Here is a 118,245-nt window from a genome sequence, read left to right as displayed (position 1 = left end):
CATTGATTTGAAGATCAGAAATATTTTAAAAAATATATTAATTCATAAGGGCAGAATCGTACCATGAATCAAGAACACAACAATTCGGGTGTATTCCCTCTATTTCTTTGAAAGAATGTTAACCAAGTGATTTAATTTCTGTGATAGTTGGGTGAAATTATGTGGGGTGGGGAATCTCCCAAAACATTTAATTTTGTGAATTCAGTGACAAGACACCCAAAATGTGGAGGAGGGTTATATGGTGTTTAGGTGCAGGCTTTACCAGGCCCGGCCCTGGGCTATGCTCCATTCCCATCATTTAAGTTTGTAGGCCCGAAAGCACAGACTGGACTCGTATAGGACCGGGCCTGGGCTTACATTTCTGGGCTTGGCTATGCCCGAGTTCGGGTTTTGCCTCTTACATAGGTGTTATGCCCGGTTTATTATTATCATCTCTCTTATTATAAGCACTCGTCCTTGTTATGAAAGTCCTAATGATGCTCTTTTTACGGTAAAGATAAGAAGAGCTACATAAGACGGGGGTAAATGGAATCTGATGAGAGTAATTTGGCCCGACCTGTTAGTATGTGAACACGTAGAAGCGATATGCTGGTTGGATGACAATTCAATGTTCCTTGCCACCTCAGTAGGACAGGTTAGTTCGGGTACTTTGGACATTTTGGCCAAGAACAAGGTCCGAGCAGCTTGTGATGGCTTGACTGGCTACGTAGCCAACTTTTAGAAGCTACCTAGCTGTCTCCGACTTTTTCGGGATCACGCCGCACGTCTGCCAGGGTGAGATCCAAGGTACATGTAGGGTTGGTTTTCTTAAAACCCTGAATCGGACCAGAATTTCAGTATTGCCCTGGACCTTGGTGATTAGTGGGCAAAACTGGAATGTTACACCTGACCCCTAGACTCGATTATGAAACTGCATTGAAGGGATGAGAGATCAATCCCATGGACACCCAAAGCTTGCGGAATAAGGGGCGGATTTCAAAAATTTTTCTCTCCCTTCAATTGAGAATCACATTCTCTATTTAGAAAATCATATTTTCAATGATCATTCTTGAACCTTAAACTGAATCAGATTTGAACCAAAAGGAGTAGGAGAGAATTATACCTGATACGGAGAAGTAGTATCTCCCAATGGAGATCTTCACGCCCAAGGAAGGATCCAAAAACTGTTCCCACTAAAGATGGCGCAGTGCAAGATGGAGCAGAATCAACAGTGTTCTTCTCCAAAACTCTGTCCTTCGCAAAAATCAGCAGAGTGGTACGTGAGCACAACTTCCTTTCAATCCTTTCTCAAATAACTGATGTCAAGATCCAACCTTGACTACTCCCACAACTGGAGATCGAACTGGCAAACAGGGCGGCAAGAGCAGGGAGGCGGCAAGAGAGTATTCGCAGGGTGCAGAATTTTCTCTTCTTGATTTCAGCACTTAAGAAAATCTGATGTGGTGTGTGTCTCCTTTAAAGGCTGTCGTCCCCTCCTTCTCTTGTTAACCTAAAAGATCAGCTCCTAATCCAATTAGGAGCAGCTTATCCAAATCATATTTGGATAAGACTTCTCTTTAGATGATAGGGATAAACCCTTATCTTATCTGTAGATTAGATTACCTTTCTCCTAATCTCATTAGGAGGTTTCTAGATCTGAATCACATTTAGATCTGTACTCTCTGAGTGGATAGGGTCAAGACCCTATCCTATCTGCTAATCCATCTCAGAATTCACCCCTTTAATTAACTAAATGAATAGCCCAGTTCGAAATGGGCTTTAGGCCCATTAAGCTTATGTGCTCACTTATCCTTCCTAACTGCTGCCCAGTTGGGCTTCCTTGTATGGCGTGGGACCCAAGCATTGATCTACACATCAGCCACATGGGTTCGGCCCAACCTTTGTTACAAAGCCTGACTGAATACACTGTTAAAGACAGTGCACCCCCTGAAACCCATCGAATGGGCTCTATGGGCCAAACACTTACCCTAAATGGCCCCTGGGCCAAGCCACCTTGTAACGCCCATCAGACATTATCATCAATGGTCTTACACTTAACCTCTCAGCCCATAATGATCATACATTACCCGACAAGAGAGGACCGCTCCCTCGGCTGCAAAGAATAGTGTTGCACTCTCTGCTTATATGGATCCCGGGAATTAAAACCTTATTGCAAACATTTTAGAAACCATAATATATATACTTTTATATCTCATATAAAATATACTTTGCAAAATAAATCTCAACGGTTGAAATCGGCTGTCGACAGTCTTGGTTTCCATCAGTGAGAGTGCATCCCCAATCATTACCTTTGTCCGACAAAGGGGCTGATCCTATCACTATGATCACCCACTCAGATGAATTCTCGGACTGTCCCAACATACCCAAGTTCTGACCCCCGCTAAGGATCTCATTGATTGGTATATCAAAGACAGCCCAATCCGACACCTAGTGCAGTATCATAATCGAGTCTAGGGGTCGGGTGTAACTTTCCAGTTTTTCCCATCAATCTCCAAGGTCTAGAGCAATACTGGAAATCTGGTCCAGTTCATAGATTCAATTAATCCTACACTGTATGTGCCTAGGGTCTCACCCTGGCAGCTGAGACAGGCCACCCCAACCGACTTGGTGGCACCACAGTGTCAGCCTTGTCAGGATAGGTCTCCCCAGACCGACCCACTAGCTGTGAACATTCTAAACTAACACAAGTCTCATTAAGTGTCCAGTTTAAGGGTATTACACAGAAACATACCAAGGGAACATGAATCAAATATGCACTTTTATTCATTTACAATAAACCCATAAAGTACATCATTCTGATTGAAGCTAAGGGCATACAAAACTGTCTAACAGCTCCCACTTGCACTTAGGTTCAATCAGGTACTAGCCGGAGTCCCATGCTTTCCACGTGTTTCTCAAACATTTTCTGTGATAGTGGCTTTGTCAATGGGTCTGCTACATTTTCCGCTGACACTACCTTCTGAATCAGGATGTCCCCTCTACCAACAATCTCCCGCAGTACGTGGTACTTCCTCTCGATGTGCTTCGACTTCGAGTGGGCTCACAGCTCCTTAGCTTGAGCAATGGCTCCATTGTTGTCACACAACAATGGGATGGGTGATGTGCTGGACGGAACTACTCCCAACTCGTGAATGAACTTCTTCATCCACACGGCTTCTTTGGCAGCCTCACTTGTGGCAATGTACTCGGCCTCGGTCGTGGAGTCTGCAGTGGACCCCTGTTTGCTGCTTTTCCAGCAAACAGCACACGATCCTGTCATGAAAACATATCCAGATGTAGACTTTCTATCATTTGGGTCTGACTGGAAACCGACATCTGTATACCCTTGGATCTGTAGTGAGCTACCGTCGAATACTAGACAAAACTCTTTTGTCCTTCGAAGGTACTTAAGTATGTTGTTCACAGCAGTCCAATGCTCCTGCCCTGGGTTGGCCTGAAATCTGCTTACTACACTCACTACCTGAGCTATGTCAGGACGAGTGCACAGCATGGCATACATGATGCTCCCTACGGCTGAGGCATAAGGAACATCTTTTATGCCATCAATCTCCTCAGAAGTCTTGGGAGACATCTTCTTGGAGAGAGTGACTCCGTGCCTGAAAGGAACATTTCCTTTCTTGGAGTTTTTCATACTGTATCTCTTGACTATTTTGTCAATGTAAACAGATTGGGATAATCATATTATCCGCTTTGATCTATCTCTATAGAGTCGAAGACCCAGTATATAGGAGGCTTCTCCAAGATCTTTCATGGAGAATTGCTGTGATAGTCATACTTTCACTGTAGTTAACATTCCTACATCATTCCCAATGAGTAGAATGTCATCTACATAGAAAACCAAGAAGGTAACCTTATCTCTACTGTACTTCCTGTAGACACAGGGTTCACTCGGATTCTGCTCGAAGTTAAACGATTTGATAGTAGAATTAAAACGGATGTTCCAACTTCTAGAAGCTTGCTTAAGTCCATAAATGGATCTGTTAAGTTTACATACCATGTTTTCCTATCCTGCAACAATGAAGCATTGTGACTGCTGCATATAGATATCTTCAGTAAGATCTCCATTCAGGATTGCAGTTTTGACATCCATCTCCCAAATCTCATAATCATGGTATGCTGCTACAGCTAATAGGGTCCTAATGGATTTAAGAATGGCCATAGGTGAAAAGGTTTCCTCATAATCGATGCCCTCTTTCTGAGTGTACCCTTTCGCCACTAGGCGAGCTTTGAAGGTCTCAACCTTACCATCGGGGCCCTTCTTCCTCTTGTAAATCCATTTGCAACCGATTGCTTTCACCCCGGAGGGCGGATCTACTAGAGTCCAGACTCCATTGGTCTCCGTTGAGTCCATCTCTGCTTTCATGGCCTCCACCCACTTCTAGGAATCTATGTCCAACATAGCTTCCGCGTAAGTCACGGGATTATCTAACCTGCCAAAGATCTTCCCACTTGTGAGCCTTGCCTACAAGGCAAGATGACGAAATGGCCATTTAACGGAAAGCCTGAAAGATGTACAGGCACACTTGACCTAAGACATACTGATGTATGTGGTCCCCTGAGTGTTAGGACGCGAAATCAACACGTGTATTTCATCACCTTCATAGATGTTTTTTCACGATATGGTTACGTGTACCTAATGAGACACAAGTCTGAATCCTTTGAAAAGTTTAAAGAGTTTAGACAAGAGGTCGAGAAACAGTTAGGGAGAGAAATTAAAGCCCCCCGATCAGATCGAGGTGGCGAGTATCTCTCTGACGAATTCATGGACTACTTAAAGGACAATGGGATAGTATCACAATTAGCTCCTCCTGCTACACCACAACTTAACGGTGTTTCAGATAGGAGGAATAGGACCTTATTGGATATGGTCTGGTCACTTCTCATACACTCAGTTACCCACATCCTTTGGGGTTACGCATTAGAGACTGCGATTTATGTGCTGAATCGGGTTCCAACCAAATCGGAACACCGTTACCAACCTTGTGATTCGGTCAACACCGATGTGTCCAAGTCAGTAATGCCACAGACACGTGGGATTAACTGTATCACGAGCTCTCTTCTTGGGGATTTCAGCCGACGTAGTTTCGGTTATGTTAGTTTCTAGAGAAGGATGTAGAACATAGAGACCATTCTCCAGTTCCCCGTATGCGATGAATCTGTTGTTTCTTTTAATAGTAATCGTATTACTAAAGAAAACAGAATAACCATCTGCACAAAATTTTGAGACAGAAATCAAAACTCTCCTTAAATTTTGTACATAAAGACAATCTTTCAGTACAATTATTCATTCTCTAAAAAATAACTCCACGGTTCCTATGGCCGCGGCTGCAACAGTTGCAGTAGTCCCCAAATAGAGTGTGACTTTTCCTTCACTCAGCCTTCTATTTACCTTGAACCCCTGCAGTGAGTTACACACATGAGTTGAAACCCCAGAGTCAATACACCAGGACCTAGAAGCTACCAACAAATTGGTTTCTATAACACAAGTTTTGAAGTTACCTTTCTTGGATTCCAGGTAGGCTGGACAATTCCTTTTCCAGTGGCCGGTCTTCTTGCAGAAGTGACAGGCATCCGATACTTTGTCTTTCTTCTGCTTCTTGCTCTTAGTGGCTTTCTTCTGAGGCTTCTTTGCCTTCCTCTTTCTCTTGCCTGTCTTGCTAGCTTCAACAAGCATGGCTATAGGCTCATCCTTTCTAATCAGTTCTTCAGCTCTTTGCAACATATTGTTGAGCTCTTGCAAACTGACATTCAGCTTGTTCATGTTGTAGTTCATGATGAACGGATTAAAGGAAGGAGGCAAAGATTTAAGGATAGCATCTATCTGGGTTGCAAGGTCCAACTCGGATCCAAATTCTTTGGCAAGTTTGATCTGATCGAATTGCCTCTGTATCGGGTTGTCCAATGAGGCAATGATGTAACACCGGGCAAGGGAGTTTTTCTCCTCCCATTCTTGATAGTCTCTCATTCGGGCCTCAGAAGCCCTATCACCCGGACGCTCCAGGGCAAGATTCTTTGCCACTTTGTCCAGTTTTTCAGAAGCTAGGACCAACATAAGGTTCTTGTACCAGTCAGCCACATGGGTTCGGCCCAACCTTTGTTACAAGGCCTGGCCGAATACTCTGTTAAAGACAGTGCACCCCCTGAAACCCATCGAATGGACTCTATGGGCCAAACACTTACCCTAAGTGGTCCCTGGGCCAAGCCACCTTGTAACACCCAGGGACTGTGGGCAGATGCAAGATTAGCCCATCAGGTATTATCCTCAATGGTCTTACACTTAACCTCTCAGCCCATAATGATCATACACTACCCGACAAGAGAGGACCTCTCCCTCGGCTGCAAGGAACAGTGTTGCACTCTCTGCTTATATGGATCCCGGGAATTAAAACCTTCTTGTAAACATTTTAGAAACCATAATATATATACATTTATATCTCATATAAAATATACTTTGCAAAACAAATTTCAACGGTTGAAATCGGCTACCGGCAGTCTTGGTTTCCATCTGTGAGAGTGCATCCCCGATCATTACCTTTGTCCGACAAAGGGGCTGATCCTCTCACTATGATCACCCACTTAGATGAATTCTCAGACTGTCCCAACATACCCAGGTTTTGACCCCTGCTAAGGATCTCACTGATTGGTATATCAAAGATAGCCCAATCCGACACCTAGTGCAGTATCATAATCGAGTCTAGGGGTCGGGTGTAACTTTCCAGTTTTGCCCTTCAATCTCCAAGGTCTAGGGCAATACTGGAAATCTAGTCCAGTTCATAGATTCAATTAATCCTACACTGTATGTGCCTAGGGTCTCACCCTGGCAGCTGAGACATGCCACCCCAACTGACTTGGTGGCACCACAGTGTCAGCCTTGTCAGGATAGGTCTCCCCAGACCGACCCACTGGTTGTGAACATTTTAAACTAACATGAGTCTCATTAAGTGTCCAGTTTAAGGGTATTACACAGAAACATACCAAGGGAACATGAATCAAATATGCACTTTTATTCATTTACAATAAACTCATAAAGTACATCATTCTGATTGAAGCTAAGGGCATACAAAACTGTCTAACATGCATTAGGTGTCGGATTGGGCTGTATTTGATATGCCAATCAGTGAGATCCTTAGTGGGGGTCAAAACCTGGGTATGTTGCGACAGTCCGAGAATTTATCTGAGTGGGTGATCATAGTGACAGGATCATCCCCTTTGTCGAACAAAGGTAATGATCGGGGATGCACTCTCTCTGATGAAAATCAAAACTATATATATTATGGTTTCAAAATTGTTTGCAAAAGGTTTTAGTTCCCGGGATCCATGTGAGTAGAGAGTGCAACAATGTTCCTTGCAGCTGAGGGAGAGGTCCTCTCTTGTTGGGCAGTGTTTGAACATTATGGGCTGAGAGGTTAAGTGTAAGACCATTGAGGGTAATACCTGATGGGCTAATCTTGCATCTGCCCACAGTCCCTGGGTTCTTATAAGGTAGTTTGTCTTAGGGACCACTTAGTGTAAGTGTTGGGCCCATTAGGAGTTCATGTGATGGGCTTCAGGGGTTCACTGTCCATAATAGTGAATTCGGCCAGGCCTTGTAACAGAGGTGATAGCTATGATTATATAGCTCTAACAAGTGCACTAGTTATCAAGTAGTATAAAGTTATCGTTCCCACAAGGATTTAACAAAACAAGTATTAGAACTATAGCCTTCCTTAATTATTTGGACAATCGAATTTCAAATCTAAGAACTACTGAAAATTAAGAATAGAAGAATAAAAATAAAAATAAGGGAAATAATGACAAAACTTGTAATGATCTAATTGGAAGTGCTAGGACTGTTGGTCCACCTAACCATTCCAATGGATGTCAATTTATTACGTTAACCAAGATTATTTATTATTTTCATAAGCTGAAGTTTTTCCAAATTTAATTAATATTCCCTCTCAGGATATATCAAATCTACCTCTATCAAGTAACCCTTCAATCTCTCGACTAGAGTTCTCGTGATAGAAATGCATTAAGTTCTATGAAAAACTTATATCATCAGATGAATCATGTATATATATCTCTATATACCATTCAATTCACAGTATGAATTATTCAGTCGATTATGTGAATTCTTCTCTCGATTCATTCACATAAACCAAATCAATTAAGAGGTGGCCAAGCTCTTAATCGCATTATGCATAATTACTCATAGACAATATGAAAATGCCATGTTAAATTTTTGGCTCTAACAAACTTTAAACTTTGTGAAAAATCCATTTTTGACCCTAAATATTCAAAAAATGTCACTTTTGTCCTTAAACTATAGTGAAAATGCCATGTTAAATTTAAAACCCAAAGCAACAATGTTAGAGATGACGTTAATGGTTCCATTTCATAAAGAATAAAATAATATGGTATGCTGACATGGCATAGTTCAAGTCAAAAAATCTATGAAATCACAAGTAGGTCTCATGATCAACTAGCTATGATTGTAATGAAATAAAGGGCCACTTTCACCAAAAAAAAAAAAAAAACCTTAGCACTATCAATTAGAAAAGGGTAAATTGCTATTTGGTAATTGTAATCACCTCCCCTAAACTTTATAACAAAAGTGCATGCAAACCCCCTCTATTAGGATCCTCCAACAAGAGGAATGGAAATGTCCAAAATACCCATATAGTTACTTTTGATCAAAATGTCTATTATTCAAAATTTCTCTTCATATCAATTGCTATCCCAAATCCTTCCGGTCTCTTTCCAAAAATTGATTTATTTTCTAAGTTTTCCCTTCATATCAATCACTCAAATTAAAGCTACAACTCTTTTTTTTTTTTTGTTCATAAAGTTTGTATTGTTTTTATGTAGAAACCATCCTCAATAGTAACTACATGGGTATTTTGAACATTTTTGTGTTTGTGGGGTCTACTTACAACTGTCATTGAAAGTTTAGGGGAAGTGATTATAATTACCAAATTTCAGGGGAGGTTTTAGCAATTTACCTTAAATAAAAAAACTCATTAATTATTCATTCAACGTGGCAACCAATTGAGAACACTTGGGTTTCAATGACAATTTAGGATCCTACATGAAATAGGAAGACATGTAAAACATCATTTACTAAAAATAATGAGGATGAAATATTAAATATATTTTGGTCTTTGGGCACTTTCAACTATCATTCATGTTGAGAAATTATAATCATTAGTTTTAGTCTTTAAATAGATTTTATCAAGCACATTATAAAATACTTGTTTTCTCCTTCTTTTTATTTCAAATAATGTTAAATATAAAAGTGTACAAGAAATTTAGTTACCAACTTAATATTGAATACACATTAAGCAATTACATTTTTTTTTATTTTAGTCTTTAAATATGTTTTATTAAACACATGAACAACAATTAAATCCTTTAATTTCAGTCTTTAAATATATTTTATTAAACACATGAAATAGTTGTTTTGCCCTTATTTATACTTTAGAAAATATTAAATAAAAGGGTAATTTTTTTCCAACCAAAATTCTAGAAATATTATGACAACGTTCGTGCATTTTATAGTGGTATAGATTTTGGGATTTATTTTAAGGCAAGTTCGACTGCAAGGTTAGTTCCACCAAGCCAACCAAGGTCAATGCTTTGAGTTGGTTCAAGGTTAAACCTTAAACCTTGGAATTGGCCTAGGTGGGGGTTAGTTCCAAGAATTTGGTAGGGTTGGTTCAAGGCTAAACCCTACCCCCTATTATAGATCTGGTAGGGTTAATTCATGGCCGATTCAAGGTTAGTTCCATTCAGTTTCGAGTAGAACCTACCCATTTGCTCACCCCTTGGGTTTCCAACCATAAATTTTCCACATTTAAGTCCATAAATGAGTTTGGGAACACCTAAGAACTAAACCTAATTTTAGCCATTGGATCCTAAGGTTAGTTCATATTTAAGCCCATAAAGTGCATCCAATACAAATTATTATCAAGTCCTAAGAGAAGACACATAATTCAAACTACTAGAACTTGATTCTTTTTTCCTTTGAACTCTTGGTAGAAATTATCTTCTTTAAAGAGACACTTAATTGGAACAACTACACACTTAACAATTAACACCTTAGATGTTACTTGGAACAACTACACACTTAACACCTTTCATTAGTGTTCTCAATGAGTTTCTTATTATTAAAATAATTAAGGTTGACAATATGTCACGAGGCTAATCAGCGAGGCCCCGTGCGGCACTCGAATGGGGCGAGTAAGCTTAAGCAACAAAGAAAACACACACAAAAGGCAACATAATATTACACGAATTAGCAAAAGGCTACTTGTATTGCATTAATAGGCGGCAAGCACAAGCACGCAGTTCAGTGTCAAGGGGATCTCATGCTCAACCTTTACACGCTTATGAACTCACTCCACTACCTACCTCCCCTCAAAGAGTATGTTAAGCTTTTGGGGGAGTGACATAAAGATTCATAAAAAATATGAAAAGTCATACTATGATAATTACAAAAATGCCATTGGCAATCCCCCCATACAAGAGTACATGCATAGCCCACCCATGACACACACTTGGACACTGGAGTGGCGGCTTGTGGGCATGGTGATGGCACTTGAAGGCGTGTCAAAATTGTCCCTTGTGACATTCTCCCCCACTCAACTCCGTCTTCGACCTCGAAGACCAGCTTTTGCTTGTGGCTTGAACTTCTTGTTGGTGGGAAGGTTCTTTAATTGCTCCACGGATAGGGTTTCTTCCAAGGCCTAGATAGGAGGCTGGGTCGATGGCTTGTGGATGTTTTTTTTATGGTGGGAAAAACCTATGGCTAGTCCCTAAGTTAAGTCCCTGCCTGGCTGCTTCATGGTAGGATTTTGGGTGTTCCCTGATGGTGGTAGGAAAATTGGTGGTCAGGGCTAGGTCAAAATGATATTTTAGATTGTTAAGGTATTGGTTCCCATGCATTTTTCACCAAGGGTGACTCATAGGGTTACTACGGTTTTTAGCCTGAGGGATGATGTGAATGTGGTCCCTAAATGGCTTTGGTGGCACTCGCTCTCCCTGGTGGTTGTGGTAGTAGATGTGGACAAAGTTTGACACGACCTTGGGTCTTCTATTGGCCCCTTCAGTTGTGGGCATGTGCGACTTCTGCTGCAAAGGTGGCTTCCGCTGCTATTGCTGGTGCTGTGGTGGCATTGGCACTGAAGCTGCCGCTGACTTCTTCTTGGGGTTGCTGCGATCACTTCTGGTTGCAATGGTGGTGGTTGTAGATCTCTTTGCCATCATAAGTCGAGGTTGGTGTTGGAGTTGCAAGGCTGAGACTTGCTTCTTCTTGGTGCTGTCTGTGGTGATCATGTTGACCATGCAAGGTGACTGCTCGTCCAAGATCATCAGGGTGTCAAGGTGAGGTGTCGATGCCGCTTTCGCCTATATCATGAAGTCCATTCCAAGGACAACATCAAAATCATCTATATGGACGATGGAGAAGTCAATCTCTCCATCCCAGGTACCGAGTTGTAGTCTTACTCAACGAGCCATGCCTTCAATAGGTTTGACCCCTGTATTAATTGCTTTGAGTCAACCGGGCTCTTTGGAGACAGTCAAATTAAGTTTCTTGGCCTCTACAATGGATATGAAGTTGTGAGTGGCCCCCGTGTTAACTAGGGCCCTGGTTGGCCTCCCGCCAATGGTTACATCAACATACCTCAGTCCTCTCTTAACTGAGGCGGGCTGTTTGGAGGTAGCCCCTTTCTTCATCATGGCATTGAAAAGTTGGAGGGCACCCACTCTTGGTGCATGGGTACTCTGTTCCCCTTCACTCTGCTCATCATCACTTAGCTTGGCAATGAGGGCATTCAACTTCGCTCACTTTGGGCAATTCCTGGTCAAGTGCTCCTCCCCACAAATGTAGCAAGTAGGAGGATGGTTGGGTCTTCCTTGATATCTGTTGTTATAGTAGCTTTGACTTCCTTGTGGCTGCTTCCCTTTGTGGTGCTCGACTGGGTTGTGGTTGAAGTGCTACTTCTCCTTTGGGGGACTCGGTTGTCTATCTCCCCCACTCGAATGTGTGGTACACGGGCTGGCTGGTCTGCTTTCTTCATCATCCGACAGTCTCCGTTCACTAAGTTGTTCGGTCATAGCCATGGCGAAGGCAAGATCCTGAACATTGCGTCATTGGAGCTCAAGCTCAGCCCAAGGCTTTAGGCCATCCATGAAATTGAACAATAAGTCATTGTCTGACATATCAGTGACTTCTAATGTGAGGGCTGAAAACTCTTTGACATACTCATTGAGGGAGTTGCCGTGCTTGAGAGTCTAGCGAGGTACTCCACGTTCTCTGGGTAGAACAGTCTCTTCAACTCTCGTTTAAATTCAGCCCAGGTACGGATAACACAAGTACCACGTTTTATGTTGACACACCTTTTGCACCACCACAACATAGCGACATTAGTCAAATACATAGTAGTAGTACGCACCTTAGTCATTTCATCAGTCACATTGGCGGCGGCAAGGTACTGCTCCATTTTCCACACGAAGTTGTCAAGCTCTTGTGCATTGCGGGTGCCCGAATAGAGAGTTGGCTCCCTAATCTTGATGTGGGAGGGAGTATGTGCAAATGAAGTGCTGGCTGGATTGGTGATAACCCTCTTCAGGATTGCACATTCGGCTCTGAGTTCCTCTAGTTGAGCTTGGGTGTCAGAGGAGGCACATGCGGCTGCCTTCATTGAGGCCCACTTCGTTCTCATTTCATCTAGTTGGGCCTGAACGACCATTGATGTGGAGATGGTTCTTCTCCACGTTGCCCACTCTTTCTTCATCTCATCGAGCTGGGCTTGAAAACTATCGAGCCTGTCTTGGACCTACGAGTTGGAGGAGCTTGGTTCTTGTTGGCGCACAGTGCTAAAAATTTCCTTGAGCGTGCCATTGATTATGTCATGAACCTCGTCCACGACTCCACTCAGGCGACCTTCCATCTCGACCAGGGTACTGTCCATGGCTTCCGTGTTTTGATGCAGCTCGTCTATCGAGTCTCGCATCTCACCTACGGTGGCTTCGCAGCGCAACATGCGCAAGTCAATGGCTGCATGCTTGTTGGAAAATTTCTCACATTTGTTGAGCTTCGGTGCCTTGTCCTTGCCGATGTTGTCGGCAGGCGCATCATCAGCCTCATGGACTATGGAGAGTCCATGCTCGATCTCCTCCATGATGTCCCTATTGTGCTTCATGCTGTCACTCGCGTCATGGGTTGAATGGCTTATAAGGAGCTCCTACTTTGATACCAACTGTCACGGGGCTAAGCAGCGAGGCCCTGTGCGGCACTCGAATGGGGTGAGTAAGCCTAAGCAACAAAAGGCAACATAATATTACACGAATTAGCAAAAGGCTACTTGTATTGCATTAATAGGCGGCAAGCACAAGCACACAGTTCAGTGTCGAGGGGATCTCGTGCTTAACCTTTACACGCTTATGAACTCACTCGACTACCTACCTCCCCTCAAAGTGTACGTTAAGCTTTTGGGGGAATGACATAAAGATATATAAAAAATATGAAAAGTCATACTAAGATAATTACAGAAATGCCATTGGAAATCCTTCCATACAAGAGTACATGCACAACCCACCCATGACACACACTTGGACATTGGAGTGGCGGCTTGTGGGCGTGGTGATGACACTTGAAGGCGCGACAAAATTGTCCCTTGTGACAAATAGGCATTATCTTAACATTTGAGTAATTAAAACAAAAATTGAGAATAGATAAAGAAAATAAAACATTGTTCCCAACACAAAAACGGTTAGGATGTTTTTGTATAAAAAACTAGGGGTTGTAATTTATAAAACATCATGAGAGATCTACTCAAGTGTGTTTCGTTTGTAAAAAATGTTAGAATAAACATAGAATGGAAGGATTTTATTTGGTTTTTCCCCTTCATATCCCCTTCCATGGTCCGACAACCTGCTCCTAGGCTCCAACCCTAACTTGAAAATAAAATAGATGGTTAGAATTAACCCTTTAGTTTTGATGGCAATGCTTGTTAGTTATCATATTGGAAAAAATATGATGGTATAAGAGTCACTTCACCTCTCCTTGTTTTAGTTTTAGATTTTAAATAGGTCTTGGGACATGAGTGTCATTATTGAACCTTATTCTCATTAAAATAAATAAGTTGAACCCAACAATTTTATTTGAGTGGGGATAAATAGTGAAAAATTAAAAAATCTCAAAGGTGACAATTGTCCACAATCACATATATAGATCTGCTAAGTTTTATGACATATTATTATTGTTATTATTATTATTATTATTATTATTATTATTATTATTATTATTATTATTATTAATTTAAGTTTCATTTACAATAGTAAAATTAAAAACAATATACAAAAATAAATTTAACTAAATTCAAAGTCCATATAAATTTTATTTTAAAAGCATTAATAAAATTTAGGTAAAAATACTAAAAACCAATGAAATTTAATAAAAAATTGATACAAATTTATACACAAAAACAATGTTTGGGTGAAGGGAAAATCTAAGATATGAAAAAGATATGGTATGAATTTTGATAAATAACACCTGATTCACTACCAAGTCTATGATTCTAGTTGCAGATGTTTTTTAGATATCATATTTTTTTCATATCATAGTTGAATCCGAATTCACATCTGCGCCCCATAGAATACGCCCAAAAATGTCCCATAATACATGCGATATTGAGAATATTTTTCTATCATAAGTATGAAGATGTTCCGAATGCACGCTGAGATGTAGATGTTGGCGTTTTTACCTTTGCGCTCCGTGGGGCGTAGATGTGAAGTCTGGTTGGGTTGGCCTAAATCCATCTCATCCCAATTCGAAATGACATTAGTCTCCTGCGACTAGTTTCATGCTATTTCCGCGCGTTAACCCGTGAAGGCTCCTTGATCCCCCTAAACAAATATCCCACTAACCTCGATATGCAATTTTCTCTCTCCCCCGGCCTCGACCGTCGCAATAACCTCTGCCTTCGACACTCTCCCTTCTCTTATTTTTGCAGAAAATTTGCAAGCACGTTTACGACTGAGATAAGCAAGAAAGGTAGCGGAAGGGCATCATTATTGCTCATTGAAATCTGATATATAAGCTCGTTTTTCTCATTCAATGGGGAGAATTCCCAAGAGGGCGAACAACGTTTACAATGGTGCTATGCTGCTTGCCTATTCAGAATTCCTAAATCGAGCCTAATCCACTGGTGGATTCTTGTATCTTCTGAGAAATTACAACAAATCTAAGACGCCCAAATGACGAGCAAGGTTGCTATTATATAGGCATTCAGAAAAAAAAAAAAGGTTACTATGATATACTTTTCTCTTCCCACAGTTTCTGTATTTTTTAATCTGTGATATTCTATTGATGTGTGTTCTGATATTGTTTATAGTGTATGTGTTTAAATTCGAAGTTGGAATTCTAATTAAATTCTTAGAAATCGGTTTTGAACTAAAAAAAGTGGCGTGTCTCTGTAGTTAAATTCTTAGAATTCCAATTAAATTCTGTGACATACTTTTCCCTTTCCCTTTTTCACGGTGCGCGCTGCCGCCCACCCTTTTTCGTTATCAATGGTTGGTGTTTCTGGCCACTGTCTTAGTCGTCGATTCAGGCAGTACTCTCTCTCTCTCTCTCTCTCTCTCTCTCTCTCTCTCTCCCTCTCTCTCTGGTTCAATGTTTCTGCTAACTATTTATTTCCCCAAAACCCACTTGTGCAATCTTGATGTGAACAGATATCTTCTGACCATGAAATCTGGACTTGCTATGAATGGAATTTGATCAAATCTGACTCTCCTTGAATCGTCTTACCTGCCCACTCTAAGCTGTTGAAGTTTTTATTGTCTAGCATGGAGCGCACCTTGTAAACAAAGGTCTCTATACCCTCTACCTCTTTTCCAAGGATATGGACTTCTTCCACTTCAAGTTTCTTATTCTTTTCACCTTGACAGTAAGTTGCTTTCAAATTTATATATAATCCAAAAATTTGAAGGTCCCAACTTGGTAAGGTGTTTGGCTGGTTGCGGCAAAGGCTTATGTAGCCAAGCTGAAAAGAAAAAGTAAAAATTAAAAGATGCAACTAATGAATTACCAAAGGGGCTTCGAGGGAGACATATTAGTAATGTTGAATGGCACAATTGACCAGCCAGGTCTTAGAAGCATTTTGCCAGCATTGGTTCTTGGAGCTGGAGTTAGTTTAGACATGGAAGAGAGAAGCAGCTTGACACCGACACAGTAGATCAATTTGACAATATTGTTATGAATTCATGATTTCAGGAATTAGAATGATAAGGTGAAATCAAGGTCTTTTTCAACTTTCTTGCCATTCATTATCTAGACTATATTTTGCCATTCTAGGAATTTGATTTTTTTTCCATTTTCCTTCTAAAAAATTGATCCATGTATTCATAGTTTTCAAAGCACCAAGGTGAGGCTAGTCTTTTGTCATCCTAATTTTGTTTTTTTTTTTTGTTTTTTATGGTGCTAATTTGCTAGATTTTTGTTGATGAGAATGCTATTATGTTCTTTGTTCTTCCAGAAGAATTTGTTATTATCAGAAACTGAACAACTGGCCTAATTGCTTCTCATTCTGATGATATGGTCTACCTTAGGCTTTGTGTGGCCAAGTGAACCTGTATAAAAAAAAGAACTGAACCAAGTCAAGGGGCTAGGGGCATTCACAAGAATCAGTAACATCATTGAAAAAAATAATTCCATGCCAACATTTTTAAAACCAATCGTGAGTTAAATGAAGCAATGCGACACATCTGACTCAACAATATACTTATTTTTCTATTTATTTCTTAAGAATCCAAATATTTGTTTAGGAGGGATGACTGGTATAGTTTTTATTAATAATATCCAATAGGACATTAAGAATTAGTAAGTTCTAAAATATGTAACGTATGGTGCACCATTTATGATGGTTATTCCCTGCAACCTGAAACAAAGAAGCTGGCTCAACAATTTCAGGCATGTTAGTTACATGACATTACTTGCAGTTTGCTGACGACGTAATTCTTTTCTGTGATGATGTCAGCCCTTTTTCCTTAGGGTACCTCAAAGAGCTTCTTAGTTCTTTTGAAAAGGTATCAAACTTGAAGGTTAGCCTAAGAAAAAACTGTGTTGTGGGCTTAAACCTATAAGAGTAGGAAATCTGTAGAATTGCAGGTCTCTTAGTTCTTTTGAACCCCCAGCCCAGCCATTAGACTCAAAAAAAAAGCAAAAAGCGCAAAATTTTAAAAAGGCGCAGGCTTGGGTTGAGGCGCAAGGCGCATCAGGTGCACACCTAGGTGCACCAGGTGCATGCCTTTTGAAAGAGGTGCGCCTAGGACCTGGGCGAGGCACATACCCCAAAATGTGTCTCGCCTATGCACCTAGGTGTGCCTTTTAAATCACTGCACACACTAAAGCCTGAGTGTGGGTATGGAACCCCACACTCGTGGCTAACCAACTATTTCTTGAAGGGTGAAGAGGGAATTGGAGCTCGGCAATCAACTGCTCCTCGAAGATGGTAATTTTGTCATCATCGTGTTCCTAGGGAAACCCTTCCAAGGGTAGGTTATAACCATAGTGGTCGAGGAACTTATATAGGACAGCCAATGCACTAATCTTCTCGGGCATCAGGATAGAAGGACTGAAGCAATCTGGCCCCCGAGAAGGACGAGTGCGACAAGAAGATGACACCTTTTTATCTAAAGCCTTCCGCTCCTGAACCGAGGTGTCCACCTCGGCTGGATTGGACTCTAAGCTATGGGCCGATGTGACCTTGTCGGTTGGGATAGATTCTAACTCTTGGGCCGAGGTGCCCTCCTCGGATCGATTGGACTCACCACTCATGTCAAAAAGGCTACCTGTACTACTAGACATGCCGAAGTGAAAGGCTGAAATAGACAAAGGCAAGAAAAGAAGACTTACTTAAGGGAGTGGACGATCTCGGAGACGATAAAAACCACCGACCTGGAAGCTAGTGCGCGACCTCCCGAATGCGAAAATTCAGAATATGACAAGGTGAATGGGACCTCAAGGCCCCTATTTATAGCCACATTAGTCGATCTTGGATGGCTCAGATTAGTTTGATCCGACTTGTGAAAACCGATCGCACGACTTTCAAGGTTGAAACCGGTTGAGCACGCGTTTTGACGTCCACAGAGTTTTTAACCTGAGTGACGTCTGCGCATCCCCGATATGTGACCTGGCTTTACGATTGAGTCGGTTGGGTCATCACGATCTGACCTCTGGACCGGACCTTGACCAGGACGAAGACTGGGCCAAATCCACCTAAGCTCGTCATGAACTCCCCACACCGGGTCAGGACCCCTGGCACGGTGAGTGGGGGGCAATTAATGAGGGGTGATTTGGCTTGACCTATTCATACACGGACACGTGAAGGCGACCTGCTGATTGGACGATGACTCGACACTTTCGGTCACCTCAGTAGGCCAAGTCACCTCGAGTACCTCGGGCGCCTCAGCCAGGACCATGGTCCGTGCAGCTCATGACGGCCTGACCTGCCGAAGTGGCATGTAGCCAACTTCTAGAAGCAAGCCAGCTGTCTCCGACCTCTACGGGATCACGTCGCACAGCACATATGTAGGCCTTATCCTCATCCCGCCTGGATCGTACGGACTTGATAAGCCTTATTGGCTAGCATGAAGTCCGCCTCCAGGTGCGAAACGGACTCCTAGCAGAACGGGCCGAAGATCTCAGAACTGTTTTGTGAGACCCACGGCAATTCACCTATATAAAGGCACCAACCCCAACAATACAAGGTATGCGCAATTTACTGGTTACTAGCATCCTAGCATTCAAGCATTCAGCTCACTCAAACAAGAGTACTAACTTAAGCATCGGAGTGCCCACACCGGGTAAGCCACTCCAGATTCTCTGAGTCTTTCTCTCCTTGTAGTTCAACCGACCAGCTAAGCAACCGACATCCTAGCTGCCCTCCAGCTAGGAGCAACCAGATCGCGCACAATCTATGAGTATGAAAAGTTTCTTCAGGCTTCCTCTCAACAGAACACTTCCCTTTCAAACTAGGGCACACTATAACTCCCCAATTCCACTAAGTATAAGAAATCCAAAGTTACTAAAAATAGTAATTCATCTTTTACTAGAAATGGTAATGACGAAAATTACTATAAATACTGGTCAACTTGTTGACTAAGACTCTGACGATGGCTTGTAGAACACAAAATCCAACCAACTTAAATTCTCTAGAAGGGACACTTTCACATGCTTGATTGAGCTGAAATTCTACAATATTGGAGTGCCGTAAGTGTACTTTAATGCCACCAAATTTCATAAAATCAAACAGCATTTGACTGGTCAAACAGTCACTTCTTTTCCGGTTGATGATGCACTTTGCAAGGCAACTATTTGACCTCATCTTCCATTTCTTCCTTTGATTCCATATTTGTATCATTTACTCCTCCACACAGTTGGCTGATCTAGGACTGCATGGATCAATTCCAAGAATCTCTAAAGAATGCTCTAATACCAAGTAGAAAAGAACAGAAATAAAAAAAAGATTTAAGAATTAAGAGAAAAGAGGTAGAAGAAGGATTCCTGAGAGAAGAAGGAGAAGATGAGAGAATGGGAAGAGAAGTTTATACTTAAGAATAAAAAGAGATGCAATGTCTAATATACCCTTAATAGGATGACTACTGCTAACACATCAATAAAGAAATTAAAAACAACACTGAACTAATGGGCCTTGGGTCCAATAACAGCAACTAATAACAAATAAATAAATAAATAATAGTAACTACTAAGAGCAAATCCTCAACAATAGCTACCAGTCACACGTCTTTCCATCATAGGAGGTATTGGGTTTCCACAAATTCCTTTTAATTCAGTTCTATCCACCTGGTTACGCATTAGAATTTGACTTCACTGTCAATTGACCATTATTACATTCCTTCCGCCATGTAGCATCTATTTTTCTTGGAGAAATTATTTGTTTTTCAAGCTTTTCAAGCAGAAACAAACATTCATCCACGTCTTTCTCCTGCAATGGTTTTCTTAATTTATTTTTGAGAATAGGCAAAGTATAATTGCACTATTGAGGACAATGGGAGAATCTCCTATTCCACAGTATTCAAAAGAAAAAAAGTGTGCCAGTTGCAAAATAGTGAATCTGTAGAAAGATTTGAAGCTTCTGCCCAGGAAAAGATCTTTGTAGCCATATTTCGGATTATTTCATTAGTCTGAGATGATTTATTTTCAAATATTCTTCTGTTTCTTTCCATTCATATGGTCCAAATGACAGCAGCAGGCAACATGAACCAAATGGTCACCCAGCTACGATCAGGTCCTCACCATGAATCAATTGGTGTTCTGAATTTTGGACTTCAAATAACTTTTAACATTTCTGATTTCAAGGCATTTACTTGTCTTCTTCTAACTTACCTGTAAAGCCTAGGCAACCGATCACGAAGTCTGTCAATTTGCTCCAATCATCTTCCCAAAAATATATCCTGGATTCTCCAACTTCTAATCTAGTCAAGTTTAGGAATGCTTACTGAAAGCATTATAATGCCCTTCAACACTGGAACAACATACATGAAACTGCTGTTTCTATTTTTTTTTTTAATTTTATCTTTTTTGTACTTTCTGTTCAAATCTCTATAATTATATCTGGTTTTTATGTCCTAGGATGAGACCTTTTCCTCAGTAAACCTTTTGTACTTAATGCTCAATTTTTTGTTTTAAGCATGTTGTTTTATTAGTTCTTTTGTATTTAGAGGGGGAGAGGGAGGTTATGATTAACAATATCATCATCCTTGTCCCAACTATATGGGGTTGGCTATATGAATCCTGTTTTGCTGTTCTGTTCTGTTTAATGGCATATCCTTTGTTAAATTATGAGTGCTTAAATCATTTTTTACCACTTCAACCCATGCCCTTTTTGGTCTACCCTTTGCCCCTCTATCCCCTTCTACTTGCAACAGATTACTTACAGGTGTTGTCAATGGTCTTGTATGCATGTGACCAAACCATCTTTGTCACCTATTGGAGATACTTCTAATTTCCTTCAAACGACTTCATTTATGATCTTTTTGACCCTATCCTTTCTTGTTTTTCCACCCATCCATCTCGGTATACACATTTCTGCCACATAAAATTTTTGGACATACTGTCTCTTGATTGCTCAACATTCTGATCCATTCTGCATATGCACATAGATGTTCCTGTGTTGTTATAAAATATGCTCAACCAAACTTTCAGGAATTGTTGGACCATTTTTTTTCTTTTGCCATGTGGTCTCAGTCTTTTGGGAAGTCTTATGCTCCTCTATAGACTGCTTTGAAAAGAGATGAACCAAAAAGGTCTGCAAAAAGTTTTTGATGCATTTGTGCACCTCTGGAAGACTTAAATGAGTTTACCAGAGGAATTCTGTTTTTTAATTGGTTTTCTGTTTCAGGAGCTGAACTGTAGATATTGTATAACAAAAGCTTTAAAGCCGTTTTTCACATTTTCATAGTTCATATTTTTTTATTACTTAACCAAAAGCAAGCGGGCAAAGCAAGCAAGCAAGAAAGAATGAATGAAAAAGAGTGGTTTTGAATGATTTCATGATTTTTTTTATCTTTTCTCTCACTTTCTTCTACTCAAAGTCAAAATGAATTAACCGGGAGTTAGCCAATATTATTTGTAATTCTACCCTAGTGCTAATTTTATAATTCCATTAGCATCTTCACTCTAATGATAGTTATATCTAGCAATTGTGAAAAATCTTTATTTTTTCTATTCTGTTGTTTCCCCTGAGTGATTAGCTATCTTTTCTTTGACTTTTACACCTGTTGTTTCAAGGATTCATGCTAAAGATGCTTATTGTTGAACCATGAAGGCATGGCAAGAAGTAGAGACAGAACTGAGGATTTTAAGGACACTGTTCGCTCTATTGCTCTTTCTCTAGGATATAATGAGGTTTGTTACTACTGTGAAAACCATATTTTTTTGGGTGTGTTTCTGTGGTTGGAATGACTTGCAACTTTAAGAGATGCAAATTTGTCAGTTATACTGGAATGAAAGTAAATTTTAATGGAAATCTTGAACAACAGTATTAAAATTTACACTTGGTTATTCTGAATTTATTTATTTTAGATCTATGTACATGGCATTTTCTTTTTTTGTTTTTTTTCAATATTATGCAGATGATACATATTTAGAGAGATGCTTTCTCTTGTTTTGTAGAAAAAAGAGAGTGTTAGAATAGATACAAGGAAATTAGATGACCTGAAGGCTGTCACTCATCACATAAGCTGAGCCACAAAAAAGAGGAAAGAGCTACCTTAATCTAGTAGGGAAGGGACCTGGTGAGAACTGCTCACCACAGGGGCTTCTTCGAGGGAGCCATGTCCTCCTGAATAAACAGAGAGAGAAAAGAGATAAGTTTGAGGGAAACCGACCTACAAGGGGGTGAGTGTTCCCATGTAGCTTCCTCCCATGGCAAGTGGGTCCATTCTACTAGTACCTCCTGGACTAATGTGTTTCCTGCACATACCCCGTGCTGGTCAAGGAGTGCCTGGGCTGGCCTTCTTCAGTAAATTGATGCTGGGTCTGACTGACAGTAGCTATGGGTGGGAGGGCCTTCTTCAGAAGTGAAATGTGAAAGACAGGGTGCAGGAAGTGTCTGGTAGCTTTAGTTGATTGGCCACTGCCCCTATACACTCAGTGATGCAAAATGGGCCAAAATACTTCAGGGAAAACATCTGCCACATTCTTTTGGCTATGGATAATTGGGGATAGGACTGGAGTTTCGGGTAAACCCAGTCGCCAACCTGGAACTCCAAGTGTCAGTGATGCTTGTCATAATGGGCCTTCATCAGTTGTTGATCAGCTGTTCATTCACTTTAGCCACCACCGTGGATCCCTTCTCATAGGGTAGGATGGATGGAGGGTTCCACCCATATAAAGCCTGAAATGGAGTCATCCTTGTGGAAACATGATAGGTAGAGTAGTACCATAGATTGGCCCAAGGTAGTGAACATGCCCACTGCCTCAGTTTCTCTCTTGCAAAACATCTTGATATCTCTCCAAGCAACGGTTAATAACCTACGTCTGACCATCAGTTTGTGGGTGATAGGCTGGTGGAATGTAAGAGCTTACTGCCTTGGGCCTTGAAGCATCCAGTCCAAAAGCCACTCATGAAGGTGGGGTCCTGGTTTGAGAGGATGGACTGGGGAGTGCCATGCAACCGTGTCACCTTCTGTATAAAGTGTCTTGCCACCAGGGCTGTAATAAATGGATGGGATAAAGCCACAAAGTAGCTATATTTGGTAAGTTGGTCTACGACGACCATGATGACAGATTCCCTCGTAGAGATTGGCAGTCCAGTGATGAATTCCAAACTCTCCTCATTCCAAACCTTGTCTAGTATAGGTAAAGGTTGCAATAATCTGGCAGGTTTTTGAGAGTCGTTTGTATTTCTGGCAAATTGTACATTGAGCAACCCAATCCTGGAACATCTTTCTCATACCCAGCCAATAGAAATGGGAAGATAGCCATTTGTAGGTTCTGAGGATACCAGAATGTCCTCCGGTTGCTAATCATGGAAGAGTTGGATGAGCTGATTTAATACTGGTGAGGAGGCAGGTGACACAAATCTACCCTTGTAGAGGGGATTTTGTCACGCCTAGTAGATTAGGAGGGAAAATCCAATATTGAGATTAGGAGGAGTCGGGTTATTGAGGACCAGCAGGAAATAGTTGAAGAAATTTGCAAATTCTATGGGAATTGTAGAGAAGATGGGCCGAATGGTCCATAGACTGTCATTTCATGTTATGTTATGTTTCTCTCTGTTGTGGGCCTTATTCTGGGCCTATACTCTGTAATATTCTATTTTTTGTATTTTCCTGCTCACTCAAGGGCCTCTCTGTAATTTGTCAAAGATTAACTTATTAATAAGATGTTTAGAGTGTTAGAGATAAGTTATGTTCGAACTTCTTACTCTCTAACACTCATTGCCGCCAGCTCTCTCTTCTCTTCTTCTCCTATTTGTTCATTTTCTGGTTTGCATGTAATCTCAAACAGTTCCATACATCAAGTGGGCTGTTTTTCAACTTGGTATCAGAGCGGGCCATTGCTTGGCGTGTCCCTCATGTGGTTCTAGTTCAGCCAACTACATGAGGAGGTTCTAGGGCTGAAAGTTTACAGTCATCCGCCTGGTTCTTGGAGGTCATTGGAGGGTGCCCAAGTTTCTATACACTTGGAGAAGGGTTCGGTGACCAGGAAGAATCAGAGAGCAAGTTGTTTGGCCTGATTTGAAATCAGAGAAAAGGACTTTCGAAGTTATCTTAGAGAACAAGTGTTCGGCCTGGTTTATAGTTCAAACCAGAGACTCTCTTGCTGTAAGTCTTTTCTCAGTTCTTTGCTGAGTTATTTTTTGTTATTTGGGAGGACTGTTAAAGCATTCAAAACACCTCCATTCGGCTGTTATTGGGCTTCCAAACTGCCAAAAAAACTGATCTAAATTGAGTGGTACAAGCCTCTACTTTAGTTCAGCTGCTTCTTGGACTTAGACAAAGTGTTCTTGAAGTGATTTCTGCTTGTTAACAGTGAAGTGTTGACTGTTGCATACATAGTGTTTGTAAAAAGTCCTCTTAGGTACTGTGGACTGTTTTCTTTGTTCTCTTTGGGAAATTATTGTTGGGAACCAAGAATACATATTGTTTGGAGGCCTACTGATTGTTCCTTGAAGGCTGAATCAGAGTTTCTCCTTTTTGAAAGTGCTGCCACCGAACTTGGTTCTCACGGCTGTCAGTTCTGAACTGAGTTTGTGTGTTGTTGTGTTTGCTATTGTTTCAACTCAATCTGAGTTCTTTGAAATCAGATCACTTTTAAAGGCCTACCGAAACCCTAATTGAAGTTGTTACATAATGGACTTCTCAGAAATTGAGAACAAGAGCACTGCTGAATATGGACATAATTTGGGAACTACAACTGATTCCTTGTTGGCTGTAACTACAGTTAAATTGGATGGAACCAATTATTTGGCCTGGTCACAATCCGTAAAAATTCATATTTGCAGTAGAGGAAAGTGGGGGTTTATCTCTGGGAGCAAGAAAGCTCCCCCAGAGGAGGATCCCTCTTATGAGAAATGGGTGCAGGAGAATTACACAGTGATTGGGTGGCTTGTGAACTCAATGCAGCCACAGATTAGCCAACATTACTTGTGGATGAACTCGGCTAAAGAAATCTGGGATGGTGTTGCAGAAACTTACTCCCAGAAGTTGAATGTTGCCAGAGTTTACAAACTGAGAAGTGATGTGAAGAATCTAAGACAGGGGGAGAAGTCACTTGCAGCATACTTCTCAGCCCTAAAATCTATATGGCAAGAGATTGATTTGATAGAGGCCGTGACATGGGATACCCCTAAGGATGCTGAAACATATAGGAAATTGGTTGAAAGGAATAGGGTCTTTGAGTTCTTGACAGGGCTGAATTCTGAATATGACATTGCAAAGCAAAACATCTTGTCCAAGGAAGATGTTTCATTGTCTCAAGCATATGCTTTGGTCAGCAGTGAAGAAAGCAGGAGGCAAGTGCAGGTTCAAGGGGTCAGTATCAATGATCATTTTGCAAATATGGGAATCAAACCCAAAGGGGTTACAGGAGCCCCCAGTGGCACAGGAAAGAAGGAGGTGGTGTGTGAATATTGCAAGAAGCCGAAACACACTAAGGACAAGTGCTGGAAATTGCATCCCAGTCTTGTCCCTATCCGATTCCAGAAGAAGAATGACGGTAGAAAGACAGGAAGTGCACATACAACCACAAGTACAGATACAGAGTTTGAGTTTGCAAGTGCACAATTGGAAGCCATGAAAGCTGATTATGAGAAGTTTGGAAGGATGATCAGCCAACTTGAAGGTGTAACTTCATCATCCAACCCTTCTGGAAGTCCAGCCACCTCTGCATTTGCTCACTCAGGTATAAGGGCTTCTGCTAACCATGCATCTACCTCAGGTAATCCCAAGACCCCTTGGATCATTGACTCAGGTGCTTCTGATCACATGACCAACCTTTCCACTTTGTTTGTGTCATATGATTTGCTTCCTGGTCGTGACAAAATCACCTTAGCTGATGGTTCTCTTGCCCCCATTTCTGGCAAGGGAACTGTCAAGCCTACAGGCTCTTTACTTTTATCTTCCACTCTTCATGTACCTAAGTTAAATACCAACTTGTTATCTGTAAGTAGCTTGACCAAGTCATTGAATTGTTGTGTAACCTTTTTCCCTTCTCACTGTGTGTTTTAGGACCTGAAGTCTCGGAAGGTGATTGGGAGTGGCCATGAAGCGAATGGAATATACTTGCTCGACACCCCTGGCCAATGCTTTGATCATCCCAAGAATGCTGCTTTTGGTTCTACTTCTTCAGAGTCAGTCAGTCAAATTATGTTGAGTCATTGTCGGTTGGGTCATTTACCTTTTTCTGCTTTAAGTCAGTTGCTTCCCAAACTGTTTAAGGGAGTCAGTGTGTCCAGTCTCAATTGTGAGTCATGTCAGTTGTCAAAGCATTGTAGAAAAAATTACCCTGTGAGCAATAAAAGATCCTCTTTTCTTTTTCATATTGTACACTCTGATGTGTGGGGGCCTTACCACTTATCCTCTATGGGGGGCTACAAATACTTTATCTTGTTCATTGATGACTTTTCTAGATTCACTTGGATATACTTAATGAAATCCCGAGACGAAGTCCCGAGACTTGTGAGGCAATTTCATGAGCTTGTTTTGACTCAATTTGGTACCAGAATTAAGGTTTTCAGATCTGACAATGCAAAAGAGTATTTTGAGAAGAGGTTATCCTTGTATCTCTCTGACATGGGGGTTATTCACCAAAGCTCCTGTGTTAGAACCCCTGAACAAAATGGAGTTGCTGAGAGAAAAAATAGACATATTGTTGAAGTTGCAAGGAGCCTTTTATTTGCCTCACATGTTCCCACAAGATTTTGGGGTGATGCTGTACTTACTGCTACCTATCTCATAAACCGTATGCCATCTAGGGTTTTAGGGTTTAAATCCCCCTTCAGTCTTCTTCATCCAGATAAGGATCTCTTCCCAATTCCTCTTCGTGTGTTTGGTTGTACCTGTTATGTTCACATTCCAAGTGTGCAGAGACACAAGTTTGAACTAAAAGCCCACAAATGCATCTTCCTCGGTTACTCCCCCACACAAAAGGGTTATTGTTGTTTTGATCCAAAGACTGGCACCAGACATGTCTCTATGGATGTTACCTTTGATGAACTTTCTCCTTTTTATGGTTCCTCTTAGGAAGGACATTGTCAACAGGGGGAGAGTCTGTCACAAGTTTTTGCTCTTCCCCTTCCTATTCCAGTTCAGTCTCTTGACAAATCTGTATCCTCACAAAATGAATCAAAGGAGGATCAGCCACTTCATTCCTCTTGTCCTAGTGCTCCTATTTCTTTACCTCCTCGTCCTACCCATAATCTCAAAGTGTATCAAAGGTAGAGATCCAGGAATGAGCAAGTGGTTTCCCTTACAACAGATGAGGCTCATACCCTCCCAATCACAGATGAGATAACAGGTATTGCTTCAGCTCCCTTGGAATCCCCCTTCCTAGATCTTGATGTCCCCATTTTTGTTAGGAAAGGAAAGCGGAAGTGTACTGCACACTGCATTTCCAAACACCTTTCTTATGACCTACTTTCCCCTTCATATTGTGCCTACCTCTCTTCAGTTGCTTCTAACCCCATTCCTAGGTCTATATCAGAAGCTCTTGGGATTCCAGAATGGAGAGATGCCATGCAGGCTGAAATGGATGCTCTACATGAAAATGGTACTTGGGAGGTGGTGGATTTGCCTGAAGGGAAGGATCCAGTTGGATGCAAGTGGGTTTTTACCATTAAATACAGGGCAGATGGGACTATTGAGAGGTACAAGGCCAGACTTGTTGCAAAGGGCTACACACAGACATATGGGATTGACTATCTGGAGACTTTTGCCCCTGTTGCTAAGATGACATCTGTGAGGGTTCTTTTATCTCTGGCAGCTCACTTTGATTGGCCTCTCTATCAGTTAGATGTAAAGAATGCATTTCTGAATGGTGACTTACATGAGGAGGTCTACATGTGTCTTCCTCCAGGAATGTATGGGAAAGATATGCAAGGAAAGGTATGTAAACTGAAGAAATCTCTTTATGGCCTCAAACAATCTCCTAGAGCCTGGTTTGAGAGATTTAGAGCTGCACTTGTTAAATTCGGCTATGTTCAGACACAGTCAGATCATACTCTTTTTGTGAAGAAAAGTGGGTCTCTAGCAGTGTATCTCATTGTGTATGTTGATGACATTATAGTGACTGGTGATGATGCCTCTGGCATTCTGGGCCTTAAGTCTTTCCTCCGTACAGAATTTGAGATTAAGGATCTGGGGGAGTTGAGATATTTCCTTGGCATAGAAGTTGCCAGATCCAGGGATGGGATTCTTATTTCCCAGAGGAAATATGTCCTTGATTTGTTGTCTGAAACTGGAAAATTGGGTGCAAGACCAGCTGCAACTCCTATTGATATGAGCCACAAACTTTCAGCTTCGGATGGAACTTTGTTGGAAGACAAAGGGGTCTTTCAGAGACTTCTTGGGAAGCTTTTGTACCTGGGCATGACTAGGCCAGATATCGCGTATGCTGTCAGTTGCATTAGCCAGTTCATGCATGCTCCTAGAGATACCCATATGGCAGCAGCAGAACGGATTTTGTACTATCTGAAAGGCTCTCCAGGAAAAGGAATTCTATTTGCCAAACATGGTCATCTGAAATTTGAAGCCTATACTGATGCTGATTGGGCTGGAAATATTGATGATAGAAGATCTACTTCAGGGTATTGCAGTCTGGTGGCTGGTAATGTTGTCTCTTGGAGGTGTAAGAAACAAACAGTTGTGGCTCGATCCTCCGCAGAAGCAGAATATAGAGCCATGGCACATGGAGTCTCGGAATTATTGTGGCTAAGGTCCTTAATGGAAGAACTTGGGGTAGATCATGACAAACCCATGATGTTGTACTGTGATAATCAGGCTGCCATCAACATTGCTCACAACCCGGTACAACATGATAGAACCAAACATATTGAGGTTGATAGACACTTTATTCGTGAAAGAGTCTCCTCCGGTGAAGTGTGTCTTCCATTCATTACTTCTGAAGGACAACTGGCAGATTTTCTCACCAAGGGCATTTCCAAGGCAAGGCTTCAACATGACACTAGCAAGCTGGGCATGATTAACATCTATGCTCAGCTTGAGGGGGAGTGTAGAGAAGATGGGCCGAATGGCCCATAGACTGTCATTTCATGTTATGTTATGTTTCTCATACTCTGTAATATTCTGTTTTTTGTATTTTCCTACTCACTCAAGGGCCTCTCTGTAATTTGTCAAAGATTAACTTATTAATAAGATGTTTAGAGTGTTAGAGATAAGTTATGTTCGAACTTCTTACTCTCTAACACTCATTACCGCCAGCTCTCTCTTCTCTTCTTCTCCTGTTTGTTCATTTTCTGGTTTGCATCTAATCTCAAACAGTTCCATACATCAAGTGGGCTGTTTTTCAATTGGAATCTTTTTAAAGCCATGCCTAGTAGATTTTATCACTTAGGGGAGCTGGATTTTCCGCAACTAGATAGGGAGCTGAAAGCATCATTAGAAAGAGATTTTGAGGAAGATGAAGTGTCGAATGTGAAAATGAAAGAAGATAGGTGCCTGGACCAGATTGATTCAATATTGCTTTCTATAAGATGCCTTGGAATATCACAAAAAAGGATCTACTTGAGATGTTTAGGGAACTTTGGATGAAGAGGAAAATTGAAATGTTTGCAAATGCTACCTTCATTGCTTTGATTCCAAAGGTTGTAGGTGCAGCTAGGGTGAAGGATTTTAGGTTCTTGAGCTTACCTTCCATCCTCATCATCCTCGACATAGTTAGGTCGGTAAAAGCTTGCAATTATATCTCTGGAGCCTCTTCCTCGTCTTCTGAGTTGATATCGGCTTGTTGTTCGAGATCAGTTGGCTCATCTTCTTCGTCATCCATGTACAAGACAACTTCTTACATTTATCGGGAGAGAACTTCTCGTCACAGTTGTAGCTGAGCCCACACTTTCTATGGGCCTGCATCTTTAACCAACTTAGCTTCTTTAGGCATTCAATGGAAGTTGGGATCTGGCTTGATTGGCTTTGCGCCCACTCATTTTAGGTATGGTTAAGGTGGTGATTTGAGGATGGGTTCATGCTACTGCTAGTCTCTTCAATCAATTAAATCGTTCTTCTTGTAATCGGACTAGGCTTGCAACAGCCATAACCGTGGCCGGTTGCAACGCGCTGACTTCTAACCAAGTGCCCTCCTGGAGCCCTCCAAAACGGCTGATGAGTGCCTTCTCTGACTAGTTGAAAATGTAAGAGGTTAACTTCTCAAACTTGTTTTGATACTCTTTCACCGAACCATGCTACCGTAGCTTCGAGAGTTACTCATTGAAATCCTCATAGTTGGACAGGTCAAATTTAGAACATAGAGCTTCTAAGCAATCTGATGACGACAATTGGGGATGAGTTCGATGATACCATTAGTACCAAAATATCGCCTAATTTGCCTCCCCTTCCATATGGACAGTAGCAACTGCAACTCGTTGGTGGCCAAGGATGTCATTGTATTTGAAGAATCACTTGGCCTTGAAAATCCATGAGACGGGGTTGTCTTTGGAGAAGAGGGGGAAACCCACTTTTGCTTAATAGAAGGGATTCTCATTTGCCTTCAATTAATGCCTTGGGTTGGCCTTTTGTCATTGATGCTCATACTAGTTGGACATTGCTGTAATGGCCTTCTTTATCTCTTGTACCTTTCCAGTAACCTTCTGTAACTCTCCTTCAATCTTTGTTACCCGTTCATCCACTGCTTCTGACATGGTTGTCAAAATGATGCCTAGGCAATAAGGCATTCTTGGAGGGTCACCTTGCCCAAACACCTACATATTTATATTTAAGGCACCACATAGTATTTTTATATTTTTATTTTATTTTATTAATAGGAGTACAATACCTATTATTAGACTAAATTCTTCATATTGTGGGTTTGTAGCATTAATATTATTATTCTTATGCTAGTTTTCTTTCTATTATTTTCCTTATTTGTTCGGGTTCAATCGATACAGAGGTCAGTGACATAGTCTTGAACCCTTTAGGACTTTAAAACCTGAATTGATAAGTAAGAAATAACTTGAAGATTTTATATAATTGACACACAAGAACAATCAATAGGACTTCATCATCATCTTTTGCTTCTTCCTAGGACCAAAACAAGGGCTTAACCCCTATGCTTTGTATGTTTACTTTCCTTTATTATTTTTCTTCTGATAATTATGTTGATTTTCTATCTTTTGATATGGGGTTTATACTTATTTCATGAGGATTATGGTAATTACTAGTTAAAGATAACTGATTATTATGAAGCCCAGGGAACTATCCTAGGATTTATATTTCTATATATATATTTATGTATATTATATATATTTAATTTTAAAATACTCATCACCTAGGCAACTGGGTGACAAGGCGCTGCTGACCTAGTCACTGGCCTTGGTGAACACTGATGGCTCTGAAATCAATTTGGTGAGAACTACTCACCACAGGGGCTTCTTTGATGAAACCCTTTCCTCCTGAACAAACAGAGAGAGAGAAGTAAGATAATTGAGGGAATCTGAGCTACCCTTTCCTCCTGAACAAACCCTTATATAGGCTGTTGCAACCAGATTTGAAGGGCCCTTGGTATCGTAAGTAACTTGATCGATGTGGCCTAAAGATTTTAACATATTTGATAGGCGGTTTAAGGCCTTGGGCATCATTTGGTCCTGGCTGGTGTGTAGTGGAATAGTGGGCTGGGCCTTTCTGTATGGGCTGAGCCTTATTAGGCCCAAATACAACTAATTCCTGGAAACACTGCTTTCAGGTAAGTAATCCACTATGCTATTAGCAAATCTCCAAATCCTTGGAACTAGATAGTCTTTCTTGCAGCTAATGGCCTGGCTTCCCTGATACAGTGCCAATAAACCCAATGATTTTCACCTCCCTCTCATCCAACTCATCACTACCTATGAGTCACCGGGCTTCCATCTACTCTAGGATAACTAAGAGGAGAAGATATTCTTGTTGTTCATCAAGTTAATTGTTGCTTTCATCTTTTCCTTCTCAGAATCTTGGTAATTTGGTTTGAAAGATTTTTGTCGTATATCAAACAGAGTCAACTTACAATCATGAATCATTAAAATGTCTTTGTTCTCTCATATAGCCTGCCATGGCATGTATGCCATTGTGAAACAGACATGTGGGTTTGGACGCTTGGGTCCAAGTAAATTCAATATTCTGAGATATTACTAACAAAAATTGGATTTTATTAAATTAATAAATAGCACTGTGCACTATTTATTTGTTATCCTTCTTACACATTATATTAGCTTTTCAAATATGACTTTTCTAACCAATGGTGGAGACACTTGATTTCCTATTTTGAACAATTTGGGAAATTTCCAGAATAATTATCAGATTAAACTTTTTGTGAAGTAGTGATACAATTACACAAACAGTGTAAAAATGTTTATTGGTTGTCTTCTTTTCCCCTAAAATGCTTACAGTAATTTTCCTATAAATATATTTGGGATAAATAGGTTTGTCTGTTTTGATTTTAATTATTTAGTTATTACTTATCCAAGAGGAATTACTAAACCAGTGTTGCCATATTGTGGATTTGACTTTTGACAGTCAAAAACGGCAGCTACATTGGCATCTTTCATTATGCATAAACCTCGCCAAAGATCAACTTTCACCAAAGCTGCACTTAGAACGGTATGTGCATGATTTAAAACTGTTATCTCAACTTGTTTTACATTTCATTGATATTAACTTTACTTTTATAGTTGATGCGTCATACTGGAAATCCTGGTTCAGCTTGCCATTTAAAAGGTCTATTGTTATTTCTTTTTAAAGAAGGTAAAGTAATTTTATTGCCATTTAGGATAAATTAACAACAACGAACAATCGGTAGGGGCTCCAAGCACACAGTGACAGTATTCCCCCAACTATCAAAATACTTAAACAAAGCTGATTACAAAAAAGCGGGAAAAGATACCCTTTACCCTCTAATGAGACTGATTTTTAAAAATTTCCATGCAGATGAATTCTGGAAATTCTTGTCAACCAAGACCCAGGATCCCACCCTCCTCACCACCTTTCTAACCAGCTCAGAATATCGCTGCTGGAATAGTAGATTACACAACTCTTCCTTTATTAGATAAAGCATTCACTGACCAAGCACCGAGTAAATCTTTATGGAGTAAGGTTGAGTGAGACTAGCTCAGCTTTATGGCTGAGAGGAAATGAATATAGAGTTCCAGACTTTATGGTACGGTGAACGAAAATCTAATCTGTAGTCTCCTCTACATTACACAGCCTGTATTTTGGGGGTCTGATTTTCACCCTTCTTCTGATTAATTTATGTTAACAGTTAAAGGAACTCATGGTAGGAATCTGTGTAATACTAACTTTTTTTTTTGATATGTTAGCTCGAAAGCATCAAAACTTTGGAACAGTTCATCATGAAGCACTGGAAGGATTATGTGGATCCACATCGCGCCACTGAACAAGAAAGGGATAGTATTGAGCATGAAGTATGTTAATATAGTACCTATTCTTCTCATTTGTATCGGACCATATCCATATTGAAATTTCCATTCAAAGGCTGGTTTAATTTATCTTTTACTAACAAGTACATGGCTGCTTATTTTTCAAGACAAGATTACATATTTTTTTTTTTTCTTATAAGCACTACATATTTGTTTCTAAATGCTCATTTTCTGTAGGTTAGTGTCTTCATAAAAACATGCAAAGAACAGATAGATATTCTCAAAAATAGGATACATGATGAAGATACAAGTGGGAAGTCAAAGGCATGGCTTAGCATGCGGAGCGATAATTCTCATGTTGATATTGTAGCCCACAAACATGGTGTGGTATGGTTATGGCCTCTCTTGAATGTGCTCTTTTGGCATCTTTTAACTTGTGAATGTTCAATTTATAGAATCTAGTACTGTCTTGATTAATTTGGTCAACTCGTTTTCCTTCATTTGCAAACGCCTTAGTGGATATGCATTGGTAAGTAGTAGAAATGTAGTGCAAAGATATATGTTCTTCATTGTTATTGGTAATTTTCTTTTTCATTCTTTTATTGAAAACTTTCTTTTTTCAAATTGGTGCATTTCAAATTGATGCCTGCATACAAAAAGAGGGATATAGACACCTGTATGCCCTTTACAAAATGCATAACCATATAAGCTCATTTTTTCTGTGATTTTATGCAAATTAGTTAAAAATGTAATAGGAGGAAGAATAGATTGCCAAAAGACAATGGCACATTAACCTTCTTTGATTGGTTTCATCAATCTTCCCTTCCAGCTGATCCATGGTAATAGGTGCCTTTTTTATTTTATTCTTCTTTATTTCATACCATGTAAACCTGTAGAGAATAAAATAATAATAGTGGAGGGAAAAAATCTTTCATGGAAATAAAAGAGAGAGAAAAGGATTATGTCATGGCTCCATGTCATTCATAGGTCCCACTGTAGTAGTTGGATGCATGAAGTAGTTTCTTTCTGATGCAGTTGTATTAGATCCACTTTGCACCTTTAGCTGTCAAGTTTTGCAGATTCACCACTTCTGGAAATTTGGAAGAATAAAAATATGCCTTTGAGCTATCCTTAGATGATAATCTTAGTCATCATTAAGTTGCCGTTGAGGTTCTTTATTAGTTTATTTTCTTTTTTTGAGTTTATTAACTGGGGATATAATTGCATGGTAGTTGGTATCTAAGGAGTACACATCTTTAAGGAATTCTAGTCAGTTTTAAGAGTTCGAAGATGTAGGATCTCATTTTAGATATGTATCCTAAACTTTTGAAGGAGGCAAATGAAATATAGATTGATGAGCAATATTTTCTTTGTTGTTTGGTGCAGACTCTAAACATTCTTCAGGATGCCAACTCCCTAACTCCCTCAAGCTATTAGGTGCCAAATCCTTGGTTATCCAATTTCCTTCCTCCCCCCTTTTATTTCTACGGATCTGTTTTATTTATAGTTTGTAAAATTGTCATTATCTGAACACATCAGATCTACAGTTCAATCTACAGTTCAATATCATGAGCATATTTGTCAAATTTGGATCAGTTGTACAAACCACAGCCCTTGTCAGATCTTTCTTTTTCCTGCTTCCTCTGTTTTTGCTTGTATTTTGGGCTGTTGTTTCTGAAGCTGTTGTAATTTGCTCATTGCTTTGAGCCTTTCTCTTGTATCTCTTGTTTATTTCTCTCTTTAATGAAAGTTTCTATTGATTATCAAAAATAAAAAAAATTTAATCATTCATAAAATCAGGATGCTCAATGGTCACTGGTTTAATCAGTAATTTATTTGTTCACCCCATGAAAGTTGTCTGAAATTTAGGACACAAAACCCCCTGGGTCACATGTTTACCAGCTTGACTGTCTTATGTGATTTGAGTTTGATAACACTTTGATTCTTGTCCTACTTCATTGTTCATGTCAATTATTTGTGGTCCAGGGTGGCGGCCATATATTATTTGTTAAATAGAGAAAGTTCTTTCCCAGGGTACCCATTCATGTTCACTTTTGGATTAAGGGGTGCTTGGCTGCTTGCCATATGGTTATTGAAGCAGTAGTGCTTTTATCCTTCAATTCCTTCCCTCAACATGCTCCTTTGAAAAATGTGTCAATTTGGTTTATATTTGCAATATTGCTTACCTAAGTAATTCCATTGTGTGTTACTCATATATGTATCAATAGTCTCTCCAGCACCTGTAAGAAGTGATCTATTGCAAGTTGAAGGGGCTAGAAGGGTTAGGGACAGACCAAAAAGGGCATAGGTTGAAGTAGTAAGAAATGATTAGAGTGCCAATAATTAACAATGGATATAGCTCTAAACAGAATGGAATGGCGAAACAGGATTTGTGTACCCGGCTCCATACAGTTGGGATAAGGCTTAGATGAAGGTGGTGGTGGTAGTGTTGGTGAATTATCTGTACATCACGGCTTGCTTTCCTTTAATACATTCACTTTTTAATGAAAAAGAATAAGGATGTTTGATTTGTAACCTTATGTACCTTGGATGAGGTCTTACTGTGGGAAAATAAAAAAAGAAAAGAAACATCACCTAGCACTTGAAACTTACACTGATAAATTTTAATGTCAGTTTCAAGGAAAGCATGTTTGAGTACCTTTTCCTAGTTCATTTGCTGAGTTTTCATTTATACTACATTTTCTCTTGACAGTTAATTTGGTAAACTTCAGGTTTTGATTTTAAGTGAGAAACTTCATTCGGTCACGTCTCAATTTGACCAACTAAGGGCCATACGCTTCCAGGATGCTGTTAATAAAGCAATACCTAGACGAAAAATGCACCAGGTTACCAATTCAAATTCACCAATTATCTCCAAATCTAATCATTCAGAGGTCAAGGAGCCAGATGAGCTCCCATCTGAACATCTAAGAGTTCAGCAGCAATTCTTGGATGATGAAACGCGTGCTCTTCAGGTAATTGTAATATTTGTCTTCTGAGGGTTAAAGTTTTCTTTATTCTGGTCATTTCTTTTATGTAAATTGCTTGCTCTACTTCTGCAGGTGGAGTTGACTAATCTTTTAGATACTGTTCAAGAAACTGAAACTAAAATGGTGGAGATGTCCGCATTGAATCATCTGATGGCCACACATGTTCTTCAACAGGCTCAACAGATAGAGCTTCTGTATGAACAAGTCAGTAGCTGTTTGCTTATTCATAGGATTAACTTATTTGTCTACATTTTCTGCCATAAATTTACTGATTTTCACTGAGGGAAAATCAAAATATACTACCAAATATTTAAAGAAAATATCTTGTATGTAAAACCAATAGTTGTATAAAACAAGTCAAATGAAGTTGGTTTGGAAGAGAAACACTCCATTAAAGGTGCTGAAACAGTTTCAAATTCAAATCTGAATTTTCTATGAATTTTCTTTTGGAAAAATCATAACAAATCACAGATGTTTTGCATGGCTGTAAAACCTATACCAAAAAATCCCTAAATTCAGGGAGATTTGAACCATATCAGTTCAAGGATGGTTGCCACCACTCACACTAACTACTGACATCATCTGGCAGTGTTCTGATGACAGTAGGTTGGCTCTAGGGTAACGAACACCAGTAGGTCTACCCTGAATCCAGATGTTGCTCCGATACCAAGTCGACTAATGTAAAGCCAAAAGAAAAAGAGAGGGGAAGAGAAGAAGGGAAAAGAAGAGAAGAAGAAGAGAGTTTGAATGGTGTGTCTCAATTATTGTTTCACACCAAAGACAAATCTTTTATGTTTTGCTGAAAAGTACAAGTTTGCCTTACTTGGGCACCCAAATACAAAAGAAGAAAAAACCAAAAAAAACCTTACAACATTTGCATATTCTCAACAATTCCAAAGAAATGGCCACAGATGTACGAGGGAACAAGATTGAGGATGGTGTCTGACCCTATTTCATCATAGCCACTCCAAATCTCCTTTGAGAACGAGGGTTTTGGAGGCACTCTTGTTGTACCTCCACCTGCTCAGAACACTGATGCTCTAAGTACTAGTGTGCTCCCTACATTTGATGTTCCTGCTTCTGTTTCTGACCTTGACCTCCCTATAGCTCTATAAAAGGAAAATAAATACATATCATCTTCTTCTACTGCTCATAGTGTGCCCTCTTATATGTCTTATGGTCAGTTATCTCCTGGAAATGTTTCTTTTTTGGCCTCCATTTCATTTGTTCCTATTCCCAAGTCTATAACTGAGGCTATGAAATTACCTAAGTGAAGAGAAGCTATGCAAACTGAGATGAATGCTCTAGTGAAGAATGAGATGTGGGAGGTGCTGAATTACCTAGAGGAAAGGCTTCTGTTGGTTGCAAATAGGTGTTCGCAATGAATATAAATTAGATGGAAGTATTGAAAGGTATAAGGCCTGGTTGGTAGCAAAGGGTTACACAGACTTGTGGGCTTGATAATGAAGAAACTTTTTCACTAGTTGCATAGATGCCATCTACATGTGTTCTACTATCATTAGCTGCTCATTTTGATTGGCTATTATGATAGTTTGATGTGAAATATGCCTTTTCGAATGGTGATCTAAATGAGATGTATATGATGGTTACCACTGGGATTTTATCCTGAGAAGCAAGGTTGTAGGGTTTGTAGATTCAGGAAGGCATTGTATCACCTGAAACAGTCACCTTATGCATGGTTTGACAGGTTCAGAAAGGCATTACAGAGAATTGGTTTTGAGCAATCCCTGTCAAATTATACTCTGTTCATGAAGAACGGAGAGCTGATTATTGTATACATTGATGATATTTTGGTGACAAGTAGTGATATAGGTGGAATTGCATAGCTTAAGTAGTTCATAGCCTCAAAATTTGAAATCAAGGATTTGGGGGAACTGTGGTACTTTCTTGGAATTGAGGAAGCTAGATCTAAACATGACATCTATATCTCTTAAAGAAGTATGTGCTAGACTTAAGGGCACGGGGAAGTTGGGAGTAAAGCTAGTAGATACACATATTGAGCCTTGACATAAGACTTGTGCTACGAAGGGGAGCTCCTTGAGGACCATGCCATGTATTGAAGACTTGTAGGGAGACTTCCTATCTTTGTATGACTTGTTCAGATATCTTGTATGCAATTAGTGTTGTAAGCCAGTACATGCATACTCCTCGTACATCACATATGGCAGTAGTGGAGAGGGTCTTTGCTTGTCTGAAGGCTAGTCCTGGCAAGGGTATTTTGTATAAGAGGCATGAGTGCATGACCATCTGAAGGTGGGAATTCTACACTAATGTTGACTGGATTGAATCTCTAGATGACAGGAAATCTATTTCAGGATATTGTGCTTTTGTGGGTTGAAATATGGTATCTTAGAAGAGAAAGAAACAAAATGTGGTGGCTGGGTCTTTATTGGAGGAATTAGGTGTCCTGTTCAGTTACTATTGTTGTTATATCGTGATAAGAAGGCTGTAATTAATATTGCTCATAACCCTATTCACCAAACGTATAGAAGTTAATCAACACATTATATAGGAGAAGGTTGTGCCTGGTGATGTTTGTATACCTTTTGTGAAATAAAATCTACAGCAATGTTTTAAAATAGCGGAGTCATGATGTGAGGCATTCCACTACCTGGAGACACGAGCCATAGTTCAGAATGGAAGAGGTGTAAGCTTCCTGAGTACAAGGAGGGGTAAGCCTCCTTAAGAGGAGGGTGATGAGAATGAAGTGGAGGAGAAAGAAGAGGAAGGAGGATTTTTTATTTACTTTTTAATAAAGTTGTTTTATATTAGGGAAAATTCCACTTTAGTACCCTGAACTTTGGGGGTAGTGTCAAGTTAGTACTCAAACTTCAAACGTGTAACTGCAGTACCCAAGCTTTCAAAAAGTGTCAAGTTGATCCAAAACTGTTAACCAATGTTTAGTATCATATAAAAGGACAAAAATGCCCTTCACCTATCATCTAATTTTCACTGTTTGGCCCACCTCTATTCAGAATGGGAAGGAGGGAGGGAAAAAATGAGTGGTTGCCTTTGATTCCCTCCCTGACCCAGGGTGCATAATTTTAGGGCAAAAATGAGTGGTGATTGAATCCTTGCAAATCTGAATTTTCAAAGGTTACTGTTCATTTCCTCTAGCTCTTGAAACTCTGAACAGCAGCAACGATCTCCTATCTGGTCTTCTGGGAGCGGCAAGCTTCTACCCAATCCCCCTCTCTTACTCTCTTTCTCCCATTCTTTTTTCTCTTCCCTCGACATTCTTCATCTCTTCCATTTCGATTTACCGCCGCTGCAACTCCTAGCAGTGGCGGTTTTCTCAGTTTTGGTCATCCCCCTCTCATTTCCTCATTTTTCTGCATCTCTCATCCTCTCATTTTACTCCCTCTAATATTTCTCATCATTTGGTACCTTGACTCCCTCTCTGCACAGTTGATCATCAGTAGAGCTACCATCACCGCAGCAATGTCCATCAATGGTGGTTCATTTATCTTCTTCTCCTCCATCGTTCTGTCTTCAGAATGATGACACCCCAGCTCGCCCTTGATTCCCGCATATGCAGCAAGGCCTAGGTTATCAACAAAAACTCCCCAGTTCGCCCCTTTTTCTTGATTCCTCCACTGGACTGACGCCCTGCTTACCGCTCTCCTCCATCATTCTCTCATCAGAACGATGACGCCCCAGCTCGTCCTTCATTCTGACATACTTAGCAAGGCCTAGGTTATCAACAAAAACGCCCCAGCTTGCCCCTGCTTCTTGATTCCTCCACCGGACTGATGCCCTGCTTACCATACATTGAACTAGGCTGTATTCTAGATGTTATTTCTTGGGGATTTCTCTTCTTTGAATCAGCACACTAACATCAGCGTCTAAGGCTGTGAACTTCAACCTGAGTTCGCTGGCTCTGGCTCGGAAATCCATTTCCAGTAACTGTTGGTGTGTAAGAATCGATTTCCCAATTCTGAGATCGTTAGTGCCGATGCAGAGAGACTCAGAGAAGATAAAGGCTGTGAACTTGGCTGTATTCTAGATGTTATTTCCTGGGGTTTCTCTTCTCTGAATCAGCACACTAACGTCGGCGTCTAAGGCTGTGAACTTCAACCTGAGTTCGCTGGCTCTGGCTCGAAAATCCATTTCCAGTAACTGTTGGTGTCTAAGAATCGATTTCCCAATTCTGAGATCGTTAGTGCCGACGCAGAGAGAAGATAAAGGTGTATGAGAGCTACTGTGAGGCAAGCATCTGAATCGACAGTTGAAATTGCGGATAACTGGTTTAAGTACAACCTCTGTTCTCTCATCAAGTAATCCAACTGTGGCTCAGTGTTATTATGGTTCAGTCTTAAGGTAGAAGACAATGAACAGTGTTTTATTTTCAAGGGTTGTTTTGACATTTTGAAAAATTTTAAGTTGCACATGTCATCACATGATAAGATAACTGTCGGACTGTTAATGGTAGGAACCAACTTGACATTTACTTTAAGTTTGAGTACTTCAATGACATGTTTGAAAGTTCGGGTACTAACTTGACACTACCCTCAAAATTCAGGATACTAGAGTGGAATTTTTCCTTTAAATTAAGAAGAATGAAGATGCATAACACTAGTTGAACAATGAATATGCCCAAACTTTCATTCCCTTCCCTTCCCTTTCCTTTTCTTTCTTTACTCATATTTTCTTTTCTTTTCCTTTATTTTTTTCTCTCTTTTTTGTCTTTTTTATGTGAGGTGCATGAGGTGTACACCTCTAGCACACTCTGTGAAAAGGAGTATGAGGCATACGCCTTAGAGGCATCAATGCATCTGGCATATGCCTTAGGGCATTTTGTGGGGTGCCTCTCTTGGAGGTGTGCCTCCATGAATATGCCGCCCACACCTTTTAAAATACTAATCAATAACGGGCAGACATTTTCACAAAGGGAGTTCCTAAAGCTTTGATGCAGGCCACACTGAGCAAGCTGGGCATAACTGATATCTATGCTCAACTTGACCCGGGGGGGGGGGAGTGTAGAAAAGAGTATTGACACACTATTTTGGGGTTTTCTGGGCCTATTATGACTGTTACACTATTGTTTATGTTTGTCTTTTCTTATTATTGGGATTGGGCCTTATTATTTTTATTTTTTTCTTATAGTTTTAAGTTGTCACAATTCACATGGTGGTTACATGACCACTTTAGTTACAAGTTACAACTGCCCTATGAGGGGCTCTGATGTAATTTGCTTCATATTAGTTCTTGAATATAAAAGTAAATGGGAGACTAACAGTCCCTAACAATCTCTTCTCTTTTTTTCATACTGTTTCCTCATCTGAAAACTCACCACCCAGAAGTCTGATAGACAAGTATTTCATTTGCTCCTCTAGAAGTAACATCTTTATTTAAGCTAAGATTTAGTATTTCTTTCTTTATTGATCCCAAAGGCTTCCTATTCCAAATATTGATTTTTCTTCCAGAACTTGAATCCCTTCCATCTAACAACCATTCCCTTCCTCCCACTAGGATTTCGCAGTATCAAAAAAAAAAAAAAAAAACCAATGGGCCTGTTAGCCACATGCCCTCAAATCTAAAGGGAGTTGGTCCACCCAGAATTCTCTCTTGCAATCTCAAAATAGGGCAGTGGTCTGATACCAGCCAAGAGAGAGCGTGTCGAAAAAGTGATTTCCTTGATGTTTATCCCAAATTCCCAATCCACAAAAGTGAAACCTATCAAGTTTTGAGCATACAACGTTACTTTGAAAATTAGTCCAACTGGAAATTGATTATAGCAATGGGAGCTCTCTATGAAGAAATTGAATCTTCTTTTTCTAGTCATTGGTTGGGTTTATGTTCTTATTTTAAATCAACCATGGACCTTTCTATAAACCTTACCGCATGGAGTTCCTCCCGAAGTTCAGTTCTCTTCTTTCCTTAGTTGTTGGATCCATATATGTGTTGAGTGGGGCCACTGATTTGTGTTGTTGAGTGGGCCGATCTGTGTTTAGTTTATTTTCTTTTAAATTAAGAAGTTGTTGGTCCTTGGGCCCATTAGTTTTTATTTTTAAAGGGGTTGTAACTATTTAGTTTGAGTTGCCGCCCTACTAAGGGCATCTTTGTAATATCTCATATTTAAGTTAAATATAAATAGAATGAGGGGTTGGCGACTAGGGTTATGACACACAATCCTAGTTGACCTTCTCCTTTCTTCCTTTTTCTCTTTCTATTGCTGAAATCTACAACTTTCTCCTCTTTCTTTCACAAGAAGCTTGACCGAATCAGCAGATAGTGGTTTCTACTTGGTATCAGAGCAGGTTGAAGGTTCTGGAAGTGATTCTCTCATGCAGCCCTAGATCGGCCGACTGCATGGAGATTTAAGAGGCTGATCGAAGCTCTCAAGTAAGCCCAATTTTTGGATTTTCTTGATGGATCTGTATGCCCTATAGCTGGTCTAGGGTTTCTCATCAGAATCAGGAAAAACTGGAGAAAGGGGAAAAGTCCTGTTTTTGTTGGACTCTTCAATTTTGACCTAGGTAGTGGCGCCCTATTTTTCTAGGGTTCCTTGGAGTTTTTTATAAGGGTTGATTCAAGTCCCACGTGGTTTGGAGGCTTCTAGAGAGGGCGGTTGCTTTTTCTCTCTCTTCTCCCATCCCACAGAAAATGAATCTTTTGTGGGAAGAAAGTCCAGGACACCAAAGGAGTGTCGTTGGTTTCAGAAGGTGTTTTGTTTGTTCTTGCTGCATTTTTTATTTGTTTTCTATACCCATTTGAGAAGCATGGAGGGACACAGAGTTGAATATAAGCCCGGGAATGAAATGAGACCTGTGGGAGGAGGTGCTGGAGACCCCTTTGGAGCTGGGACCATTACTACAGTTAGGTTGGATGGTACAAACTACATGGAATGGTCCCAATCTGCAAAGATGGCCATTGGGGCTCATGGAAAATTGGGGTATATCACTGGTGAAGAGGTGAAACCTGAAACTGGCAACTCCCGGTGGGTGCAGGAAAATTATATGGTAATGACATGGTTATGTAATTCCATGTTGCCACATATAAGTAAAAATTTTTTATGGGAAAATATTGCTAAGGAGATATGGGATGGGGTTGCAGAAACTTATTCACAAAAGGAGAATGTTGCTAGGGCTTATCAACTGAGAAATCAGATTATTGCTACAAGGCAGGGAGATAGATCTGTTGCAGCCTATTTTTCAGTCCTTAAGACCCTGTGGCAGGAGATCGACCATCTAGAGACTTTTGCTTGGGAAACCACCAAGGATGCAACTACCTATCAAAGACACTTAGAGAAGTATAGGGTGTTCGAATTCCTTGCTGGCCTTAACCCTGAGTATGACATTGCACGACAACATCTTCTTTCCAGGGACAGTGTCACTCTCTCCCAAGCATATGCCTTTGTGTCAGGAGAGGAGTGCAGGAGGGATGTAATGATGAAGAATCTCATTTCTGATCAGTCCACTATGGTAAGTGCTGTGAAATATAAATAGAATGGCAATGAAAACAAGAAGGAAGACAAAAGGGACTTAGTCTGTGACTACTGTAAGAAGCCTAAGCATACAAGAGATACTTGTTGAAAGCTTCACCCACATCTTGTGCCGAGCGGATTGAAGAATAAGAAAAGAAATGCGCACATGGCAGTTACTGGTTACACTCCGGCCCCCCTTACTACAACTGCTTTGTAGTCCGTTGCAACTGCTGCAGTAAGGGCCGAGCTTGAGAGGTTTGGGTTACTTCTGAATCAGAGGGATACAGCTAGTTCCAGTTCAGCCACAAGCGGACAACAGGGTACAGGCAGCACAGGTGGAGCTCACTCTACCTCCTTTGCCCACACAGGTAGTTCACATGTCACTGCAAAATATGTTTCTGCTTCAGGTAAGGAGAGATCTCCTTGGATTATAAACTTTGGAGCCTCAGAGCACATGACCCATTGCTCCACTATTTTCTCCTCTTACCAGCTTTGTTCTGGCAGAGATAGGGTCTCCACAGCTGATGGATCCCATGTTCTTATTGCTAGGAAGGGATCTGTCAAGATTAATGATTCCATTTGTTTATCCTCTGTCCTCCATGACAAAGAAATGTGTCTTCCTCAGATATGCAGAGAATCAGAAAGGATACCACTGCTATGATCCAATCTCTAGGAACCGGTTTGTTACTATGGACATTACCGTTTTTGAATCTACTTTCTTCTTCTCAAGGAATCCTTCTCAGGGGGAGTGTTTTGGGGAAGTAAGTCAGTAGTCTATCCCTCTCCCAGTTCCAGTCCCTGTGTCTACTCTTGTGGTTGACGACCACCCGATGTCACCTATCTTGCCACCTCCTTTGCATTCTGTCTCACAGCATTACTCATAGCAGAGACTTCATAAGGCGGTTGATTCCGCTACAACAGAACTCACACCACTTTCTGTCGATGATCCCTTGGAGACTCCAGATTCGGTTGATACGGATTCAGGTATTCCTCTTGATCCCACTACTATTTCATTTCCCATTGATCCTACTAACACTGTTACAGATAACTTTGATCTCCCTATTGCTCTTAGAAAAGAGAAGAGAAAGTGTATTGCTCATTGTATTTCACAGTACTTATCCTATAGTGGACTTTCTCCTTCCTATCGTGCTTTTCTCTCTTCTCTTGATTACCCAAGGTGTTAGTGAGGCTCTCTCCAAACCTGAGTGGAAGACAACTATGCAGGAAGAGATGGGGTTTTTGATTAGGAATCAGAAATGGGAGATTGTGGACCTACCAGAAGGCAAGGAGATAGTTGGATGCAGATGGGTTTACACAGTAAAGTATAAGGTAGATGGAAGTATAGAGAGGTACAAGGCAAGACTTGTTGCAGAAGGGTACACAAAGACCTATGGCATTGATTATCTAGAGACATTTGCGCCAGTTACAAAGATGACCTCTATTCGGATACTCCTTTCTCTTGCTGCCTCATACTCTTGGCCCTTGTTTCAATTGGATGTGAAGGATGCTTTCCTAAATGGGGATCTGCAAGAAGAGGTGTATATGGATATTCCAACTGGTTTTTATGATAGTGCTGAAAAGAAAAAGGTATGCAAGCTGAAGAAGTCACTATATGGCTTGAAACAATCTCCCAGAGCATGGTTTGATAGATTCAGAAAGGCCCTGATTGTTTTTGGCTACACTCAAACTCAATCTGATCACACCTTGTTTGTGAAGCGCAGGGGATCTTTGGTGTTAATCCTAATTGTTTATGTGGATGATATTGTTGTCACTGGGAATGATCTGAGTGAGATTGATAGTCTGAAGAGGAACCTGCATAAGGAATTTGAGATTAAGGATCTTGGAGAACTGAGATACTTCTTAGGCATCGAAGTTGCAAGATCGAAACATGGAATTTTTATCTCTCAAAGGAAGTATGTCTTGGACCTTCTCCAAGAGATAGGGAAGCTTGGAACAAAGGCAGCTAGCACCCCCATTGATCAGAACCATAGAATCAATGCATCAGAAGGTGAGCCAGTAAAAGACCTTGGGAGATACCAAAGACTTGTGGGTTGGCTACTATACTTGTGTATGACAAGACCGGACATCTCCTATGCAATAAGTGTAGTGAGTCAATACATGCATGCTCCACGAGACTAGCACTGGAAGGTAGTTGACATGATCCTTGCTTATTTGAAGGGACATCTAGGCAGAGGCATATTGTTTACTGATCATGGACAGCTGAAGCTAGAGGCTTATACAAATGCGGATTGGGCAAGATGCCTTGATGACAGATCAACTTCAGGAGTGTGCACCCTAGTTGGGGGTAACCTAGTCTCATGGAAGAGTAAAAAACAAACAGTTGTGGCAAGATCAAGTGCAGAAGTCGAATATAGGGCCATGGCACATGGAGCTTCAGAACTTCTCTGGATCCGTTCTCTGTTAGAAGAAATTGGTGTACAGGCAGAAGAACCTATGATGCTATACTGTGATAACCAGGTAGCAATTAATATTGCCTATAATCCAGTTCAACATGACCGAAGTAAGCACATTGAAGTAGATAGACATTTTATCAGAGAAAGGGTAACTTCTGGAGAAGTTTGTCTTCCATACATTTCTTCTGATCTGCAGCTTGTTGATGTTCTCACAAAAGGCGTTGCAAAGAATAAGCTGGAGCATGATCTATGCAAGTTGGGAATGTGTGAAATCTACTCCCAACTTGAGGGGGAGTGTTGAGTGGGGCCACTGATTTGTGTTGTTGAGTGGGCCGATCTGTGTTTAGTTTATTTTCTTTTAAATTAAGAAGTGGTTGGGCGTTGGGCCCATTAGTTTTTATTTTTAAAAGGGTTGTAACTATTTAGTTTGAGTTGCCGCCCTACTAAGGGCATCTTTGTAATATCTCATATTTAAGTTAAATATAAATAGAATGAGGGGCTGGCGGCTAGGGTTATGACACACAATCCTAGTTGACCTTCTCCTTTCTTCCCTTTTCTCTTTCTATTGCTGAAATCTACAACTTTCTCCTCTTTCTTTCACAAGAAGCTTGACCAAATCAGTAGATAGTGATTTCTACTATATGTTTCCAATTACACACTCAAATCCATCTTCAATTCCTCTCACCTTGATTGAGTTCATGATTGCTTTAATTCTTCTGCTCTCTCAAAAACTTCTGAATTCTAGAGAGTGATAGCTCCCCCCGCCCCCTTCCGGGTCCCTGGCCTGATTGTCCCCTATAAGAGGCCTATGACCAATTAATATTCCTTACTACCAGCAACTTCACATTTGATAAATGTGCTTCAGGTAACCCAGACCTGGTGTGAGTGTGGCTTTTAGAGACAAGGTGGTCTTCCTAGGTCCTGTTGGGGAAGGAAACTCCCTAAGGTTATAATTCATTGATCTTTTACAAGGTCTAAAGCTGGCTATATCTTCCGGTCGGAGTGGCCTGGTTGTGGAAGGGGCTGCAAAGTGGTGATTAATTGAACATCTAATGCAGATGAGCCTGCTTTCCCTTACAGATTTCTAGTGTAGTCAAAGGCCTTAGCTTCCACATTGCATACCTTGGGTGGAATCCTAGGTTGGCTAATTCCTTTCTGGCTTAAGGTTATGATTGAGCCGACATCAGTCTGTTTTGGTTAAATTTCAACCTAATATACCCCAGTATGAGTTGCATCCCTAGGGAGAATACTAATTTTTAAGATGTTGATGGCATTCATCTTTTTTTTTTTCTTATTTTGATTCTTGATGTTATTGGATCTGCTAATGTTTGTGAGACACCAAATTAAATGAAACTTTTTCTCAGGCAGTTGAAGCTACAAATAACGTGGAAATGGGTAACAAAGAGCTCTCTCAAGTCATGCAGCGCAACAGCAGTAGCAGAACTTTTCTTTTGCTTTTCTTATTTGTTCTTACTTTCTCAATCCTGTTTCTGGACTGGTACAACTAAATCTTTCTGCATTTCCATAATATTTTGGTTATTCACATCGTTTTCTTTACCTTTTTACCTTCCCTGTATTTTTTTTTTATTGGAATATAGTTGTCAATGTATCCATGACAAAGGTAAGTGGATTTTCTGATCTCTACACATTGACGTTAAGGAGTTCAAATGCTCTGGTACCTACCTGTGGCAGCTCAAAAGTACCCGTGCTTTTGTCATCACAATTTCACAATCTTTTAAGGTAGTATTAACCTAAACCTATAGATGCAGTGGAATAGAATAAGTCTGTAATTATAGTTCAGTTTGGAAGCAGTACAGATACAAATATGTACATTGCAAATACATACAAAATAATACAAAATACAATGTTTTGTACTCTATAAATTTGTATCTGTACTCATTCCAAACTGAGCCTAATGGGTAGTGATTAGAGGTGTAAAACGGGCTGTGCCGGGCTGGCATGGCATGGCCTGTGGGCATCTCACGCAAAGAGTGGACCGTGTCGGGCCGTGCTGCCCTCCCTTGGGATAATTTGGGGGGTCGACCCGGCAAAGCCCATGGCCCAGGCCTGTGTGGGACCATGTTGTGCCATGCCGTGTCGTGGGCTGGGCTGGCCCATGGGCCGAGCGTTGGGCTAGGTCAGGTCGTGCATCGGGCCAAAGCTACTTATTTAAAAAATTTGACAAAAAACTTAAAATTTTAATTTTATATGAATTTGATGTATACAATTGCTTATATATATACAATAATTAAATAAATTAGTATAATAAAATTTAAAAAATTATTTATTTTATTAATATATTATATGCTATATATTATTATATAATTATAATTTATATAATATTACATGAATATATATGGGCCGTGTCGGGCCATGCCGTGTTGGGCTGCCTGTTCGTTTGTGTCGTGTCGGCCCGGCCCATACGATCGTGTCAGGCTTGGCATGGCCTGCAGACCGTCGTGCTGAGTTGTGCTAGGCCGCGGGTGGCACAACCCGGTTTACACCTCTAATAGTGATGCTTGTTCTTTACATTACTTAAAGCGCAGTTTGGAAAGGATTAAATACAAATATGTGTAGTACAAATACATCCAAAATAAAACAAAATACAAGGTTTTGCACCCTACATATTTGTATTTGTACTATTCTCAGTTTGGGAAGAGTACCAATACAAATGTTTCATAGTGCAAAACCTTGTATTTTGTATTGCTAAATCTTGTATTTGCACTATACATATTTGCATTTGTATATTTTTTCAAAATTGAGTCTAAGGCTCATTTTGGAAGGAGTACAAATAGAAATATGTAGAGTGCAAAATCTTGTATTTTGTATTATTTTGTATGTATTTGTAGTATCGTTTGTATTAGAGTTTGCAATGTTTTAAGTGTTGTGCCTCAACTTAAAATGTCTACATTTACATATCACTTCCCATAATGTGATTGTTTGGAAAGATTTGGATGAGTAGACATGAAGATTTCAAAAATTTAGAGGCAAAAATCATTTTGAGTGGTGGAGTATCCGAATTTTGATTTTACGATGTACTTGCATTCACATGGATATTGTTGTTGCGCGATCTGGTTGCTCCCTACTAAAAGGCATTTTAGATATTGGACTGTTATATGGTCGGGTCAAACTGCAAGACAAGAGGATCAAAGCTCCTAGGGTACTTTATCCGGTGTGGGCATTTCGATGCTTAAGTTAGCGAAGGAGATTTTTGAGAAAGTTGATAGCTTAGAATAGGCAAGCTGTCGTGGGCCTCACAATGCATGACCGAGATCATTGGCTCGTCCAATCCGGAGTTAGTTTCGCACTTGAAGATGGATTCCGCGTAAGCTGATTTGGCTTATCAGGTCCGTCTGATTCGGGTAGGGTGACGATAAGACCCAATGATGTGTACCATGATCCCAAGGAGATTGGAGATAGGTGGCTTGCTTCTAGGAGGTTATGTGGCACCTCAGTAGGTCGGTGGGTGTGACGAGCTGCTTGGGCCCCTGTAATAGCCGAGTGACCCGAGGTGCCCGAGTTGATTAGATTGCTGAGGTGTCCGAGAATGTTGAAGTGTTACCTTGTTAGTTCGTGGCTCCATGTGTCTCCAAATGATTCGACGGGCCAAATCAACCCTCATTAGATATGGTGGAGAAGTTTATTCAGAATAAAGCTTTAATAATTACAAATACAAAGTATGAAAACATACGAAATGTATATTTCAATTTGAGGTTCAAAATTATTGGTAACTGGAGATGGTTCAGTTGGTAGGGTCTTTGTCGGGTTGTAACAGACTTTGGGATCAACGAAAAAGTATGGATAGGCTTAATGCAGATTTCTGATTTCTATTGCAGAGCTATAAACATTCAAAATGTCAAAAACCCCACTCTATACACCAATGCTCGCCCATGAATTGACATTAATTCGGAGTTGGCACTCACCGCAACAGTACTTTGGGCCTAAAAGTTCTAACCCTGGGCTGAACCGTCATTCACCTGTGGGATCAATACCTCTTGTTACTAGGGCTGGGGGATTATGCATATAGGGGTGGGCCATGGTTCTTAAAACCAGACCGGACTGGACGGTCAGACTGGAAAAATTGGGCGTTTTCCCCCAAAACCGTTGATTTTGGTCAGCAAATCGCTGAACCAACCGGTTAATTGTTCGAACCGTTCGAACTGTTTTGACCATTTTCCAATTTTTTAAATTCTTTTTAATTTTTTAATTTTTTTCAAAACGGACTGGCCATTCATGTTGAACGGTCTGATAGTTCGAACCAGTAACCAACCCCCTGACCTGTTCGTTTTTAAAAACCATGGGGTGGGCTATAGGGATCTAGGCAGTCATATTTCGGTCAAACCTGACCTAGCCCAGAAATTAATTATTATTATTATTATTATTATTATATTACTCTTTCTAGTAATAAAGTAGTATGTTATATAGTATAATATTTTACTAAGTATATATCTATAAACGTAGTACGTACGGTAACGGTATGATATATGGCATATATATAATGACTGAAAGAATGGTAGGATCCATCTAATGGACGCCATAAAGGTTGCGGAATGGGTGGGCGAATTTCAAAAATTTCCTACCTTCTCTCAACTGGGAATCATATTCCCTAAATTTAGAATACAATATTCAAGGATCCTACTTGAACCATAATCAAACCAGATCTGTACCAAAAGATAAATGGGAGGAATATACCTGATCCGGAGAAGCAGTATCTCCCAAAGTTGGTGTTCACGCCCAAAGAATGCTCCAAGATCCATTCCTACTAAAGATGACACAGCTGTGAATGGAACAGAACCAGCAGGGTGCGTCCTACACACTAGATCCTTCACAAGAATCCTCTGGAAGTACTAAACACTGAATCCTATTCAGTCTTTCTTGCAAGACTGATGTCAAAAACAGATTTCTTGACTTTCTTCTCTGCAAAGATCTAATCTTGCAATGGCAGATGGTGGCGGCAGGAGGAGATTTCCAAAAACAAAAAGGCTGAACTATTTTTCTGTTTTTCTGGAGAGTATGAATCAGATCAGATCTAAATTCGCAGGAGGTATCCTATCCCTCTTCAAGGTGGTTCGAAATCTCCTCCTTTCTTCTTGATTAAGAAACCTCCTTTTTAGGAGTTATCCCAATCCAAATCAGTATTTGGATAGGGGATAATCTTAATCATTTCTGCAGATAGAGTTAGCTTACTCCTGATCTTATCAGGAGGTTACCAGATTCAAATCTAATTTGAATTTGGTCTCTTAGAGTGGATAAGGCTAAAAGGCCCAATCCTTTTACTAACTTTAATCTCAAATTCGCCCCATGGATGGGTGATCATATCAGCCCACCTCGAAATGGGCTTTTGGCCCATTAAGTGTTCAGTGTCTAATTACTTTCCAATCTGCTGCCCAGTTGGGCTTCTTTGTATGGCGTGGGACCCAAGCATTGATCTACACACCAGCCACATGGGTTCGGCCCAGCCTTTAATACAAGGCCCAGCCGAATTCACTGAAAAACTCAATGAACCCCTTGAGTCCATCATATGAACCCTATGGGCCCATCAGGTATTATCCTCAATGGTCTTACACTTAACCTCTCAGCCCTTAATGATCAAGCACTGCCCGACAAGAGAGGACCTCTCCCTCGGCTGCAAGGAACAGTGCCGCACTCTCCTCTCACATGGATCCCGGGAATTAAAACCATTTGCAAACAATTCGAAACCGAACATATATATATATATAAATATATTAATTTTGCAAAACAAAATTCCAACGATTGAAATCAACTGCCGGCAGTTTGGTTTCCATCAGAGAGAGTGCATTCCCGATCATTACCCTTTGTCTGACAAAGTGGCTGATTCTGTCACTATGATCACCCACTCAGATGAATTCTCAAACTTCCCCAACATACCCAGGTTTTGATCCCCGCTAAGGATCTCACTGATTGGCATATCAAAGGCAGCCTGATCCAACACCTAGTGAAATGTCATAATCGAGTCTAGGGGTCAGGTGTAACTTTCCAGTTTTGCCCATCTATCTCCAAGGTCCAGGGCAATACTGGAAATCTGGTCCGGTTCAAGGATTCAAGTAATCCCATACTGCATGTGCCTCGGGTCTTACCCTGATGGCTGAGACAGGCCATCCCAACACTTGGTGGCACACCAGTATCAGCCTTGGCAGGATAAATCTCCCCAGACTTATCCAACGGCTGTGAACATTTAAAAACTAACATGAGTCTCTATAAATGTCCAATTTTAAGGTTTCACACAGAATTAAACCAAACAACATGAATCAAACATGCACTTTATTTATTTCCACTAAATAGCAAAAGTACATCAAATCAGATTGAAGCTAAGGGCATACAAAATTGTCTAACAATGACATGTATATAGTGTTATATATTAATATATGCACCAGAACTTTTTAAATATGAATTTTCTACGAACATAAAGTTAAATTAAAATTTTAATTTTAATTCATATGGGCCAAGCTAGACATCCGGGCTGGCCTGGGACTGGGCCCAGACATATAATATAAAGCCTAAGGTGCGAGCCAGACCTACTCAGGCCTTAATGCCGTTGATACTTTGTAAAATCCCAGCCCGGGTTTGGCCCATGATAATGGTTGTAGCCTATGATAATCCATAATGGGTACCCCCTGGTTGTAGCCCATGATAATCCATAATGGGTTCCACCCTTGCTTGTGTAACTATGAACCAAAAATCAATATACAAATATTGGTATTACATAACCATGTACCCATAGATATGTATGGCAATAAGCTTTGGATACCGATGTACCCACCCATGGATACATACAATGGATATGCTAGGGTGTATTAGGGATATTCTTAAATTCTACATGTATATTGATAATACATTAATGATAAATGGTGAAAACACATAATAAAACCATGCTTTACTAGATGTATAATAATCAACATTGTTATTGATCATTGGTGGATACATTTTTTTTAGTATTTTTGATACATTATTCATTTTATTAATATTAATAAAATACTACTTCTAATGATCATTGTTTTTAATTATTTACTTTGAGCATTCATATATAACATTATTTATTTGGATTACGTGTGCTTTCCTTCTTGAATAAAGTGTATGTTATATTGTTATCTTATTTATATGATAATTCACAATTAATGGCACTCATGCTGGTAATTAAATGGCTTAATTTGAAATTTGAAATCTAAAAAATTCACAAGTAGTACGAATGATAGCATAAGTAATGGAGTAATTAATGGACATTTAAAACAGAATTTTAAGAAAAAGAAGGAATAAAACTTGACTTGTGTCAATCACTTGATATCGTCCGATATTTTCTATCCATGAAATCTGAACTCGCTACGTATGCAATTGATCAATCTAACTCTCCTTGAATTGTCTTTCCTGTCCATGAAATACACCTTGTAAAAAATGGTACCTCTACCCTCTACTACTTTTTCCAAGGTTTTGATGGACTTCTACTTCATATCTCATCTTTTCAGTTTTATCCCTTTAATCCAACAATTTGAAGGTTGTTAATTTTATTTTGTAATATAAAAAATAAAATAAAGAATATGATATTAACATGTGATGATATGGTGTGAATCGGAAATAAAATTAAAAGGGGTAGCGCCGTGGCCTGTGGGTTATGGAAATCTTCCCGAACCGATCTGGGTTATCAAATTACAAACAATGCCATATCAATATATTAGCAACAGTATCTGAAGCTTTAGTTGTGGAATGCAACTTCTGATTCTCCTTTAATCCCCACCCCCAACCAAGCCATTTCTCCTTATATCGGCCAGAGTATTTTTCCTTTTTTATTCATAATGTAAAAGGGATAAAGAAAATGAAGCAGAGATAGACCACAGCTCCTTATATCCCTACCCTTGAATGTGGGGAGGGTTTTGCATTTTCATGTGCGGAGAGGGTTTGAATTCTCAAAATCCAACCAGCAATGGGTTTTGGGGCAAGTACAGGTTAGGAGGTTTAGGGAGATGGATAGGGTTTAGAATTTACAAAACCCTCCCTGAATCTGCCCTGATGCCATCCCTACCTAAAATTGACCGATTATTACTGAAAATTGGCCAACGTGGTTTGTACTAGTTTAGATCGGTTTTCTATTTGGATGGTTAGTTCAAAATATTTGAATTTAAAAATTAAATTTAAATTAAAAAATGTAATTGTATTTTAAAAACTTGTAATATAAAAAATTTTAAACTAAAAAATATGGGGAAATTTCCATTTTCCCATATTTTAAAATATTATTATATATCCATGGTCGGATTAGGTCGGCTTTAGTTGGATTACAAACATCCAAAATGAAACCGACTTGACCTTTCGGGTTATCATAATTGTTGAACCAAAACTGACAAAAAATACTAAAAAAATGATCTCACTCTCTTTCTTTAATTTTGCATTTTAAGAACCTACAATATTCTAAATAGGGGTGTTCTCGGGTTAGTTCGATTCAATTTTAGCCTATTTGGCCAATTGAATTGACTTGTGTAGGTTGGGGAGTTGGTCATCCGAAACTAACTAATCATTACTGAAAATTGGCCAACATGGGTAGTATAAGTTTGGGTTGATTTTCAGTTTGGTTGGTTGGATTAAAAGATTTAAATTTAGAAAAATGCAACTGCATTATTAAAAAATGAATTTCAAAAAAAAATTTACAAAACAAAATATTTTAAACTAAAAAATATGGGAAATTATCCACTTTCCCATATTTTGATTGGTTTACAAACAATCAGATCAAAATGAGCTAAACCAAAACTGACAACAATTACTAAAATACCGATCAACTTGGATCAAGTTGGGTCAGTTTGATGAACAACTCTAACTTGGGTCAGATTGAGTTGGTTTCATCCATTTGATGAACAACCCTAACTCGAATTTATATATAGCTTCAGCACCATTGTTACACACGATTTCATTATTATTTATTGGGGGTGGTGAGACTCGGTTGTGCAGTTTAGTTTGCCTTTAAGATTTACTGTTTGAACTTTAAATTTGTAGTTATTTTCTATTTTCTGGTAAAAATAAATAAAAAATAAGGTAAAAGACTTAAACTTCTCTTAACTTTTATCCTTAAATACTAGAACATACCCTCCTTTGTCAAATTGGACTATAAGACCTCCCATGCTTTGTGACGTCTTAAGACAAAAGCCTCCCCTATGTTAACATTCCATCCAAATCCGTTAGCATTTGACATTATTTTTCCTAAAACCCACTTTTGTCCATTATTGTTCATTGCTCTGTTCTCAGTGTCCCGCATACCCAAAAACGTGATCCACAAACAAATACATCTGTAATCCACAAACAAATACATCTCACCAGAAATACCATCCCGCGGTATTGCCACTTTCATCTAGGTTGAGCCTTGGATATTGGCCAGACATGGTTGCTTCTGGCTTGTTGATACAATGGCTGCATGCACAACACTATATTGGAGGTTGCCCGCACTGATTTCTTAATCTAAGTGCTTGATTTTGTGGGCAATCCAGAGGATTTCTATGCCATTGGTTGAATCATTTGGTGTATACAGTGTATAAAACTCTTCAAAGTGTGCAGAAGTTTATGGACAAACGCATTCTAATGACTAGAAAAAATCAGTTTGTTATCAGGTTCATAATAGAGCAAGCTAATATATACAACAATAACCAAGATAATGGCACTTTATCGTTTTTTTTTTTATTAGAGATCAGAAAACGACATATGGTGAGTATGGATTGCAAAAGATCAAATTTGGTTTGCAAAGAATATGCCTCAGTAGTGAAAACTGGAAAGTGGGTTTTCGTTCTTAGGGTTTTGTTTAAAAATTGGAAAAACAACCTAACATCATTTGTACAGTTCGATCCGTTTGTAGGTGTTATAGCTGTCCTCATTAATCATCAACTGAGTGATAGCCAATTGGTACGTTGGCCCGTGGATATGGGGATTGGAGTCCCGCTATTACCACATGTCTTATGTCAGTTATTAATGTATTGTGTTAAATATAAAAAAAAGGGAAATTGTCAAAAACTAACCATGTCACTAATTTGATGTAAAGAGACTAACGGTTGTTAATATATTACCATTTTAACTTTTAAAGAAAAGTATAATATATATATATATATATTAATATTTAGATATGAAAAAATGAAAAGTTCAAATAATATTTTCAAATATAAAATACATAAAAACAAAGGAATTGCAAAAAATATAAAAAATTATAAAAATTGCACAAAAAATAAAAAAATATTTTTAAATTATAGAAACTATAGAAATTGAAAAACAAAATCAGAAAATAAAAATTGTAGAAAAAGCACAAAAAATTATAGAAAAACACAGAAATTGCAAATAAATAATGATGCAGCGCGATCCGGTCACTCCTACCTGGCAGGGGCTTCGCTCCTAGCTGGGAATACGCCGATGAGCTTGCCTGATGGGAATACTCCGATGCTTAAGTTAGAACTCTGAGAGAGCTATAGAGAATGCAGAGAGAACTAAGAGTGCCGATAGCGCTAGATCAATTCAAGTAAAGTTCGATTCAGATTCAGATTACCTTTACCCCTTGGGAATTGGGGCCTTTAAATACTGGTGTTCTTGCCAAATCGGGCATAACCGTCTCTGGCCCTCTGTCGCAGCCATTTATTGCCAGGGCTGCGCAGGTAACCGTTGCAGAGTACTACCCAATCAGATGAGAGACACGACCCAGAGAGGACAGACACGCCGTTTTGGTCCTTCCTCCATGTCGATAGAGAGACTCCGGACCTTAGTCTGAGAGGTCTCTCCCTGACAAGAAGGATGTTCGTTCCGACGGCGAGGCTTGGCCTGTTGCGTGGCTGGGAGCCGAGGAGGAAGCGACTGTTGAGTCTGAGGCAGCGAAGGAAACTGCTGCTGGTAGTGGTACTGAGAAACTTGATGCAACACTTGTTGCTGATAGAGCTAGAACTGTTGGAACTATTGCATTTGGGCTTGCATGGCCCGCATGCACTGCACCACGTCCTCAAGCTGGTTCTGGTTGGTTGCCAGAGGAACAATAGAGGGTCCGACGAAAGTTGTTTCAACCAAGAAAGGGAGCGGAGCATTCACGGGTGCCATTATCTGAGGCACATTCAAGATAGGAACTCCGTCCACAGAGAGGGGAATGGTAAACTGTCCAATACACACCACGGGGACCTGGAGTTGCTCCCCGACGGCGTTCATTTCTGCACTGCGTGCGGCATTACTGGAGGAAGCCATGAGGAACTAAGTCTGTAAGTTTGGTGGAAGAAGGCTTTTTGAAGCGTTTCCCACAGACGGCGCCAAATGATGCAGCGCGATCCTATCACTCCTAGCTGGCAGGGGCTTCGCTCCTAGTTGGAAACAAACAACACCTGAGAAGGAGAAGAAGGTGAAGGATTCCCGGGGAGCTCGCCCGGTGGGAATACTCCGATGCTTAAGTTAGAATTCTGAGAGAGCTATAGAGAATGCAGAGAGAACTAAGAGTGCTGATAGCGCTAGATCAATTCAAGTCAAGTTCGATTCAGATTTAGATTACCTTTACCCCTTGGGAATCGAGGCCTTTAAATGCTGGTGTTCTTGCCAAATCGGGCGTAACCGCCTCTGACCCTCTGTCGCAGCCGTTTATTGCCAGGGCTGCATAGGTAACCGTTGCAGAGTACTACCCAATCAGATGAGAGACATGACCCGGAGAGGACAGACACGTCGCCACCTATCGAGAGACGTGGGTACAGTTAGCTGGGTTGGCAGGGACTGCGCTGTTGGTCAGGAGACGTGGTGCAGTCTGATGGATATGGTCTTGTTAGATAAGAAGCTTCTTGAAAATGCTTTATCACTCAATAGCGAGTTGCTTCACAGCGAGCCATCCCATTAGCGAGCTGCTTTGTAGCGAGCTATCCCATTAGCGAGTTGCTTTGTAGCGAGCTCCCGGAGGTATCCCGAGGTGATTCCGCCTGAGGTTGCCCTTAAGGCCATCCTTTTGCCTAAGGATTGGAGCGAGCTTATTACTATAGCTCGCGAGCTGGGATAGACTTAGCTTGGAGTGTTCCCTTTCAGTATACCGGGGTACTTGAGCTCGCACCGTAGCAAGCTGGTTCTTGGGCGAGCTATTATGTAGCGAGTTGGTTCCTTGTCAGGCTATCATGTAGCGAGCTGCCCTGCGACGGCTTTAGCGAGCTCATTACACCAAGTTGTAGCTAGGCTATCATGCTGAGCTATCACCTATGTCGAGTCATGTCCATGTGTCGCCTGTTTAGGAGGTCGGGTCAAATCACCCTCCATCAAATAACAAAAAATATAGGAAACTTTATAGGTTGTAGAAAATAGAAAAATATAAAAAATAGAAAAATGTAAAAAAAGGAAATTATAAAAAATTAGAAATTATAACAAAACACTAAAATATAAAAAAAAGAAAATTGAAAAATGAAAAAGACTCTTTTCCTCTAACTCGCCATTCAAGGGTGATTTGGTCATAAAAATTGTTATTTATGCTGACATAGACACCTCTGTTAAGAAACATTAATGGTGCAACGGAAGGTGAATTTTAAAAAATAAAAACTTACTGATATGGTGAGTTTTAGATGTTTGAAAAGTTATGCTGAGTTTAAGAGAAATACTAAAAATTCATGATGAATTTTAGACAATTTCCCAAAAAAATTAAGAATAATGGACTGTCCATAATCCAATAAACTGAATCATGCCTATAAATTTAATATGAATCCACCGGCAGAATTTAGTCCACCCCTAAACATCCTAGCCACCGTATGGGTGAACTGAACTATACAAATCTCAAAAATTATCCTCATTAATCTGACTTTTGCCATTAGAAGTGACGCGGGCCAATCATAAACATATTTATGAGAAAAGAGGAGGAAAGTGGAGCCGAAATAGAGAAACAAATAAAGTTAGAATTGTAGAAAGAGCCTTAGGGCATGTTTTTTCACGTGTTAAGCCATAATGTTATTTGTCAATCAGTTCTATGCTTTGATGGTGAGATATCTAAAAATTATTACAAAGAGCCTGTAAGCAATGATTGCATGTTTGAACGGCGAACTTGTTTACTGGATGCATGTTTCATTAAAACTTCAATTAGATACTAAACAGAATTTCTCGTAGAAACGTAGACAAATTGTCTAGCCAGCATGTAATGTTTCATATAAGATTTTAGTAGAAATTAATTATCATAAAATGTTTGTCGTCGATGCTCAGTTTGTGTACATATTTATATTTGTATTTGTATTCCTTCTAAATTGAGCTTGACCATTTGTTTCTACATGAAATGAAACGGGAAATGTCAATGGAATTAAACCGTATTAAAGTAATAATAATTTAAAAAAATGATATAAAAATAAAAATATAAAATGTTTATGAAAAATTTTGGGTTCATTTCTAATATTATATATTCATCGTATATATGATGAGTAATTTGGCATGACCTAGTAAATAAAAGTCACATGAATGCGATCAGCCTATAGGATGACAATTCAGTAAGAGGAGCTTAGTCAGCGATATGCGGAGCATGGCATAAAGTCATTTTGACATAAAGTCACTCTGACATAAAGTCACTTCGACATAAAGTCACTCTGACATAAAGTTACTTCGACATAAGGTTACCTCGGCGTAACACCACCTTGCGGCTAATCGAGTTCAGTGACACGTAATAAATCCCAATAGCTTCCCTATAGACTTCGAATATTACGGGATCATACCACATAACGGCAAGCCTTATCTTCTCCCCGTCCGAATTGGGCGGCGATAATGAGGTTTATTGACTGATACGTTACTCCCCGACTAAAGCGAAAACGGATCTCGTCCATTCAGGCCATAGATCTCATAACTGTTCCGGGAAACCCACAATAACTCAGCTATATAAAGGCATCAACCCCTCCATGGTCTAGGTACGCGCGACTACTTGCATCCAAGCTATGTAGCACTCAGATTCTAGCTCGCAATCACAACACAATATTGACTTAAGCATTGAAGCGACCTCGTTGGATTAACCGCCCCGGGTGCTCTAATCCTCTATCTTGCAGCTTAGTCCAACTCGCTACACGACTAAGATCCAGGTCATCCTCCAGCTAGGAGCTTCCAGATCGCGCATCATCAATTGGCGTTGTCAATGGGAACATGATCGAAAGGTCATCCCAATTTCTTTAGTCTCAAACTCAATCTCAACCTCAATGGCATCTTCCAACCACAACGGTAAGGGTAACATGAACATCACTAGGGGGCAAGAGTAGTAGATAATCGCTCCCCAAGGACTCTCGGTGACAATCAGCTAGTTCACCATTCCTTTGACTGTATCTAGAGTCTCATCATTGTCCGCACACCACACTACCCAATAGGTGAGTGTCCCACTCCCCTAGGTGAGCGCCATGTTCTTGGAGTCTTCAGTGATTCCCCTTGGGATTGGACACTCCCAGTTTAGTGACCACATCCAAAGTGTCCGAACAATGCAGATTCATCAGTTCTAGCAATATTATTTTTATCAACAGTATTAGCAGCAGTTCCCACCACTACAACCAAACTAGTCGTGTGAACAACCAGTTCCAGTCCCCGCCTTACAGGGAGAGAAATTCATAGGTACTGGCCCCCCATTTGGGGCGAACCCCGCCTTGGGGTGTTGTAGGTGACCAATGTACTCCCCCTGCTTCTCGAAGATAAAGTCTTAAGTAATAGACCCAAACCCAACCAGCCCGAGAGGTGCAGCCAAAAAATTTCTCATGTGGAGCACCTATCCAAGGTTTGAGGTGTGGGCTCCAAGAGAGACCCCTTGGTTCCTTGTAGTAGCCAGCATCGAACGCATGACGAAGAGGAGGCGGCGAGAAGAATCTCTAGACCAACTCGCCCTACTATTCGAAGTAAGATCGAAGTGCCTAACAACATGGAGGCCGATAGTATAAATGTCACTCCACCGAAAAAGCAGCAGCGACGACATTGCAAGACTTGCCGTTCATCAGCAAGAAATGATCCAGTAGCAAAGCCCAACCATCCAGCTGACCGAGGTCGAGAAAGAGAGGAGGTGAGCCTGATGGCCGCAGGAACAACGCCTACTCTTTTGAGTCGGCCTTCTCCTTTGACACCTGAACTCCTAGCAGCCCCAATGCTAAAAAATTTCAAGGTCCCACCACTAGACAAGTACGATGGGTCCTTTAATCCCAATGATCATGTGGACACATTCTAGTCCCAAATGCACCTTGCTGGGGCCGATGAGGCTTGTATGTGCATGACTTTCTCCACTACGTTTAAAGGAGTAGCTCGGACCTTGTATAGAAACCTAGCGTTGGGTTCCATCGGAAGTTGGGCGCAGTTCGCAGACATGTTCACAGCCCACTTCATCACTAGTAAGAAGTGCCCAAAGTCACAAGAGAGCTTTCTGAACGTGGTGCGGAGACCCAATGACTAGGAACACGAACGTCTATTGTCACTTTCATTGGGACTATGGTCACAACACAAAAAGCTGTAGAAACCTCTACAATGAGAATGAAGAGCTAATTTGTCGTGGGTACTTGAAAAAATACATTTTACACGAAGAAAGGAACAGGGGAACCGATAGGGAGATCAGAAAAAAGATGCCCCAGAGAGTAGCAAACAAAACGAACAACCACCTTGCTCACTACTAGAAGAGAGACTGATCCGCGGAGTGATTAATATGATCATTGGGGGATCTATTGTAGCGGGATGTAGAGTAGCGGCTGGGAGAGTATCATTCCGAGAACTAAAGCACGAAGCAGAGAACCCACCCAAATGACAATGGATCGAAGAACCGATCTACTTTACTGAGGACGACGCCCGTGGGATCCAGTATCCTCATGACGACACCCTAGTCGTGAAGATGGTCATCAATGACTTTGAAGATGGATCTTGGTGGACTCAGGTAGTTCGGCCGATATCCTCTTCAAGGAAACTTTTGATAAGCTATAGTTACAATAGAGCGACCTAATGCCAGTAGACGCTCCACTAGTAGGGTTCAGCGGAGAAGAAGTTAGGCCTATAGGTCATGTCACAGTACCAGTCGAGGCGGGCACATGGTCAAATATTGTCTGGTTCGACCACACATTCCTGGTGGTCACTACCCCATCCCCATACAACGCAACCATAGGTCGGCCTATTACACATGTTTTATGCATAATAGTGTCGACCTACTACCTTGTGATAAATTTCCTAACGGATTGCAGAGTGGGAGTAGTACGAGGTGACCAACTCGAGTCCCGGAGGTGTTATATAGCTGCTCTCAAAGGAAAAACAAAGATAGTAGAGGGCATCGAACTGGAGCATCTACTAGCATTAGGTCCTCGCTACAGCGAGGAGCGAGCTGCCCCGATGGAAGAGACGGTCCACATACCAGTGTCCGAGATCGAACCGACTAAGACTCTCAAGATTGGAGCACTCATAAGCGAACTGCTTTGAAATCAACTAGTAAGTTTTCTACTTAACAATTTAGATGTTTTTGCCTGGTTTGTAGCAGAAATGCCCGTAATTGAACCTTGTGTCATAACTCACAAACTTAATGTGGACCCTTTAGTTAGGTCAGTTTGACAAAGAAAATGCAACCTTGCCCCAAAACGGTGAAGGGTAGTCGATGAGGAGTTCAAGAAGCTCCTCACTGCAGACTTCATCAGGGAGGTCCATTACCCAAGCTGGGTCGCAAACCTAGTGCTCATGAAGAAAGCCAATGGCAAGCGGTGCATATGTGTCGACTACACCGACTTGAATAGAGCATGATCAAAGGATTGCTTCCCCTATCCAAAATTGACCGCCTGGTAGATGCGACCATAGGGCACGAGTTGCTGAGTTTCATGGATGCCTACTCCGGCTATAATCAGATTAGGATGGACACAGGTGACCAAGACAAAACTGCCTTTGTAACCGAACTAGGGCTATACTACTATAAGGTTATGCCCTTTGGTTTGAAAAACACTGGAGCAACCTTCTAGCGACTTGTAAATAAAATTCTTTAGCCTTTGATTGGCAATAAATTGGAGTATTATGCTGACGACATGGTTGTAAAGACCTAGTTCTCTGAATCCTTAATTAATGATTTGGACATTTTCTAAATTTTAAGAAAATATAATATGAAATTAAATCTGAATAAATGTATCTTCGGAATCACTTCGGAAAAATTTTTAGGCTACATAGTCAACCGGTGTGGTATCAAAACCAACATAGAAAAGATGAAGGCAATTATGGACATGAGTCCACCTCGGAAAATTAAAGAAGTCCATAGGCTGACTAGTTGGGTAGTAGCCCTAAGTCGTTTCATGTCCAAGTCGGCACGTTGATGCCTCCCCTTCTTTAAAGCCATTAAAAAGAGTGAGACTTTCGAATGGAATGAGGAATTCCAGCTCGCGTTTGATGAACTCAAAAGGTATATAAGTACTGCCCTAGTTTTAACCCGACCTGAGGAAGATGATGTTTTGAAGTTGTACCTCTCCGTGAGTGATGAGGTAGTCAGCTCGGTACTAATTAGGGAGGTAACCGGGTTCAACGGCTCATCTACTATGTAAGTACGTTACTGCAGGACGCAGAGACCAGATAACCCAACATTGAGAAGCTGGCATATGCGCTAGTGGTAGCATCCTACTTAAACCCGAGGTGTCTGGGAGGTTTACGAAGTGGTCCATCGAGCTCAGCGAATACAACCTTGGGTTCGAGACATGACCAGTGATCAAAGCCTAAGTCTTGGTAGACTTCGTAGCAAAATGCACGTTCATCGCACCAGCCCTTGAACTGACTGAGCCCACTCGCACATCAGAGGCATCAACCAATGCGGCACCGGTCCTAGTCGCAGCAGTACTAACCTGGGGCAAGGAGCCCTGAATCCTCCATGTCGATGGCTTGTCTAACCAACAAGGAAGCGGAGTGGGACTGATACTGTACGGCCCGAGCGAGGTGAAGCTGGAGTATGCTCTCCGATTTGGATTCGTGGCATCGAACAATGATGCGGAGTATGAGGCACTAATTGCTGGGCTCAACTTAGCAAAGGAGATGGGAACGAAGCACCTCATCGTCTGCAGTGACTCTCAAATGGTAGTTAACCAAGTCAATAGTGACTATGAAGCTCATGACTCAACCATAGCAGCCTACTTAGCTAGAGTCAGAGAGATCCTTCCGAGCTTCCGCTCCTGCTTTATCAGACAAATCCCGAGGTTCAAGAATGCCGAGGCCAACACCCTATCATGACTAGCAAGTACAAGCAACAACACTATGTGGACTGTGTACATAGAGGACCCACCTCGGCCCAGCATTCTCAAGGGGGCAGAAGAGGCCGCTCTCATGTTGCAAGTGGAACCGAGTTGGATTGACCCACTCATTGATTATCTGCTCCATGGGACCCTACCTACAGAACACAATGCGGCTTGGAGGGTCGAGTGACAATCGGCCAGCTACGTCCTCATAGACGAACGACTGTACAGGAGATCATTCACGCTCCTCTACCTAAGTTGCTTGTGACTCACAGAAGTTGAGCTTATACTTCATGATATCCATGAAAGTTTATGCAGAGACACCTGGGGGGTAGGGCCCTTTCCCAAAAGGCATTAAGACAGGGCTACTATTGGCCCACAATGAAAGCAGATTCACTCGAACTTGTCAAGACATGCGACAGATGTCAGAGGTATGCCAACATCCACCATCAACCTGCTTCCGATTTAAAATATCTTACTAACCCGTAGCCCTTTGCGTAGTAGGGAATAGACATCCTCGTTCCATTTCTGTCGGCAACCAGACAAAGGAAGTTCTTAGTCGTTGCGGTAGACTACTTCACGAAGTGAGTGGAAGATGAACCGCTAGTAAGCATTACAGCCCGGAATGTGAAAATTTTCTTTTGGAAAAACATCTGTGTCATTTCGAACTCCCCAAAATCTTGATTTCGGATAACGGGGAGCAATTTGAAGATATTAAATTGTAAAATTGGTGTGCTGAGATGGGGATTCAACAAAACTTCACTTTGGTAGCACATCCACAAGAAAATGGATAGGCCAAAGTAACGAACAGGACTATCCTTCGTAGACTGAAAGCTTGTCTCGCATGAGCTAAAGGGTTGTGGGTGGACGAGATACCCAACGTTCTTTGGGCCTACCGGACTACCATCAAGACAGCAACGGGTGAGACCCCCTTTAACCTCACATATGGTACAGAGGCAATAATCCCGACAGAAATTGAAGTGTCCACATTGCTACTTGAGGCTTATGATGAGGAAGCAAATAATGACGAGCTCTGTACCAACCTGGACTTTGTAGAGGAGGTACGAGGCCTGGCCTACATCTAGACTATGGCATACCAATAGAAAGCAACTCAGTACTATAACGCTCGGGTCAAGAAGCGACAATTTCATGTCGGCGATCTAGTCCTACGAAAAGTTATGGTAGTCGAGCCCAGCGTGGGTAAGCTCAGACCGAACTGGGAAGGTCCATGCTGTATAAGATAGGTGTACGGGGAAGGCATGTACTAGCTCGAGACTTTGGAAGGGAAGTTGGTACCTCGAGCATGGAACATTGACAACTTAAGAAGGTAATATGTATGAGTCCACAACTCCAAGTATAAGCCACTCATGGAATTGCCAAACTGGTCAAATAGATGACGAGTAGGAGAGAGGACCATAAGTTACTCCCCAAAGCCTAGGGGCTATGGTGCCGAGCTGATAACAGACCTCGGCATGATAAAAGTCCTAGTCGCCTCTTCGGCATAGGCAGCTTAAAACCCAATCGCTTTGGCATGGGAAAGCAAAGTGACCCAAGCATAGATAGGTCGGGTATCTACCCTACAATGTCTGTTCACCCTGGCATACAATGATGATTAGATTATAACTACTAGTGTCAAGCTCGCCAGCTCTGGAGTAATTTATACTTAGAAAAAATTTCACTCCCATTTGGTTTAGCTCGCCAGCTCGGGAGTAATCTATACTTAGAAAAAATTTCACTCCTATTTGGTTTAGCTCGACAGCTCAGGAGTAATCTATACTTAGAAAAAATTTCACTCATATTTGGTTTAGCTCGCCAGACACAAAGATTAAAAAACACTTGTATTTCATTGACAAAGAACTTCAAGTACAAAAATAAAGAAAAAAAAAAAGAAATATTACAATTAATTGAGCTCGAAGGCTCGGAACATTGAGCATTACAAAAGGGGGGGTCCAAGAAAAGAGGCTTCAATCTGTTCGGGGCTCTTCATCCTTAGTGGAGACTTCAGCAGGTAGGACCGTATCCTCTTCCTCGTCATCAAGCAGGTCGTCATCACTCTCTACGAAGTCCAGATCCTTGGCAGCTTTAATGGCTATCTCCTTGGTGATCTTCGACGTGGTGATGGCACTAAGATCGAGGTGGGGAAATTCATGCCGGGTCAACCACCTACTGAGCTTGAACCCCTTGTGGTAGCCCGTTGTCCTTGCCTTGACCGACCTTTCCCAAAGCTCCACCGAGGACTTGTACTCCTCAACTGCCTTAACCTTGGCCTCCTCCATCACCTGAAGTAGGAGTTCGGTTCGTTCCTTCATGTGGCATCGAGGTTCTCGATCTCCCTCTTCAATGTTGTTTCACGCTCTTCGAGCTCCTTCTTCTCTGACATCATCAGAGTTAGTAGCTCCTCTTAGCTCGCGCGTCATTCTTCAGTTGGTTGATTTCGTTGCGAGCTAAGTTTAGTTCGGCATGGGCATTTCGGGAAGACTCCTCGGCTTCGAGAGCCCACTTTAGGTTCACCTCGGACTGGTAAGCCAAGGCGTGGATGGAAGAGTTCACCTGCCAAGAGATGAAAACGAGTATTAGTGTATGAAAAATCTAAGTACAAGACAATTTGAAAGATAAGTTCAAGAACATACCACCATACAATGTGTGGTCGTTCGGGCCCCGAGCTGAGCAACTGGAAAGTCGGCCCAACGAGCAACCTCCTCAGTAAACACCGCGTATTTGCTCTTGAGAAGGATGAACTTCGGAGTCAAAATGCTCCGAATTGGAGCATCGCTGCCCGAAGACGTGGCGGCTACTGGAACAGGCTCTAAAGACATAACCTCCTTGGGTATGCGGGGTGGGGTGGCCATACCCGAGTCCTCCTCGACTAGATCGATTACGGGAGGCTGCTTGGAGACAGGTGGGTGATTGGGCTCAGGAGCGGCAGCCTCAGTTGTGGGTGCTTCAGTCTCGACGTGAGCCTTTCTAGAGGCTCTCTTCTTCTTCTTCCCCTTTTTCATGCTCCCGAAGAGCTCATCGGTAGGGATGTCGTCCATGGCAGCCGCGATAAGAAATGAGCTAAGTCATATACAATACTGAGGTAAAATGAATAGAAAAAATATAGCAAATAGCGACCTACCAGGAGGACTTAGGCTGGCATGCATGAGCTTCTCCTAGGTCACGAAGTTTTCGAACTTCAGGCCAAGCTCCACCCAAGATCGGACCTCCTCCCTTGTCTTTAGGTTTAGTCTAATGGTAGGGCCTCGAATGGCAGCCCTCCAGTGAGTCGGGAAGGGCCACCCCTCGGTGTTGCGGACCACGAAGTAATGCCTCTTCCAAGTCAGGACCTTATTAGGGAGCTAGTGCAACAGTTTGTACACGGGACAAGGAGTCAAGTAGTAAGTTCACCTGTGCTCGGGTAGAAGGCAGGACAAGTTTTTCTTAATGGAAAGGATCGAAGAGAAGATGTTGAGGTCAAGGGGACAGTTGTAATCATGGAAAAGAGAAATGGTCCCTACAATATTATGAATAGAGTTTGGGTGTAGCTGGTCTATGGTAATGTTAAAGAATTTAATGATCTCGATTATAAGAGGGTGAAGTAGGAGACAAAGACCGGATACAAGTTGCTCCTCGAAGACCACAATCTCATTATGATCATGATCCAAAGGAAAGTTGCCTAAGGGGATGCTATACACAAGGTCGCTAGGGAATCTGTACCGGGCTACTAAGGCTAGGAGCCTGTTCGCCATCATTATCGACGGGCCAAAGTTGTTTGGCAACTGACCTCGAACCCAAAAAAATGTTGATACCGAATTGGAAGACTTAAGCGTGACCTCAAAAATTATGGACTTGGGGCGAGAAAAATGGGCCCTTTGGCCCCTATTTATAGCTAGTATATCTAGGAATCAACGGTCAAGATCAACACGATCTGACGGGTCCTTGGAAAATCGGTTGAATACCTCCTGAGGTTGAAATCAATTTAGTGCTTGTTTTGATGTTCGTGCATACTGGGTATGCGATCTGGGTCACTTCCTGGTTGAGCTGAACAGTCGAACAGGTCTGACTAACGACTCCCCCTCCATGTCATCTAGATTCCATGTCAAATCCACCTAAGCTCGTCGTGAACTTCCCGCGCCGGGTTAAGACCCCTGTCACGAGGAGTGGAGGGCAATTGATGAGGAGTAATTTGGCATGACCTAGTAAATAAAAGTCACATGGACACGATCTACCTGTAGGATGACAACTCAGCAAAGGGAGCCTAGTCAGTGGTATGCGGAGATCGGCATAAGATCACCTCGGTGGCTAATCAAGTTCGGGGCCCGGGAACTGAAGTGACACGTAATAAATCCCAATAGCTTCCCAATAGACTTCATATATTATGGGATCATACCGCATAACGGCAACCCTTATCTTCTCCGCGTCCGAATTGGGCGGCGATAATGAGGTTCATTGACTGATATATTACTCCCCGACTAAAGCGGAAATGGATCTCGTCCATTCAGGCTACAGATCTCGGAATTGTTCCAGGAAACCCGCAATAACTCATCTATATAAAGGCATCAACCCCTCCATGGTCTTAAGTTAGTACTGTGTCGTGATTGCAAGCTAGAATATGCTAGAGAGCTTGGGTGCAAGTAATCGCATGATGGGTTTTAGTGGGTCAACTTCATAGGAACGGGTCTGCTCCTCACACATGGTGGTACATCCACTGTGCATTGGAAACATCTCCCATGAATAATAACTTATAAATACGGGAAATATTCCCAATACATGGTAGGATGTGCGTGTGAGATCCGTGTGAGGCGCTTTGTGTGAGGAGCAGATCAGGTATCAATTTCATATGCTTGCTAATTTTATTTTGTAATATAAAAATAAAATAAAGAATATGATATTAGCATGTGATGACATGGTGTGGGAATCTGGAATAAAATTAAAAACGGGCAGTTATTTCGGTTATGGAAATCTGCCCGAACTGATCTGGGTTTTCAAATTACGAATAATGCCATATCAGTGCTAACATCAGCAACTATATATCTGTACCTGAAGCTTTAGTTGTGGAATGCAACTTCTGATTCTTCTTTAATCTCCACTCCCAACCAAGCCGTTTCTCCTCATATCGGCCAGAGTATTTTTCCTTTCCCTTTATCCTTTTCGATTCATAATGTAAAAGGGAAAAGAAAATGAAGCAGAGATAGGCCACAGCTCCATTAAGAATACCATAGAATAAAAAACTACATAACTAATCAATTTCCTTTCTACCATGTATATCTAAGAAGCATCGCACAGAAACAATCAAAATAACGAATATTGGACATTGGACAACAAGGAGTACATTTAGAAAATTCATTTTAATTCAAAAAAAGATTGCAAATAAAGGAAGACAGCTGGCCTTCTCATTAATTTGTTGGAAAAAATGCGTTATTTCCAATTAAATCATCATCTGTGAATTAGAAATAGATCAATTCTAAAGAAAAAAGTAAGAACAATTTCTTGACACTAATCAATGAGAAAGAAGGGTCTTGATGACAAACCTTAATTAGAGGAAGAACAAAGTAGGTAGGCATGGATCCACACTATGGACTGAAAAAAGAACCCCAAAAAAATTAGGAATGGAACTCTTCAAAGGTATACTTGCAAGCATATATTTACACTGATATATAACTTTTGCCGGTGATGTCAAAACCAACTTTAGTGGTGTTTCCGGCTGTTAGATTAACTGAAAATGAAAACAGTGGTAGTCCTCTCAAATCAACAAGATATAATTGTTTGCCCTCCTCTAGCTCTTCTTTCACCAATGCAATTTTATATGAACCTTTCATAAGTAAAATTTACACAGAAAGGTGGTGCAAAAGGAGTGTAGAAGTACCACTTTGTAATTCTATATGGGGTAAAAACTAAACTCAAGCAGTTACAAATTAGAACTCAGTACAAATGTATCAGATCGAGGTTTGCACCACAAATAAACACAGCCCAAAGATACTAAACTAAGGAGAATCAATAACTAGGCTAACATAAACCGAGGAAACTGGATATATATATACTGCTTTTTTGTAAAGGTAACTAGATACATATCACATTATTTTGTGGAGAGGCATCACAATATAAGATTTATTGATATAGTTACAAGAGAAATTAAGGGAAGAAAACAGCGCTATTCCCATATCTCACGTAAAATATTGTGCTTTAAACACCCCCCTTACCCTCCATTGTGAGTCTGATTTTTGTTTTCATTTTTGAAAAGATCAATTTATTAGCAACATAGAGACAAGAACAGAGAGGCAAAGTGACCATAACAGCAACCTGACAAGACCAACCAAACCAGGAAGCAACTGACTAAAGACAACCTGACTACAACCACTAGGAGAAAATCCAGACAACCTCCCAAGGAAAGCCCTATTGACAGCTGAATGTCAAAATTCTTCGCATGCCGCATAAAATTCAAGTTCTGGTTCTGGTTCTGGATCTGGTTCTGTCTCTGACTCTGGTTCTGGTTCTGGTTCTGTCTCTGACTCTGGTTCTGGTTCTGGTTCTATTTCGATGGAGAGCACTGACAGTGAGCTATCAACATTAGACAGCCGAATTTCTTCACATGCATTGTCTTTCTCCAATCTCAACATTTGAAGATCATCCAAGCATAAAATATTAGGCATAGACAGGCAATCAGTTATCCTCAATGTCTTCAGAGATGTGAGGACTTGTAGATTTTCCCTGGGAATAGCCTCCAACTTGGGACATTTCATGATACTCAAATGGCGGAAGGAATTTTTATTGTTCTCTAGCAACCATTCCGGCAGAACCTCAAGCTTTTCACAATTACTTATTTGAAGGGAAGTAAGAGAGGTGAGTTCGGCTGCAAATGATCCTTCACTTAGCAACATGGCATTGCTGGATTCAATCCTTAGTCTCTTGAGAGAAGGAAGCAGACTATCTGGTGTCACTCTCAACTTGGCGCACTTCTTGATTATTAACTTCTCGAGACAAGGGAAAAAGGAAGAAGAAGAGGTAGAAACTTCCATCCACTCCACCAACATAGGCATGTCTGTCAGCCACAAGGTTTTCAATGATGGGAACATTCGTTTTGTTGTTGCTTGCTTGCTACCACCATCATCACTGCTACTGTTTTCTCCATGGAACTGGATACGTCTAAACATCATCCGGCGTAATTCAAGAATCTTAAGCAATGGTAGATGACCAAGCATGGGAAGATTTTCCCATCTCCAGCATCCATCTAGTGCTATTCCGACCAAATTGGGGAGAAATGATTCAATCTCCCTCATCCACCCAGGATATCTACTGCCCCCAAAATTACTAATTTGCAACCCCTTCAAATTTGGGTGAGGTTCCAGACTTTCCAGCACATCATCATAATCCACATCATGATGAATGTTGATATCGCATGGCCTGCACCATTCCAAATCCAATCTCTGGATGTAAAGCTTGTCTTCTAATTTTGCATCCTTGGCTCTTCTTCCATCGTTCACATTCTCTAGATTTGTAATTGCTAATAAACCTCTTAGATTTATTAGCTTTTGCAACTCTTCAATACCATATCCGTTGTCTCGACCCACTATAAACATGGGTAATGTCTGCAGGCAAAGTAATTTCCCCAGCTCCATTGGCATCTTTTCCAAGCTAATACATCCGAATAGATCAAGATGCCTCAAGTTAATGAGCTTCCGCATCTCTATGGGAAGCACTTTAAGCTTCCTGCAATTCTTGAGCCTTAGCGTCTGTAGATTGTAGAGAGTGGTGATTGACTCCGGTAATTTTTCACATTGATTTTCTGACAGGTCAAGGTATCTTAGTAATTTGAACTTTTGGAATGATGCTGGCAAGTGAGTGATGCCCACCAAATCTAATACACGCAGGCACTTAAATTTCGAAAGCCTGTCAACAGAAAAACCTTCAAGTAAGTCGGAAACATTCATAAGATCATCAAAATTAAGCCACAAAAGGCAAGTCCGGAGCTTGTTCGCCTCATACGATACTGAGACATTCAGTAACTTCGGTAATTTTGGAGCATACACAGATAAGTGCCGAACATCAGTAGTAATAGTAATGTCATTAACCTTATCGTCTTCGACAAATGACAAACACTCAGCCTTGGAAACATGTTGTGCAAGATCATGCACAAGATCGTGCATCTTCACTGTTTCGATGTCTCCATACTCATTTTTCTTTACGTCCTGAAAGAAAGAATTCCACAGTAAGTAATTGAACGAGTCATTAGCGATATCCTCCATTTCTTTGTTAGCTGCAGCTTGACCGGATGACCCTTGGAAGTCTATGAATCCGTGTGCTATCCACTGCTGAATAAGCATCATTCTATCGATCTCGTAATCCTTGGGAAACATAGAACAGTACTTAAAGCATTGCTTTATGTTGGATGGCAAATGGTCATAGCTCAACCTCAATTCTGGTAAGATTCCACCTGATTCAGCCTCTGATAAATCCCAAATTTCACTTGTTTGGACAGACACCCACTCTTCCTCTTGCTTGTAGTACATCAGACTTCCAAGAGCCTTTGCTGCTAAAGGTAGGCCTCTGCATTTGTCTACCATCTTTTTTCCTATTTCAATCGGTCTTGGAGTCTCTTGTGCTGCTGATCCTTCAGCAAATGCTCTTTTTCTGAAAATTAACCAGCACTCTTCTTTTGACAATAGTCCCAAGTGATGCGTCGGAAGTGTGCCCATGATTTTCGCAACCTCATCTTTGCGCGTAGTCACAATAATTTTGCTCCCTCTTGCTGCTTGGGTTTTCAACAGGAAACCACTTAACGTATTCCAATTGCTCCGATTTTCATCCCAGACATCATCCAGTACTAGCAAGAATTTCTTTCCCATCAACTTACTTTGAAGGCTACGGAGCATCACATCCAGATTTGATATGACATTCATTTCTCCAAGGCTTTCTAGGATTTGTTTTAAAATTCTTTCAATGTTGAAATCTACCGAGATACAAACCCACATACGTTCATCAAAATGTGCTACTACCGCGCCATTGTTGAATGCTACTTGAGCGAGGGTGGTCTTCCCGAGTCCAGCCATACCTACAATGGGGAGGATCGAAATAGCTTTATTTCCATCATCTGGGTTAATTAAAAGGCTTACGATTCTCATTTTGTCACCATCTCTTCCAAAGACTTCTGATTCGTCTACCATGGAATGGGTGGTTCGACTTTCAACAGTCTCATTGTCTGTAGGCACAAGCCGCATGATAGTCGCTTCCTTTCCAAGATTGTCAAAAGATTCATTTATGCTCTTAATTCTATCGGCAATCTTAAAGAGAGGTGAAACCGTAACGATCGTCTTAACGAAGCTGCGTACCTTGTCTGTCCTCGTCGTCGTCGTTTTGTGTTGCTGAATTTGTATTGTGAACTCGTCCAGCACGTCCTCGGCATCATAAGCTAGATCCTGAACCTTCTTCAACCAATTTCCGACTCTTTGTTCCATTGTTTGTCGATTCTGGGCGTCTTGTAGCACGCCTTGAATCATTTCTAATTTCTTTTTCAGATTATTAAGTTGTTCCCTTGAATCCTTCCTGAGATTAATCCCTTGGATTGCAAGGACGATCACCCTGCTCAGGATTTCTTGAGCAACCATGTTGGTAAGTGGGTCGGCCATTCTATTCTTCTTTCTTCCGTGATTAAGAGAAGATTTTGCAAGATTGTGAGAAACCACTTTGTTTCAATCTTTTACTTCAACAAGGTTGGACTAAGCACAAAGATAAGCAGCCATGCATGGGCGTGGATATCACAGACCAATAAGTTTAGGCAACTCAACTTTGAATCACGCGAGAAGTGTGAGACATTGATATGATGTGGGGTTAATGATTATGCGCCCCTGTATTAATGAATTCTTTTCTTTCGTAATTAGTGGCGAAAAGAACAATGCTTCCAAGTCAGACTACGTCGAGAATCTACTAGAAGTTATTAGCCATCTGTAAAAAGAAAAAAAAAAAAAAAAGAAACAGAAGGATATCATCCCATTACTGCGACCCATTTCATATAGCAACTGGTTTATAATTAAGCAGAAGCATTCCTTATTTTTAAACAAAAAAAGTTCTTTATTTATGTCAATTTTCATTTAGTGACAGTTAATTAATTGGGCCATAGTCTAAGGTAATTCACTGATTCTTCTTTGTTATCCAATCAGAGGATCAGAATAGTGTCTCATTACAAATGGAAAGCTGATCCCTTGGAGTTGGAGCATCGTGAACCCAGCTGTTTCGCAGAAGATTTGATCAAATTGCCGCTCAATTGTTAACAGCTTGGGTTCATAATGGTGCTTTGGACTAACTAATAATTCCTCTAATACTGCATGGTGAAAGGTAAGGCCAGAGTGCTTTTTTCTTTTCCTTTTCTAAGGGTTGTAGTTGTAAATCATATATTGTCGGAGTAGTAGTTACACATGATCCCCCGAACTGAACTTTTTGATTCCAGCACTTTTAGGCTCACTATCAAAACCATTAATCTGTTAATGAGCTTCAAATAGGATTTTCTTGTGGTTGTCGTGTCTGTTAATTTAAACATTTTTAAAAGTTCAAAATGCCCTTCTATCATTTTATGATACTATTTTCGCACAAAATGGATAAAAATGAAGAAAAATAGGAAATTACAGAAAATATTAGGATTAAATGGATAGGTTTTAGCCAAAAGTGGGTGGAATTGACCTCTAACTGGTCTTGAACTGATCCTATCCAATCTGTTATTGGGTAGGGTCTATTTCCAAAAGTTTGGAATTAAGCCCTCCCACCCACCTAGACCAGTTTCAGGGTCTAGGGGTTTACCTTACATGAACCAATTCAGATAACTAACCTTGGTGGAACTGGCCTAGCTCGAAATCAAATTTTTCTTGAAATAAAATCTAAAATACTTTAATATGATGTTATAAAGATTTAAACCCAAGCATTTGTGGTTACAAGGACCATTATCCTATGACCATTGAGTCATTTAAGTGATTTGATCATTTCTCTTCAATTTAACATTTGAATTTATATACTAGGTAACATAAAAGAGAGGAAAAATACAGCAAAACACTAAAAACTGCAAAAAGAAGTAAATATAAAACTGAACAAATACAACAAAAATATAAAAGTTAAACTATAAACAGAAAAAAGAGTAAATACAAAAGAATAGACTAATTTTATATGGATGTTTTTGTAATTTTGTCTCTACTGTCAAGCCCATTAAAGGGAGGGGACAAAGTGCTAGAATCGGTTGTCGCAAGTGAAAGTTCAGGGTCTAAGTGTTATTACCCTCAAACAACAGGGTGGTAGTGTATGACTAACCCTTTTTTATGAATTGGCAAGGTCAATTGATCTATGAAACCCAACCCTAAAATACACTAGCCGCGCTCCCTTGCAAGTTGCAACCCCCTAAAACAATATACTATTCCCTTTTCTATTTTTCCGATAACTTTGGACCAAGTGAGCTAAGGTCCAACTAGGGGTGATGATAGTCTGGGCCTATCTTTAAATAGTATTAATTATATACTAGTGAGGACCCGTGCCATGTATAGGCTTCCAAAGTTTAAGTAGAAAGAGTTGTATGACATTCCCAATTGTATTTTTATTAATTTAAAATTTCAATAATTTTGGAAATTTAAATTAGTGTAATTGTTTTAATATAATGATTAATTATAATATTTAATCATTTATACTATTTTAAAGTGGATACTTGCATTAGTTTTGGTGTTGGTCATAAAAGTTAAATTTCAGAAAATATGACTAACTTATATCTTTACCTTACTTGGACATTTGCATAGCACGTGCCCTCACACTAGTATTAAATAATTTTGAAAGATTTTATCATTTCATTTTGTAGTTTAAAAATTTTAAAATCTAAAATTTAATTAGCTTTTATTAGTTATTTTTAAGCTTTAATAATGTAAAATTATTTTATTTGTTAATTTAGTATAAATTGCAATCTATTTATAATCATTTTTTTTTTAATTCCATTTAATTGAATACACTTTTAGTTTGATCAATTCATAATATAATTTTCTTCTTATAATTGATTTTAAGATTTTATCATTTTTTAATATAAAAATCTTAAAAAGGAATGATATTTGAATTTGAAAATTTTAAAATTCTTCATTTGTTTAATTTATTTTTAGTATTTAGTTACATTTGAATTTATTAATTTTAAAATTACTTTATTAGTTAACTTTAAAGTAATTTTAAAATTAATTTCTGCTTTTTGTAATTAATTTCAATTTCTAATTTTTCTAAAATATTATTAAAGTAATCATTTTAATTGGAATTTAAAATAAATAAAAATTAACTTTAATGCTTTAGGATTTTACTAGTTACTCTAAAATAATTACTATAATATATTAACTCTACTTTAATTTTTAAGTGGAATTTATTTTCAGTAAATAAAGGGAATTTAAATTAACCAAAGTAATTAACTATAATACAATTCCATTAGTTAACAATGTGTTATTGTTAAAATTAATTTTATTTGTAATTAGATAATAATGGTTAACTTATTTTTCATTACTAATATTATTATATGAAGGAAATGTTAAAAATCTTTCTATACTATGTAATTACTAACATTATAAGTGTTGTTCTAATTTACCATAGTTGATACTAGTTCGGATCCATGTGATGAACAGATGTTTTTAAGCGAAATGAAGCTAAAGGCATCGTAAAATTAAAGTACATGTATAGATGAACATAGAAGTAAGTTAATCCTAAGCCACCCAACTGGTGAGTGGCTCAATTGGTACGACAATTGGCTTATTTCTAGATTTGAATTAGGATTGAATCCTAGTATCCCACAACCACCAAGGTTTTGGGGTTTTGGGAATTAGGGAATGGGCTAGCCCCCTTTGTGTAATGAACCAAAGAAATAGATGATCCTAGGTTGAATTTTGATAGTGCATTAATAGTTTTTAAGGTTGATCATACCTGGCCCAACCAACACCCCATGCTCGATAATATTTGTCTACGCCTAGGATAGGGACATGCTTGCCCATGTTAATTACAAAATTATGATTTTTTTTTGCGAATTAAAGTCTATTTAATTCTAGTCAATTAATCTCTCTCTCTCTCTCTCTCTCTCTCTCTATATATATATATATATATATATATATATATATATATATAGAGAGAGAGAGAGAGAGAGAGAGAGAGAGAGAGAGAGAGAGAGAAATTCCCGATCAATACTTTGGCTTGAGCGACAATTTGTCCCCAAACTTAAAAATGCGACAATCCAGTACCTGAACTTTCAAAATGTGGCAATCCAATACTCGAACTTTCAAAACGTGACAATCTAGTACTTGTTGTTAACTAGTCCGTTAATCAACCATTAAGTGACACTTGAAAAGTTAAAAATGCCCTTCGAATGCCATCTAATTCTCTTTATCAACCATTCAAACATTGACAAAAAACTGATCAAATCCCAAATCCTAGCCTCTTCTATTCAAAAAGTTGGTGACTATTTAGAAGAATCTAGAATTTGGGACTGTTCATTTTATCGTCAATGTTTGGATAGTTGATAAAGAGAATTAGATGCCATTCTTAGGGCAATTTTGACTTTTCAAATGTCACTTAATGGCTGATTAATGGACTGGTTAACAAAAGGTAATGGATTGTTAGATTTTGAAAGTTCGGGTACTAGGTTGTCACATTTTGAAAGTTTGGGTACTGAATTGTCGTATTTTAAGTTCAGGAACCAAATTGTCTCTCAAGCCAATTTTTCCATATAAAAATTTATTAATATATTATACCATATATCTATATAAAATTTATTATCTAAATATATATTTACAATATGTTTATATAAATTTTTTGGTCAAGCATAGGGTTTGCTTAGCTTGGGCCTAACCCATATTATGCATGGACTTGGAGTGGACCCAAGCTGGGCCAAGCCTAGAAGAAAATAGTTTGCTTAAGCCCATAAAATTTCAAGTTTGTTTGGATTGGTCTAAGTCATAAATGATCACTCTAGGAAAAGAAGACATGTAACATTTTCAATTAAGTCATTATTATATTTATATGGAACACACATGATTTGCCTAAGCCTATTTGCAAGTTTGGTTGGGTTGGTCTAAGTCATAATTGATCATCTTGAAGGGAACGATCCTTATGACATTTCTAGATGAGCGTTTATTATTTTTATATGCAATGTAAATGGTTTGTTTTTATTTTTTAATGATTTTACTTTTTATTGTTAATTTTAATATTCTATTAATATTATATATTTTTAAATGGAAATCAAATTTATTTTTATTTTTAATTTATGAACTACTATTTTTTATTAATTTCTTAACTTTTAATAATTATTAGATAAAAGCTTTCTAAAGTTTGATACTTTTTATTAACTTTCTTAATTTTAGTTATAGGATTTTAAATTATAATTTCATGGCAACTAACCAATTAAATGGAATTTAAATATGAAACAATAAAATGGATACACCCTCCCTTGTTTTACTGTGTACTAGAGAATGACCCTTCGTACTAAGTATAGGGCCAGTATTCTGATTTTTCTTATTCAAGTATTCTCATAATTTTTGTTTGGTGCACAATTTTTATGGTGTAAATTTATGTTTTTTTTTATTTATTTGATGTACAAATTTTTTATTTAAATTAAGCAGTTGAATCAAGTTTTATTTCTAAATAATAACCCACTTTATGGATCTTACCTTATTTCAAATGAATTTACTTTTTTTAATGGAAATAATTACCACTAACCTTTTTGAGAGTAGAGGTAATTATTGTTTGAAGCTTATACTTTTGTTTGAATGGATAGACATGTCTTAGGAAGGAAGCTTTTGCTTGAGAGTGGGAGTAGTTACTTTTGAGATACTTTTTCTAGCCACTTTTTAGTTTGAGGGCTTTGATATACATAACTACATACATATGTACATATATATGTATGTGTGTATAGATTTCTATTTGGGGCGTATGTAATGCATGGGCTTTGTTAAGATTGAAGCAAAAAGAGCCCTTGTATCCAATCCAAACATTTTGTTTAGGTGATTTAACTATTTATAATATGTTTAACAACTAAATCTAATTCTTGGACAAAGTAAGATAAAAAAAGCAAAAGTGAAGTAAAAGGAAGCAAATCTTTTAATTCCCAACAAAGTGTTTTAGTAAGTTGCATATGAATTAAGTTGGTTAAGGGTAAATTTGATATTTAAAAAAAATAATGCATTACTTCAGCATTCTCTATTTGGAACACGAATAGAAGGAAGGTATTTGCACCATTTTTTTTCAAAACAATAGGGGGTTGTTAAGGTCAAAACATAGGGAAGTGTATAGAATTGTTAAATAATTTATAAAAATTAATTATAAAACTAATAAGATGGATCTATTTTTTTAATTTATTTTATTAATTTTATTAGTTAATTTATTTTTATTATATTAATAACAAATATTTTATCAATAATAACAATTAATAATTATTTTTATTTTAGTAAAGTAATTTATGAAATTATTATCACTATGGTTAATTAATTTTGAATATTTCAAAATAAAATATAAATAGATTAAATTTTTATGATGTTTTATTTAATGTTTTCAACCTACCATTGACCTAGAAGGTTGAAGCATTCAAACCACCATTTGACCTTATTTCTAGTTCAAGGATTCCTAAAGCCCACTATTCTGTCAAAAATCATTGACTTGGTCAAAACATTTGACCTACCTTTGTGAACCATAGACTCTAAAATTAACTAACTTTTAAACGAAAGTAGATTATTTAGACTAATAAGATTCCATTGAATATTAAACGGGTTATAAATTATAATTAATAAAATTTAATCTTTATGATGAAATAAATAATTGTTATATTAATTTAATATAACTAAGTTAATTATATTATAAATTGTAATTTGATACAATTTAACTTTTTAATAAAATTTAGTGTAAATATATCTAACATATATAAAAATATAATCAAATAGAAAAAGATTTAGATAAAGATAGAGGTAATAAATTTTAGGTAATTCAATGGAGTAATTAAGAGGAGAGAGAATTAGTTGCATGGATTATTGGAGGATAAAGAGTTAATAGCATAATTAATGAGGAAAGATAATTAAGAGAGTTAATGAAAAAGAGGGGAGAGAGATAGAGATAGAGAGAGTTAATGGTAAGCTAAGTATCTGTTTGGTTCTGTTTATGTTTATTGAATAAACTTTTGTATTTTATTTGATGGTAAAACCAAGAAATGCAATAATTGCAACCGTTTATGACAATTAGGCGCCACTAGGTGCCATTAGGCACCGCATCAGAGTAATAGTGAATAACTTTCACAAACGACTAGCATGCACATAAACCAAATTTCACCTTTTACATTTTTTTATGCATGCAGAAGAGTAAGAGAGAGAAAATGCTGAGATGGTACCTATGTGGCATCATTAATAAATGTTTACTGAATAAATGTAAATGGAACCAAACACCCTATAAATGAGGAGAGATAAAAATCTTAAAAATGATTGGTTGAACAACTCAAAAATCAACAAAAAAGCCCTAAAAAAGCCACAAAGCAAAATGCTTCCAACTAGGAATATTCTATTTTAAGATATAGATATATACAGATGACATTCCAAATTGGATATAATATAAATCTTGAAAAAGAGTAATTTCATAACTGATCTTCAATAAGGAAAATGTTGTTGAAATTGCAAGACGAATTGTTTATCCTGTCCCCATGGATCATTGAAAATGAGTGGTAATAGATAGGGGTGAGCAAAAAAACCGAAAGACTGAACCGACCGAAGTCGAACCGAAAAATCGGTTAACCAAACTGGTTAATTTGGTTTTGGTTAACCGATTTAAAAAACCAACGGTTAACTGAACCGATGGGTATTCGCATTTTTCTATATATTTATGTATATTATATATATTTTCTATATTTTCTATATTATAAATTAATAAATATGCATTATATAATATATTATTTATTATTTATTATTTAAAATATAAATTTTTATTATATTTATAATAAATATTATAAAGTCAAAAAACAAAAAACCGATGAAACAAACCATCGATTAACTGAACCAATTAACTGATTAACCGACTGGTTTCAGTTCAATTCCGGTTACCGATTTTTCAAAAACTGGTACTACCGGTTAGGTTCACAAAAAGGGCCAATGGGCACCCCTAGAACTAATAGACTCGTTTAGTTTGTCTTCCACCCCGTTGTCAAAACTGACCGTATTATATTCTTCTCTAAGTTCCTCTACTTCATTAAATCACTTCTGTAAAATATGGACACCTTTAGAACATCCCCACCAAATTAAAAGCATTATGGTATAATTTTTCAGGTTGTTTATGACTAAACTAGGATTATAACTAAGCTCCTAGACTATTGAAACAACAGTCTTTTAGAAATAAATACAATTGGTTTTGATATCAGGTTGCACATCCAAAATATCAGATTAAGGGGGTGTTCTAGAAGATGGTTTTGTTTTTGAAAACAAAAGTAATTGTTCATCAGCAAAAAAACAAAATAATTTTGTTAATGTAATAAATATTTTTGTTTTCTTTTAAAAATAAAATCAACCACGCGTTGTTAAACACCTCCTAAGTATTTACTATTTTCTATAAAAAAGAAAAATGGTCAGGTTTGCTTACCTGCTGTATCAGATCAGAAACGCTATATCTCCTTCCCTCTCAACTCCAAAATGTAGCTAAAAACCTCTTTCCTACTTACGATTCCTTCAACTCCAAAATGTAGCCAAATGGAGAAGAAAATAGTCCGTGGATTAAAAAAAAAAAACCACAACAGTTTCAAAATGATGTATCTAAGAACTCAATAGGTTGGAAACGGCCACGAAAATGCTTGTACCTGATCAAGTGATGGGTCATCTTGAAAACAGTGGTGCCTTTGCCGATAGAAAACCAAAAAAAAATGTTTAGAATGCCATAGAGCATGAAATCCCCACAGCTTGAATACCCAACTTGTGGTTTATCCTTTAGAAGTTTGGAATAGCAAAGGTCTCAAACTCTTGAAAGACAGAGGGCGCCTCCTCCTTGTGAATGGTTGTGTCATGCGCGGAAGTTAAAGCTGATTTAGATTTTTTTTTTTTTTTGAAGCAAGCTCATTTAGAATTAAAAATAGAACATAGATTATAGATAATATTTCAAATTACTTGATACCTACGTATGTCAGGCTGAGCTGGGCCTAAAGCATTAGACGCAGGGTTGGCTAAAAAATTTGTTGAATAAATTGCAACTTGCAGTGGAGTTATTAGCCTCACAATACAGTTGGGTTAGTTGTGGTATTTATCATTTTGAATCATATAAAATTGCAGTGTATTTTTTTGGTAAAACCATCACCTAAGCCTTAAAGTCTTTTAAGGTTGCAACTTGCAAATTTTTCAATTTTTGATGGATGCAAACTACCAAGTAGACCTTGTTCAGATGCAACTTGCAAATTACTTTATTTTTGTTTTTAGATCCATCAAGAAAAATGTGATTTGATGCTTCGTCGTCTGAAATAACGTCAATTATAAGTTGACTTTTTTCATATTAAATATAACATCAATTACAAGTTGACTTGGTAATAAATCAGAAACAAAGTTTCATGTCCTGTTTTCAAAACCGGACTGCACCAGACGGTCGGATTAGAAAAATCGAGAATTGGTTTTGTTTTCTCTAAAATCGCTTTTTTTCTCAAAATCATTGATTTTGGTTAATAAACCGTTGAATTGGCCGATTAATTGTTCAAACCATTCAAACGGTTTTGACTGTTTTCCAAATTTTTAATTTTTTTAAATTATTTATTTATTTGTTAGAATAAACCGGCTGTTCGGGTCAAACGGTCAAATGGCCAGTCCGTTCATTCAAACCGATAACCAATTCGGTCACCAATTCGTTTTTAAAAACCATGATCTGTATTGAGCCGTCCGTACTTTTCCTTAAAGCTTTGAGTTACAGTTAATTCACCTTATTTATTTTAAAATTTTCCATTCTTAACGAAAAATAGTACACATAATGCCCCACAGCCCATCTGCCCCGCCACAAGGGGAAGCTCCATAATTATAAGTTGACTTGTAAGAGTTTATATCTGTGCCCTACAAAGGAAAAGCCCCATAATGCCCCACAGAACGTCCCCTACCTTGTATTGGGAACATCTCTCCATGATGTCTCATCATCTCCCATACAAGATAGAGATATGCTGTGGAGCATTGTGGGGCAGAGCCCCCTTTGGGCACATATGTGAATTCGACTGGTAATAACTCACGAAATAACAAGCAGCTCCATTTTCCTTTTCTGTTTCAGGCCCTTATGTGCTTTTAATGAAAGTTATATTTATTCATATTCTTTTATTTTTCAAAAAAAAAGGAAATGATTATTTTAATCAATAAAGTCTATTATTAAAAGGGCAATTATTTAGGAGATGATCAAGAAAATAAACTTTCTATGGTCCCCACATTAATATAAAAGAAGAGCATAAGATTCTTGGTCAATGAAAACCAAAATCTCATTGACCAACTTTCTCTCCTCTCAAAATCTAAAAAAGAACGCCCCTTAAATACAATTAATTTACCTTGAAAAATAAAAAGCGTAGATGATACGGTACAACTCCAGTTCGGATTCCCTAATTTAAATACACTGGTCCTTTCTTTATTTTACTTTTACCCACTTCTCTCTCTCTCCATGTTGGGCCTAGAGAATTGAAATCAGGCTTGGCCCAGAAATGATTTAACAAATTGCATCTTGCAAATATTTTATTTTTGATATTTCTTTTTTTTTTTTGTATTTTGAGGGAACTTGCAATCTACAAGTAGACCTTCCCTAGATGCAAGTATGCCACTTGCAAAGTTCTATTTCTTTGTTTAAGATTTTTATCGTTTAGGTATGACCGTTCTCTATATCTTAGTGTTAAGAAAACCATATTGATGGGATTAAACGTAAGAAAAAAAAAAGGATTAAATGCGATGTTTAAGTTGACTATGTAAAAATTAAGGAAACAATTCAGTGGCTCCATTTTCATATTCTGTAATGGGACTGTTCATAAATAAATTCAAACTGATCGGTTTTGGGTTGAAAAGATGGGTAAATTGATAATTCAGTTCGGCTTCGATTTTAATACATGAAAACCGAAATCGAACTGAATCGAACCGAACTGAGTTATCTATAAATATATTCTCACTGAAATATTATATATAATATGTATAATTCCAATATATATATATATATATATATATATATATATTTAAAGCTGAAATATATATTTCGGAAATGTGTATATTTAAACCAAAACTGACTCAAACCGATCCGTCAGTTTCGATTTAATTTTTAGGTAATCTGACCAGATCGGATCTGTTAAAAAAACTAATAAACTGATCTAACCTGCCCTATGAACAACCCTATTCTGTAATCTGCATTGAGCCCATCCATACTTTTTCTTAAAACTTTGAGTTTTTCATTGTTCAATCCACACCATAAACTGTAATACAATTTTATTTTTCCCTTCATGCGACAACACAACAGGGGTAGCCCATCCCCTTTCCCTTAACCCCCATTAAAACAGTGACAAATGAAGGAATGAATCAAAATTTAAGGGTGATAGTGAATTATAAGTGGAAGTGTTGATAAATAAAATCCAAAAAACTAATAAAAGTCGATGAGGTGGACTGAACGCTAAATTTCCCATGTACTAAGACGACGGTGAAAGTTTTAGGAAATTTAGAGTTCAGTCTACGTAATACAATTAATTCACCATGGTCCATGGAAAATCAAAAGCGTACAAGACAGTGATGCTAGTGAGGCAGGGTTTAAATCATCCCTAACCCAAACCAAAGTTGTTGAACTTGCAATCCTCATCCAAACACAACCTACTTGTTTCGGGTTAAATTAGGATTGAATTGATAACCAGCTTTGTTTATTTTAGCAAAAATGTTCCTACTTCAGATTGTTAATAGTATTCGTCTGACATGGACTTCAAATTTGTCCAATCTACTGGGTCTCCATCAAGGAATGATTTATTGGCCACGTCAACTGTATACAACCCAGGAAAAAAAAAACTGTATAGAACCCAGAAAACCATTGGTTTCTATATAACAAATTCTGTTGCTCTACTCATGTTTGAATGCTTGATGAAATACCAAAAAAATACTATGCTTGATGGAACATGGCTTTAAGTCAAAAATAGGGTGTTCTATCTTGATCGCTATCAAGCCATCAAGGAATTGTAATTGTTTTAATATTGGTCGCCATCAAGGATGAGTTGAGCAATAAAATTTTTCCTTGATGTCAACCCTATAACAAATTCTGTTAAGATGAGACAGAAAACTAGTGGTTTCAAATAGGTCAAACCAAAAAGGAATTGTGAGATTCCTGACTTATAAACCAAGAAACCAGTATATATTGGTCGCCATTATTAGAGAATTTGAATTTGCAATGCAAAATAATAATTTATACCAGCCACTATAATCTTCTATTAAGATATGTTAATGGCGTTTTAATATTGTTTTCGGATTAAAATTAGATCATCCAAATTTGACATTGGAGGCACATCACTGGTGTATAAACAAGAAAAGTCATGTTTAAGATTGGGACTGATCACTTAAAAGTAAAAAGAAAACAGAAAAAAAAAAGGAAAAAGTAAGGGTGCAAGTCCGTTAACCCTACTTGAAAATTTTCACCTACATTAGGGTTGAATTTGGGTTCAAGGCTATTGAAAATTTTACAGATAAGTCAGTCCATTTCAACCCAAATTGCATCATATATGAAAAAAAGAAAAGAAATCTTTTCCATTTATCAAAATTAAGATGTACCCTAATCGGTACTGAAATTATTATTTTATTCAATAATATTCAGAGAATTGGTCCGGACATAGAATTGGAAAAGGGAGAAGCTAGGGTTTAAGCCTCTTCACTCACATTCTCGAGATGGAAAGCTTGGACCCAAAGAGCCATCCATCCTAACATTTCATATAAAAGAACCTCCCCTTCCAATTATGGATGGAGGAGAGGACTTCAAGGAACACCTTCTGGTTTGATCAGAAAAAGAAATAGTAATACCCCCTCCGTCGATGCTTCTTCAAAGAAAGAAGGGTGTGGAAAATGGGGAAGGTCATCAGCAAGGTTTTTAAAACTGACCCGAAGACCAAATTGGTTAGGGGTCTGGTTCTTAGGTCAAACGTTCTGATCGTTCCATTGGACCATTCCAACAAAAAATAAAAAAAATAAAAAAAATAAAAACAGTCATGAACGGTTTAACTGTCTGGATTAACGATTTGTTGACTAAATCAATGGTTTCTTTTGTAAAAATCTGGTTTTGGGAAAAACGTCTAATCCAGTTTGGTTTTAAAAACCGTGGTCATCAGTACACAGTAGGTCGTGAGTGGTATAAAAACAAAGGCTCAGTTTGGAAGGAGTAAAAATACAAATATGTACAATACAAATATATAATTAAATACAAAATACATAGTTTTGCACTCCACTTCTTCCAAATATGTACAATACAAGTATGTTATGTTCCCTTAACACAACTACTAGCCCTTATCCAAAATAAGCCTGAGGCCAGCCCTGGGATTATCCTCGTAAGGACAGAGCTTGCCAAGCCGAGTATTTGTTCCCTAATCTTACACATAACCCCCTCAAATAAGGAACAAGGGGTGCCACCAAAACCAATTAGGGCCCGAGTTGGGACCTCTTCAATGTGGTCCTCTAACTTAACCTTGGCTAGGGGGACAAAATCCTCGCCTGCCTCCATATGAACATCTTTCTCAGATTTAACTTTAAGGTTTTGTTTATTTTTCAGTAAGTTATTTATCAGGGTAAATGTAATTAATTGGGTAAGTTTTTCTTGGAAACACTTACCCAAGTAAGTGCATTTACTTATATTCTTTTATTACTCAGGTAAATAGGGTAATGACCATTTTAGTCATGAAAATTCATTATTAAAAAGGGCATTCTTGTCCTATTCAAGTGTTAGTAATTTTCTTTCTAGATGGAGAAGTTATTTACCTACTTAGGAGATGGTATATCCAACAAAATACTTTCCTTGGTCCCCACATTAATCTGAAAAAATGACCATGGGTTTCTTAGTCAATGCGAACCCAAATCCTATTGGCCAACCTATCCCCCCAATCAAAATCCAACAAAAAAACACCCCTAAGAATGTCTACCTCAACCTTCACCTGGTTGGCATCAATCTCAGAAACTACTATTTCAACCACATCTCAACGAAATGATACATGGCTCTACTCGCCATTCAAGCTCAAACTACTTTGACCCCAAGAGTAGGAAGATGAAGATGAAGATATGGAGAAGTCAAGATTACTCTAGATGAGGACCCAAGTCGAACTCCGCCGGGTGCTTTCAGTCAAATGACACAGATGACTAATGGCCCAGATGAGTTTAAGATCAATAGTCCAACTGTTCAACTTGGTCTAAAATGAGAACCAAATGATTCTATAACTGAGCATGTGATGTGCTTGTTCTCCTAATGATTGTCGAACACTTTACTCCTTGACTTTGGAATTAGAGTGCAGGTGATTGGGAAAATGACTGCTATTATCGTCGTGAAAGAGAGCAATAGTGCACGCTAGCTGGACCCCAACCTCCCTCACCATTCTCTCCCCTTCTCCTGTGAAGGGTGCAAAAGCAACTCCTAGAACCTTGGTCAAGGGTGATCTTGGGGCATAGCACATATCCCTTAAGGCTCCATTTGGAAGGAGTACAAATACACATATATAGTGTTTAAAACCTTATGTTTTGTATTATTTTGTATTGTACATATTTGTATTTGTACTCCTTCTAAATTGAGCCAAAAGTGAGAAGTACATGGCTCTTCCTATAGGTATTTGAGGGCAAACCACCACCCAAGGTACATCCCTATCTCTCTCATTCTAGCTCTTCCTTATAGTTTTTCGGTAATGATGATAGTCCAAATCATTGGTTACTAGTTATATGATGACATATAAAAATTGATAAACATAGAAAAATAAGGGCACAAAAACGAGGAGTGGGTTTTCATAGGGTTTCTTTTGTGAGGATGTTTGGTATGGATAGTGATTATCTAATAAATGTTTTGTATAATTTTTTTTAAAAATCAGGACAAAGTTTGTTTTAAACGTTTTCTTTACACTTCAAATAGCAATAGGCGCCATTAGATGTCATTTGATGAAGGAAGATTTGGCCCGACCTCACAGTTATGCGACACGTGGCAGAAACAACAGCTCGGCAAAAGGGCCAAGCCTGGCCCAAAACCAGAGTAATCCGAACTGGCCAACCTTGTAACAGCTCGGGATATACCTCGCCGAACTGGCCAACCTTGTAACAGCTCGGGATATACCTCGCCCAACTGGCCAACTTCGTAACAGCTCGGGATATACCTCGCCCAACTGGCCAACTTCGTAATAGCTCGGGATATACCTCACCGAACTGGCCAACCTTGTAACAGCTCGGGGTATACCTCGCCGAACTGGCCTGCCTTGTAACAGTTCGAGATACACCTCACCGAACTGACCTACCCTATAGATACCTCCGAACTCAAGACTTCGCCTCGCTCACCACTCCGCATCACCTTCTGGGCACCAAAACCAAACAAGTCGTACCATGCCTGACACTGAGGAAGTCCGTGCCCGAGGGTGCCGCACCTGACTGACTTGGAATCTGATGCTTGGCGGCTGCACTCTAAATGGCCACCTGCCACTGCCACTGACACCGCCATCTCTAGTTAGAGAAACGGTTAGGCAGTGACGGTTCTGTCCCAGTAGAAAGGACGACAGTCGAATTGACAAGCGCAAGGGTAAACATACCCGACCTGACAAGGGCCTCGAAGCAAGTGCGCAAAGTGATTATAAGATCCCCTTGCCCCCAACAAACAAGGTATGAAAACTTTGCGCTATCTGGTGTTATCTTGCTTTCGAAGGATTCTAATTTGAGCTTCGGAGCTGCTACACCAGGTTCCCCCCCAGACCTTCCTCATCTCCTCCGTTTCAGGTTCCCTGCTACCCAGTTCAGAAGCAAGGTCATTGACAGATAAGACCGGCCGGATCGCACTTCATCACCATTATACACTAAGCCAAACAGTAAAAAGAAAATGCCCTTCAAAATGAAAAATATTATTTTTAGTGTTTCTTTATATTGAAAGACATATTTATCAATTGAACGGCTCAATCAATTAACACCATTTTTGGCAACACTTATATGGCGCTGACCGCTGAACTAGCATTGGTGACCTAAAAAACCATCATTGATACTAACACCATGGTTTTCAAAACCTGACTAGATTGGATGGTTGGACCGGAAAAGTTGGGAACCGGTCAGGTGATCGGTTTTATTTTTTCTCAAAACCGGATATTTGCAAAAAAAAATATTGATTTGGTCAGCAAACCGCTGACTCAGGTAGTTGAATTGTTTGAACCGTTCAATAATTTTGACTATTTTTTTATTTTTTGTTAGAACGAATCAACCATTCGATCAAACCGTTTAACCCAGGAACCGGACTCATGACCGGTTCGATCTTCGGATAGGTTTTAAAAACCATGCTAAGCACCATCTAAGTCACTTGTGTCATTACCATGAAGTTACACAACTCTACCACATGTTCAAACTTCACATGATGTTTTAACCCACCATTGCATGATCCGAATGGTCGAACCAACTGAATCGTTACCTTGCTCTTTTTTAGTCCGATTTTAGTGTATTCAATAATTTATGAAAAACTGTTGACTTGATGATTGGGGTGTTATTATTATTATTTTTTTTACTTTTAGAAAAATAGAAAAATAAACACCAGTGCCGTAGCTTAAGAACCAGAGGAGAGGACGTTGAAATCCGAATAGCTTTCCTTTATCGAGTACCTTGTGTACCTGTTAATAGCTGTAATCCATCTTCATTAGGTAACGATTAGTTGTATTACACATCATCTGCAATCCATTTTGCTTTATGTTCTGACTCTTTTTTAATCAGGTAAGAGTATGCCTCTCTTGTGGGGAAGAGAAAAGAAACAAACTGTGGAGAAGGAAGAGGAAGAGGAGGAGAAATTCTTTCTGAACCACCGAAGTGAGCCGGAGGAAGAATCGATCACTGATCATAATGCAGAGTACAATCCCATCCGCATATTCTCTGCCAAAGAGCTCGAGAGGGCTACCAAAAACTATGACCGGCGTCATCAAATCTGTCGAACAGGTAGTCATGAGTTGTATCGAGGAACCCACGAAGGCCGTCCAGTTTTGGTCAAGAAATTCCATGAGAAAATCCATCGGGAAGCGAGTATAAACGAAGTGACCATACTAACCCAGTTGTATCACGAGAACGTGTTGGAACTGATCGGTTACAGCTCGAAGACCACCGATTTCCCCGTCCACGTATACGAATTTGCCTGCTCCAATGGATTTCTCTCCGATCATATTTACAACGATGACAACGATCCTTCTACGCCTGGTCATGAGCTACTGCCATGGGAGACTAGGCTAAGGATTGTCTCGAAGATTGCTGATGCGGTAACCTATATCCACACAGCAGCTGGTAGGCCTATCATCCACGCGAATATCAAACCTTCTAATATTCTCTTGGATGAAAGATATTTTCCCAGTCTTTTCGGATTCGAATCATCAATATGGATTCCCTTGGGTGAAACAAGTGTCCTACTAACAACAGAAGATGATGCGACGAGACACACAACAACGGCGGTGATGGGTGCTCCGGGATACGTAGATCCTGAACTTATTTTAACTTCAAGGCTAACGGAGAAGAGCGATGTGTATAGCTTTGGTATTGTCCTGCAAGAGATTCTGACCGGAACGATGATCTTTGAAATTTACAACGCGGCGGAAAATATTAGAATGCGTTTGAGAGAGAGGAGGAATTCACTGTCTTCGGACAATTATTTAGAGAACAATAATCCCGCTGTTAAATTGAAGAATGGAAAAAGGATGATCGAGATAAGTTTACCGGATGATGATGCGATATCCAACGAAGCAATTCATGAATTGATTTTGATGTCCTATCTCCTGAAAGAGGGGAACAGAAACCAAATGTTGGCATGTGCAGCTCTGTCCTTGAGATGCACCAAACGGAATCCAGAAGAAAGGCCAACGATGGAGGAAGTAGCACAACAACTGGGGCAAATCAGAAAATTCTAAATCCCCACAACAAGGTGTAGTAGGTTTCCGCTCTTAATTTCAAAATTAATTAGAGAAGTGAGATAGCTTTGAATTATTTATTTTCAGTTCTTCTCCCCCATCTCCTCTCGTTCATGAAATACCATGCCAAGTTGCCAACTGTCGCTGGAGCTCCCGAAACAAGAAGTGGGTAGAACTTAATTAGTACAACGCTCTGGTCGCAATTGTCTTCCATGTGAGAAATGATAGAGATTATAAAATTGAAGGGAAAAAGCTCTCTTCTGAACTCTGTTTATTATAAACAAGTGAAGAAGAAAGGTTCTTATTTTTTTAACACTACAGCGTTAATTCAAACTTTCAAGGGTGGTAACTTTCGTCTTTCGGCAGGACTCTCAGGCTTTGGATTGCTGGATTCGTGTTTCAGTATGTGCATATATATGTCAAAGGGTGTGGATTGAACTCTGATCTAATTTGTTTTAATTTTACGAATAGATGGTGGCTCAGTAGGTAGTATGTGTAGTCCTTCGTAGTCTCTTCCTTTCTATCAAAAAATAAATAAATACTTTGGGATAAAATCCTGTTATCACCAAGGTTGGAGGTTATGGTTATGGCATGGTCTACCCTACTATGACGCCTCGTGAGAAAACAAATGTTTTAATTTTTTTTATTTATTTTAGTATTATATTTCTGAAACAATTTTCATTACTATAGTAGTTGACTGAATTACTATAAGAATTAATGAATCCATTGACTTATAAAACAATTAATTTTTAGATCAAAATATAATTGGGAAGATTTCTTTGTAGAATCAGGAGATTGTACATATACAACGGTTCAGGCCACCGATACAAATGGTCCATAGCTGCTTGTATAATGCTGGGTCTTAGGATTTCGGGCTACTCCAAAATGTCTCAAGGAAAGGAAAGGAAAGGAAAATAATTTTCTACATGCTTCTATCCATTCATGAATACAGAACAGAGAGTAGCTTTTCAAGCTTCTGTTCATTCATCAGTAGATAACAGAGAGCAGACCAAGTCCAAATCTGCTGGTATAAAATAATTAATTTTTAGACCGAAATATAGTTGGGAAGGTTTCTTTGTAGAATCAGGAGATTGTACATATAGCATGCTATTACAATGGTTCAGGCTACCGATACAAATAGTCCAAATCTGCTGGTATAATGCTGGGTCTTGGGATTTTGGGCTATTCCAAATTAAGCTTAAGTAATTTAGCTTCTGCTATTCTTGGTCAATTGCCTCTACTTCCTACAAAATTTATATAGAATGAAGAAATGAGAAAATAACCAACTAAATGGGAGATATGATTTTTTTAAAGGTACAGAATAGTAAGAGGCCATCTCTATTTTTGAGTATCAGATCACATGCACATAAATTGATGAACAATTGCAACCTTATGATATATATCATTATTTTGAATAATCAATGGACCATCCAATAAGTGGTCTCTATAGTCCATTGGGGTCCACAATTTTCAGTAGGAACCAACAGATAATCCAAATTGAGAGAGTGAGAGGAGTGGAGGAGGGAGCAATGTGGATCCAATAAGTAAAGGAAAATCTTCCGATTTGTATTGTCACTTTGGTCCTTGAATTTTAAAATGCAATAGTTCAGTATTTTAATTTTTAAAACATAACAATTCAGTGTCGTTAATTAGCTATTAATTAGTCGTTAAGTGGTTTTTGAAAAAGATACAAATAACAAATATTATTTAATTTTCTTTATCAGTCATGTAAATGTTGATAAAAAAATAAGTGTTCCAAATCCTCACTTTTTCCATTCAAGAAAGTCGGTATCATATTTGAATGGGCATTCTGGTGATCCCAACTTTCTTGAATAGAAGAGGCAAGGATTTGAGACAGTTAATTTTTAGTCAATATTTGGATGGTTGATAAAGAAAATTAGGTGACACTTGAAGGGTATTTGTGTCTTTTTCAAATGCAAGAATTTGAGACTGTTAATTTTTAGTCAATGTTTGGATGGTTGATAAAGAAAATTAGATGACACTTGAAGGGCATTTGTGTCTTTTTCAAATGCCACTTAATGACCAATTAACGGTTAGTAAACAGCAGGTATTGGATTTTCATATTTTAAAAGTTTGGATACTAAATTGTCACATTTTAAAGTTCAGGGACCAAAGTAGCACCAGGCCCAAAGTATAGGGTACTAATCGGGAATTTTGCCAACAAATAACCCAAACCACATTATTACAATGCCATGCCTAATACAATGTAAAATGGTTCAAAATTTTCTAAATTAAGTCATAATAATTTACAAATAATTTTTGGAAAACAAAAAATTAGTTATATTGATTATGATTTCTGAATTTTCTAAATTAACTCATTATTACAATGCAGTTGTTCCTGCTTTTCTTTTTTCTTTTTTTTTTTTGAATGGGAGATATGGAAATTTCATGGGATTTTTCGGGTATCAGACCCATCCTGATCCTAATAGGACCCATCTATCCAAACAGTATAGGGTTTGGGACCCATCTACCAAAATATGTGGTATGGTATAATATATATTATAAAATAATTTATAATATATAATATTAAGAGAAATTAATTAAGCAATACTTTTATGCGAGTTGCTTGTTTATGAAATTTAAATTTTTATTAGTTAATTTTAAAATTTTATTGACATTATTATTATTATTATTAAATTTAAATGGATTGTAAATTAATATAATTAGGATTAAGATTACAAAATACAAATGGTATCTATTTGTCTACTTCAAATTAAGAATCAATTGGTTTGGACAAGTTTAAGTCCAATTCAAGCTGCAATATTTCTAGGTGAAATATTTGTCTATGAATTTTAATTTTTTATCAGTTAATTTAAAATTTATCGATATAATTATTTCTAAATTCGACTGGACTTTAATTTAGTGTTATTAGGTTTTAGGATTGCAATTTTGAAAATGCTACTACCTATTTGTCTGAATTTAGATTGAGACTCAATTGGTCTGGGTAAATTGAAGTCCAACCCAAGCATTATTTTTAGGTGATATACTTATTAATGATTTTTAAATATTTATAGCTATTTTTAAACTCTTATTGTTGTAATTAAGATTGCAAAATCAAACTCAATTTGAAATGATAATCTTAATTCTTAAGTGCTTTGGATCAAAATCGGCTCTCACAATGGATAGGGTTGGGGGTTATGACCTTATGTATATGGAAGAATGATCATAGGCTACCCTCATCCCAAGCCCCAAAGACACCTTATGATATCAAAATAAAAAAAAAAAAAGAAAGAAAAGAAAGCAAACAAGTTCTTTAGAATTTGGTAGGGGTGTTGAGAGTTTGGTTGACCAAACCATAGACAAATTGTTAAAACCCAACTGGTGCTTCAGTTTTTACAATACTGAGAACCAAAACCGAACTAAACTAATTGGTTAACTAATTGATTGGTTCAATTTTTTATTGATTCATTTCTTTGGTTTTTTTATATATTTATAAGCTCTATGTATATATACATATACAATATATATATATATATATATATATATATATATATATATATATATATATATAAATTGGTTTGTCCATGTCAGCATGTCTCTCCTTTGAGAGAAGTTATTTATCTATTTTCTCTACTTTTTGCATTTTTCTTATTTTCTTTTGTTTTAAAAGTATAAAACAGTAATCATTACTTATCTTGATTAGATTAATAAAACTATACACTATTAGAGAGAGACCTTTGGGTTTTTCAAGGCATCCTATTTTAATGCATATAATTATTACATTTAAAAAAGACATTTAAGAGAGAGAAAGAGAGAGAGAGAGACCTTTGGGTTTTCAAAGGCTTCTTATTTTAATGCATGTTATTATTACATTTAAAAGAGAGAGAGAGAGAGAGAGAGAGAGGGAGAGAGGGAGAGAGAAAAGTAATAATATATATCAAGGTTTACCAAATCGAACCGATCAAAGGTTCGATTCCTGTGTTGAACGATTCGATCATTCGAACCGAATGGATGGCCCGTTCAACAACCAAAACCGTTGGACAGTTCAAATGGTTTAACCACCTGGGTCAGTGGTTTGCTAATCAAATCAACAATTTTTGGCGAAATAATGGTTCCAGGGTAAAACAAAACCAATTACCTGATTAGTTCCCGTTTTTTCGGTTTGGTCTGATTTTGAAAACCATTATATAAATCAAATAATATAAATAGGTTGACGTTAAACAATCAAAAAATTATTAATTTAAAAATCTATTAAAATTTCACTAAAAATAAATATTAACAAAACTTAGAAAATATTAAAAATATGTTTCATTTCCACTTAATAAATGCTGATAAAAATAAGAAATTTAAATATAAAAATATTAATTGGTAGTTTTAATAATATTATTAAATAACTTATGAGTTAAGACCTTAATAAATGTTAATAAAAAAATATTAATTGATGGTTTTAAAATATCAACAATTAACAAAAAAATCCAAAAAATTCTGAAAAAACCTAAACATAATTAAAATACTAAAACTAGTCAAAAATATTGAAAATTAACAATATTTTGTATTAATAAGGGTATTTACTGAAAATAATTAAAAAGTACAATTAATAGTATTTTACTATTAAAAAATACAAAAAATATTAAAAAAATACCAACGCTATAAATTATTAAAAGATATTAAAAATTAGTTATACTTTTATCAATTATGGAATTTATTTAGTTATTTAATTTATTTTTACTGAAATCAAATGCAAAATAATTTTGTAGTGACTAATATGCAAAAAAAATTATTGAAAAATACTCATCTGTAAAAATTACCGAATAATAAAGAAAAAACACCAAAAATTAATTACAAACCCAAAAATTCTGAAAACCTAAAGCTTAATTAAAATACTAAAAATAATTAAAACTTTAAATTAATTGTATTTTATTGCAAAAAATATTGAATAATAAAGAAAAAGTAATGTGTTTTAATTACTAAAAAGTTATAATTTAAGCTATAAATAGTAGAAAATTACATTTAATCACCAAAAAGTTATATTTAATTACCAAAAAATTACATTTAATTATTTTTAGCCAAGAAATTACCAATATTTCTAAAAATATGATAATTTTCAAAAAATACTATAATTTAAATAAATACAATAATTTAATAATTATAATATTTTAATTATTAACAATATTTTAATAATTAATAATAAAAATTAACAAATTATTTATAACTTAACCTAACTCGATTAGATCTATAAATTTGTAGGCTCAAGCAACTATTTTCTTTTGAGTTAGGTCTAACTGAGATATGCACCATGCCCACACATTATTAAGATAATCAAATCTGAAGTCTAATTGGGTATCAAACTTTTAGAGTCCAATGATGGCTTTAGCGGATAGAGCTTATGCTAAACAACCCCTAATAAGCTCAACTTGGAAGTTATATGCATATATGGTAAATATTATTACATAATATTTAAATAACAAATTTTGTATTAATATATATATATAGAAATGTTATATATTTTTTTTATACTAGACTATAATTAAATAAAATTTTAATTTGTAAAAAATCATAGTTTTATAATTAACACGGGCCTCTTTATCAACATAAAATGTGCAAGCCCAAACCCAAGCCCAGTCATTATATAAAGCCCAAACCCCGATCTATACACAAAATGTCTTATTTTCAGTAAAATTTTATATTTATATTTAATTATATATATTTAGTAATAATTTAATAAATTAGTAAACTAAGTTATATTTCCTAATAGTAAATTGATATTTATCAATATATATCTATATATCTATCTATATAAGTACTTTTTATATATGTAATAGTATCGAGCCGGACTTAACGAGTAATATCTGTAGCATGTGATGAAAAAATCAACTATGACGAATCAACTAATGATTAATATCTGGATCCAGATTACTGAATCACCCAAGGAGTAATATCTGTAGCCTGTGACGAATGACGAAAAAACTAACCAGGATAAACAATAATTATAGGAAAGAAGCTGGAAAGCTAAGAAGGTGAAGAGACTAACCTACGCCAGGGAGAAACCAGAGGGGCACGTTAGCAGGAGCATGTATGAGGAAGGATGGACCTCAATCCTCACATGAGCCTCCGATTTCTCCATTAAAAAAAAAAGCGCGTTTGTAAAGCGTTGATGAATTGAGATCCGGGTACAACAACACTCAGACAAAAGAGGAAGGGAAGAACTTAAAAGAATACAAAAATGTCTCATGTCATCATATAATTCTAAAAATATGATAATTTCCAAAAATTATTGTAATTTAAATAAATACAATAATTTAATAATTATAATATTTTAATTATTAACAATACTTTAATAATTAATAAATTATTTATAACTTAACCTAACTCGATTAAATCTATAAATTTGTAGGCTCAAGCAACTATTTTCTTTTGAGTTAGGTCTAACTGAGATATGCATCATGCCCACACATTATTAAGATAATCAAATCTGAAGTCTAATTGGGTATCAAACTCTTAGAGTACAATGATGGCTTTAGCGAATAGGGCTTATGCTAAACAACCCCTAATAAGCTCAACTTGAAAGTTATATTCATACATGGTAAATATTATTACATAATATTTAAATAACAAATTTTGTATTAATATATATAGAAATGCTATATATTTTTTTATACTAGACTATAATTAAATAAAAATTTTAATTTGTAAAAAATCATAGTTTTATAATTAACACGGGCCTCTTTATCAACATAAAATGTGCAAGCCCAAGCCCAAGCCCAAGCCCAGTCATTATATAAAGCCCAAAGCCCGATCTATACACAAAATGTCTTATTTTCAGTAAAAGTTTATATTTATATTTAATTATATATATTTAGTAATAATTTAATAAATTAATAAACTAAGTTATATTTCCTAATAGTAAATTGATATTTATCTATATATATATTATAAGTACTTTTTATATATGTAATAGTATTGAGCCGGACTTGACGAATAATATCTGTAGCATGTGACGAAAAAATCAACTATGAAGAATCAACTAATGATTAATGTCTGGATCCAGATTACTGAATCAACCAAGGAGTAATATCTGTAGCTTGTGATGAATGACAGAAAAATTAACCAGGATAAACAATAGTTATAGGAAAGAAGCTGTAAAGCTAAGAAGGTGAAGAGACTAACCTGCGCCAGGGAGAAACCAGAGGGGAACGTTAGCAGGAGCATGTATGAGGAAAGATGGACCTCAATCCTCACTCTTTTCAAGAGGACTCTATTAATTAATTCTTTCGTCACATTGTGCAAGAAAATGCCGATGGTTAGTTCTATATTCAATCCACCCCTCCCAAAACCCTAAATAATCAAAACTAACATCAAGTAGTGGCCTATTTTAATTAAATGTAGAACATGAAAGTTCGGGACACATCAACTGATCATAGAAAAATAAATATAACATGTCAAAGATGTTAATGAATGTATTTGATAGCTTATGGACATTACCTACTTCTAAGTTTTGCTTTTGGCAATAGAGTGAAGCACAAGATTACTTTCAATGAGTATACAATTGCTTGCAATAGCCTCTTGTCTCATGACACTGTCTTATAATCTAGATATGTTTCTTTGACCAATAATAACAATAATTTTTTAAGACATATTTATGAAGAAAAGATGTTCATAAAACTATTTTATTCTGGCCTTCCAAGAAAAACAAGGATGCCTTATTGATATTGCACTTAATTGCAAATTGTATGAACTAAAATCTGATGCTAACGAGGATAAGTATGCTGCACATTTATGAATGTGTTTTCGTTGAATAATATTGGTATATGCATGAATTTCTAATTTGATTGCTTATTAAACTAGAATTGAAGAATTCAATTTTTTTTTTTGTTAATGGCATCACTTGCTTTTCCTTCAATATGTAATAGCATTAATTTAGTCTCTCTTCTCATATTTTCATGATTCTTATAATTCCTTGGGTCTAATAACCTAAGAGCTAAATGTAAAAACAAAATGACAGCTTGATTGCTTGTGTCAACTAACTCTTTGGGCAAGAAAAGGTATTTGTATACATGTTAATCTTAAGTTTTGCTTATGGTTAATTTTTTATCTGCTTTTTAATTAAAATATAAGAAACAATGCTTTTATGAATTGTTTGAGTCAATCGATGTACATCCGTAGCGCTTATGCACCTTTCTCTCTTCTTCTATAAATCCAACGTACTGTGATGCGAGGAGATTTGAGTCAATCGATGTACATCGGCTGATCGACACCATGTCAATGCACCTTTCTCTCTTCTTCCTTAAATCCAACGTACGGTGATGCAGAGGAGATTTGGGTCAAACGATGTACATCAGCACCGCCTTTGCTATTTATTAATGACTTTGAAGATGAATATTAATATAAGCACCAAAAGAAGTATTCTTATTTATAATAATATTATAAATAGTTCATCATTATTATATCATTTTTCAATAAATATATTATTTTTAATTAATATAGCTTTGTCTGTTTTAAATGTGAATTTAAGTCTTAATTTGTTGAAGAGTGCATCTGACACCAAATTTAGTCTAATCTCTAGCACATGCAACACGTCATTTAGCATTAGAATCTTTCCAAAATGAGTTGTTGTAATTTTTATTTTTTACTAGTAGAATGCAGAATGAGCTGTGCAAACAGTATAAAATAATGGCTCTCACAAAATGCTAAAATTTCATTAATGCACTAAATCGATAATGAGATTGCATTTAGGAATATTATATAGAGATATAGCTCATCCCTTGAGGAAAACCGCGCATGAACCCCCACTCCTGGTCCCTAGATCTGTACCACACCATTTTAACAGCCTTTTACAACCTTATATTGGAAATATCTTCTCATAAAATTAAAGTATATAAGTATCAATATATTCTCAATGCAAGGCACTAAAAACCTCGTGTAGACCATAAACGTTCCAGTGGTGTAATTTTTATTTTTTTATTAGTAAAATGTGTTGTGCAAACAGTATAAAAAAAGACTATTCTTACAAAATGTCAGAATTTGATTAATGCATTAAATCAATGATGAAATTGCATTTAGCAATATTATATAGAGGCACAGTTCATCTCTTGAGGAAAATCTGGTGAACCCTCATTCTTGGTCCTATAGACCTCCCAGTGGTGTAATTTTTTTTTTTATTTTTTACTAATATAGAACTGTGCAAACAGTATAAAAAAAAGACTACCCTCACAAAATGTCAAAATTTCATTAATGCACTTGTTAGTGACCATATGGGCAGGGTCTTAGATTTCAAATGCTCCACTCTTGCCACTACTTTAATGACCGTTAGGACTCGAAGATTGTTATTGGCTGTTTAGGAACATCATCTTGGCCTTGTGATCTTGGCTCACTCACAAGGCGATGTCTTCTACTCAATTTGTTTTTTCTTTTAACTCTTGTAATCTTACTAGGGATCTTTGTTTTATTTGTTTAAGTGACTTTTGGGGTTGTGCTTCCCACCATCTTGTGTAGCACATTTTTCTTTTTCATAAAAAATTCATTAATAAACTAAATCAATGATGAAATTGCATTTAGCAATATTATATAGAGATACAATTCATCCCAATGAAACATAAAATTCACAAAGAATTGGAGATGACACTCTTAACCAATTTCCTTTTTTGTGATTACTTAAAATTTATAAAAATAATTACTATTAATGGTTTAGAAGAAAACCATTAATAGTAACCATTGAATAGTAGAAGTAATTGTCTAAGAAAAAAAGAGTATTATAAGATTGAAAACCTTGAAAATTGAATAAAAGTTGGGCAAATTTTTTAAACTACCCTTATGGTTTAGCTAATTGAATAACTCTACCTACCATTAAGGTATTGTCACAATCTGTCATAATTTGCTCATACGCCACACCACATGATTGTTATAGTTGAAAAATTGACAATAATACCCTTGTCTTCATCCCTGATGTTGGTGCTTGTCATCTGAAACATAAAAGGATCTGGTCCTTGCTGTCTAAACCTTAAGAGCAGGTGCTAATTTCTCTTCAATGCCGAAGTCGGTGTTTGCTGTCTAAAACGTAGGGGGTGTGCCAATGATTTAGTCGGTTCAAAACCCCATTTGAACATCTTTATAGCTTTGTATTAAGAATACCTCCCATGAAATAAAACACATAAATATGGAAATATTCCTAATGTAAGGTGATAAAGGCTATTCGAAGAGGTCTTGCACTGACTGAATTTGATCTCTATGAAAATAGGTTCAATCTCAAGGCAAAAGAAAACCCCATCAGTGCAAAATGTGGAGGTTGAGTGTAAGACTCTTAATCAGTTAAGAACAGTGTGTGCAAAGCACACTAAATAACCGACCTAAGTGAGTGTGAAGTGTGGCTGCTTCCATAAGAACTCTAAGGGTTGACTCTCTAAAACACTCATGATTCCAAGAGGGTACAAAACTGAAATATTTCAAAATAAAAGAACCACTAAGGAATTGGTGAGTTGAGTTGGTTAGCAGGTTAGTTAGTTATAACAAAAAGAAAAAGGTTGAAGGAGTCTAACTCTACTCATACTCTATAACATAATTTGTCACACCGAAGTGTTGATTGAAGTCCAAAAAACATTACCATGAATACTTGTCTCACATCAATGTCAGGTTGTTTAGTTATTCTTGTAATTTTGAATCTTGTGGGGGGATTAGTGTTGGAGAGAGATTAAAAATTTAAAGAATCTCACCTCCGTCCCCATTGCTTTTTGTCTTTTCTCTCTTCTCTTCTCTTGAATGTAGGTGAAGAGCTCTTGTCCCACATTGCTTGGGAAAGAGATGGATTTGAATATATTAGTAAACTTGCCTCCTCCTTGGGTAAGAACACATAGGAGGAAAGCACTATATACCACTACATGCATGTGAGGGAGGTTGGGGTGCCTTTTACACACGTGCACGCTGAGCCGAGCTGGGTCAGGGTGTTGCCATGGGCATGGGCATGAGCACATGCATGTATATGTGAGCATGGGCTTGCACTGATTGAGAGCACTATACAAATGCAAGGTTGGCACTATATACCACTACATGCACGCCACTTTAAAGTTTTGACCTTTTGATCTCTTAACCGTCGATTTGACTGTTTAAATTTATTTTTAATGATAAGTGTTTCGTCTTGATGACTTTTCTTTTCTGTGTCTCTTCGAAAGGTACACTATTCTAGAGAGACATCTCTATAAAAGGACATATCTATGTCTATTTGGGTGATTGAGAGCACTATACAAATATAGTATTGGCCGACCTAGTGACATATACCAGAACACACACAACACAATCTCTTCTTTGTTTTCTGTAGTCATATTCCTCTAAGCATCATTCCTTTTGGTTCATGGAGGTCTAGTAAACGAGTGTATGCCTACTAAAAGCCTATGGGTTGTTTTTATCTTTGCGACCGATTTGCATTCACTCGTCTGGCACCATAGGGGACAAATGCAATTTTAAGGAGGGTGACTACAATAGTCAGTTCCCTAGCAACAGTTCCACAACAATGCTGCATTTTGGGTATGGAAAGCGTTGATTGAAAAGTTCCATTCTTTCTTTTGTTTATTAATTTTACAACAAAGTAAAACATTACATAAAAAAGAAAAAAAAGAAAAGAAGGTTGAGAACTTACCTAACACTAAAGCCGTGAAGTGATGGAGCTCCTAATGATAACTTTAAAAAGATGGTGTCTAATGATTAACAGATTAAGGAGAAGAATAAATTGAAAAAGAGAGGCTTAGGACTTAGATAACACTTTTATTCTCCAACAATATTGACAAAAAAAGAGATGTTCTCTACATGTATATTCTCCGAAAATTTAAAAAAAATGAAAAATTGAGAAAGGCATTGCATTTACATGTCTATTCTCCAAAAATTTGAAAACTGTTGGAGGGAGATTCAATTTTTCAAGAATCTCTCTCCTCCCTCTTGTTTTTTGTCTTTTCCTCTTCCCACCCTTGAATGCATGGGAAGACTCCTTGTCCCACATTGCTTGGGAAAGGAGTGAAGTTGAGTATATTTGTAGCTTTGCTCTTTCTATGGGTAGGGACCCATAGGAGGAGAGCACTATAGATATAGCCAAGCCAAGCCGGGCCGGGTCGGGTTGGGTATGGACGATGCACCGAATCATTTTGTTTTAATCGAATTAAACTTTTCAATTTTTAAAATTGTGTCTTTTAAATCAAAACATTTTCGTGTTCTGAATAGGCTCCTATCTGAAAGGACACATCTATGTTCATTCGAGTCTTAAAATACTCTATAAGAAGAGTGTTGGCCAACTAAGTCTAGACACACCATTTTTCAACATTCTTCTCTATCTTTTGTATGAAATCTAAGCATTAATCTTTTATGGTTTGTGGAGGTCTAGTAAGCAAGTGCACGCCTACCAGAAACTTGTGGGCTATTTTATCTTGGTGACTGATTTGCGATCACCCGGCTGCACCGTAGGGGGCAAATGTGGTTTTAAGGAGAGTGACCAAGTGGCACGACTCAACCCTCCTTATCCTTGCAATTCCTAGTTTCGAGTTTCTGCAACAACATCACAACACTGCAACTTTGGTTTGGAAAATGATTATCGATAAGTTCCATTCTACCTCTTTATTATTTTACAACAAGCTTAAAACCGCATTTATGGAACCTATCAATAGTTCTCAATTTCTCTAAGATTGAACCCTTCAATGGAACCAACTACAAGCGTTGGAGACAACGCCTACTGTTTGCCTTTGAACAATTAGGGATAGCCTTTTCTTTGGCCAAACCAAACCCATCAAACATGGAGGAACCAACCCATTTTGTTGTTGCAAAACACTGGACTATAGCTGACCACCTCTACACCAACCATATTCTAAACTGCTTGTCTAATGAAATGTACAATGTTTATTCTTCCTACAATTATGCCTATGAAATACGGAATGCACTGGACACTAAGTATGCTCTAGAAAATGCCGGAAATAAGAAATATGTAATTGTCAACTTCCTGCGCTTCACCATGAAAGAAGACATGGACGTGTCTGCCCAGATAGATGAGTTCCATGTTCTTGTGGGAGAACTAGAAAAGGAAGGCATGGTATTGCCAGATGAATTCATTGCTGCTTCTCTCATAATGAAACTACCACATACATTGAATGATTTCATGACCAGTATGAATAAGAGGAAGGACACTACTTTGGACCAAGTAGTGGTCCGAATTAAGATAAAAGAAAAGAACAAAAATAAAGATAAGGACCAGTTTTTCAAAACCAATCTGGTGGAGGAAAAGACTGCAAAATTCAAAAAGAACTTGAATGTGAAAAATGATAAGAAATTCAAGAAGTAACAAAAGAAAGGAAATTGCTATGTATGTGGCAAACCCGGACATTACAAGAAGGACTGCCAGTACCGAAAGTATGACTCTGGGAAACCGAAAGTCAATTTGATTGAGGATGTTATCGCAACAGTGGTAATTGAGGTAAACTTAGTTGATAAGCCGAAGGATTTAGTATTGGACACTAGTGCTACCAAGCACATATGTGGGAACCGCAATTCCTTCTATGAGTATACAACTCAGCCTGAAGGAAAGCAAGTCTTCATGGGAAACTCACAAACTTCGAAGGTCATCGGCAAAGGAAATGTGCTCCTGAAACTAACTTCAAGAAAAATCCTAATGCTGAATGATGTACTACATGTGCCAGAGATACGACGGAACTTGGTATCGGGAGCACTCCTCAACAAAGTAGGACTGAAACTCACATTTGAAGCAGACAAGGCCATGTTAACTAAAAATTATGTATTTATTGGAAAAGGATACAATGCTAGAGGATTGTTTGTACTGAATATTTCTTCTGCTTATATTATTGAGTCTTTTGATATTTGGCATGCTAGACTAGGATATCGTAGTGCTCCTTATTTAAAATGATTATGTAAATTAGGAGTTTTGAATGTTCTTATTAATTTCACAAATGAAAAATGTCAAGTATGTGTAGAAGCAAAATTTACTAATTAAGAAACCTCGTAAAAGTGTACAAAGAGAAACTGAATTACTACAACTTATTCACAGTGATCTAGGAGACCTTAAATGTCATGAAGCTAGAGGAGGAAAAAGGTAATATATAACTTTTACAGATGACTTATCTAGATTTGCAAAAGTAGTTCTACTTAGATTAAATGATGAGGCTAATCAAGTTTTCATAATCTACAAAACTGAAGTAGAAAATCAGTTAGGAAATAAAATAAAAAGACTTAGAACAGATAGAGGAACAAGTATGATGGGCAAATCATTAGAAAATTCTTTGAAGAAAATGGAATCATACATGAAACCACAGCTCCTTATCAACCTGAATCTAATGGAGTTGCATGAAGACTGAACAGAACATTAAAGGAAATGATGAATGCAATGCTACTTAGTTCAGGTGCACCTCTGAATTTGTGGGGGTAAGCAATCCTAACGGCTTGTCACCTATATAATAGAATACCACCCATGAAGAAAGGGTAAATTCCCTTTGAATTTTGGCATAACAAACAACCTAGTCTGAACTACCTAAAAGTTTGGGGCTATCTAGCAAGCAAAGGTTGGGATACCTGAACCTAAAAGAAAGAAATTAGGACTAAAAACCTGTGACCGTGTGTTCATTGGTTATGCACAAAACAGTGCAGCTTATTGGTTCCTTGTAATTAAAACAATTGATAATGTTGTCAAAAACAACACAATAATAGAGTCTTGAGATGTAGAGTTCTTTGAGCACATCTTTCCTTGGAGAAAAGAAACAATAAATAGGGAACCTTCCCAACACCAAACTAGAAACCAAGAACAGGTGAGTGCTCAAGGAGTTAATACTTCACTTAGGCAAGAACTAGACTTAAGGAGAAATAAAGACAAAGAAGAGAAACAAGCTTGGGTGACGGAATGTTCACATTTCTGGTGGACAAGGACCTAGTAATCTATCAGGAAGCCGTAACTTCACCTGATGCAGTATTTTGGAAGGAAGCTATAAAAAGTGAAATAGACTCTTTAGTCACTAATCGCACTTGGGAACTTGTAGATTTCTCACCTGGAACTAAGGCACTACATTGCAAGTGGATTTTTAAGAAAAAACTAAAACCAGATGGAACAATATATAAATTCACGGATAGATTAGTTGCTAAGGGGTTCAGACAAAAGAAAGATGTAGACTTCTTTGACACCTACTCCCTGATTGCAAGGTTAACAACAATTAGAATTTTATTTGCTATAGTATCCATTAACAAACTAGTAGTTCATCAAATGAATGTGAAAATAGCTTTCTTAAATAAGGAATTAGAGGAAGAAATTTACATTAGGCCACTTGAATGCTTCATAATGCCAGGATAAGAGAATAAAGTATGTAAATTAATTGAGTCTTTGTATGGCTTAAAACAAACTCCCAAACAATGGCATGAAAAAATTGACAATGTGTTAGTAACTGATGAATATAACAGAAATGATTATGATAAATGTGTTTATAGAAAATTTGGAAATAATAAAGGAGTCATGATCTGTCATTATGTTGATGATATGCTAATAATAGAAATTAGTGTAGAGGTAGTAAAATAAACAAAACAATTTCTGATGTCCAAATTTGATACCAAGGACTTATGTGAGGTTGATGTAATCTTGGGGATTAAAATCTATAAACAACAAGGAAACTTTATTCTCTCCCAATCACATTATGTATAAAGTATTCTTAGGAGATTTGGACACTATGATTGTAAACCGGTTAAAACACCTATTGACTATAGTGTTCACTTAAGGAAACATGTAGGAGAACCTATTTCACAAAAAAAGTATGCAAGTATAATTGGATCAGTATCTTACTTAATGAACTAAACAAGACCAGACATAGCTATAGCTATGGGAAAATTAAGTCAGCACACTCATAATCCCGGAAATGAACACTAGGAAGCTTTAGTAAGATTATTAAAATATTTAAAATGAACCATAAACTTTGGTTTACACTACTCAGGTTTTCCTCCTATTTTAGAAGGCTTTACTGATGCGAATTGGATTTCAGATTCAAATGATAGTACTTCCACCAATGGATATGGTTTTACTCTAGGTGGAGGAGCAGTATCATGGAAATCGGTAAAGCAGTCATGCAATACAAGTTCAACAATGGAGGTCGATTTCATTGCACTAGAATTGGCGGGGTCCGAGGCAGTGGCTAAGGAACTTGTTGGCAGATATACCACTTTGGCCACACCCGGTTCCGTCCATATCTCTCCATTGTGATAGCCAAGCAACAATAGCCAGAACCAAGAACCAGACATACAACGGTAGAAGAAGGCACATCTGCTTAAGGCATAACCTAGTAAGGTAATACCTCAGTGAAGGTACAATCGCTTTGGATTTTGTAAGGTTTGAAAAGAACCTTGCAGATTCGTTAACCAAACCACAGACCTCTAAGGTGGTTTATGAAGTATCGCTAGGAATGGGGCTGAAGCTCGTTACCAAGTAATTAGTGATGAACACCCAACCTATGTAAAAGGAGATCCATTGAATTAGGTTGAATGGGTAAAAATGAATCACTAGATGACTTGGGAAAGCACTATCATTTGTGTCTCATTCCAGATGCCGAGGTAAGATAGTGCTCATTGCAGTTTGAGGACATTGAGCATGAGGCTCTTAATCAGTTAGGAATAGTGTGAGTAGTGCAAACTAATAACTGACCTAAGTGAGTGTGAAGTGTGGCCACTTATAAGAGAGATCTAGGGCTGACTCTCTAAAACACTCATGATTCCAAAAGGGGAACAATGCCGAAATGTTCCAAAACAAAAGAACCACTAAAGAACTGGTGAGTTGAGTTGGTTGACCAATTAGCTAGTTACGACAAAAAGGAAAGGTTGAAGGATTCTGACTCTACCCGTACTATGTAACATAGCCTGTCATAGCTAAGTGTTGATTGAAGTTCAAAAGACATCTCCATGAATACTTTTCTCATTGCGATGCTTAGATTGTTCGATCTTCTTGTAATTTTGAATCTTGTGGGGGATTGTTGGAGGGAGATTCAAATTTTCAAGAATCTCTCTCCTCCCTCTTGTTTTTTGTCTTTTCCTTTTCCCACCCTAGAGTGCATGGAAAGACTCCTTGTCCCACATTGCTTGGGAAAGGAGTGAAGTTGAGTATATTTGTAGCTTTGCTCTCTCTATGGGTAGGGACCCATAGGAGAAGAGCACTATAAATATTCCATGCATGTGAGGTGGGGTTGGGGGTGCTTTTCACGCGCAAGCTGAGTCGAGCCGAGCCGGGCTGGGTTGGGTCAGGTTGGGTCAGGTTGGGTCGGGGTGTGGGCATGGGCATGGGTGCGGGTGCAGGTACACGCGATGCACCGAATCATTTTGTTTTAACCGAATTAAACTTTTCAATTTTTAAAATTGTGTTTTTTAAATCAAAACGTTTTCGTGTCTCTTCTTCCTCCTTGTGCTTCTTTGAATAGGTGCACTATTTTGAAGAGGCTCCTGTATGAAAGGACACATCTGTGTCCATTCGAGTCTGAGAGCACTCTATAAGAAAAGTGTTGGCCAACCCAGTCTAGACACACCATTTTTCGACATTCTTTTCTATCTTCTCTGTGAAATTTGAGCATTAATCTCCTGTGGTTCGCGGAGGTCTAGTAAGTGAGTGCATGCCTACCAGAAGCATGTAGGCTATTTTATGTTGGCGACCGGTTTGCAATCACCCGGCTACACCGTAGGGGGCAAATATGGTTTTAGGGAGAGTGACCAAGTGGCACGACTCAGCCCTCCTTATCCCTACAATTCCCAATTCCAAGTTTCTGCATCAACATCACAACACTACAACTTCAGTTTGGAAAGCGATTACCGATAAGTTCCATTCTGCCTCTTTATTATTTTACAACAAAAACAAAAACTAAAAAATTTAGAAACTTGTAAGAGACTATAGCTAGCACCGAAAACCCAACGACTGTGTTGACTGGCTCTACATGTCTCATAAGAAATGTATTCTATTCTCTCACAACTAAATAAGAACCGTGTCTCAATGTGTTTTCTCTCTCTGAAAAAACAAAAAAAAAAAAAGCTAAAAAAAATAGAATGTGCAACTGCATTTTACTATCAAATAAATTGCTATTTTACAATTTTGATTTGTTGCCTTATTTGGTAATTTACTAAAGTTTAATTACAAAGAAAAAAGTTAATAAGTTTAATATTAATTTAATTTTAAAGAAAAACTAATATAACTTCTGTTAATTAATTTTCAAAATTTTTTGTAATAAACAATTAAATATAATTATCAATAAATTACAATTAGTTTTCAATAAATATTATTAGTATGGGTAAAACATAAAGACCTCCCCTATGGTTTCTGATAATCATAAAAACCTTCCATGAGGTATCATTTTAACAAAAACCTCCCCTATAGTTTTGACAAAATCTATGGTTACCTCCCTTCCATCCTTGTCTCAGTTCATTACCAAAAATAAACATTATTATCTCAATACCATAGACTTAAAAGTTACAAAGTTGCCCATACTACTTGTTAGGGCACCTATCAATGTGATCAAAGGCCAGATCTACCCTTTTAGACTTCAGTCAATTATAATGAGTTTATTAAATGAAATTACTTTACTCTTTTTAGTATCACCTAGTATTTTTTTAGTTAAAATATTAAAATCTTTTTGGAAGTATTTTAGTAAATATCCATCTGAATCGATAGACATAAGGAGAAATGAGTATTTTCAGAAACCTAATGCATTAGACCAATGCTTTCTGGCTAAGACAATGAACAAAGGGAGGTATGCTATTGGATTTCAAAACTACAAGGGAGTTTTTTGTTAAAATCAAACTTCAAGTGAGGTTTTTAAATTTTACCCTATTAATGAATTGACTATTAACTAAATAATTAGTATATAATTACTGTAAATATAATCACTTTAAAAATTTTAACAATTATTTAAATATTATAATGAAATTATGTAATAAGTTTAAAATATTTAGTGAAAACACAAAAAATAATTATAATATATTTAAAAATATTTGATAATAAGAATATAAAACATAAATAATTTAAAAAATAACTAAATAATATTGTAAATAAATAATTTTTAAATGTTTTAAATTTCAAAAAAAATTAATAACTAAATCATATTTTAAACATTAGTTAAAAACATAAAATTAATTATAATAGATTTAATAATATTCGATAATAAAAATATAAAATGTAAATAATTGAAAAAAATTAAATATTATTTTAATAAATGAAAATATATTCAATAACTTAGAGGTACTGAAGCTTTTTATTAATTATTTATTGTATTTTTGCTATAAATTTATTTTCAATAATTGTGTATTTTTGCTATAAATTTTTAACAATTATTGGAGATTAAACTATTGTTATTTGTTAGAGATTATACTACTAATTTAACTGAAATTAGGAGTGTTCACTAAGTAGTTCAGTACGGTTGTAAATTGTTTGGCCAATCAAACTAATCTAGTTGGGTTACGGAGTTGGTCATTCAAAACTCACCGACCATTAGTGAAAACTGACCAACTCGAGTTTGTGTGTGTGTATGTGTGCAAATACATAATTTATCAATAAATAGTGTATAATTATGCCTTACATCTAAGAAATGTATTTTTTATATTTTATTTATACATTAAAATTCAGATTTTAATTTTTTATTTATAAAAAATGTCAAAATTTACGATTTGAGGCCAAACAATGTTTCTTTCACAAATATAACAGAATAAGACACCCATGACACCTTGGAATGCATAGATCTGGAAAAGCTATCCAAAATAAGAAAAAAAGATCACCTCAATCAAACATCAAAGAGCAAAGTTATGGCCTCTAAAAGTTTGCTCATACATTAAGTGTGCAAATCGCAACCCCATGATAAGGCCGATTGGATCAATGGTTGAACTGTCCGGGTTGGGCAGTTTTTGACTAAAGGGTGGGTTTCCATAAAAATGAACCCAGAATCAAGGTCAAGTGGCAGTTCAAATGGTTCAATTGGCTAGGTCAACAGTGGGTTGAAAAACACTAATATCAGCTTGGGTTGGTTTTCGATTTGGTTGTTGATTCAAAAGATTTAAACTTAAAAAATTAATTTTAAATTTCAAAAAATTTAAACTTAAAAAATTAATTTTAAATTTCAAAAAATTACAATGACAATATTAAAAATTAAATTTATAATTTATATTTTATAATATAAAATATTTTAGACTAAGAAATATGAGAATTTTCCCACTTTCCTATATTAAGAAAATTATATTTGAAATATAAAATATAAATAATTATTAATTATTTTAAATCTTAAAATATAAAACAATTGTCTACTCTGATGATGCGGGGCACTGCTGCACCACTGTAGCCACGTCAGCAACTCCTAATATTTCGGTTGTAACCACCTGATCTTCCGTACAGGCCAGTAGAATTGTATTTAGTGTCTCATCATTGTTGTAACGGTCTCAAACTGCCTATGATTATAAATCATTGAATAATGAGAAGCGGGATATCAGAATTTTCCTCATCATTGGTCATCTATCTAGTCACGCTTCTGGCCATTCCCTTTGAGCGGTATTCTCACCATAGCTCGGGGAAACTCAAAGCTCTCTCCTCGGCAACGGGAAGAGGTTCTCAACATCTTGGTATCAGAGCTATCGAACCCCTAGGTATCCTAAATACTGGCAATGGAGGATCGCGTAGGGAGCCTGGAAAAATCCCGTGAGGAGATGCACATGAAGTTCTCCGAGATGATGGAGCGTCTAGATTACATCGCTTCTCGACTGGATCAACAAAAAGAATCTCATCACCGGTCATCCACTGGTGGGGGCTTTGGAAAGGAGATGGAGAGTTCGGGACCAGTAGAAAGTGGCTTCATCTCTCCATAGAAGTTCTAGAAGGTGGAGTTGCCAAAGTTTGGAGGCATCCAATAGTACTTCCACTTGCAAGAAGTACCGAAGGAGAACAAAGTTGCAGTAGCGAGCCCTGGGTTTGAAGGACGAGCAGTGGAATGGTATAATTGGTACAATGATCATCAGCTCGAACCCACATGGCACCAATTTGTAGCTGCCCTAGATGATCGATTCAATGGGCCCCAAGGGAACAACCATGTGGGGCGTTTGGCGAAGCTCTCTCAGACCTCCACCGTTCATGAATATATGGAGGAATTCCAAAGGATTTCTAATCGAGTGAAGGGGTTGAATGAATAATCTCTAGTTGGATGCTTCATCTTGGTCTCAAGACAGAGGTTCGGGAAAGGGTGGAAAAGATCAAGATGGTGACTTTAGCTAGAGTCTTCCACCTAGCGTTGTTAAAGGAGGAAGAGTGGGCAGTCCAAAGACGGACAGTCAGGCCGAAGCAATCACACTCCCATCCCACACCGACGAGCGACCCTTAGGTGAACAAGTCGTCACCAAGGAGGCTTTCGAAGATTCGTCGACTCACACCAACATAAATGAAGGAGAGGAGGGAGAAAGGGTCGTGCTACAACTGTGAGGAGCGCTATATCCCTGGCCACTGGTGCAATGTACAAAAGCTATTGTGGATTAATTGGGAAGCAAAGGAGGAGGAAGGATATGACTCGGGTCAGACCATGGAAGAAGAACCAGAGACAACCCCAACCATCTCCCTGCATGCTATCTTTGGAGTTGATACCCCACAGACTATGCGCTTACATGGGACAGTAGGGACACTTTCGGTAACCATCCTTGTGGACTCGGGATCCTCACACAACTTCATGGACCCAAGGGTGGCGACGAAGGTGAGGGTGGCACTAAGTTCCGACACCAGGTTCAGAGTAACATTGGCAAACAGAGATCAAGTGGTCGGGCAGGGTCATTGTGATAGAGTCCGCATCTGAACACAAGGGGTCGAGATCACTACAGACTTCTTCCTATTATCGTTGCCAGGATTCGATGCCGTTCTTGGAGTCCAATATCTTCGGACTTTGTGGCCAGTCACATTGGACTTCAATAGCCTTTCCCTAGAATACCAAGACCAAGCTAGTATCCACCTCCTACATGGCCACCGACCTCCTGAACTGAGAATAGTAGATGAAGACCGAATGGAGAAGCAGAGGAGCATGTCAAGCATCTCTGATTATTCTGGTCTTTCTAGACAACATACTGAGAACAGCCTTTCAAGCGCTCATGCACAAGGTCTTTCAAGAGTTTTTGAGGAAGCTTATTCTAGTCTTTCTGGACAACATACTGGTTTATAGCCGATCAACAGAGGAGCATGTCAAGCATCTCCGATTAGTTCTAGAAACTCTAAAGGCTCACAGATTGCATGCCAAAAGAAGTAAATGTTGCATCAGGGTTGAAGGTTGAGCTACCTCATACATATTATCTCATCTAGTGGGATGGAGGAGGATCCCAGCAAAATCAAACGTATGGTGAAATGGCCTAGGCCCAAATCCCCTATAGAACTCAGAGGATTCTTGGGCCTCACAGGATACTACTGGAAGTTCGTCCAAGATTATGGGAAACTTGCTCGACCACTAACTGGGTTGCTCAAAAAGGGAGCTTGGTATTGGAACCTAGAAGCAAAGGACGCCTTCCAAAAGCTAAAAGAAGCCATGACATCCACTCCCGTGTTGACATTACTGGATTTCAATTCTCCCTTCGTGCTAGAATGTAATGCATCAGGAACTAGCATTGGTGCCATTCTATGCCAACAGGGGAGATCGATAGCCTTCTTCAGTCAGGTGCTAAACCCCACCAATGCAGCCAGATCCACATATGATAAGGAACTATTAGTAGTTGTAATGACTATCCAACGGTGGCGACAGTATCTCCTGGGACAGCAGTTTGTAGTTAAGAGAGATCATCAGAGCTTGGGGTACTTGCTCAAACAGAGGATCACCACTCCCTACCAACAACGGTTCCTCAGCAAAATCATGGGGTTTGATTTCACATTGCAATATAAGAAAGGTCGAGAGAATGCCACTGCTGATGCACTGCCCCACTGTGTTGAAGGGGAACTACAGGCCATCTCGAGCTTGTCACCGAAGTGGGTGGAAGAGTTGTGCTAGGAACAGGAACAAGGCGAATGGGTGAAGGCTCTGGTAGAGAAGATCAAACAAGGACAGGTTTCCAGCATGAAGTATACCTAGAAGAATGGACTAGTGTGGCGAAGGGGACGTGTGGTTCTCGGTCCGATCTTTGACTATCACTGGAAATTATTTGCAGAAGCCCACTCAAGTCCCCTAGGAGGACATGTCGACTACCACAAAACAATGCAGCAACTAGGGAGGATCTGATTCTGGAAGGGGTATTGCCGACAAGTGTGCTAGTGGATCCGCGAGTACGATACGTGCCAGCGAAACAAGAGTGAAAACATCCCCACTTCGGGACTACTGTAGCCTCTACCGATACCAGAGTATGTTTGGAGAGATCTGTTGATGGATTTCATCGACGGGCCATTAGAATTATATTGAGTGTCTCATCATTATTGTAACGGTCTCAGACCGCCTATGATTTTAAATCATTGAATAATGAGAAGCAAGATATTAGAATTTGCCTCATCATTGGTCTTCTATCTGGTCATGCTTCTGGCCATCCCCTTTGAACGGTGCTCTCACCATAGCTCAGGGAAACTCGAAGCTCTCTCCCTGGCAACGGGAAGAGGTTCTCAACATCTTATGCATTTCTTTTTTCATTAATCAAGAGAATAAAAGAGGGGCTACACACAACGGGAGGTTGCATGCCCAAAAATAAAAAATAGGAATAACAATTAAAACTTTAGGGATGGAGGTAGAAGAAACAACATTTGAAAGAGCAAAGTTTGCAAGCCAATCTATAGATTAATTGCCTTCCTGATAGATGTGACAATACTCCACTGGACTTTCCATCCTCTCGACCAAAGATGAGCAACCTTCAATAGTAGTTTTCAATCTCCAAGGGGGCTCCACGCTCTTTTTCAAATAGTTGATAACTAGTTTCAAATCTCTCTCTATGATAATTTCCTTGTAGTTGAAGTTGAGGGCAACATTGTGAGCTTCCCAAGCGGCCCACGCTTTAGCTAGATTAATGGATGAGGAACCAACTTTGTATGCTTTGCAATTTGAAATCTGACCAGTATGATCTCTAGCTAAACAAGCTATAGTGCATTGACCATTGCATGAGGCATCAAAATTGATCTTGATCTGATCCTAGTTCAGACATGTCCATCTAACCAAGGTTTTTAAAACCGACCTAGAGAATGAACCGATCAAGGGTCCGATTCTTGAGTCGAACAGTCCGACCATTTGAACCGAACGGTCAGCCCGTTCTGACAAAAAAAAAATAAAAAAATAAAAAAAATAAAAAATTGTCAAAACTATTGAACGGTTCAAACGGTTCAACCGTCTGGGTCATTAATTTATTGACCAAATCAATGTTTCCTTGCAAAAATCCGGTTTTGGGAAAAAATGAAACCGATCACCTGACCGGTTCTCGATTTTTCCAGTCCGATCTAGTTTTGAAAACCATGCATCTAACTAGTAAATATTGTTTCGCATTAACTTCATTCAAATCGATCTTGATATTAGACATTTATTCTAAAAAATCATTCCTACACTACAAGAAAAATGACTTTTAGCGGCAGTCTTAAAAACTGCCGCTGAATGTTTTACCGGCAGTCGGAAAACTGCCGCTAAAACAATTATCGCTAAAAGTTCTGGTGGCAGTTTTTCCGACTGTCGGTAAAACTTAAAATCTGCCGCTAGTTATAGTTTTAGCGGCAGTCATTATTGCCGGTATAGAGATGCACCGACTGCCGCTAAAACTATTATATATATTTTTTTTCACACCTACCCAAATAACCTGAAATTCGTTCAAAATAACCTGTAATTATTTTTAATTACTAAACAAGATTTTAATTTGCTTCAAATAACCCATTTTATATTCAATCATCCAAATTGAAATGAAATACAAAAAAAAAAATACAAATTCCATTAATTCATTCATTCATTCTCACAAATACAAATTTCGTCCAATTATTCTTAAAAATGGACCTCTGAAGCTAATTGTTCTCAGTCTCAATGTTTCTATCTTTGTACAAATACAATGTTTCAGATCACAAATACAAATTTCGCTCATTCAAAAGACTTTAACTCCAAGTAGGATTTCAGATCATCGTCAGTTTCAATGTTTCAATCTTTGTACTCTTGCAGCTTGTAGAACCTCCAGTAGTTTGACATCACGAGCAATCAATAGCCAGACCAAATTACTTAGACTGGTGCCTCCTGAGCTTCTTCCTCTTCCACTGCTTGGGGCTTGATCATGCAACTCTGGGCCTCCTTGCTTTTGCCCCACAAGAGAATAGAGACCAATAATCACAAGAACAGATCCCAATACGCTGTCCATTGCAGTTGCAAAAAAACAAGATTAGACTGTGCAATAGAGATAAATATGGAATCAGTAATTTCACTGGAATTGTGGATCCAGGCCTAACCTTCCGAGGTTTAGTTGCTCATGTAGAATAAAGAAATCAATTATGGCTACAATTATCTGAATGGGTGGGCTGAATGCTGAAGTAAAGAGGGGGGGCCCTTTTCTTTACACACCATGACATCCCCACAAAGCTTAATCCTGATCCCATTATTCCCTGAGACAGCCAAGGCTTTTCATTCAGATTCATATTCCAATTCAAGTTTAGTGATCAGGAGAAAGTAACAGTGCATTAATAGTAGTCCATAATTTGAAGCATTCGAGTTTGGCTTGGGCCCAGGCCAGGCTCGGGTTGGTCAATAAACCGCTGCAACCTGCAAGGTGGTTAAATGCTTGAGTTGTGCCTCGTTTAAAAAGGGTCCCTGTTATCACTAGGCCTGATTCAGAATAATCAGAAATCAGATGATAGACACTACCAGACAGGGGAAGGGTATATATAGCTAGCCCTAGGTTGGTCACTTATTTAGGGCCCCATTGGGAGGGCTGAAGCCTGAAGCCTTTGATAGAACGGCTTTGGACTTTAGAGAAGCCACTCAAAGAAGCTTAAATGCAAAGCCGTTTTCTCAGCTGTAGGACAGAAAAATTGGGTTTCCCGGAATTTTCACCCAACACTGTTTATACTTTATAGGCTGTCCTGGTGGGGCCCTCGCCCTACCTTGTGAAGCCAAAAGCCTCCCTATGATTTCCTAAAAATCTGCAGTTGCCTCTTTCCATCTTTGTTCAAGTAAAGCAGACTCCAAAGTTGGGAAATTACACTTACAACTTATTAGGATACCTCTCAATATAATTCAAAATATCAGATTTATCCTTTTAAACTTCACCAGACCTAACGTTTTTTTAGAGTAAAATCACTTTATTCTTTGGGAGTTTTGGACTGCCACCTAACATAGAGATTTTTTTAATTAAAGGTGAAAAAAATCTTTTGGAGATATTTTAGTAAATATCTATCACACTCAAGATTCTTTTTAATCCATCCATGATAATAAAAAAAAGGAAAATAACTGTAGGTTTTTTTCAATACTATAGAGTAGGTTTTTATGATTGTTAGAAACCTCAAGGAGGTTTTTACCCATATGGGCCCCTGAACTAGCACAGCCCAGCTAGTGCAGACCGGTCCAACTTTTTGCAGGGCCCAGAAACTTTACCCATATGGGCCCCTGAACTAGCACAGCCCAGCCAAAGTCTGCCCTCAACTGACAAGCCAATACCCGACTAGAGCCCACTTTATGTGGTTTGTCATCTATTGTATTGTTCTATATATGTTCATTTCT

General features: G+C 38.3%; 3 protein-coding genes across 10 annotated transcripts; 2 read left to right on the top strand and 1 right to left on the bottom strand.

Moving 5' to 3' along the window:
* Positions 1-14,724: 14,724 nt before the first annotated feature.
* On the top strand, positions 14,725-48,143 carry LOC148852284 (syntaxin-81-like). Of its 8 annotated transcripts, none has more exons than XM_088947816.1 (9): positions 14,795-15,288; positions 21,834-21,913; positions 32,734-32,817; positions 33,145-33,434; positions 33,534-33,638; positions 33,831-33,980; positions 36,326-36,568; positions 36,656-36,787; positions 47,809-48,143. In XM_088947816.1, the coding sequence occupies exons 5-9, from the start codon at positions 33,567-33,569 to the stop codon at positions 47,950-47,952; spliced, it is 741 nt and encodes a 246-aa protein (XP_088803942.1). In that variant the 5' UTR covers positions 14,795-15,288; positions 21,834-21,913; positions 32,734-32,817; positions 33,145-33,434; positions 33,534-33,566; the 3' UTR covers positions 47,953-48,143. The 8 variants fall into 8 exon arrangements, with proteins under 8 accessions (XP_088803935.1, XP_088803942.1, XP_088803941.1 ...); XM_088947815.1 differs by lacking the exon at positions 33,145-33,434 and adding an exon at positions 32,889-32,961; XM_088947814.1 differs by having other exon boundaries at positions 21,797-21,913.
* A 22,647-nt stretch (positions 48,144-70,790) lies between these two features.
* Positions 70,791-74,498, bottom strand: LOC148852283 (disease resistance protein RGA2-like). The gene has a single exon (XM_088947425.1). The coding sequence runs from the start codon at positions 74,193-74,195 to the stop codon at positions 70,983-70,985; it is 3,213 nt and encodes a 1,070-aa protein (XP_088803551.1). The 5' UTR covers positions 74,196-74,498; the 3' UTR covers positions 70,791-70,982.
* A 15,828-nt stretch (positions 74,499-90,326) lies between these two features.
* Positions 90,327-91,712, top strand: LOC148852282 (wall-associated receptor kinase-like 2). The gene is made up of 2 exons (XM_088947584.1): positions 90,327-90,391; positions 90,462-91,712. Exon 2 carries the CDS (start codon positions 90,470-90,472, stop codon positions 91,634-91,636), a length of 1,167 nt encoding a protein of 388 aa, XP_088803710.1. The 5' UTR covers positions 90,327-90,391; positions 90,462-90,469; the 3' UTR covers positions 91,637-91,712.
* Positions 91,713-118,245: the final 26,533 nt, after the last annotated feature.

Source organism: Nelumbo lutea, chromosome 5, assembly GCF_056320005.1.
Source record: "Nelumbo lutea isolate HS-2025 chromosome 5, American lotus-T2T, whole genome shotgun sequence".
Taxonomy (NCBI): domain Eukaryota; kingdom Viridiplantae; phylum Streptophyta; class Magnoliopsida; order Proteales; family Nelumbonaceae; genus Nelumbo; species Nelumbo lutea.
Note: the sequence above shows the minus strand (reverse complement) of the source record. Positions and strands in the feature narration are given on the sequence as shown.

Excerpts from the sequence above, each read along its gene's own strand:
- LOC148852284 (XM_088947809.1), top strand. The coding sequence starts at position 21,836 with ATGGCAAGAAGTAGAGACAGAACTGAGGATTTTAAGGACACTGTTCGC. Across the intron at positions 32,818-33,533 it reads CCAAAGCTGCACTTAGAACG|CTCGAAAGCATCAAAACTTT; the intron begins GTATGTGCATGA and ends TTGATATGTTAG. Across the intron at positions 33,639-33,830 it reads GGGATAGTATTGAGCATGAA|GTTAGTGTCTTCATAAAAAC; the intron begins GTATGTTAATAT and ends CATTTTCTGTAG.
- LOC148852283 (XM_088947425.1), bottom strand. The coding sequence starts at position 74,195 with ATGGCCGACCCACTTACCAACATGGTTGCTCAAGAAATCCTGAGCAGG.
- LOC148852282 (XM_088947584.1), top strand. The coding sequence starts at position 90,470 with ATGCCTCTCTTGTGGGGAAGAGAAAAGAAACAAACTGTGGAGAAGGAA.